At 37.8% G+C, this 121,896-nt stretch overlaps 1 protein-coding gene across 1 annotated transcript; it reads left to right on the top strand.

Moving 5' to 3' along the window:
* Positions 1-8,187: 8,187 nt before the first annotated feature.
* Positions 8,188-75,409, top strand: LOC121299252 (ras and EF-hand domain-containing protein-like). The gene is made up of 17 exons (XM_041226920.1): positions 8,188-8,881; positions 21,722-21,868; positions 23,503-23,593; positions 26,763-26,858; positions 34,689-34,766; positions 34,863-34,978; positions 47,416-47,484; positions 48,225-48,309; positions 48,421-48,503; positions 48,892-49,126; positions 51,261-51,404; positions 53,616-53,763; positions 54,457-54,538; positions 55,109-55,223; positions 55,930-56,049; positions 73,601-73,677; positions 74,652-75,409. Exons 1-17 carry the CDS (start codon positions 8,556-8,558, stop codon positions 74,758-74,760), a joined length of 2,121 nt encoding a protein of 706 aa, XP_041082854.1. The 5' UTR covers positions 8,188-8,555; the 3' UTR covers positions 74,761-75,409.
* Positions 75,410-121,896: the final 46,487 nt, after the last annotated feature.

Genomic DNA, 121,896 nt, shown 5'->3' with positions numbered 1-121,896 from the left:
CCTGCTCCCTGGGCCCCCTCCTATGGTTTCTCATAGTTTTTCTTCCCCTGCTCATCTTCGCCCTCCTCTTATCTTTCTATCTCTATTCCTCTGGAATCTATCACACTCTCTGCCTCCTCCTCAGCCAAGAACCTCGGAGTAACGTTGGACCCCTGCCTCTCCTACTCCCAGCACATCTCCACTCTAGAATGCACCTGCCGTTTCTTCCTGAGCAACATACAAAAAATCCGACCCTTTCGCACCAACTATTCCAGAAGTCAGAAAAAAACAACATATGAATCCAAATTAACATGTATTTATACTAAAGTAATACAGAAATGACTACAAAAGATTTAGAAGTGAGTAGTTTTTCGAGATTTACGATTATACTGTAAATTTACAGTATAATCGTAACAAACGGATTATACAGACAAAACAAGGTGAGCCTCTTTTACCTATTATTATTATTATTATTATTATTATTATTATTATTATTATTATTATTATTATTATTATTACCTCAGTCCCCAATCCCGTTCTCCACTCACCAAACACACAACCCGGAGTGAGTGAAAACATGCTGCTTTTATGCAGCTGTACCAAGACTCGATCGCTAATCAATCATTCAATTGGAGTTGTGGTACAACTGCACGTGAATTAATAAAGTGCAATTCCCCTCGCTCACATATTATTACTTTTTACTTGCACGTGAAGTGCTGTGCAATCCTCGTGCCTAAATACAAATATACATTTTAAAGACTTGTGTTACACAGACCCGTTTATATCCCGTGTACCAATGACTATACACCAACATTAACACAACATAAACACAGGGGCGGGCACTTTGCCACAGTAGTGCTTAAAGATTAAATCAATTTTGATGGATTTTATCAAGACTCACATCATAGACACAAACAATATAATTCTAGCAATACAGAATAACATAGTAAATGGAGCATTCCTACTTATACATAGTTGAATGCATTGCAGACATCAATAAGAGCTGAAAGCTAGCTCACTGGTTTTATTATTGTAGTAGACTACATGCATTCTTACCACTGCTATTTAACTCTTTATTAATCTAGCTGTACAGGGGGGTTATTTATTCAACCACTTATTAAAGTTAGTACATACTATAAAAATACAGTAATAGTCATGTTTAGAAATGTTATGGTGTCTTTATTTAGATCCACCACTGTTTAGATAATTAAAACAACACACCTGCTATGTGTTTGTTCTGCTATATATTAACAAAAACAAAATAAACCAAATGTCAAAAACCATGAAGACTGAAATGAGGGCATCCCCATTTGATTTGGCCCTTACCTGACGTGTACAGCAGACCATGAAAATGTGCTTCAGGCAGCTGTAATCCCACCCCCCCAAAAAAATATGGTAATTACATTTAGCAAAGGACTGGTATAACCATTATTTTTTTAATCATGTTGACTTTAAACTCAATACAGTAACAATACTTTCAGTATATATTAATTGTAGTAAGTATGTTTTTGGATGTCTGTACTAGTAATGCATTTGTGGAGAAACTGGTTTTGGATTATTTCCCTATTATTTATTCCAGCTTGTTTCTAAAGCGTCTAGTTATTTAAATGATAAACACAGGCAGTGTCGACTGCACACGTGGATAATACTTGGACCACGTACTTTGGTCTGTCTTTTAAGGTTTTGATTAAATGAAAAAGGTCAGCTGCTCTTGGAGTCATTCAGCAACAGACTGCAATATTCTCTGAAGTGGACCTGTTTATCCAAACTCTACTGTGTCCAGTTATCCTGAATCCCAATAAAAGCAAATGGATGAGATATCCAGTATTATTACTCTGTATTATTCCATGCCAATGTAAAAACAACACATAAATACATTTTAAAAAGATATATGTACCCAGTAAGGAAAATGGACACTTGCTCCTCATAACTTAGATTGCACCTGGTGGATTGATTGCATAGATAAGCAGCTTGGCCATTTAGACATCTTGTAAAGTTTACATTAAGTTCAGTTATTTGTAAGGATGATGCAGGAAACATTGACTTAAATCAGTCATGATTTTCTTATTGAGTTTACAGAAATACAGTGTACATCCAATTTGTGAGAAACTCTGCAATATAATTTTACAGATCCGTGATCGGGGTTCTACAACACCTTGTAAGAGAGTTCAACTCTTAGTTCCTGTCCTTGTGTAACAGATGTCAGCTTGGTTGAAGTTAGCGCCTATTTACCTGCAATAAGGTAAGCAAGAGATGTGATTTGAGATGTTCAAAAAATAATAATAATAATAATAATAATAATAATAATAATAATAATAATAATAATAATAATAATAATAATTGTTTGAGTGCTGCGTATCACCTGGTTATGATTAGCTTTCAACATCTTTACTAGCCTTATAAAGTTATGTAATACACCGTATACTAACGGTGCAACATTTTCATTGACTTTTTAATAGAGGGTTAGTCACATTGCCAAATGTGTCAGGTGACAGACAAAGAAATTATTGTCAAAAGTAGTATATTTAAATGGGTTTTGCGGTTGCAGCCTGAAATGTCCTGAGGGCAGATGGTATCATGACTGTCAGGTGCTTTCTGTAGCCGACATTGTAACTGCAGATATGCAGCCTGTTCTGTCCGGATATTCCTACATTTTGCAGATTTTACTTATTGCACACATACTTCTGAATACTTCACAGAACATACTTTTTTATTGAAGTGGTATGACACAGAGAGCTTTTGTTTTCAAACAATTATACTGTAATATACCAGTGGCTATTTTTATAAATGTTCTGTGTTTCACATCTTTATGCTTTTTAATACAGTACTGGCATGCTATGCAGGTTACTTATAGTACATATTTTCATTAGCTTTCCATTACATAGGTTTTGATTTCAGCTTTTCTTTTTATAAGACAATTGCACCCTTAAGTCAATGTTTTTGCAACCAGTTGTATAATATATGACCAATTATGAATTGATGTCAAAACACATGGTTTGATTCCTCCTGTTCAGTGATTGGAAAATGAGTGTTGGCTGACCTAATCATATTTACCTGTTTGCGAGCTTTTAAATCTTTGTTTCTATAATGTTTACCAAACACTTTTTTTGTTCCATTATCAAGTGACAGACACAGGGGTGCAGGCCACAGCGATCATCATCTTCAGTATCTTGATCTCAGCTCCACTCAGATAGGCAAACGACGGTAAGAGATACTTAGGATAAGATAAGAGGTTAAGAGATACTAGGTCAATTGTCTGAAATTGTGGGAACATAAAACACGAATTTAAAATAAAAAGTGAATAAGTGATTATACCTGTTTAATATTTATTCTAAATATTTTTGACAACACATTTAAATTTAAACACTACAATAAAATTAAATATAATCTTGTAGCTATCAATGTGAAATGTTGTTTCGTTTGCTACTGGACATCGTCATAAAAATAATTTTGTATAGTACTGTTTTTTCAAGCCCATATTTGTAGATGGTTTATTTTATATTTTTATCCTAAAAGAGAATTTATACTCTTCAAAAATGAGTCCTTAAAAAAAAAAGGTTTTATGACTATAGCCCTTAAAGTTGAAATGCTTGTCACTGAATTTTAAGTTCATTTTAGTATACCTAAATACTTACAGTTTTTACAGTTATGGATGTTTGTTTAAACTTTCTTATTTTGTACTGGTTAATGTCCACTTTGTATTTGTTGCTCTGTAGAATTTGTCTCCTGGCAAATGACTGCAAAAAACAAACAAAAACAAAAACAAAAAAATACATGGAATATGTGAAACTTAGCCACTTTCACACTGGCATGATCTACCCGGATCAGAACCCACCTGGGCAGGACCCGGGCCCTGTTCCTCTTAGCTGGTTTAACTAATTCAGGCTTATCAGAGGTTAGCCAGATTCGATTAACTCGATAATTGAAGTCAGGCTATCTCCGTTCCTCGACGACGAATACAGGCTAAAACTGTCTCGTTAACTAATTAAGGTAATTGCGCATGCTCGTGCTCCTCAAAGGGAGAATCGCAGAGCACTGAAACAATGATCTTCATGAAAGATGACGTTGAAAGAGAGAGCAACTTTTTTTCAGCCTGACTGAGCAAGAGATTATAATGGAAAGTTTTGAGGAATGCAAAAGCATTATCACAACTAAACGCAACACTGCTGCTACTGCTGCCAAGTCCAGAGAGAAAGCATGGAAAAAAATTGCAGATAAGCTAAATGCATAAGTTTTTTTTTTTTTAATTTGTGGAGCACCGCACATGCGACAATGATGATGCAGGATCTGTCACAGATCATCTGAGAATAATTGAGGTCTAGTCATAGATGATGTACAGAATTATCCAAAGTGTGACACCTAGGGTCTTGGTGGTGCTATACACTTTCCACTTTTTATTAATCATTTTGACCGTGCTCCAAGGGATATTCAAGGCCTTTGATATTTTTTTATACCCATCCCCTGATCTGTGCCTTTCAACAACTTTGTTCTGGAGTTCTTTTGAAAGCACCTTGGTGCTCATGGTTGACTCTTTGCTTTGAAATGCACTACCCAGCAGTGGGAACCTACAGGAACAGCTGAATTTATCCTAAAATCATGTGATTCACTACAATTTAACACAGGTGGAGGCCACGTAACTTGGTGTGTGATTTTGAATGTGATTGGTTAATCTGAGCTCATTTAGGACTGCTATTACATTTGTAGAAAATACATTTTCTACAAATTTCTAGAATATTTTTTCACTAGGAAGTTGTGGGGTAGGATGTGTAGATATATGAAAAACAAAACTATTTTAATGTATTTTAATTCCAAGCTATAAGGCATTAAAAGGTGAAAATTTTGAAAGGGGGTATAGACTTTCTGTAAGTAAAAAAATGCTTCCTCTGGCCAGTAACTACTCCATCATAGAGAAGGATTGTCTGGCCATTAAATGGGCCACTCTGACCTTACTTTACTACCTATTGGGACATTATCCTAGTCAACAATCTCCATTCTGATCTGTGATGGTGCTGTATAACAGGAACAGTGTGCCTCGTACTGGATGGTCTGGCACTTCATTCCAGGGTCAACCGGAAGCCAGCCATCCAGGAAGGGGGTGGAGTCACAATACCCAAATACGATATGCGATGTATCAGTCATGGACTGGAGGAGACGTGATTGAACTAGCTATTACAGGGGGCGTGACTCAGGTCATATCTGGGGATGTGACGCTGTAATACTTATGCAAGCAAGATATTTCAGTTTTTTATTTTTCTTAAAAATATTTCCCAACATAAAACCAATGTCAGCTTACAATAATTGATTCTGAGTTTCAGTGTTTAAAAATAAAAAATCAAACAGCATGAAATTTCAATGTACCATTTGTAATTCAGTAATATGAGAGAATGGGTCAGGGGTCTGAATACTTTTGCAAGGCACTGTGTGTATATCTATATCTATCTATCTATATATATATCTATATATATATATATATATATATATATATATATATATATATATATATATATATATATATATATATATATATATATATATATAAATTATTAAAATGTGTCACTTTCGCTTTTTATGTTACACACATTTTGTAAAAATGGATCACGACACTTGAGGAGTTACTGAACTTCTTGAAAACTAGATCCTCTGAACTTGTATAATAGAATTTTTTTAATCAATTTTATATGCATCACATAGTTTTTCATATTTGCTTTTAATGCACGATCGCTTAACATAGCTACATATATTTGAACCGTGACATGTTTGGTGTCTGTATAGTAGCAAATGCACTCATTGTAACTATATTAACAATTCAGTACTTTGTATTTTGATATTTAACAACATGTACAATGGTGCTACGAAAATAAATAAACAACAATAACAATTTTATTTGGAATACAACATTACATTATTTTATTAATGTAAGTAGCCTTCTAAGGAGACTTGTCAGAAGACTATAAAGTTAACATGCTTAATTTTTTTCTGGTTATTGAAATACTCGTAGACGAATTTAGGATTTACCAGCATGCTATTTAAACTCACCTGTCATATTAATCTCAGCAGCAATTTGCTCAATTGCCTTGCTCCATACATTTCTATCATGGTATGTTTTGATTTTCATATTATATAGGCACGGATAATTCTCATAGAGGTCAATTAGTTTTTCAATACGCTCCCGTTGCCAAGCCATTTTCACGGTGTACAAAGAAAGATTTAAAAAAAAAAAATGCCAAAAGTTATGTTCGTTTTGTCTGCATACGCAGTTACTGTTTGATTAAAACATATTTTCAAAATGGAGGAAGTCCATAGTGAAGATTCTAACAGGGCTATTGTATTATCATATTGCATTCACATACCCAACGGGTTAAATCAGAAGCCCTAATTATATACTGAGATCAGTTAAAAGAAATAAACTCCCCTGGTTGTAATGATGAAAGTAAAAGCTGCTCCTCTTGTATAATGAACAAAACACTATTTTCCCAATAATGTGTATCAGAATTATTAGATTTTTTGTCTGCTATGTATTTTTGATAGATGGGGCCCAAGCATTATAAATGATATATATGTATGTGTGCATTATACATTTTTTTCATATTTTTTTGTGAAATAAAATATGATTTAAACATTTCTGTGTTTGCAAAACTCAGACTGAATCTACAGAATGCAAACAAACTCTTTGGAAGGCTTTGGCTGTTTGGCAGTAGGGTGATATTAGGCCATGAACAGACCACATGTTACGTGCTGTGGATTGTGACCACCTATCAAATGCACACAGGAAAATGGCCAGGAGGGAATTTCTTGTAGAAAAATAATTTTTTTAGGAGGATCACTAACCAGCTCATCATCATTTTAACATACGTACAATTTAACTAAATACAGACAAGTGTTATGCTATTAAATTAAATTGAATGGCTTATAAAACGCTCACATTTAAATACTTATAAAATGTACTGTATAATGCACAAAAAATAAGCATGCCAGTGGAATTTATTCCCTACATGGCTTAAGAATTAGAGCTCTTGGTAACAGAATACATTGATTACCATGGCCTCTATCCACTGCATGCACATGTAAAAATGTAAGATGACCTACTCTGTACAAACAAAAGGACTCACTTTCAAATATTCCCAGATTCTGGCATACTTTAGCAACAAACAATTGAGTATTTCCAGATCAAGTTTCCTCATGACTGAATAAGCCCTAATCTAGAGATGTGTAGAAAGCTTAGTGTAATGTACAGGTGGAGAAACAGGATGCCTCCATATAACCCCAAATTATGTTACCTAAATAATAAAAAATGGTTTTAGGGACATGCAGTATGAAGTTAAATGTCATTTAGGAGCACAAGGAAAATAGGCATGACTGCAGAAAGTGGGACTATAGCTTGTGTTTATTAACTTACTAAAATAATTAAGCCAAGCCTTAATAGGAGCCATGATGTTTGATAAGGATTTATGTACTGTACATTTAACTGCAACATTAAAAGCTTAGAGTAGGTAGATACTTTTCAGGTACAAATAAACAATGCAGCAAAGCAGTTGGTATGTTACATACCCAGAGGGGCTGGGACTGCAGTCAGCACAGGTGGTTGACCAGTGCAGCTAACACTGACCCCACATATAACAGTGGCCAATAGTGTGCCATTTTTTATACTAAAAAGCTGAATAGCATATGTGTTAGACAACACATTTTTAACATTATCAATAGGGTGTAGGGCCAGATAGGCAGCCAGGGTACAGCTCATTCATGTGATAAGCTTTCAATGCGTGATGCATTCCCTAATTAGTACAGAAGTTGCAGATTCAAATGTTTTGAGGTGGTTCCTTGAGAAGCATCTGCAGCTTGCATAGTATTTCATACAGAAGCACTTGCCAACCAAACACCTGTTTCTGCTGTTGCCCAGTGTGACTGAAACTTACAAGGAGACAGGGCCACTTAGCTTTATTTTTACATTCATTGTAACAGCATGTCACATATTCAACCATTTTAATAATAACTGATTCAGCCATGCAAGCCTAGTTCCATAAAAGTGTTTGCTACATATCTCATACAGTAGTAGTCGATCTTAAATTGGAAATGAAAAGAGAACAAAACTCGGTGAGTATCGCGTCAGCAAAAAAAAAAAAAAAAAAAAAAAACACTCCTCCCCTTTGAAATCTAGAAAACAATTGAACTGCCCGTCTACTTCTTTGCCTCTGAAAAGGCGCCTGAAGAATAGGGGCAGTAAAGTATATCTAACCCGGGAGAATGGTCACATAGATCACTGTATAAAGGTCTATGACAATAAATAATTTAGGGAATTTTGGTGTTTCTTCAAATGTATTTTTAAACCGAAAGCAGTTGAGAGCATTTTTACCTGGATGCAAGGTGAATTTCAAACGGTGCAGTTCGAATTCCTACGTGGTGACTGCAGACTTTCATAGCGTCAGACGCGCTGTGGAGTATTAGAGGGGCTGTTTGATAATCTGCAGTCTTGTTTTTTTCTTACAAATCAACCCCTTGAAGGATAGAACACTTTTTAATGATAAATAAAGGGATCTTTTCATAAAGCACATTTTCGAGACTTTTTTTTGTATTGCCTAATGGAGGACGAAGAGGATTTGGACAGACTGCGCTTGCTTTTTCACGCTTGTGATGCGAATAATTCGGGGAGGATAGAAAAAGAGGAGTTTTTCTCAGTTTGCTTAGAGTTGAAGGTTCAGCCCGCTGAGATCGAGTCTATTTTTGCCAAGCTGGACGTGGACAGGGACGGATCAATCGACTTTGAGGAGTTTGCTAACGGATTTGAAGGAGTATCAGACCTGATCGACCTGGGAAGGATGGAAAGCGATAATGATGGTCACAACTTCAGACAGGCATGGGAGGCATTTCAGCAGAGACTTGGAGAAGAGGCTAAATTCATTCCGAGGTGAAATATACCCTATTGGCATATATTTTGTACAACATTATTATTATTATTATTATTATTATTATTATTATTATTATTATTTTATTATTATTATTATTTAAATGCTGTCACGAAGGTCCTTGGAACGAGGAACCTTGCAGAATTTCCATTCACAATTATGAAATAAACTGAACAAATTGATAGCAGGTGATTCTTTACATTACAACGGTGTAACAGACTGCGTAACCTTAAAACATCACGGCTCACTGAACAATCAGTCAGTGGGAAGTTTTTGTTCCCATCGTCCTTTCTAAGTTAACAATTGTTTGCAAACCTGATATTATGAATTGGTTCCTAAGAACAATGCCGACCTCAAGGGATTAACATGCCCTTTAAACAGTGAATGAGTTTTAGATTCCTCGTATTTGTAAATCGATGCAAATCATGGCAAGTAGATTACTGACTAACTTCCATTTTAACATGCAAAGAGAGTATTTTCCAAAGGGTAACTCATTTTAATATTTAATATGTTATATATATATATATTATATATATATATATATATATATATATATATATATTATATATATATATATATATATATATATACCTAATTTTTTGTGTTAAAAAATAATCATAACAAAAAACTGTATATTTTGTATAATTTCTTTGACAACTGGCTTACCGGGAGGTTCCCGGACTGTTGTAATTCCGGCTCAACCACTTAACCTCGCTGTGCGCCGTCTTTGGACGAGACTTAGAAATCAAGGACCTATTGGAAGTGACTGCAGTAGCCTTCTGCTAAATGACTAGTTAATAATAAAATGAATACAAAACATAGTATACTGTAGGAATCTTGAAACACTTTGTATTGCATCACACATGATAATAGTCTTAAATAAAATTAAGACTGATAAAAACATAGTAACTGGATTCTAAAACACACACACACACACACACACACACACACACACAGATATATATATATATACACACACACACACACACACACACACACACATTTAGCACCATTAGTGTTTAATAGTTATGTATGATAAACTGAAATGAAGACACAGCACCCTGACTAATTCATAATAACAGTACAAAACATAAACAGCCAGATTTTCAAAAAGGGCAGATGGAAAAACGGGTCACAAAACAATAGGTTACCAGTGTATCCCTGCTTCCCAGAAAGACAAAAACGACCACCAACCAATACTTTTGGGATATGCGTGTCACAGGTCAGGTATTCATGGAGCATTTTATATCAAAGCTGCTGATAGGCCCCTTCGTGGTGTGATGTCATCGGTCCCGCCTCATCGAGGTAATAAATAGTCACTACACAGAGAACTCGTTCTCTTTTGCATTGAACCTGTGAGAGTAGCCCAGCTAGCCGCAGTACAAATATCAGACAATAAGAGGCACCTCTGAAGAGGGCCCAATACGTAGCCACACCTCTAGTAGAGTGCGCAGCTACTCTCCCAGGTGGGGGTAGGTCGAGAGCGCTGCCACTCTCCCAGGTAGGGGGTAGGTGTCAGCAGTGTGCAGTTGAAACTGTGTTTCGAGAGGGGTCTCGACCCAGGGTACTGACTTTCACCCAGTCTGACTGACAAAGAGCTGGTCAGACTGACGCAGCGCTCGCGTATCAAAAAGTTTCACATAGTTTTTCAAAGCCTGAGGCAGGAAAGGCAATCTCATTTCCTCCCCTGAAGCAAAGGAGGGGGACGGAAAGCCTCTAGTTCCACGGCTTGATTCAAGTGAAACGCTGTAATCACCTTAGGTAGGAAAGCATGGTTCGTGCACAACGATACCCTGTTTCCATCATCCAAATAGATAGATATTTCAGCTCTATGGAATGTATTGGCTGAAACAGGGCCTTAGTGAGAGCCTCCAATACCACATCCAGACCTCCTCGGGGAGGACATCTTTTCTAGGAGGACATAGCCGGCGAACACTCTTTAGAAAATGGGTCACCAGAATATGAGCACCTGAGGAAACTGAGTCAATGGGGACACGGCATGCAGATATAGCTTCCAGGTGCACCTTCAGTGTAGAGAGGGGACCAGCCCTCTAACATATCTTGCAGAAACTGTAGGATAGTTGCTATAGGGCAATACATGGGGTCACAACCTCTGGTCATACACCAATTTTGAAAATATCTCCACTTATAGGCATATAGTACCCTCATGAAGGATGCCCTTGCATTCTACTCTGTACTGACTACCATGTCGGAGAGCCCTAAGACAGACAGATGGTACCATTCAGGGACCAGACCCATAGTTGGAGTCTAGCTGGTTCTGTGCCTCTTATCTGACTGAGGAGATGCATACGCAACAGGATCTCCCAGGGCTCGCCTCACAGTAGTTGGCATAGGTGGCCATCTGGGGGCCACCAGGAGAACGTTGCCTCTTCTCTGAACTTTCAGAGAAGTATCAGTGGGAATGCATATAAAAGTGTTCTGTTTGTCGACGCCTAGTGGACCTCTGCAGCGGCGGGGGGAGAACTATAGGGGGCAGTGAGTCATCTCCGGCATGGCGACTATTTTATAAATTATGTGTACAGATGATTATTACTTTTTTAAACAGCAAATATAGAGATAAATGCATTGACATCATCAAATTCAAAGTCAAATGTGACTAATTGGCTTGTTAATGAAGCTGAAAATTAGTTGTTGTTTCAGTGAAATCAGCCATAAGCAGGAGTTGACTTCTGCCCCTTAAAGTTTAAGCAACTTTTGATGCACCACAATGTTGGAATTCCTCACAGCCCTGCCTGCACTACAGTCCTGTTAACCATTGCATCTGGTGCTGTAAATTATGCTACATGTCTTGTAATGTGTAGGTGTTATGTCTTGCTTTGATTGAATTGAGAAAATCTGGACATTATCAAAAGGATGAACAAAATTAGGACTACTTGCTAATCACAACTAGAAGTTTTACATTTTTTTAAACATTTCACTGTTTTTATACAGCTTATGAATGATTCTGAAGGAATGGAGGATAATCCTGTAAATGTATTTCTCAGTAGTTAAATACTTGTTTCAGTCTACTTACAGTGTATACAGTAATAAAACAGATACAGCTACTCAAAGTTTACATGTAGAGATGCTACTTTAATATAATGTGACTTGTGTTTTCTATTTTTGAAAAGCTTTTTCAACTTTAAATACATTACATTAAACATTAGCTACAAGATGTAACCTTATTATTTTAAGCTGTCTATTTGGGTAAAACCAAATGTAGAATGTTTTGTGAGCTCACAAATCTAAAAGTCACCTGGAAAATAATGGTCTTCAGTTTTAATCTCATCAATTTTGGTAAATCTGAAGATGAAGAGTTTTCAGCTCATAACTTGGTTCTGCGCATAGATGGTTGTTGAAAATAAAAAAAATAAAAAAATCTGTAAAATATCTTCAGTTAAACAAGCAATCAAAAAAAAAAAAAATGGAAATAATGTCTTTGCCCATTTTATTGCTAAGTTGAGTTAAGACCAATCAGCTATGCATCATTTTAGTAATTACAATTAAGGCACTGTGAAAATTGTAGAACTTCTCTTTAAGATTTAAACAGCAAATATATCGAGATAAATGCACTGACATCATCAAAATCAACGTCAAAGTTATTCAAGCACTTTACAATAGCTTGTGAAACAGAGTTGTAATTAACAGCCTGTAGGTAAAGTGCATCTGCAAGGACAGCTTTCAGTTCTAGTACATCAGATGCATGTTCACCATGTAGGTTTTGCAAAACAAATACAATGTGTAACCCATACTGATCTTGAGCATCAGTCAACCATTTTGAGATATGCATAATCCTTATGCTGTGATAAATAAATTCAGGTACACAAATAGTTTAAATGATTAAAAATCACTATCATTTGAACTCTTTGTGTACATCAACGTTTTAATTTTTTTAAATTCTATCAACGTTTATTTTAGTACACTGCAGTTCACCCTGTTCTGAAAAATCATTGTGCTCTGATGTGTTGATGAATTTTTAATGGTATTTGTTAACTGATTATCAAAGTTTCCCTTCTTGAAATAATATAAGATCATGTGTAAACAAACAACCAGTAAAACAGGATGTGTAGTGTAGTGTGACCACTGCTTCAAGAATTCATGAACGTCAGGTTTTAATAATAATAATAATAATAATAATAATAATAATAATAATAATAATAATAATAATAGCTGTAGTAGCCTATTGTTGTTGTTTGTTTTGTCTTCAAAGTTGACGGTATCTTCAAACAAGCAAAAGTCTGTAAAAAGCTAAACTCTAAAAATGTATTCAATGTAGTGCAACATTAAAATCTGGAGGCAGCATTGTTTATTTTTACCAAGCTGTACTATCTATAGATACTGTAAATTAATATGACTTCAGAAGAAGTAGCCTTAACCTTCAATGGCATCTGGTATGGGAATTAAACATAGGTAGAAAAATAATGCTGCTATTATTATTATTATTATTATTATTATTATTATTATTATTATTATTATTATTATTATTATTATTATTATTATTATTATTATTATATCTGCTGCCTATAATCTGCCATACTAAAAATGTCCTTGTGGTAAAGTTTAAGTGTTAAAAGTTGTCAGGATGTTTAAAGTGAGAGATAAATTACAGGGACTTTTCAAATATCGCTATATTTTTAATAGCCCCAATAGTTTCCCTTTAAATGTGACTGAAAGTTTTATATAGTTAAACATTTTTTAGCTAGGAACTTTTTTTTATAGGTATCAGTAAGGACCGTGTGTCACGTGTTGTCCAGTACTATGCTGAACATGCTGCTCCTCAACCAGAAGACAGATGGAGCCTGAAAAAGGGAAGAGCATAAAGAAAAAAAGGAAATTATATTGCAGCACATCCAGTCATACACTGTACACACCGTAGGGCACCCGATCGAAAATATGAGGCGAGACAAACCAAAACTGTCGATTTCATTCTCCACAGGTGGAGAGCTAGGGCTTTTAATGACCTGATGAATACTGTTGATAATTTCATCACTTTGTGCTTCGACGTGATGCAGAATTTGAGTCTATCACTCGAGGCAGTTGTACCTGTACCTGTTTGGTCTTGTGGTTCACCATGGAAAAGAAAGCAACCAAACTAAGGATGACATTCATCTGTATGTCTGGCTTGAAAATCAAAATAAAAAGGTATATGGATGTGTCAGCTTTGGACCACTGCCTCCATCGTCAGCTAAATGGCAAAATCAAACAGACAGACAGCTTCTGGTTGTTCAGTGATTCATGCTTTGGACAAAACAAAAACATGAACATTTTGTCGCTGTTGTTCACAAAACCTGAACATTCAATACACATTTCTCATCAGGGGCCAAAGTTTTCTGCCTGCTGATCGAGTGTTTGTCAGAAATGAACAGGATCTCAAGAAGACTGAGACCATTCTTTGGCCAAAGGAGTACTGCTTTGTCCTTAGACGCCATGGGATCCTTTAAGAAGCTGCTTGATGAGATTCTGGGATCTTGAAGTGAATTGTGACAAGCTGGGATTTAAATCTGCATTTAATGGTGAATTTTGTTACCATGGCATTCTGAAGCGATGGAAGAAGTCGGTTGACTTCAAACCTGCCCCACTTCCCATGGAAACAACCATTAAGGAAGCGAGATGTTCCGAAACTTGTAAATAAACTTTGTGCATCAGAGGAGGTCAGAGGATTGTATAACCAAGCTTTGGCAGAGACCAATGACACTATTAGTGTGGAAAGTGATTAGAACTGAACATGGACTGTGATTTCATGGACTGGTTTGATGTCATGGATATGTAGCATTTTGTGTCAAATCAGTTCCCTTGGATACATCGTGTTTTGCAAAGAAATTTACATTTTTCAATTTTCTTGTTACAAAAACGGTAATATGATTTTATATTTAAGCTTGTATGTGATACAGTAGTTTATGGTATTATGGCTACTAGTACACACAGTCTGCAGTTAAGTGATTTATTTATTTTTGGTCTGAAATACAAATAATAATTATGAACTACTTTATTTTTATTTCTTAAGAATATTGTAAAAATTGCGACATTGGGCTAATTTCACGATTTCCGTGCAGCTCAACGTTAGCCACTTTAACAGTAACATCAAACTGCATTCTATTCATAAAAAAACACGATTAAAATTATTTTCTGAAAAGTTATTATAAACCTTGTTAGACATCTGGGTCAGGGAATTATACTTGCACTCTTTTAAACATATTGGGTTGGAATGTCAACACCCAAACTGAATGCAGGACATTTCCGAGCCATTGCATAAATGTTTCATTGGAAGTTTATGGTTTTGAGATTCAATAGAGTGGCCGACCCCCATGCCCGCACAGTCCCCTCCCCAGCCCCATAGACCCGAACGGTGGAAAGTTCCATATGAACAATATCCAGAAAAGAGAGGATCCACTGACGCCAGGGAAGGGAGTGGGGGAGTGGGGGGAGTGGGGGGGGGGGGGGGGGCTGCCAACAAAGGGCTATCATTTTTTTAGCTGCTGTGAGGCCGGCCAACCAGATCCGTTTTTGTTTCACAGAAAGTTCAAAAGAAGAGTTATCATCTAATAATAATATTTTAGGTGAACAAGGGACCTTTCTACCAAGAATGACAGATAGGCTTGAGGAAACCTGCTACCAAAACAGAACCACATCAGAACATTCCCAGACCATGTGCAAAAAAATCTCAGACGATGTTTCAAGCTCTGTTTTTTAATGTAATCTTGACACTTTGGGGGACATGCAGGTGTCAAAATATGTTGAAAAAAACAAATAGCCTATCCACAAATGTACTCATATCAGAAGCATCATTTATGTTGAGACTTTTTTTTTTGAGAATTTTTTACAACCTGCTTTTTCCACACTGTATGAAGACAACCACAGCTACCTTTGTGTATTAGCCACAAAGTGTAATATTTACTACTAGTTATTTTACAAAATGTGAAAGCAGTAGATATGTTTAAGGAAGTAAATATATCACAGTTGAAAAAATTAAGGTACACCAGCAATGGTTGTGTGCAACTATAAACAAAAAAAACTAACAATACGGCCAGGGTTACCGATGCAGCCAAATGAGCAAACTTTTTATATGTATTGCATTGTGATTGTTTCTTTTAATGTAGTTTAGCATTAAAATTCTCAAACGTGATCAAATGTGATTCATGCATTTCACTGTAGTGTAGCAATACTGCAATATTAAAACTTCTTTTTTTAGTATGTGCTCAATAAAATCTTAATTACAAAAAAAAAAGGAATATAAATATTGTTTTAAAAAGTTACCGTAGTTGTTTCACGAAGCGGAGACGCAAAGCTCGGCAATCCCCCCTCCTCTTCCTCTTTTAAAAATCTTTCTTCCTATCACACTTCTGATGTCTCACAGTTTATTGTATCCTTATTTTTATTTTATACTTATAATTATACCACATCTACTCCATGTTGCCATCTACATCAATTCAATTTGTGCAAAGATGTTCCGTGATTGTGGTTGTGGTTAAGGCATCCTGTTAACCCAACACTTCAGGTTTTAATAAGTGTGGTTTTATGCCATGGGGTCCTTGCGTGTTCATAGTATCTCAAAGCTGATAGAGGAACTTCATGAAAACTATGTTGTTATGCCCAATGAAGAAAAGCAACAAGATATTTGCACCACGTTTTATTCTACATCTGTAATACCTGGAGTTATTGGAGCCATAGACTGCACACATATCCGTATTTGATTTCATAGGCAATATAAGGATCCGAGCTTCAAGCCATAGCTACATGTCAATCAGATGGTGTGTGACCATCATCTTCGATTATGAAATGTGCTTGCACGATGGGCATGCAGCAGATTTTCAAGAACAGCTATCACTATCAATAGCTCCTTCTATTGATGCAACATATTTGGTATCATTGATGTAATAAGGCTGTATATCTGGGATAAAGGATGGTCAGGTACTCCGCTCAGTCGCTGTTGGCATTGCTTTGCAACAGCATTTCTGGTCTCCAGTTTAAGCCTTTTCCACACGTTTTTTAAATGTAATATTGATCCTGTACACCTGTCAGTAACATAGCATTAAATCTGGATGCTATTTCATCGTGGTGCGTTTTCTACCATCTTCTACCATTTTGGTATTTTTTTATGCACTCCGCGAAATAAAGTTTCTGCTCTGAGCATGACCGCCAGCCATGATTTCTTTGGTATGAATACAATGAATATTACACCTTTATATACCTGGATGACTCAGTTTGCATTTGTAATTAAATTGACAGCTTTGAAACTTGCTCTGATTAACATTAATAAAACTCTGCGAATAAGGACTTTTTTGTATATACTACAAAAAACTTTCAGGCTAATTTATTTATTATTTTTATCCCCCAAGATCATCCCAAAATACAAATGCATTTTAATAGAATGACAATGAATTTGTAGGCCTATGCAATTACTTTATTTGCATTATTACTTTTATGTTGTACATATATACAATGTTTTAATTGTTATGTTTATTATTGCTGAAAACAATTTGCTTAATCACATATATCCTTTGAACTATCACAAACTGGAAGTTGGTTTGTGAGAGCATCACGCACTTCAGGTTTGGAGATAGTCTTGATCCTCAGCTGTGTACTAAACCTAAGGATCATCTGATCCCCGACTCGTTTGTTTGTTGTAATTGGGACTAACTTAATCTGCAGCTAGGGCCTGGCAATGATCCTTGGGAAAGAACTGTACTAGCTAGTCTGCAATTTAGTACACTTGATGTGTACTAACTCTGACTGTTTTTTGCAATTGACCCATTATGCTTAAAATCCACTTGAATAAAAACAGGCTATAATGTGCATACATTAGATGCCTTCAGTTAACAATATATTTAGGAGGGCTGCTAATAGCATCAGCTATCCAATGTCAATTCCCCCTGGGGGAATCCCTAGTTGGCTTATTAAAGAGTGGCAGTATTTACAGTTGATTGAACAATGTTTACATTTTAATATAGGCCCCATTATGTTGTTTTTTACAGCTTACTCTTTACATAATAAAATCTGACATTTTTAAATACACGTGTATTATCTTTATTATATGAATACTGTTAATATTCATTTTGGTATTATTTTGATGGTATTACTGGTTGATGGTACTTTAACATTTTTAAAGTACTTTTATTTTTACAATTTTAAAAAAGTGATGATGAAATTGCTTTTGTTACTGAAAAAAAAAGTAGTTCTTGCTGTTTAAACGAGGAATGATAAACTACATCTCCCAGAATGCCATAGATATCCAAGAAGACTGATTAAATGCACCTGTTCATAACTTAATAAGCCAGGCAGGTAAAAAAGGACAAGTTTCTGAGACAATAGCTGTTTGTGGGAAGGTAAGGAATTGTGTATAGAGCGGAATGTGGTGGAAGTTAAACAAAGTATATTGAATCTGTGATTTATGTATTTAAAGGCAGTAAACCGGTGTCTGACTAAAGATACAGTAGGGATCCTGTTAAGTTTAGTTATTGCTCAAAAATATGAGCTAGAGTTTATTTTAATTTGTATTGTTTGTTAAAATAAGCCGTGTTTCCACTGAAAAGAGACAAAGAGTGACATCACAGAAATGTTTAAATTGTATTTAATAAGGGGGGTTGTAGTAACATCTTATTTACAATATGTGAACACAGCAAAACACGTTTATGTAGGAAAAACTGTGCTATGTATATTTGGATATACCAATGAAACTAAATGTCTATACAGGGGTGAAATTCTCAAAAAGAAAAGTGCAGTGACTCATATGAGCAGCCAGATGGAGTAGACCTGTGGTTTATTTATTTTTTCTACACAAACTTTAAAGACAATTTAAGTGCCAATTAGTAAATACTTCTAAAATGTGTAGTTACCGGTACACAATTAATACAAAATAAGCCCTAAAAAATAACTGATAAATGATAACCGATTCACCATAAACAAGGAAGCTGAAAATACAGAAATCTTTGTACCCTCTACATGTATCACATTTATGTACTGTAATATAACACTTTAGTTAAATCTTAAATGACAAGCATTAAGAAATATTGTAATGCGAGAGGGAGTGTTGTTTCAAGAAATGCTATAAATAAAATGGTATAAAAAACTGCTATGAACAAATTATTCAAAAAGGTCCAAGTTAAACAATGCACAATAGGGACTGAAATAGCCCTTTATTTTTTAATCAAACAGGCACTACTCTTGGCTTGACCATTTTAATTTCCATAGTATTCTCTGAAATCATACTTTCCAGGCACTGGGTGCTCACCTACAACAGGACCTGGTCATGCCACATTGATAGCCTTGGATTAGAACATGCATCCCTGCATTTTTTAAATTTATTTATTACTTATCTACAATAATACAGTGCTCCCCCTTTATAATGCTGTATTTCTGGAGCAACAGTTAAGAGACTGTACTATTTGTGTTCAGCCTTATAATGAGAATACTAGGCAAACGGGAGTCATGACCATACCGCCTTATAACCTGTTCCGCAGTATACCGGGCAGTATTTCACCCATGGTCATTGTGGCAAAGTGCCCGCCCCTGTGTGTATTTTGTGTTGTATGTTGTGTATTAATGTTGGTGTATAGTCATTGGTACACAAGATATAAACAGGTCTGTGTAACACAAGTCTTTAAAATGTATATTTGTATTTAGGCACGAGGATTGCACAGCACTTCACTTGCAAGTAAAAAGTAATAATATATGAGCACGGGGAATTGCACTTTATTAATTCACGTGCAGTTGTACCGCGACTCCAATTGAATGATTGATTAGCAATCGAGTCTCAGTACAGCTGTATAAAAGCTGCATGTCTTCACTCACTCGGGGTTGTGTGTTCGGTGAGTGGAGAACGGGATTGGAGACGGAGGTAATAATAAGAAGAGTAATAATAATAGTAGTTAAAAATATCTGCTCACCGTGTTTTGTCTGTATAGTCCATTTTGTTTGTCTTTTTGTTTTGGCGAAAGTGCCGTGTCCTGCGTTTCTGTTTGTCTTGCAACCTTTTATTTTTTGTTTGTCTGTCTGTCTGTGCTCTATTAAATGCTGAGCGAGACCATTCGCTCAGCTTCACCAAACTCCATCTGTGTTGTTTATTTGCTGGTTCCTGGGTTTCTGGTCTGATGACCCCACTCTAGCCGTCTTTGTGACATGTGGTGTCATCGTGGGATTACCAGCGCCTCCTAGACGCAGACCAGAGCAGGAACCGCAGTTTCTTGTTTAAAAAAACCAAAAAAAAAATAAATAAATAAATAAAAGTCAGAAGACACCGTCAGGTTGAGGGACTGGATCGGAAAGAAAACAACATTCTGTTGGTTTATGTCAGTGTGATCAAGTGGGCTTTGAGTGGCGTGCCACGGATCAGGAAGAAGTGCAACAAAATGGGTACAGGTACTAAAACTGAGATCTGAAACTGAGAGCTGAAATCTAGTGTGGGGTATATAAACTAAAATCATTGGAAAATTTTATTTAGCCTTACATACCTGTGAATACGTATAACAGGATTTTAAGTTTTTTTTTTCAATATTATTTCAGAGAACGCATGAGTGTAAATAAATTATGTATAGGCTTTAATTTACCAGTACACTTGGGCACTTAAAAAAGAACGACCTTGATATCTGTAATTTGTCAACAGAAGGGGAAACAAGTCCTTGAACAGTAGAGTTAATATAGCAATTCATTGGAATCCGTGCATTTGATAGATTCTGTAACATATGTAAGCTGTGTATATTATTATTATTATTATTATTATTATTATTATTTTGTTTTGTTCTTTTTATATTTGTGTAAAAAAAAAGTTGTTCATAAGGAGCCCATAAGTGTTACTTATGTTTGCATGAAAGACCAAAGAAAAGTCTTTCATGGATTTACATTGTTCTGTGAAAATTTGTTACATTTACTAAAATAAAAATAATAATAAAAACCCTTTTAAAAAGACCAAATACCTATTGGGCTTTGTAGCAGGGCGAGCAGCCCTGTCCAGTAATTAATTTTAGAACGGGGTCTCCCCCTCCGCCCCTGTGTTGTTTTGTATTTGTTTTTCGTATTGTGTATTATATTTGTTTATATATAGATGACGATGGTGGCGATGCCCAGCCTGACTTATGTTTGTATTTTTGTGTTCGAGATTTATTTTGTTTATTTATTTTTGCTCTGTGAGCAGTGTTTTTATTTTTGTTTAAATATTTCATTTATTTTTGTGTATTTAATAAAACGGCGCATGCCGCGTCTTTTTGAAACTGCAGATACCTTGGTTGTTGTTCGTCCTTCTGGTCTGACGTCACTGCTCAGCCATTTCCTGCCACAGGCTTATATTGTTTTTAGATTCTATTGATTTTTTAGTATTACTATGCAGGACAGACGATATAACATCGTTATCTTCATAAAAAATGTGCACAGATTAATCTAACGATTAATCCACTAATGACGATAAGTTAACCGATTAAAAAAAATAGTGACAGTCCTAATTAATGTGAATTTTCTATAAGTATAAAAGAGTTTCCTTTTTTTGGTGAACCACTTCTGTAAAATATGTGGTTCAAGAGACACAGCAATTTAATCATAACCAGTTAATCATTCAGCCCTTATTGCCTTTTGCTAATATTTGAGGGCTTTATCACACACATCTTTTGTTTGAATTAACTTCTGACCACCACCTTTGCAGTACCTCCAATAAGGTGCTGCCAACCTGCCTGAAGGCCCTCATTTCTTAAGGTTTCTCCCTTGGACTGTAAGACTAGGCCTTTAGCCAAATTAGATGTACAAAGCAAATATCTAACTTCTGTGCTTCATCCACTCTCTAGAATCATGTTTAACATTAAGCCCTTATTGATACTGTTGCTATTATTAGTAATGTTTTGTTATTGTTGTTGTTGTAGAAATGAACAAGTTGCTACCTTGCACCAGAACATCAACCTAACAGAACCCAGACTGGTGCATCACTACGAGCGGGTTGTCATGAACTTCATTCGAGAAATTAAGCTGCAAAACTCAGAAATGGAGAATCTGGCACTAGCTGTGAAAAGGTAAATAATAACATTCTCCCTGAATCTTAATGCAGACATACAGTTGAGATGTATGTAGGGAACCCGTGTTTTGCTTTAAGATTTAGTCTTGTGAATCATTATTTATGATGTTACTATCCTGTACATTTAAAAAAAAAAAAAAAAAAAAAAAAATACAATACCAAACTCTACAAAATCAGTACTAACACTGACAAAGGCATTTGCTGAAGTATTTGTATGCTAGGTTTGTGATAAATAAATATTGAAATATAACTAGGGCTTCTGATTTTCGGTTTTAACTGATAAAACACCAATGGAAAATGAAAAAAAAACAGAATTGGTGTATAGCTAAACAATGTCCCTCCTTCCTGACTTCTTGTATCAATCATTGATTCATTCTGAATACTTTGAACCCACCCTAACTACAATGCAGCACATTCCTACATTTCTATTGGAGACTCCAGTTGTGAGATTTAAAACGAGATTACAATTAGGAATGGAGGCTTGTTTGCGGGATTTAAAGCTGTATTACAGTTAAGATACACCCCCCCCCCCCCCCAAAAAAAAAAAAAAAAAAAAAAAAAAAAAAAAAAACAATATACATAAAACTCGAACATAGTTAAAAATAAGCACTGAAAAATGTAATTAATAAAAAACGAAAAACAGAAGCCTTAAATATCAATCAATCAATCTTTATTTTATATAGTGCCTTTCATAGTGAACCACCATCTCAAAGCGCTTTACAAGATGCAGTAACAACAAGAAAATTCATAATACGTTAAATACAGAGAAATGCATAATACAAGATACAGTGGAAAGTGCATAATACATGATAGTGGCATAATACATGAAATATTAGCAACAACACAGCAGCTAATAGCAGATATCAGGCTTAAAGACCATGGGAAGCAAGAGACAACAGGTGGTTCTTGAGATTTGATTTAAAGCGAGCGACGGTGGGAGCGCACCAAAGCTGGGAGAGAATTCCAAAGAGTCTGAGCCATGAAGCTAAACAAGCATTCTCCAAGTGTGGTGCACTTTTGCTTGGAGGACCTCAGCTTGTGGGCTGGGACATAGCGGATTAGCAGGTTGAGGAGGTACCTAGGACCTGTGATGAAGGGCATTGTAGGTGAGCAGGAGAGTTTGAAAATAGTCCTGAACTTTGCAGGTAGCCAGTGCAGCTGAGCAAGACGGGGTGATGTGAGCACTTTTTTTACATCTGGAAAGGACAAAGATAGGAGAGTACCAGTTAGAGGCGATGAAGAGACACATTCTGAGAGTTTCAGAGGATTCAGCAGATTCTTGGGACAGAAGGAAATAACAGTATCAGTAGCGGGGGAATGAGCAGGAAGATTAAAATTAGCAGTGATTAAGAAATGGTCAGAGAGAGAGATATCTGAGATGGAGAGATTGGAGAGGTCAAGACTCCTGATGATGAGCAGATCCAGGGTGTATCCCATCTAACTACAAACAGCATCAGAATCCACGTACCAAGCAGGTCAAGTCACTTGAATCAACAATCGCTATTTGCTAGGTGGTATAATGGGTTAGTGCACTATGCTGTGCCCTGAGGGATGCAAATGTCTTGGGGGCTTTTAATCTGCCATCATTAATCATCATGATTTAATCTAACTTTATTAATTATGAACACACAGAGCCCAGGATAAAGCAGCTATGCAGCTGCGTGAAATGGAGGAGGAAATGGACCAGCGGATACAGGCATCTGAGAACAAAATTAGACAAGAAGTAAGTGTTATTAAACTGAGATACAGTCATGCTCATTTTTTAAAAAGCTTCAGGATTTGTCATGTGAACTTTACCAGGGTTGATTTGGTTTGGAATTGGAATTAGCTTGGAGTTGGAGAGTTGGCTTTTTCTTATCTTGCAGGGATGCAATTGCTCACTGCTGCACAGAACGCGTACACACGAACTGCCTGGCTCCAAGGGCAGTGCTGCATTTAGGGTGGAGTGTCTTTGGTGTCCAATGCAGCTAACACCCTTTAGAACAGCTTAACAATTTGCTAAAGATTATGTGGGTTCTTAACTATTGTTTACATAAAGCAGCTTACTGTGAGTGAAAAAGCTAGAAAATATGAGCGTGTACATTAATGGATTGTACCCTCACATGCAGTATTTAAAAATTACTTAGTATTCTTAATATTTACAATGCATTTCACCACTACAAATGCCAATCTTAAGTTATGATAAATGCAAAAGAGAATGTATTAGTTATTGCAGTTAATAATTTGGCAAAAACCAGTGCAACAAATAATTAGTTGTGTAGGAAAACAAATGCTTAGTGATGAGGCTAAAGCGATCCGATTTCAACCAGTACACATTTGTCTAAAAGCATCTTGTTGAGCCAATCAGAGTACTCTGCTCACCCAAGCCATTTTATAATATATATGATCTTCTGATTGAATTGTGTTTTTTTTTTTTTTTAAATAAATGAGTAAGTGCATTCTGTTATACAGCGAGTGTTGAGAGGTCTGGGATTGAATAACTACCTTAAGGATATAAACATTTGCATGAGGCCCAGTAATGTATATTATGAATAGGTTTAACCTCCCACAAGCAACTTCCAACCCGTTTACAATTTCCAACGCATTTGTTTAAATTTGCAGCAGGTCACAGCAGTTTGTATTGGGACACTTGTCATCCCAGTTATGAACTGACATAAATGAATATTCATGTCACACAGCAACAGGCAGATATGTTAATATAACACGTGCCAAACCTCAGCCTTAAGCATGGCTGTGAGAAACCAAGAACACAGTTACCAGAAATAAGCAGCCAATGACTACATCAATATCACGCACACTGTATGTTTTTCTAAATACATTTTATAAGCAAACTTTGCCTTTGTTATACATATTGCAGATTGTGGAAGCAAGATGGAACCAATGACAGCACTAATTTGATGGTGGGGAAAAAAAGAGATCAAGCTTCCTATAGCTGTGCAAATGATAATGTAGGATTAAAAAATACTGAGTGAAGAATACTAAGTATTAAGGACTTACACACACATCTCTTATGTCCTTACCTGGAACAGCTGCTCATAAATGAAAGCAACTGTGTATGCCTAGGTCTTATCTCTGGAACACTAGGAATTTTCTAGGCAAATAATTTAAACAAATCTAAATTACATAATGAAGAAAAGGACTGCAGACTTTTAGCATTTGTGACAGACACCAGAGCCTGAAAAATAAAGTAATTGTTATTATTGCCCTCTACTTTATATAAACTGTAATACTGTAGTTTATTAAATATTGACCTGCGGATGACACAGCAGGTTCCATGTTGCTCACAGATTGCTACTTAGTCAATGGGAGATGTCTCTTAGATGACTGCGGAACATTAAGGTAGAATATCTGTTAAAACAAGAATATCCTTAAAAACAAGAATCAAGCAAAATAATGAAAACCTGAATATGTCTGTAAATTAAATATTTGAAATAGTTAAAACAGCAATAAAAGCACTTTTTACCAGTCTAATTGCAATAAAACTCTGCTCATTGGGCAACATGGTAGTTGACCTTAAAGTAGCCTTCCCGATGTGCCAGGGTTCTATTACCGTAAAAATCGTTGTACAGGGCGCACTGGCGTAAAAGTTGCCCACCCCCACACCCTCCTTTTTGAGAATTTTAGAAAAAGCTTTTTTTTGTGTTTTAAAGTACATTTTTCACAATTTATTTTTTTCCTACATGCTCAACACCAATGAAGAAAGATACACGGGTTTAGTTTTGAAATAATACTTGTTTGAAACATTTGATTCCATTAATAATTTTACAATGTTTTTGTTTTTAGTTAAACTGCTAGAAAGTGTCTAAATAACTGGTTTAGTAAATTTGAATGCACTGTTCAAATACGTCAAAATATAGATATAATAGATATAATACTACTACAGTGCTGTAAATTCCAGTAGTGTAAACCACTGACAAATGGTACTTGAATGGATTTAGAACGTAATAATTAACAGAGAGTATTAACCTATTTTATTTTAGCTTATCAAGTACTCAAACAAGTTAAAGAACATATCATCTTTGCTTTACTGAACTTTTTTTTTTCCAAAACCATACTTGGACAATAGTTCCGGCTGCATTGGCTTTTACAAATGTGTTGTGTTAATTCAAATTTACAAGAAAAGTTTTAAACAGTGGTGCTTGCCTCAACTAAAAAAGGAAAACGAAAAAATAAACTAAACAGTGCACCTTCTAATAACCAGTAAACAAAACATCTTAGTGTTACTTACGGTACAGTACACCTGCATTAAATTTCCAGCTGTACAAATACATTAATTAAGTTTCTTAATTTGAACCATACACATACTTTACAAAGCATTCAGAATGACTAAGGGTATTGAAAGTAAGAAATTAAAACTTTTCAGAAGAACAGTGGTTTTGTGTTTTTACCTAGCAACATGACCTGAATGCTGTAGATCCTAAAAAAATAATTGTGGTGTTGACAGTTACGTTTGCGTGAGCTATAACCGTTGCCGTAGTAATCCCATAGTGGCACTGGTACAGTAATTTAATGTTAGACACACCGGCGCATATGTTGTTGCACTGGTGTATTAATCGCTCCCTTTTAAGTGCCCTGCAAAATGGCTAGAAAATCGACTTATTTTAGCACCAGCGTTTTTTATGATACTTAATTAGAAACCTCAGAACTTCCATCCAACAATCTGGAAGCTGCATTCCAGGGCCCTACAACACAGTATATCGCAACCAAATATTTTTAATATTATGGAAACTATGGACAAAGAGTGACCTAATATGGCTGTCATATTGTGGTCATGGGTTTGTTTCTCGGTCATAAACACCAGATGCTTTAGATTCATTTTGTTTGTGGGAGAAAAAAACAATTTAAATATAAGGGGTGCTATAAAATGAATTGTATTATTTTGTTTCTTGCAGGAAACCAGAAAAGCTGAAGCTGCTCTAGGTGACATTAAGCGTCAGTATGATTCAGAAGTCTCTGAACTGCAGGTCAGAATGAAGAAAATGAAAATGGTAATTACAGTATCCACAGTCAATATGACAGAACATTAACCATTGAAGTTCTATGAAATTACAATCTCTATTGCCATTAATTCTACACCATTAATATAAATATATAGATATATATATATAATATAATACAAAACTAAACAAGATTGGATTTGTTCTAAACAAGATTTGGGTTAATACGGGTTATACAAAAAAGGATGTGACGTCTCACTGCAGTGGGTGTGCCAACAAACAGCAAGCGCAAGCGTGTGAGCGTCCTCCGATCTCACAAGCCTAAAACCAGAATCGCTTTTACACAGAGCAATCCAAAGCAGAGGTGGGCAGGCTACCAATCCAGGGAAAAGAGATCATCTCTGGGATTTATCCACTCTGAATGTGCTCGGTGTCTGGCCAGTAGGGTTTGCTGTTTTGCGATGAGGAGACGCAATCCCTGCCGGTTTCCATCCCTCACATTGAGAATGTCAGCGCCCCCAGCAAAATCTGGCTTCTTTGCACAGCACCGATGCGAACTGGCGTTGTCTAAGCTGTATGACTCAGCGCCAGCACTTTAACTGGATGAGCCTCTCTTTGACCCCATTAAATAAAATTTGTGACTATTCTTTAATACACAGTAGTCTCCGGCTACGAGAACACCCATCGGGAAGCAAACAAAGTGTTTTCTTAGCCGAAGTGCTCTCTAAGACTGAGCTGACCTATAAAATGAACTGAATTAGAGAAAAGTAATAGTCAAGTGTATGTTAATTAACTATAATAGTAAAGTAACAGACAAACTAATGTTAATAATCTGTCAAACTAAATTAACACAGCACCCCTACACATGTTAAAAAATACAGCAGCAGCTCTAGATTAATTGTGAATACATGTACAGGTGCAATATTCAAGACATGCACACAATTATTTAACAGACTGGTGAAGCAACTCACCAGAGCGGGAAACACCAAATTGCTCGGCGACTTGTGTCTGATTCAGGTTTTTTTCTAGAGCTTGAACAATTTAAAACTTTTTGGGGAACGTTTTGCCATGTGTTTACGTGCCATTTTGTAGCGATGAGGTAGACTCGTGGAAATCAGAATACAAAGCGAGGCAATGGTAAAATGACAGTGGTTCTGGAATGATTGACTAAACCAATTCTTGTGCCTCAAGACACTCTCGCGATGACAAGTCACTTTTGAAAATATTGAAAAAACTATTTGAATTTATGTTTGATGATGAGTTATCAGATTACAAAACAGCACTTTATCAGTTCTGAATGAATTGCTATTTGTGCCTGTGACAGGGACAGCCCTGTTGCTGGTTCCTGCACAAATGTGTGGTAGGCAACCAATTGAGCAGTTAGGCTTGCCCACCGCTGATCTGATCCAGAGGTCCGAATTGGCTTGGGGGCGTGCCCATAGATCAAACACGACCATGCTTGACAGACAGGTGCTGTGTTTACATTGAGGACAGCATCCACTCCATGGAAAGAACTACTACACAAAACCTTTCCACTCCTAGATGGTGCTCGTGAAGGCATTGCCCAACCGAGGCTGTTTGAAAAGGCAGGAGTCGGCTTGAGGATGATGGGATGCTGGAAGCCCATCTGAACAACTGAAGCATATATATGTATGCAGTGCCTATAGAAAGTCTACACCCCTTTCAAAATTTTTACCTTTTGTTGCCTTATAGCCTGGAATTAAAATGCATTAAAACATTTTTTTTTCATTTATCTACACATCCTACCCCACATCTTCCAAGTGAAAAAAATATTCTAGAAATTTGTAGAAAATAAATTAAAAATAAAAACTGAAATAGCTTGGTTGGAGAAGTGTCCACCCCCCCCTTGTAATAGCAATCCTGAGTTAGCTCAGGTGTAACCAGTCGCCTTCAAAGTCACACACCAAGTTAAGTTGCCTCCACCTCTTTTAAATTGAAGTGACTCACTTGATTTCAGGGTAAATTCAGCAGTTCCTGTAGGTTCCCTCTGCTAGGTAGTGCATTTCAAAGCAAAGACTCAACTATGAGCACCAAGGCACTTTCAAAAGAACTCCAGTACCAAGTTGTTGAAAGGCACAGATCAGGGGATGGGTTTAAAAAAATATCAAAGGCCTTGAATATCCCTTGGTGCATGGTCAAGACGATTTATTAAGAAGCGGAAGGTATATGGCACCACCAAGACCCTGCCTAGATCAGGCCGTCCCTCCAAACTGGATGACTGAGCAAGGAGGAGACTGAACAGAGAGGCTACCAAGAGGCCAATGGCAACTTTGACCAGCCTTGGCCATAAAAGCCTGTAGCTCTTGCAAAACACTCTACAAATCTGGCCTGTATGGTAGGGTGGCAAGAAGGAAGCCATTACTCAAGAAAGCCCACCTTGAATCCCATTTGAAGTATGCAAAAAACACTCAGGAGATTCTGTAGCCATGTGGCAAAAAGTTTTGTGGTCTGATGAAACTAAAATGGAACCTTTTGGCCTAAATGCAAAGCGTTATGTTTGGCGCAAATCCAACACAGCGCATCACCCAAAGAACACCATCCCTACTGTGAAGCATGGTGGTGGAGGCATCAGGTTATGGGGATGTTTCTCATCAGCAGGGACTGGGGCACTTGTCAGGACAGAAGGCAAAATGAATGGAGCAAAGTACAGAGAAATCCTTGAAGAAAACCTGCTGCCCTCTGCAAGAAAGCTGAAACTGGGACAGCAGTTCACCTTTCAGCATGACAACGACCCAAAGCACACAGCCAAAGCTACACTGGAGTGGCTAAGGAACAAAAAGGTAAATGTCCTTGAGTGGCCCAGTCAGAGCCTTGACCTAAGTCCAGTCGAAAATGTGTGGCATGACTTCTCCATCAACGCTCCCCAAGGAACTTGACAGAGCTTGGGAACAGTTTTGTAAAGGAGAATGGTCAAATATTCCATAATCTAGGTGTGCAAAGTTAGTAGAGACCTATCCCAACAGACTCACAGCTGTAATTGCTGCCAAAGGTGCCTCCACCAAGTATTAACTCGGGGGTGGAGACTTATCCAATTATGATATTTCAGTTTTGTATTTTTATATATAATTTTTTTCTCAATAAAAACTTTTCCCCCTTAACAGTGTGGAGTATGCTGTGTAGATAAGTGGGAAAAAAATCCTAATTTAAATGCAGGAAACTCTGAGGCACTGACACAACAAAATGTGAAAAAAGTTCAAGGGGGTATAGACTTTCTTTCGGCACTATATGTGTGTGTGTGTGTGTGTATATATATATATATATACAGCTCTGGAAAAAATTAAGAGACCACTGCAAAATTATCAGTTTCTCTGGTTTTACTATTTATAGATATGTGTTTGGGTAAAATGAACATTTTTGTTTTATTCTATAAACTACTGACAACATTTCTTCCAAATTCCAAATAAAAATATTGTCATTTAGAGCATTTATTTGCAGAAAATGACAACCGGTCAAAATAACAAAAAAGATGCAGTGTTGTCAGACCTCGAATAATGCAAAGCAAATAAGTTCATATTCATTTTTAAACAACACAATAGTAATGTTTTAACTTAGGAAGAGTTCAGAAATCACTATTTGGTGGAATAACCCTGATTTTCAATTACAGCTTTCATGTGTCTTGGCATGCTCTCCACCAGTTTTTCACATTAATGAAACACAGTAGTTCCCTTTCAGGTACGAAATGTAACCATTACCATATGGGTATTTACCTCCTAAAGACCCTGAAACCTGAAAAAAAATATATCAAAGCTGCTTGCAGAGCCTGTGAAGCAGTCATGGCCCACCCTCGATGGCATAAATGTACTGTGCTCACAGATTTCTGCCATTTTTCCTTTCAATACTGACTTTACAGACAAGCCTTGTTCAGATAAGTACTTCTACCTCTACCTGCTATATATTTTGCATTTATTGTGTTAATGTTATTAAAATAATTGCTGTAATAGTTTTCACTAATTACACACAATTTGTGCAATACAACCTGTTGTTTGTTACGCCCCACTGTGGCCTTGTACCCCACATGAAGCTGGCGGCTTAGTCGTTCCTCCCAAGGGATCGTCTGACTTGTGCCCTCCCTCCAGGCTGCATAGCTCTGGCTTGTTGTTATTTCTCGTTTTTTTGTTGCGGGACATTTTATTCTTGTTTTATTACGAGACATTATTTACTTTTTTAGAACGTTTCTCTTGTGTTTTCTGTTTCTTTTACAGAGACTACATGCAGGCCTGTCTGTAACGTGGTGCATTGCACACGAACAGTGAGAGCAGGACCAAGATATGTGCTTCGGGTGTTAATTGCTTGTAACCTCATCCACAGTACCTTGATGCCATTTTGGTGACTGCTTTTAGCATCACCATTTCGAAGGCTGTTAGTACATTTACGGTACCAAGCTCATCGACTCGCTCCGTTCCCGAACTGGTACTGATACTGAACTCAGGCCAAGGTTACCTCACCTCTACTGTGCCTGTACTGTTCCAGTACTGTACCGACATGGTGCTAAAGTCACTGAACCGATACAGAACCAATACAGAACCGACCCAGTACCATCCTGAAACAGACTCGGTTGTGACCCGGTACCATACACGTACCGTACCAGTACCGTACCTACCCAGTGCTAAAGTCACCGAATTGGTACCGAACCAACCTGGTTCCAGTGGTACTGCACCGACCCGGTGCTAAAGTCACAGAACCAGTACCGAACCAACCTGGTACCACCCTGGTTCCGACCAGATGCTCTACCGCAACGACTTGGTGCTAAATTCACCGAACCTGTACTGAACCGACCCAGTACCGTCCCGGTTCCGACCTGGTATCATACCATACCGACCTGGTGTTGAAGTCACTGAAGCGGTACCAAACCAGTCTTGTTTGGGTCTTGATCCGCCTGGTTGCTGTCTATAAGCAAATTGAGGCAGCACTGGTACATCTGTATACTGTTCACTGCATTGCTTGCTTCTTGCATCATGCCTCGGTTTTATCCCTGCAAGACATGCAAGGCCAGTCTGCCTGTTGAGTACAAGCACGACAGATGCTTTTCCTGCCTGGGGCCAGAGCACGCCAAGGAGGCACTGACGCACTGCAGTTTCTGCGAGTTTTGTGCACATTTCTCTAAGTGCACGCTGGAGAAGCATTTATCCCGCAGCTGTACAGAGTGCTTGGTGTCTCTCACTCCTGCACAGCGCTCTTCTCCATCAACCTCTGTTAGAAAGGTGGCTGCGTCCTCACGCCTTTTTCCACATCCCCATAAAACCAACACACAGGAAGTACCTGCGGTTTGCTTTCAGAGATCAGCGTACGAGTTTCGTGTCTTGCTATTTGGCCTCTCCCTAGCTTCCTGCGCCTTCTCGAAGTGCATGGAAGCTATCCTGGCTCCTTTGAGATTAAAAGGCATCAGAGTACTTAATTATTTGGACGACTGGCCCAACATAGGCAGCTGCCCACGTGGAAGGTCGCCAGCCACCTTCAACAGTTGGGCCTTATGGTGAATCATGCGAAGAGCCAGCTCACGCCTTCTCAGCCCGTCTGTTTAGAGCTCTTTTAGCTCAACAAAGCACTCATGGTAGTGATGATCCAGAGACTTCTGGGCTTGATGGCAGCAGTTTCTCAGACCCTTACGTTGGGTCTCCTGTGCATGCACCCTCTGCAGGCCTGGTTCAACAGCAGGTTTTTTCAGCCTGCGTTGAACCGTGACCACCTATTGACAGTGTCTTGTCACTGTCTAAAGGCATTATCTTGGTGGAAACAGCCTGCCCATCTATGCCTCGGTGCAGCACTGGGCAGTGCCACCAGAAGAAACGTCCAGCCTGGGCTGGGGTGCTGTGTGGAATGGCAGGGGGGCACTAGGTATGTAGAACCCCCCCTTGGCAGGGTCTCCACATTATTTTGGAACTGCAGGCAGTTTACCTGACCTTGCAGAATTTTTCGAGTGAGACATACAGTATGCTTTTCCATATAGACAATACAGCAGTGGTGGCTTACATCAACCAGCAGGGCAGCCTCCGGTCCCCCAGCCTCCATCATGTGGCCCGCAAAATTTTACTGTGGGCACATGAGAACTTCCTCTCACTGCGTGCAGTGCATCTGCCTGGGGTGACAAACTGGACGGCAGACCTCCTCTCAAGAGAGTTCCCAGCGCCTCACCTGGAGAACAAAGATCGATCTCTTTGCCTTCATGGAGTCAACCCACTTCCCTTTCTAGTTCTCCATAATAGGAGGCGGGAACCCGGTGGCAATAGATGCTTTGCACACCAGTAGCTGAGGCAACTGTTATATGCCTTCCCACCACTCGCTCTGTTCCTGCTGTTTCTGGAGAAAATCGGGCAGGACTGGGCCGTGGTGCTCCTAGTAGACTTTATGGGATCCTGACCCATTGAGCCTACAGCTCTGGGTCTGGCCCCTAAATAGTTGCATTTGAGCCATCTGGGTCTATTTAATAGGGTTATTAACAAAATGCCAGAGCAGGATCCATGCGCTCCCAATACGGGTACAAGTCGGGCGTGTTTCAGACGTGGTGCCTGCCTCATGGGTTTGACCTCATTACCTGTCCCATGGCAGTTATACTGCAGTTCTTGCAGGACCTTTTTGATATTTTGAGAGGCAGGCCCCCCTCCCGTTAAAGGTCTCTGGCAGTCATTTCGGCTTGCCATGTCAAAATTGACTCAGGCTCCCAAGGAGCTCACTTCCTGGCAGGGCCATTTTTGAAAGAGGCTTGGCGGCTTTCGCCACTTATAAACGATATTTTTTCTCGCTGGAGGTTAAATGTGCTGCTTAATGCACTCAAGAAGCATCCATTTTAGCCCTTGCATTCAGCTGAGCTGAACTATTTACCAGTCAAAGTGGCTTTCTTGTTTGCTATTACCTCTGCAAACCAGATTAGTGGGATGCAGGCATTCTCCATTGCAAAAGACTGCTTAATTTTTACAGAGGCCAGGACAAAGGTTATGCTCCATACCAATCCTGCCTTTTTTTCGAAGATGATCTTGGCATTTCATGCCAACCAGTCTGTGGAATTGAAGGCTTTCCATGCACCTCCTTTCCAGCCAGTCAGACAGGGAGTGACAGCTCCATATGCTCTGCCCAGTGCAGGCCCTTCGTTTACAAGACGAAAAGTTGGTGGCCATCCGAACAATGTTTTGTCTGCTATGAGGCTAAATCCCATGGTCAAGCCTTATCTATGCAGCGGCTGTCCAAATGGATAGCAGACAGTCAGGACTGCCTATGAGCTGGCCAAATTGCCCCCTCCACAAAAGCTTGCTGACCATTACTAGAGTGTTAAGGGCAGCTTCCCAGTCGACCCTTACAACACAGAGGTGAGTTTCTGCCTAATATTTTTAACCCAAGGTACTTGTTACTGGGGTTCCGTATGGTAACACACACGGCAACCTCTTGACTTTTTAGCATTCCAGTCGTTCTGTAATCTTGCCTTTGCAGTGGCTTTGGTACTCTCACCCATTTGGTAATGGTTACATTTCGTACTTGAAAGGGAACTTAAGTTATTATCATAATCCTGGTTCCCTGAAATAGAAATGTAACCATTAACCTTCAAGGTCGATGCGTCCATGGTTGCAGCAAGCTTGAAAGAAAAGTGGCATGGAGGTCTGTGAGCACAGTACTTTTATGCCCTTGGGGATGGGCCATGACTTTAGGAGGTAAATACCCTTATGGCAATGGTTACATTTCTATTGCAGGGAACCAGGGTTATGATAATAACCTGACATCATACATATTGAAACACTACATTAATTTGTAATGCTTTGTGTGTAGTGGCTCAACAGCATTTCATTCTGAGTTCATTCTTCATTGAGTGGCACATCTAGTAAAAAAAAAAAACAGCTATATAACATGACAAATTTTGTTTTTCACTTATAGATAGAAGAACAATACAAACATATCAATCTGAAGGATGAAGTTGTTGGATTAAAAAGGAAAATCAATGAGTTAACGCTGGTAAGACTTTTCTTTTGTGCTATTAGTTGTATGGACATAGGAATTAATGCCATGAAATTGTTCTTGAGATACTAAAAGCTATGTCTCTTTTTTCAGGAAAACCAGCAACTGAAAAGAGAACTCCTTGAGTCTCAAACAAACATTGCATTCCTTCAGAGTGAGCTGGATTCTTTGAAATGTGAATACACAGATCAGAGTATGAACCTGGAACAGTAAGAGACGCTTCAGTAATAAATACATCAATTGTGTTACTGTAACATATTGCTAACAGAGGAGTTAGATTTGGTACCAGTGCATTGTATTTGATTAAACTTTTTAGAGCTATATCTCAGGAAACCTGTTGTTTATTTTGGCATGAGCATTTGTTTTGAAATTGTTTTTGCTATTCTACAAGCAGTGGGTATAGGATATTGTGACCTACCTTTTTATGAAAATGACTGTGTGTCCTCTGGACAGGGATAAACAGTAACTAACACCTTGCTTCAGGAGCCTGTGAATTATTTTTGTATTTTACTGAGTATTAAAGAGTATTAAACACACAAAAAACTAAGTTTTACTTGACAGTAAGAGCTAACAATTCTGAAAAAGATGGGAAATTGTCAGGTGTTCTGACAAGGCTTTCCTGCATACACTGCTTAACTGGTACAGTAGGTGGGTTCACTTCAGAAAACATGTAGTCACCACTGGGCAGGTGAGATGAGGTCTAAAATCAGAACAATCGTGGTTGTTTTTATGTTGTCATATAATTATATGTGAATTGGAAAAGCCAATTAAAATAGTTGGAATATTAACACATCATGGGCCCGATCTTCGATCTTCGATCTTCGATCTTCGCGCAATCCCCTTGCTAAATTTGTGCCTCTCAAAAAAATAGTGCTTTGGCACAAAAAAGAGATATTCCAAAACGGCACAAAGTGGTTACGAGGCATTGGAATATAGCAGTTTTTTGAGCAATTTGCAAATCTTTGTTTGTGCCTCGCAAAACCGTCTGCGCATTCACTACCAATATAGCAACTGCACACAACAGCCAAGAGAGAATGCAGAATGATGGACAGTCACCATTAGTAATGGCATTACCCCAACAAGCTGCTGTCACTGGTGTTGCCACAGTATGTACCGATATGACAGCAGACGAGACCACACAATATATCCTGCACACATACATACAGGACCATTCAAATACACAATTGGCTCCATAGCTAGGCGCTGAGTTAATGAACTGATAACGCCACTGTTTTATTGAATGCGGACAGTATTATATCATGAGGAAATACTATATAGGTTTCTTTAAGGGCCAGCTGATCTGACATAGCTGTACATTTTTAAAGTAAAATAAGAAAAAATGCTTTGGATACTGTCTTTTTTTGGTGGTGACAAAGTGGTGCAGTGACAAAGTAAACTGTGGTAGCGCACTCTCTGATTTGTAAATGTAACGAGTTCATTCACCTGCAAAGTAAACATCAATCAAGCATTTTTTTATGCATAATACATAGAAATGTGTTATGTTATTCATTCTACTCACCCATTTGAACATCATGATTAAGCCCAGTTTGTAAGGTTTTGAGTGTCGCTGGAATGGATTTTTTTCGTTATGACATTTTTTTTTTGTAAGAATAATAATTAATTTTAAATACGCCCAAAATGTTAATTGCAGCCTACTATGATTTCTCAATAAATGAAGTCTCTGTACAATTAGCAACATTGACATTCAGTAGACTGGACAGCTGCATAAACGGCCAGAAATTACAGTTAACAGAACTGTTTGTCCCGCCTCAGCTAACTTATGATTGGACTGCTGCAGAGAAAATACAGGTCTTTGACTGGTTTATAGTATCACTGGTCTGGCTTTAGGAAAATGTAAGTATGTTTCTAATTACTGACGCATTACCATATGCTAATAGAACCATATTAAAGGAACAGAAGGAAGGCAGTGTACTAGACAGAGGTGAGTGCATGTTTCCACACTCGTCTGTTGGGCATGGGAATACGCTATAAACGTGACTATGATATGAACATGTTACGTTATTATGGAAACAAAAAAAGAGGCTTGTTGCTTGTATGTTTTTGCCATAAATTGACTATGTTGATGCAGTATATAGGTTTGCATCACATTCAACTTTAGGTAAACTGGTCTCGCTATATCATGCAGCATTGAGGTACATTACAAATACAAGATTTAATACTCATCGTTGTATATTATGCGATTTGGTAGGCTGGACTTCTTTGGCTTTACGCAGGTTGAAGCAATGGTATAGTCTGGTATATAAGGCTATTCAATGTAAATTACCCTCTTATTTAAATGAATACCTTATAGCTTCCCATAGTAACCATAGTCTCAGATCTCATTCTATTTTGCATTTTCAAATCCCAAATGTGCGTACTGAGGCTGGTAAAGGATCATTTGCTTATTATGCCCCATGGTCCTGGAATGAGTTCCAGTCTAAACTAAAGCTGCAGACCCAGATATCTGTATTGCAATTTAAGAGTAAACTGCATGATTTTGTGACTGAGAGTTGTAATTGTTTTAAATAGTTGACTACTTTTGCGTATTTTGTTTTAAATGTGATTTGCCTGTGTCTTAATTGTATTTTGTTGTGTATTTGTTCTTGTTATCCGATTGACTTGCTGCTACCTGCTTGGCTAGGTCTTGTAAAAGGGGTTTTAATCTCAATGTGACTACCTAGTTAAATAAAGGATTTTATATATATATATATATATATATATATATATATATATATATATATATATATATATATATATATATATATATATATGGTATTGACTGTTGAGCTACTAAAAAACTTTAAAAAAAAAAAAAAAAATGAAGATACTGCTTTCGGCAACCAGTTTGGGGTCATACAAGTACTAATATATTTGTACACTGTTTTTGCAAAGGCTTTGTTGGGCACACAAGCTGTCGTCTTATATATTATAGATTATAAAACGACGACTTGTGTGTCTAGAAAAAAAAAAAAAATTTTTAGACTGGGGTTAGTATTCCGGTAGTATCATAAAACTAAATGGGTATTCGTTATAATTTTTTCGGAATACTGGTATCCAGAATACGGATGGATTCATTCGGAATACCGTGTTTACATGGCATGGAATAGTTATTAAAATTTCCCACTATTCCAGATACAATATGGGTGCAGTCAATTGCACCTACCACACGCGGCACCACACGCGGCATAAGCAACCTCATCATAAAAACCCACATTATCTCCTCCTGTTTGCTCTGGTACTGGGGAATTTAATATGTTCCTCAGCACGTCGCAGCAACGCGGTTATGAACCAGTCAAGGTGGCGGGACACGGCTGACTGGGTGATCCCCACTGTATCACCTGCTACCTTCTGGAAGGTCCCAGTAGCCAGGATAACACATACAGACAGACACTACCAATTGCTCAGACAAGGCATGACTGCGCAGGTTTGTTCTGGCCAGGTCATCATGCAACATGTGACATAGATATAGTCTGACCTAGTAAGTCTTCTGAACGAGATAGTAGCCTCCCTATTTAATTTATACCATAAAACTTTAGCATGGTATAGTGAAATCGTAGAAAAGAGACTCTAGTACCTTTTCTCTGTTTATTACAAATTAATCCGTAAAAGGATCTTTAATTAGGTATTTGACAGTATCTAGAAAGCTTAGGTAAATCTAAAATCAATGAAAGGCTGTTGCAGAGAAGTTTTAGATTTTAGATAATCCACGACAACGACTCTTCAAAACTATGTTAGGTGACCACTGCTGTGTGACTACAAACAGACTTCACTTAAACAGTGTGGATGACGTGGTCAAATTTGTCAGGTAAGGGAATAGTGGCTGGCCTTACCTGATTCACGTATCACCGCCGGAATTGACTGGTTAAGGGTGGAAAAAGTCTTAACAGTCCAGAATGTTCAGTCTTACTTAATCATAAAAAAAGCATAAATTATTTTTAGAAAAAAGTGATAAATTTTCACTGGAAATATATATTATCTATATCTATCTATATAGTATCTATCTATATATATATATATATCTATATATGCAATAGATATATATATCTATATCCTAACAAAGGAGACCATATAGAAGTTCCTCCATCTAGATTGTACGATCCTCTCTGTAATCTTCAACACCAAAAACATTTCTTTTGGGAGATGATTTTTTGTTATAAGGGGTTTGTATAAGTAAAATCCTATGTATTTTATAACAAACATTCCCTGGTGGAGACCACATTTCTGGTATACAGTGCCGCCTTAGTGACCACCTCTTGAAGAGAGGGGATCTGTCCATCGATTTGGACTACTTAGCAGAGGACACTGAACTTTTTCCCCCTATAAGTGGACTTCGTTCAGGAATCCTGCCACGCCCAGTTTCTCAACCGCGATCCAGTGAAGCAAGTCGGACGGCTTGCTTCAAAATAGTTGGCGCTGGTGCCGGTTGATCCCAAAAGGAGCGTACCACCAACATAAAATCAGGGAATGGTGGGAATGGCTGCACTATGGGAGCTACTGTCTGCGTCCGAAAGATGGACCGGCGGGGCTCTGCTGATGTCGTCCAGGGGATCTGCGAAAAATTTGCAGTACACCCCATTAATCCCAGCATGGAGCTGGGCAATGGTTGTAAACTAGTCTCCGAGGCAATCTCAGAGCAGATGTTCCCTCTAATTTTTTTTGTACTGAGCGGACTACAAAGTTCTCTGAGCGCTACTTTTCTGTCAATGGGCAGCTTAGTTGAATTCTAAATAAGTGACGTCATAGTTAACCCTTTGCGGTCCTATGTCGGACTCTGTTGAAAACCATGATCTAACACAGCATGTGTTGCATTGTAAACCAAATAAAGCCAAGACAACCCATTCCCTCTGATCGGAAAAAGGCGGAGCAAACTGAATAGACCATATACAAGCTGAGCAAAGCCGAATTGAACAGACAGAGGCTGAGATGGACAGAGTAAACATGGTACAGCGCAGGCAGAGAGTTAAGGCAGCCTGAAGAACTTGCACAGATTATGGATGAAGCAGAAAGTACAGAGGAAAGCATTTTGAATGATGATTTTGATCAATCTAGTGATGAGGAAGTAAATATTTCATTTACAGACGACTCTGAGGAATCTGAGGAAAGTGACCACGAACTAGACGCGCAGCCGGCGGGCGAATGGAGATGCGCATCGGTAAGTGCAGATGCTTTCACAAAATTTAGATTTACTGTGATAAATAAGGGATTTCAAGGGAGTACTACTTTGAGGACTGCACTGGAGTTTTTTCAACGGTTTTTTTCACAGATGCTTTGTTTACTGAAATTGTAAATTAAACCAATAGACATGCGAGTGTAAAACTAACAGGACCGCTGCGTCATAATTCTATTTGGAACTCCTGGAAACCTGTTACGTTAGCAGAGATGAAAGCATTTTTAGGTGTTCTGCTTAATATGGGACTGAATGTAAAAACAAACATAAAAGAATATTTCTCAGGAATGGGCTGACAGAATGCAGTTTTTCCAAGATGTATTCAAGAGATCACGTTTCTTGCAGATCTTTTGGATGCTACACCTTTGCCCTCCCCCCACCCAGGTGCCTCAAGCTGCTTTTGTTAGCAGAGGACAAAAGGTCAGGAATGTGGTCAGCTACATAGACACAAAATGCCATGAGCTATTTATTCCCAGGAAGAGGCATTTGCATTGATGAGAGCACCGTTGGCTTCAAAGGAAGGATTATCTTCAGGAGCTACAATCCTCAGAAGCCTACCAAGTGGGGGATGCATGTGTTTGTTTTAGCTGACTGTGAAACTGGTTATGTCTCTGCTATTGATCCTTACTTTGGTAGCCCAGCAACAGACTCCCTGTTGAGACCTGACATGCCATTTTCATCAAGAATTGTTCTTCACCTGTGTGAAACATTACTGCAGACAACAAATAAACATGGCTTTCATTTGGTTACAGACAGATTTTACACAGGTTATGACCTGGCCATGGAACTGGTACAAATAAAAAATCTACCACTGGAACAGTAGTGGCTAACAGAAGAGGATTGCCAGTACCAGTGAAACAATGGCTCAGACTAAAATAAAATACAAGACAGTCTCACTCAGCAAGGACAACAAGGTCATGGTGCTAGGATGGAAGGACAAAAGACTAGTGCTCATGATGAGCACCTCCCATGGCAGTGACTGTGAGAAGGTACAGTGCACCATCAAGAGAGGAGCAATTGAAGAGCTGGACAAGCCTTCAGCTATCTGCGATTACACCAGCAAGATGGGTGCAGTGGACCGGGCGGATCACTACTGTGCCAGCTATGCTTTCACAAGAAAGTCTCTGAAGTGGTGGAGGAAGATATTCTTTTGGCTGCTCGAAGTAGTAATTGTGAACAGTGCTATCCTGCTCAATTTGATGAAGGTGGAATCAGGACAGCTACCTGTTCACCATAAAACCTTCAGTAAAGCCTTATTGATACAACTGGTGGGAGATGTGTGCAACCCTAGCTCAAGAAAACGTGGTTGTCCATCATCAACAGACAAAGAAAAAAGGCTGAATGGAAAGCCAAATTTCATTTCCAAAAGTAGATAAAAAAGCACCAAAGACTGCAGTGTGCAGTGACAAAGACAAAAGTGGGGAGGAGAGAGACTTTATGGGTCTACAAAACCTGCTCAAGGCAGCCAGGGTTACACCCAGGTGACTGTTTTGAAAGATAACATACCATGGACACATTAAAAAAATTCCTGTCAGTGTAAATTCTTTTTTTTGATTGCAAACCTCGCCTGGTGTAAATAGTTATGACATTGATGAAAAATAGTTTTTAGTTCATTTTTTTTGTTGTTTTTTTGTTTGTAGTAGTGTGTAATTGATTTGTAAAAAGTTTTGTACCTGTCTGATTATTCTAAAGATAATGTAATAAAGCAAAAACTAAAACTTTGTGAAATTCTGTTACTTTTTTTCAACGTTACGTTCCTGATATATAGTATATATATATATATATATATATATATATATATATATATATATATATATATATATATATATGCATGCTTCCCTTTATATAGTATATAAAAAAACAAAAAACGTTTTTTGTTCAAAATTTTGGTACTGCTGTCTTTGTATGGTCTGACCAGCCTGACAGGAACAGAATAAATGGATTGCAAAGGGTTACTATAAACTGCCCTACTAAACAATGATCACCAGCAAACGTGGTTGTCAATAAATGCAACACATAAACTCAAAAATATCAGCAAGAACAAGGCACTATAAATGTTTAAGATTTTAAATAAACTAAAGTTTTAACATCGTCCGACCACACTTTCCATCCTTTCAGTGCCTTCCTATTAATTACCAAACCAAAGAAATAACATATCCCACTTCCACACAGTATTATCTACGATCAAAGAGAAATGCAGGAAGCACACACCAATGCAGTTATCAAAAACTCCACTTACTACTATAAGATAACTTTTCTGCATTTGTATTATTTTTTATTTTAAATGGTGTTGTAAAGATTTTGCCATCTTTCCAAGTTTTAAGATAGTGAGGTCACTTGTGTTGTAGTAATTTATGTTTCTATGTACTACAAAAATATACAATTCATTCCCATTTGTTTTTGTTTTTTTTTATAAAAACTACCGCTTAACTTTGCAATGGTGTTGTGCCTCCATACTTTTTCTTCTTTTTATTTATGTTTGTTGCTGTAACTTAACATGCAATCCAAATTAATAATAATAATAATAATAATAATAATAATAATAATAATAATAATAATAATAATAATAACATTTTTGCAAGTACCGTCTTCTCATTAGTGTTAAGTTTGTTAGTGGGTGGGCACTGCATGTCTTAAAACACACTCGATTGGCTATTGCTAGGTAGCTCTTTGTTTCTCTTAACCAATAGGATTTCCTCAATGTCCAAACTGATATACGCAAAGCAGGTGACTGATACCTCAATGGCGGTGCAGCATTTATATTCAGAAAAAAATAGCAAAGAATACAATAGCCGTAAGAAACTCTTGAGAGATAAATAATGAAAAAGTTTGAATATAGCGTGCTTCTGGTCAGGAACAACAGGTGTGAATAACACTATGTAACACAATTTTTGTTCCTGGGTAGTAAGTGTTATTTCCTAATTGCTTATGCCTCAAAAGTATAGAAAATGGTTATTATTCCCCACAAACTTTGCTTTTGTGACCAGGACAGTGATATTTCAAAATATCACTATTTCCAATGGGAAAATGGGCAAATGTATGTCTTTTCGTTCACATAAAGTCAGAAAAAAACAACATATGAATCCAAATTAACATGTATTTATACTAAAGTAATACAAAGATGACTACAAAAGATAAAAGATAAATACATGTTAATTTGGATTCATATGTTGTTTGTTTCACAACAAACAAATAAAGGGTACCTGTGGCCTTTTTTTTTTTTTTTTTGCGAACGGATGGCTTTCTGTTTCAAAACCTCGGTCTCATTTGTTCTTAGGAGACTGCAATAGGACAGTGAGACGAGCTGATTCTGGACCAAACCATTCAATATACGAGGGGGGTGGTGTTGTGCATAATAATAATAATAATAATAATAATAATAATAATAATAATAATAATAATAATAATAATAATACATTTCAAGATGTGATCCTTATTTTTTAGTTAGTTTAAGTTAACAAGTTGTATGAAGGTTGTGTATAATTTTCTAAGTGAAGTTATTTCGCTTCATAGTCCCCTACTCAAACACTGTGATATTACTGTACATTTCTCAGTATAGCTAGTTAGAGATGGAACCCATTATACATTCACCATTGCGACACGCGAGTTATTGTTATGTAACTACTGTAAAGCGATAAACTGTGGTTCTGTTGAGTGTATTGCATGGGAAAATGGGATGGCAGTGGTAGGTTGTAGCAACCCCTCAGTTCGAAATATAGCACTACACCCCTGCAGTAAACAAGAAAAGTTAACCGCTTTGGAGTATTTTTTTTAATGGTATTTCTAAGGACTTTTTTTGTTTTGGTTTTCCTCTTTCTGTGTCAGTTCCATTTGCTACTTAGGACTACTTTGCTTTTTATATTGTGTTCAGTTGTTAAAGTTCCTGATTGCGCCACTAAATAAACCTGGTTTTAGCAGGTCATAACACAGTGCTCAGTCGTCTATTTGTGACCCCATTGCTTTGTCATCAGAATTGCTTTGGCAAATGTGTTATTGATACCATGCCCCGAAATTGATGTCAACCTGTGGCGATGGGGCAGACGCGCTATAATGGTGCAAGACACGTCTTCAGAATACCATTTCAGCGCAGTGGTTTTTTTACATCTTCGCTTCATTTATGCCCCCGATTCTGTGGCGCAAGCACTATTAGCGCTTGCACTCGCATTTGTGCTGTGATCAGAATACTGACATGGGGTTTAAACAAGCAGCCGTCTTGAGTTATTTTAGTGCAAAAAAACTAATTTGTCAAACTAATTTTCATGAAACTTGGACAAAAAAAGTATCCGTAACATAGACACGGAGCATATGAAAATGCTGTCCAGATCTGTTTTGAAACTTCTCAGAAAATATACCCCTTAAAATCAAGTTTATACAAGGCTCTGCCAGCCACTTTATCTATAACAGTGCTATTAAAAAACTAAAAAAAACAACAACACGAAAAACATTGAATACAGGGGCATATTTGCAAAGTATTTACTTTTGTCTTGTATTCATTCTCACATCACTTTTTGTAACATTACTATGATTTAAACAAAACACACAACACTGAAAATAAAGGGCACGTTGGCCAAACAAACGGACAGACAGACAAACAGTGGACGAACACTAAACAAGTACCATGCTGGTGTTTCCAGCACATTGTAGCAATTGCTTGTATACTTTGTTTTTACCTCCTCTCCACACCCGTTCTCCACTCACCGAACACACAAACCCTGAGTGAGTGAAAACATGTGGCTTTTATGCAGCTGTACCGAGACTCTATTGCTAATCAATCATTCAATTGGAGTCTCGGTACAACTGCACGTGAATTAATTATGTGCAATTTCCCGTGCTCACATATTACATTTACCTGCACGTGAAGTTCTGTGCAATCCTCATGCTAAATACGGGACACTCCGCCACAATGCTATACATACAGTAGTAAAACAAAATGGCATCAGTAATTTTGTTTTATATTGGGCGCGTGTGGTATTGAATATATTTATTATAAAGTCAATTTTAAGATGCACAAAATTTAACACCACTTTAACATTAAAGAGGTAGTAGCTTCAAATATCATTTTAATTGCATTTTTTTAAAAATATATTTTTTGTTGTTTGCAGCAATTTGTGTTTCTTGGTTCTATTGCTCCAATATTGGGGTATTATAATGTTTAGCAAAATCTGCCTTCACTGGATGTTGAGCTTGTCTTGAGAATCCTAAAGGCTGGGATTAACATCCTTCCTCATCTAATTCAAACCTTGTGACACCTTGTAACATGGCGATGTTATAATAGTGAATCAGACACAGAACAATGGGTGTTGCCACACCATCACGCAGATTTAATTACAACACAGGCCCGAAGCTAGGGTACCAACAATGGTAATTCTAGTGCCGGATTTAATAAAGAAAAAAAAAAAAGCTAACAATTAAAGTTTGCCCACAAATGGTGAGCGCTAGTCCCACTAAAAGGAATGTCCCGCTCCAGGAACCCACTACACTACTAACCCTCACTGCACTTGGTTTGGGATTAAATCCAATAAACTGACCTACTTCTAGCCTCCCGGAGTCCTGGCATCCTCACAGCGCCTCCAGCCTCTTCAAACGGCCTCGGCTGGGCTATGCCTTCACAAGCACCTTCTTGGAGCAGAAGGGTTTTGTGTAGTAGTTCTCTCCATGGAGCGGGCGCTGTCCTCCTTGATTACAACATACAAGCTTTTGCCCGCCTGTGTAGCAATGGCATTGCAGTAGCCTTGAACATTGGCACTGCTACCTCATTAAACAGGCGTAAGCTCCATGGGTCGTCATGCTGAAAGGTGAACTTCCGTCCCTGTTTCAGCTTTCTTGCAGAAAGCAGCAGGTTTTCCTCAAGGACTTCTCTGTACTTTGCTCCATTCATTTTGCCTTCTGTACTGACAAGTGCCCCAGTCCCTGCTGATGATAAACATCCCCATAACCTGATGCTGCCACCACCATGCTTCACAGTAGGGAGGGTGTTCTTTGGGTGATGCGCTGTATTGGGTTTGCGCCAAACATAACGCTTTGCCAAAGCTTTATGCCAAAAGGTTCCATTTTAGTTTTGTGAGACCACAAAACTTTTTGCCACATGGCTACATAATCTCCTGAGTGTTTTTTTGCATACTTGAAATGGGATTCAAGGTGGGTTTTCTTGAGTAATGGCTTCCGTCTTGCCACTCTACCATACAGGCCAGATTTGTGGAGTGTTTGGGATATTGTTGTCACATGCACACTTTGACCAGTCTTGACCATAAAAGCCTGTAGATCTTGCAAAGTTGCCATTGGCTTCTTGGTAGCCTCTCTGATCAGTCCACCTTGCTCAGTCATCCAGTTTGGAGGGACGGTCTGATCTAGGCAGGGTCTTGGTGGTGCCATCTACCTTCCACTTCTTAATAATCATCTTGACCGTGCGCCAAGGGATATTCAAGGCCTTTGATATTTTTTATACCCATCCCCTGATCTGTGCCTTTCAACAACTTGGTCCTGGAGTTCTTTTGAAAACATCTTGGTGCTCATTGTTGAGTCTTTGCTTTGAAATGCACTACCCAGCAGAGGGAACCTACAGGAACTGCTGAATTTATCCTGAAATCATGTGAATCACTACAATTTAACATAGGTGGATGCCACTTAACTTGGTGTGTGATTTTGAAGGCAACTGGTTACACCTGAGCTAATTTAGGATTGCTATTACAAGGGGGGTGGACACTTATCCAACCAAGGTATTTCAGTTTTTATTTTGAATTAATTTTCTACAAATTTCTAGAATATTTTTTCACTTGGAAGTTGTGGGGTAGGATATGTAGATTTTAATGCATTTTAATTCCAGGCTATAAGTTGAACATTTTGAAAGGGCATGTAGACTTTCTATAGGCACTGTAGTTTATGTATATGTAAGTGGGACTTGCACTGTTGAAAAGTCACATTGTTACATGATTTGATTAGAATAAGCAACGCTGTTACTACAGACACGCTCAAAGAAAAAGTCTGGTTAAGACAACTATCAAACCCCCCCCCCCCCAAAAAAAAAAAAACCCAGAACAACTCAGATGGCAAACACCACACAACAATAAGGGAAGTGTATAAAAGCAATTGCAGTGACATCTTAAGCTACTTATACTTTAACTTAGTCTTCAGGATTTTACTCTAACCACTGAACTACTTGTGTTTGCAAGTAATCTGAATTACAGTATTTATGTCTGGGTTCAGTCATTTTAATTTATTGCGTGGATTCAGTCGGCTACTACACAAATATCATTTTGATGAGACACAAGGAAAAGGGTTTAAAAATCAAGTCTTTACAATGGCACAGGATATCCTGAAAGTAAGACTGCTCAGCGCATTGGGGTTTAATCTCTATGGCAACTGGTAACAACAGCTAAAATAAAGGCTCACCATTCCCCTGGTACTCTATCTAAATTGATGTATTTATGTTCCAATGAACAAAACCTGACTTTTTGGTTGTTATTGTTTTTTGCTTTTCAGGGATAAAGCAATGATAAAAGAGTATACAGACGAAAGAGAAAACCTTACCCGACAAATAGAGATACTTCAGTAAGTTTCATTCAGTCTTTCTGTTGATAAATCCCTGTTTTCTGCTGGCTTATACTTAAAAAGCCCTTGTTTTTTTTGTATCATTCATTTTAGCATATTTAGATATGTCTGTTTTAATCACCAGGTTAAATAACTGCATACCAAGCACATTCCTCATACAGTGAAGCTACCGTTCAGTTTATAGAATTCTGTACCAATGTATACAGTACAGGGGTCCAAGCACAGTGTAGTTAAATGTACCTGTGTTTTGAAGTGTATCCTCATTCTTAATTGCTACATCCTGCTTTACTGCATATCCCAAACACACACTCTTACCAAGAAAGCACACAGAGGGCACAGAGTTAACCTCACAGCTTTCTGGCGTGTCAGCTGATCCTGATGTTTTATAATACCTTGTTGCTTTATTATTGGCCCTATTTACAAAGCATTAACTTGAGAGTTATGTAAACAGTATTTTCTCAGTTTTTTTTAATGAATTAAATATATTTTAATATTCATGAAACAGTTCTAGACTGTTGTTAAGGCAGTTTATTGAGTTTTTTTTAAATTAAAAACATTCCTGAAATAACTCTTGAGTTAAAGCTTTGTGAATATATTATTGTTATTTGTTTTATTTAGTTTTTTGGACCTATTTTGAGTTTAACAAATTCCAGACAAAGAAAACTAGCTGAGAATATCAACAGGCATTCAGTTGTTTGAATAAATCCTTAATGACTTTGCATTCCTTTATTCTTTAAAAGGTCAGCTAACAGGAAACTCCATGACAGCAACGATGGTCTAAGAAGTACACTGGAAAATAGTTTAAGCAAATACAATAAATCTCTGGTAAGAATCATTTGCATGAAAAAAAAAGCTTAAAAACATGACCTAGGTAACACAGCCTGAGGCAAATTAATTTATTTTTACCTTTTAAAACTAAAATTGTTTCTCTTCTAGCGTGTTCATAACACCTCCCCAGGAAATACCATTTCTCAATCAAGTCTGAAGTTTAGTGGTCGACAGTCTCCATTTTATGATAGGTAAGACGTGTTTTTTTTTTTTTTTTATATCTGAGGGATTAGTTTGCCTTCAACGTTTTAAAAAGAAAAACAATTTTATCCATGGGTAAACTCAGCTGTCTGCTGAAAAGGCAAATATATATTTATACTTGTGCTTTTCAATCTAGAATCTAGAAAAAAAAAGAAGTGTTTAAAACACACATTTAGATTCAATGAGTTTATAACGTCACTATAAAGAGTGCGCATTTACATTTAATTACACTAAAATATAATTTCATTCCAATAATGAATGACAAAGTAATCTGCACATATTTGTTTCAACTCTTATTCATACAATGTGATCTGAACTGTATCTGTCACCAGATATTTTCTTCTATTCTTATTCATATATTTTATTTGACTTCTCCAGGTTCTCTCATTCTTCTTACATGGATGAGGACTGTGACATGCTGGCGATGTGTGACCCGATGCATAGTGTAAGCTGTGAGGTGGAGAGCCTAGCAGAGAGCTGCTTGGACAGTGGCCTCTCAACCCTGCGAGACTCCAACGACTACGACTCCGAGGTGGAGTTCAGGCTTCAAAAGAACTTCCGAAGGTCACACAAGATGCCAGAGAACTTCGGGGGATATGCTTCTGATACAGACGTACGCTGTGCTCACTTTGCTCCATGGCAAGCCTATTTATTTACAAAGCAAACTGCTGCAATCACATCAGCCCACATTACAGTGCTGTATTTTATAGCTTTTTCCTAAATTGTAGTTAGATATATCAGAACAAAAAAATAAGAATAAAACTAGTTTTAATTTGTCTATATATATATATATATATATATATATATATATATATATATATATATATATATATATATATATATATAAAACTTAGCTGTTTTTCTTTAGTTTTATTTGTACAGTGTAAGAATATTTTGTATGTGTACAGGCTGGGACTGGAAACATCACATGTCCCTGACCTGCAGAGATCGCAGATATATATATATATATATATATATATAATATGTATATATATTATATATATATGTCGGCACAGTGGCTTGCAAAAGTATTCAGACCCCTGACCAATTCTCTCATATTACTGAATTACAAATGGTACATTGAAATTTCGTTCTGTTTGATATTTTATTTTTAAAACACTGAAACTCAGAATCAATTATTGTAAGGTGACATTGGTTTTATGTTGGGAAATATTTTTAAGAAAAATTAAAAACTGAAATATCTTGCTTGCATAAGTATTCAACCCCTGTGCTATGGAAGCTCCCAGTTTGCACCGATGAAAGAAATTGCCCATTTTCTGGATAAAAACCCCGCTGGTGAAGGATCATTGGTAAGGCTGTGAATCTGAAGGAAAATGAAGACCAAAGAGCATTCTACAGAAGTTAGAGATAAAGTAATACAAATGCATAGATTAGTGAAAGGGTACAAAATAATATCCAAGTGTTTGGATATCCCAGTGAGCACAGTTGGATCAATAATCAGGAAGTGGAAGCTGAATCACACCACCCAGACACTGCCAAGAAAAGGCCGTCCCTCAAAACTCAGCACTCAAACAAGAAGGAGACTTGTGAGAGAAGCCACAGAGAAGCCAACAATCACTTTGAAGGAGCTACATAGTTCAGTGGCTGGGAGTGGAGTAATAGTGCACCAGTCAACCATATCAAGAGCTCTGCATAACACTGACCTGTATGGGAGGGTGGCAAGAAAGAAGCTGTTATTCAAAAAGTACCATCTGAAAGCATGTCTGGAGTTTGCCAGAAAGCATGAGAGTGACCCAGCTGCAATGTGGGAAAAGGTTTTGTGGTTAGATGAGACCAATATAGAGCTTTTTGGCAAAAAGATACAAAATACAGGAAAGTACTACAAGAGAATCTGCTTCAGTCCGCTAAAAAGCTGAAGCTTGGGAGGAAATTCACCTTTCAGCAGGACAATGATCCCAAGCACAAGGCCAAAGCAACATTGGCGTGGCTCAAGAACAAAAAGGTGAATGTCCTACAGTGGCCCAGTCAAAGTCCTGATCTCAATCCCATTGAGAATCTGTGGCACTCTTTGAAAATTGCAGTCCACAAGCATCGTCCAGCCAACCTGGAGCAAATCTGCAAAGAAGAATGGGCCAAAATCACTCCGACACTGTGTGCAAAGCTGGTACATACTTACCCCAAATGACTTAAAGCTGTTATTGCAGCGAAAGGTGGCTCTACCAAATATTAATGTGTGGGGGTTGAATACTTATGCAAGTAAGATATTTCATTTTTTTATTTTTCTTAAAAATATTTCCCAACATAAAACCAATGTCACCTTACAATAATTGATTTTGAGTTTAAGTGTTTTAAAATAAAATATCGAACAGAACGAAATTTCAATGTACCATTTGTAATTCAGTAATATGAGAGAATTAGTCAGGGGTCTGAATACTTTTGCTAGGCACTATATATATATATATATATTATATATTATATATATATATATATATATATATATATATATATATATATGTAATACTTATTAATATATATCTCAATACTTTTAATTATTTTGAACGCACCTTCAAAATGTAATTATGTTTTTTTTTCTGTTCCATAGACAATTACTTACTAAAGATCATCTTCATTGTATTGTCTGCAGTTAAAAAAATAAAAATAAATTAAATCCACAAACTGGCTTATACGTTTCTATAGAAATCATATCGAACTCATGCATATATGTGTCCATTTACGGTGACAGATTTGTTTGTGTTGAAACTAAAATTCCTAATGTTTGTTTGTAGGTGCCGGAGATTCATGATGAAGTGGCTTACAGTTCTGACGGCAACAGTTCAGTGCTAGACTGGAAACCACCAACGCCGATCAGCAGGATAGGTTCTTCAGCTTCCGTCTCAACGCGAAAATGCATCTCCGCTATATCACCACAAGTTCTGTACCTTGCCTTCTGAGTTTCTGATGCTAACTGAGGGACTAACATTTGGGGAGTGTATATACAGACTACTTGCTAGTTGGGACATGGATCTGTGTCTTACTGATTGTTGTTAAAACATAAACTTGCATTATTATTATTATTATTATTAGGCTTCCAATCTTGTGCATCAACTAAGAAGTTGCTGCGATAAATGTTACTATCAAAATGGCTGCCAGCAAATTCACTGAAATGCACCCTAACATCAAACTGCTTGTTTGAAAACCATTTAACCAACTAACTCTGAACTTGGTAGGCATTATCCTAGGGGAAAAAAGGATTTCAAATAGGGACAAATTGTGTTCTTTTATAAAACAAGATGGCCACCAGACCTACATTTTCTTCTTAAATTTAAAACTGCTAGAGCTACAAAAAAAAATGCTTGTTTGATTAACTCCAAAGTTGACAAGCATCATCCCTGTGTCAATACAATTGACTTTTGATGGTTGTGTGTAAACCAGTATGGCCACCTGATCCATTTCTTTTAAAAACCTTTCAAAATCTCCGGTCAAATGTAAAACTAGCTTTTAACTCCTTACAAAGTGTGTATATAGGGTAATGGTTACTCTAGAACACAGACAGAAACCCATATATGCTCTATCCAAAAATCACCTTGCCTGTGACCTCTCTAAGGTCAAATGTAAAACTAGCTTATAGCTCCTTACAGTGCACATAGGGTTATGGTTACTATACAACATATTTAGGAACCCATGTATGCTCTATTCAAAAATTACCTTGATTTTGACCTTTGACCTCTCCTTAAGGTCAAATGTTAAATTAGCTTATAACTTCTTACAGTGTGTAGATAGGGTCATGGTTACTATGGTGTTTAAAGTTAAAAGCATCATGAGATAATGAACTAATGCAGTGTTTTGAATTGAAACTGCTCCATAAAACTGATCTGTTGCTGACACTTGTGCTGCAATATACAGCTTGCCAAAATTTCCAGCTGGTACTGAACTTGGAAGCTGTAAAACTGCCTGGCAGTTCTAATTATTATTATTATTATTATTATTATTATTATTATATTATTATTATTATTTATTATTATCCAGGGCGACTTACACATTTTTACAAAATATCACAGTACAAAGTATCACATTATAAAATATCAGATTACAGATTAAAGTAAAATAAAATCAGCATCAAATAAGATCAAATTCAAATAAGAGCAAAGTAAAGTATACAGTAAATAATTACATTTAAGAGTGAGTTTGACTAAGAGCAGTTAACTTATAGTAAAAATATTTGCTATATAGTTCTGATACTGTATTTTAACTTGCTATTTATTATAATATCCACCATTCTTGCACTACACAGAGGCTAACAGTTCAGCAGTGTTTGCATACTGAGTTTCTGTGACAGTCTGACCTGAAAATATTACGCTAGCTCAGAAGGAGTAGTCAAGTGCCTCCAGAATATTCATACTATATTAATCATTAACCGAAAGGTTTATGTTATCTACTTGGGCTTACAGGCCAGCTGTTTGCACACCTCTTTAACAAACAAGCTTGGGGAATGTGTTAACTAATGTTTCAGACATACTGTAACTACAGAAAATAAGTTTAATAACCGTTTCTGAAATACAGTATTGTCACGTATATAAAATTACCTCCCTTCAAAGGTTGGAAGTTTGAAACACCTTGAAGCTCTGGGACGATTCAGTTTCAATTTTGGGCCTAGAAAGAGTACTATATTAATCTTCCTCAGTTCTGAGGTGCAGGGAGTCTTGCTGGGGGGTTCTGTTCTGTGGAGATACTGGATTGACGCATTAAGGGAGAAGTTCTGCATTTGATTATCAATAAAAAAAAAAAAAAAAAAAAAAAAAAAAAAAAAACGGTTCGGCTATTTTCTTAGAAAAAAAAACAAAACAAAAAAAAAAAACTTTGCCTCTTCTCCACTAACTGTGTGACAGTCCAACACCACACATAGATAAAGTTCCTGATATGGACTAATGACAAGGAGGGATAAAGCTTTTTTTTTTTTTTTTTTGCATGACTTGTCAGCAATGAGACACATTCACAGCTTACATCCTTTTTTATGGAAGCTGCTTAAGAATGTAATGATAAATTGGTAAAAGTTTACCATCATTAAGGCTTTTGTTATTGTTTTTACTGTGTTTTTTGTTTGTTTTTCCCATTTCATTAGTATTTTCTTTTCTTTTCCTTAGGCAGACAATAGAGATAGCAATTCTGAATACCCTCATTCTGAGAAAGCCTACAAGGTGGTCTTAGCTGGAGATGCAGCCGTGGGCAAGTCCAGCTTCCTGCTGAGGCTTTGTAAAAATGAGTTCCGTTTAAACACTAGTGCCACACTAGGTAGGTTTGTTGGATAGACAAACCTGTTTGTTGACCAATAATGAAGTATATATTATAATCATGTAAACATCGGCGGATCTAAATACAGCCACCCTTAAACTATATTTAACCTGCAGGTTTTTCCCTCCTGGATAATTTATGTGCCAGCGTATAACATTACTTAACAAGTGAAAGATTCGGTTTGAATTTTAGGTTGGGGGTATAAAGATCTACCACTGTTTAGATCAGTGGTACTCAACTCTGGCCCTCGACATCTAATCCAGTCCAGGTTTTTAATCCGAGCAGGTTCTAATGTAATTGAAGCTGCTAAAAGGCAATTAACTAATTTAGGACCGGTTTAAATAAACACCAGGACTGGAATGGATCTCAAAGGCCATAGTTGAATAGAAATTTGACCTCAGGATATCAAATGTTGTTTTTTTCCCCCCATCAATTGTAGATTAAAAGTAATACATAGGATTACTTTATTGTTCTAGCAGTGACAATCATATGTGTGATATTAAACTATTGATAACCTGTGAACCAAAGAAACTGACTGAAAGCAGTTCATATTTTGTATATGTGTGTGACAAATGTTTGTCATATTGATAGCTCAGTAAGTTGTATACATGTTATTTTTTTTCAAAAACAGAAATTAATGCAAAAATAAATATTTTTAAGTGCAAAAAAAACAAGTGTTTTTTTTCCTGCTAGGTGTTGACTTTCAAATGAAGACACTGGTTGTTGATGGGGAACCTACAGTTTTACAGCTGTGGGATACTGCGGGACAGGAAAGGTACAATTACAAATTTCTTGTTTCACATTTCAGTAATCTTAAACTACTGAAAAATCTTTAAAAAATTGGGAAGAATCATACATTGTTTTATCCAAACTTGACTTGATAACCCAGTATTGTGGATAATGGTATTTAAACACTGAATTTATAAAAAATAAAAAAATTGCATTGCCTAGTTTATCTATATCCCTAAAAGTATGCCAAGTTTGTGATCTGCTTTCATTTACTATAAGTTTTGCTTCTTCAACAAAAAGAACAGGACAAGCAAGGACAGCTTTTGACTGCTTAGTTTTGCTAATCTATCAACAGATAGCAAACTTTTGTTTTGATTTGGGTGTTTGAGTAGATCTGTAGAGAAATTCCAACAACTGTTACATAAACTTTTGTTTATGTCACATGTATAGAGTCATAATAGTGGCTCAAACTTGGCAAGAGTAACTTCTGTGACTCAGTACTGTTACAGTTGTTTTAAATGTTCCTTTGCCTCACTGTTTCTCCTTCAAAACAGGGCCCAAACTGTATCTTTATTTTATAATGGAGTATTTGTTAAAAACAGCGTTTATGTTTCAGATTTCGAAGTATTGCAAAATCCTATTTCAGACGAGCGGATGGAGTTTTATTATTGTATGATGTAACCTGTGAAAAAAGTCTCCAGAACATACGAGAATGGGTGGACATGATTGAGGTGGGTTACGTGAAACATGGGTGTTTACTTCAAATAAATTCAAAAGGAAGTGTGACAGGGTACACCCCAACATTGTGTTTATTTGTATTTGTGTTGTATTATTATGATTTAAATGTATTGTTTGGTGTTTAAAAATACAGCGTTTTGTTATTATTGTTTAACAGCATGGATGGGGTTAAAATTCACCATCGAACTAAACAAATGCATGGTGTGGCCATCTCCAAATTAATTAAGTGATTACCAATTTGGAGATGGCCATATATATATATATATATATATATATATATATATATATATATATATAGAGCGGATCAACCGCTCATCAGGGTTGGTTGTTCAGAGAGGAGGAATGCAAGAAGTAAGATATAATAATATAACTGCTACTCGTGCTGGATTTCGACCAGCATGGTACTTGTATTGTTTGAACCATTGTGACTGTTTATTTTGGCGACCGTGCCATTTTCTTCTGAAAAGTGTGTTTTGTTTTATTTTGTTTAAACATTTTATTTAGATTATTAAAGAAAGAGCGCTTTTGCGACTCACCCTCAGTGCCTTGCCTGTGTGTTTACTTCCTGGTCTGTGACCACTCGACCATCCTGTCACAGGAAGTAAAAAATATACATTGGAATAATGTCATCAGTTTATTAACTGCTTTTGTTACGTTGTCCCATAGCACTAAAATGTTGTGTGTGTCTTAATCTATTAGGACGTATCCCAAGGTGAGATCCCCATCATGCTAGTGGGAAACAAGGCAGATCTGCGTAAGCAAGCCATAGAGGAAGGAATAAAGTGTATCCCAACCAGCTATGGAGAAAAGCTTGCAATGGTAAGTAGGGATCCAGGTTAGATCCAAAATCGGTCTGATGTCCGATTCAGCCTTATTGCGGTTCGTATCGTATCACTCTTGCAGATTTTCCAAAAAACATAGTGGATTTCTACATCAGCGGTCTGTACTGGTGTTTCTTTATTAAAGTCCCCAGGGCGGCCATAAACCCCAGATCAGGGGCAGGTTGTACTAAGGTATCCAATCCTGATCCTGTGACGTGTTGGGTTGTACAAGTAAAAGCATTAGCACTGATCCTGAGCTCAGTTTCGGGTCAAGATTTGGCCCTGTTTTTTCAGAGCAGGATCACAGTCAGATCAGAGCTTGATCTAATGTTTGTTTTTTATTATTCTATACATTGAGAAACTGCAACTACAAAGTGTTATTCGTAGACTGTAATACGAGAGCGGGTATTTTGTGATCGGCAAAAGCCTATTCAGGTTTGTTGCGTTATAGCATGCAACAATCCTTTCTTTTGCTTCAAATAAATAAATCCACTGGGTAAAATATAGAAACTGAAACACTGTAGAACAAAACAGCCCTTCTTTCTGTTATGGGTTATGGGTTTTTTTAGACAGGTGTAGTCAGAGCTGGTATTTATTTATTTATTTTTCCTTTTAACATATCTTTTGTACTTTGAAATCTGTAGTGGTTATCTTCACTGCGGCAGGAATGCCAAATCTGTGCATTGTTGAGTTCTCCAAATCCTTTGATAAAACTCCTTACATAAATCCAATATTGCTTGTAATTCAGTCGAAAAGACTAACGATCTGATTAGGTCCATGTGACAGGGTTCACCCCGCCCCTGTGTGCATTTTGGTTTTTTTTTGTATTCTTTTGTATTGTTATTATTTAAATGTATTGTTTAGTGTTTAAATACACAATGTTTTGTTATTGTTGTTTTACAGCATGGATGGGGTTAAAATTTCCCATTCATGCTAAACTCGTGCAGAATGTGACCCACAAGCCACGTTGTTCACAGCTTAAAAAACTAAAAACACCTCCTCCTTATTGTGTTGGTTGTAAAAAATGCTGTGTTACGTGCAGCATTTGCCTTTTCAGTGTTGTATATGGAGCTGTTTTATACTGACTTCCTGGAGCCTTGGTATGTTTGTATTTCATGAAGTAAATATAATAAACAGGTGTTTTTGTTGTATATTTTTGTTGTATGTTGTTTTGCTGTATAGACAAATTATGTTATGCGTGAGCTCTGTGTTTTGTATGTATATTTATGTTTGGTATAAATTCAGTTTCAATAATAAAATGACACATAATAAGCTGTTTTTTGTTTAACAAAATGAGACCCTGCTTTCAGGAATTTCATGGAATACCTGTTCATCCAGTTATACTTTTCAGTCTTTCTTTAAGAATTTTACAATGTCACTATTGCAGTTACACATTTTATGTTAAAGCCACTTTTTTTTTTTAGAAAGTCATAGGTTTAATAATCAACTTTAATATTTAAATAGAATTGCTTAATTCAAAGACAGTATTTTAAAATATAAGTGCAACAAATCATGTATAGTGTAGGTCTTTATTTTTGTAAATAGTTTTTAAACATTTTTTTCTTAAATTTATTTTTATAACCAGTTACATTTGTTAATGTAAAACAACAAACTGTCAAGTTTGGTGTTACTTGAAAGAATGATGTAACCTGTTCTTAAAAAAATAAATAAAAAAAAAACATGCATAGAGTAGAGAGTTAATTATCCAAACTAATTGGGACCGATACTAGTTTGCATAATCGATAATTGAACAGGTATTAATAACAGTTACTGTACCTTTAATAATGCAGTTAATATACACAAGTACTGTACAACTACCCACTGATGATACATAGCTAGTAACCTATGCTATCACATTAAACATACAAAATTACAAAGCTTGCAAATCAGTAAATTAATGCAATTCAGTAAAACTTTAACACCTACATTTAAGGTAATGAAATACTGTAATTAAAAGTAACATATACCAAACTTTGAAAATCATTAAAGAATACAATTCAGTACAACTTTGACACATTACAGAACTTTATGAATAATTAAAAAATTCAGTTTAATTTTTCTATACGTTCGTACTTGCTGTTAAGGCATTGTAATAACGTACAATTGAAATGAATAACATACAAGTTCTTAGCTGCTCAGTAACAGACAAGATCTCCAGCATTACTGACGAAATAGAAGAATAATTAAGAATGAGGTGACTGTTTTAATTTGCTTAACTGCAACAATTTAAAAAGCACACAATGCTCCATCTAAGGTTTTGGTGGTCTGAATAATTCTGTAACTTTCATTTGCCTCAATTTGCTGATCCTTTTTCTGGCAGCTAAATCTTGTAGCCATTTAGTAGCAGAAGCTGTGTGGGTAATACACCACACGTAATTAATCACGTGATTACAGATGTGTTCGGTTGTTTAGACAGTACAGTTGATCAAAGATCGGATAATTGACTCTCCACTATATAGATTTTTTCTTGGTTTTTGAGTGATGTTTATTTCAATAAAACAGTCAAAATCTAAATTTTTTGCCAAAATTCCAAAGAATCTACAGAAGGGTTCTCGAGTTATTCTGGGGTCCAAAGGGTTAAAAGGGTATTGAACTCTCGGAAATTCCGAAGAAGCCAAATAATAGACGTGCAGTGCTTTGGAAATCGCACATGGGGGTATGTCAGCTAATTTAGCTAGCCATAATAACTTAAAATAAATGGATGATTAAATGCCTGGAAGCACCTATACGTACATGTTTTAAAATCGCACATACAAGTCACCTGCCTAAACGACACTTAAATCCCTTGTGTCATGACCTGTTGCAGTTTAGGCCTTTTGTAATATAATAAAATAAAAAATAAAAAAGCATACATATACGAGCCAGAAATGTACATTTGTATATGTAACCAATTCTAAAGAAATTATTGACATAACATGTTTTAGCTTTGTTACATTTTTGGCTAGCACCAATAGAAACAATGCAAGAAAAAGAATGTAATGTAATTATTACATTCAGTTGACCTAAATTCAGGTAACATTTACAATACAGGAGCAAGGGCTGCGTGGAGGAACCTTGGGGAACTGATAATAGGAGAGAAGTGCTTTGTGACATAGGGATGAGTATGGGGATTCCCCTTGGCTCGCGGAGGTTAGACAGATCGGCCTCCAAAAATAAAAAGAGAAGATTTTATATATATATACACACACACACACACACACACACACACACTGAGTGTACAAAACATTAGGAACACCTTCCTAATATTGAGTTGCAACCCCTTTTGCCCTCAGAACAGCCTCACTTCGTCGGAGCATGGACTCTACAAGGTGTCGAAAGCGTTCCACAGGGAAGCTGCCCCATGTTGACGCCAATGCTTCCCACAGTTGTGTCAAGTTGGCTGGTAGTGGATCTCTACTCCGAATAACTCGTTCCATCTCATCCCACAGATGCTGAATTGGATCTGGTGACTGGGCAGGCCACAGCAGTAAGCTGAATTCACTGTCATGTCATGGAACCATTCCTGGACAATCCTAGCCTTGTGGCATGGGGCATTATCATGCTGAAAAAATCTATTAGCAGATGGATACACTGCTGCCATGATGGGATGCACCTGATTGGCAATGATGTTCAGATATCCTGTGGTATTCAGACGTTGCTCCACTTTTATCAAGGGGCCCAATGTGTGCCATGAAAACACATCCCACACCACCACCAGCCTGCAATGTTGACACTCGGCATGATGGATGCATGTACTCATGTGGTTTTCTCCATACCCTAGTCTTCCCATCAGCGTGAAACAGCAGGAACCGGGATTCATCAGACCAGGAAATGTTTTTCCAATCCTCCAGTGTCCAGTGTTTTCGTTCCTTAGCCCACTGCAACCGCAGTTTCTTGTGTTTTGTTGAAAGAAGTGGAACTCTTTTAGGTCGTCAGCTGCCATACCTTATTCGTGTCAAGGTACGACGAGTTGTGCGTTCTTTTATGGGTCTTTCAGCACCAATGTTGTACTGGACTGTCAGTTGATTAATTGTAGCCCATCTGCTGCTCTGCACAATTTGTGTCAGCCTCCTTTGGCCTCTTTCATCAATGAGCCATTTTCGACCACTGGCCTGCCGTTGGCTGGATGTCCTTTGGGTGGTGGACCATCCTTGATACACATGGGAAACTGTTGAGCGTGAAAAACCCAGCAGTGTTGCAGTTCTTGACATGCTCAAAATGGCGCGCCTGGCACCTACTACCATACCCCGTTCAAAGGCACTTAAATCTTTTGTCTTGCCCATTTACCCTCTGAATGGCACATATACACAATCCATGTCTCAATTGTGTCAAGGCTTAAAAATCCCTCTTTAACCTGTCTCCCCTTCATCTGCACTGATTGAAGTGGATTTAACAGTTTACATCAAAAAGGGATCATAGCTTTCACCTGGATTCATCTCGTCAGTCTATTTCATGGAAAGAGCAGGTGTTCCTAATGTTTTGTACACCTAGTGTATATATACAGTTTCGTGAAAAAGTATTTGCCCACTGTCTGATTTTCTGCATTTTTGCACATTTTTTACATTGAATTTGGTCAGATCTTTTGTGGGTTGTAGTAGTATATAGAGGGAGTCTGAGAGAAAAAAGTGACACCAAAGTTTGGTGCTTCTTTCATTTGTTTGGTGTGCAAGGTAATCAAACATGCACTCTTCAGGTGAGAAAAAAGTTATTGCCCCCCTAGTTAACTCAACCCAATTAAAGGGATAGTTAGGGTCAGCTGTTTGAATACTTTGGTTAATCGGGCCTGATTTGGGCCAGCCCTGCCCAATATAAATCTGACTAACTTTGGCCCTTACCATCAGAGTGAAATTGTCAGCACACAGGTTCTAGAGGCACATCATGCTATGATTAAAAGAAATTCCTGAAGACCCATGGAAAAAAGTTGTTGATGTCTATTAGTCTAGAAATGGTTATAAAGTCATTTCTAAGGCTCTGGGGCTCAACCAAACCACAGTCAGTGCATTATTGTCCAAATGGAGAAAGTTTGGGACAGTAGTGAATCTTCCCCGAAGTGTCTGTCCTGCCAAAATCTCTCCAAGAGCAAGGTGTAAAATCATCCAGGAAATCACAAAGAACCCTAGAACAACATCCAGGGATCTGCAGGCCTCTCTCATCTCAGCTAAGGTCAGTGTCATAAATCCACCATCAGAAAGACATTGGGCAAAAATGGGATTCATGGCAGCGTAGCAAGGCGGAAACCACTGTTCACTAAGAAGAACATGAATGCTCGTCTCATATTTGCCAAAAAACACCTAGATCATCCTCTGGAGTTCTGGAACAATGTTTTATGGACAGATGAGTCAAAAGTGGAACTTTTTGGCCAACATGGGCCCCGTTATGTCTGGCGAAAACCAAACACTGCATTCCACGGTAAGAACATCATACCAACAGTCAAGCATGGTGGTGGTAGTGTCATGATTTGGGGATGCTTTGCTGCATCAGGACCTGGACGACTTGCCATCATTGCTTGAACCATGAATTCTGCTCTGTATCAGAGAATTCTACAGGAGAATGTCAGACCATCTTTCTGTGAGCTGAAGTTGAAGCGCAGCTGGGTCATGCAGCAAGACAATGATCCGAAACAAACAAGCAAGTCTACATCAGAATGGTTGAAGATCAATAACTTTTAAGTTTTGGAATAGCCTAGTCATTGTCCAGACCTAAACCCCATTGAGATGTTGTGGCAGGACCTGATACAATCAGTTTATGCTTGAAAACCCACAAATGTCTCTGAAGCAGTTCTGCATGAAGGAGTGGGCCAAAATTCCCCCGCGGCGCTATAAGAGACTAATCAATAACTACAAGAAGTGTTTGGTCGCAGTTATTGCTGCTAAAGGTGGCGTAACCAGTTATTGAGTCTAAGGGGGCGATTACTTTTTCACACAGGGGCATTGGGTGTTGTAAATGAAATAACTATCAAAATTGTGTGTTATTTGTTCACTTATGATCCCTTTTATCTAATATTAGATTTTGGTTAAAGATCTGATAACATTCAGTGCCAGGAATATGCAAAAATGCAGAAAATCAGACAGGGGGCAAATACTTTTTCCTAGCACTGTGTGTGCATATATATATATATATATATATATATATATATATATATATATATATATATATATATATACACACACACACACACACACACACACACACATATACAAACTTTTTTTTTTGATTGGGAATTGAAGACTAATCTCACTGCTCAGTGGAGAGGAAAAAAACCCTGCCATTGGGAGGAAAGAAACCTTTGGTGGTCCCGTTGGAGAGATGGCCCCCACTCCAGGCATACTAGCAATACTCTGTTGGGCAAAGATATATCATGGAGAAAAACAACAAGAGTCTACTGCTGTGGAATGTCTGTTGACATTGACTGCTGCATCTGTACGGAAGAAATAAATATTATGTTTAATCGTGAAAATCTTCAAATAGGTATTTTAGACCATGGAATGCCTTGAATAAGCCCCTTGAAACAATACACAGGCATAACTTTATGTCACTTTTGATTAAATGCTGGGTATTGTTATTTTTGGCCGCTGAGGTTGCTGCCCAATACAGAAGAAATAGGGGGTATAGGATATGAAGTAATCGTAGAAAAGAGAAAGGCTGTTTCTGTGCTGCAGAGGGAAGACCAAATGTTTTTCCGAGCTTTTAAATTTTGGTAGAGAGAGAGAGAGAGAGGAGATGCAAGATGAAAATCCTGCCCTGAAGAATGATGTTTTAAACTGGTGCGGCTGTTCTGGAAGGTTTGAATGAGGGACCAAATGCGTTCCAGTTTATAAGGGGGGGAGGCGTGCTTCGAAGCAGAGAACATCCAAGCTTATTCTGAGAAATTAGAGAGAGTGGACAGTACCTATGGTTTTCTCCTCAGAGGAGAACTCCAACTGTAGAGAAGAGTGACCTGGGTTTTGGGAATACTCCTGCTGGGGGTAACCGTTCAGGCACAGTGAAAGAATGAAAAAGCATTATACATAATCAAGAAATGAGAGGAGTCGAGGGAGGAGAAAATCAAAGGAGGACTTTAGCACAATTTTACCAACTACACCTATTAAGGCTACTGTGGGGGCTTTTTCTTTGATTACCTTACAGGAACTGACAGAGCTAGTTTGACATATGGGAGCTACTGTACGCTTTCTTGATCCTATTCCTACAAAACTATTAAAAGATGTTCATGGTGTTATTAATACCCAATTTTCTAAAATTATAAATGGTTCACTTTCCTCCGATATAGTTCCCTCAGAACTTAAGGTAGCTGTGGTAAGAAACACAATTTGGACCAATTAGTCCTCAGTAGCTATAGGCCACTCTCCAACCTACCATTCTTAGATAATGTTCTAGAGAGTTGTTGCAATTCATTTACAAACATTTCTAACTCTTAATGGTATATTCAAGAAGTTTCAGTCTGGTTTTTGTGCTGCACACAGCACCAAGACGGTCCTTGTCAGACTTGTGAATGATCTGCTGATAAGCTCCGACTCTGGGTTTCCATCAGTATTAATTCTTGATCTAAGTGCTGCCTTTGATACTGTAGACCATTCCATCCCACTGAATCATCTTGAAAGCACAGCAGGACTTTTTGGCCTTGTCCTATCCTGGTTCAAATCTTATCTTTCTGATAGGTTTCAGTTCATCTCTATTGGGGTGGTGTTCCACAGAGCATCATTCTAGGTCCCTTGCTGTTTTCATTATATATGTTATCATTAGGTGACATTATCTGCAGACATGGAATGAACTTCCATTGCTGTGCTGATGATACCCAGGTATATTTGTTCCTAAAGTCAGGAATTTCTTCTGCCTGAGTGTTATTACTACTTATCTTACAGCCATTAAGTGTTGGATGTCACATAATTGCCTAAAGGTGAATTCAGATAAAACAGAGGTTATGCTAGTGGCATCACAGAACCAACTAAAAGGAAAGGTGGGATTACATGAGCTCAACCCTTACAGTCTCTCATCAAAATTGAATCTAGAAGTTAAGAGTTTGGGGGTCATCTTTGATCTTGATCTTTCATTTGAAACTCATATTGGGGAAGTTACTAAAGTATCTTTTTACCATCTCAGAAATGTAGCTAAACTTTGACCAATTATTTCTGTATCTGATGCCGAGAGACTAATGCATGCCTTTGTTTCATCTAGAATTGATTATTGTAATGCACTCTTTTCTGGTGTCCCAAAATGTGTGGTATCCCTCTTGCAGCTTGTTCAGAATACTACCTCTAGAATTCTGACTAAAACCAGGAAAAGTGTAAAAAAATCTTTTTTTTAATCATCCAGTATGTTGTCACCTGTATTTTGTTTACTAACCCTTATTTTAATTTTTTATTTGTTTATTTTTGCATTCCTAACACCCCTTATTTTATTTATGTTTTTCATTAGTGGCACAGATGCGGGGAGATGGGGGTCCTCTTTTGGGGGCAAGTGATGTCACTTCCCAATCTTAGGCCCAGCCCAATAGCTGGCCTCGACCTCCAAGAGGACTGTTCTTCGAGAGCCAGAGGGGACCCCAGTCAAATCTATCATTCCAGGTTCCCCCTAGGAAGTAGCATACATGCTCCCCTACCTTGGAGGCCAATCGGTTCAGTCTCACCTCCGAGAGGGCGTTATCTCTTCTTGGGCCAGGAGACAACCCTGCACTTTTCTCAATCTCTGTTTCTATCAATTGTTCCCCCTAGGGGCTAGTATAAATGCTTCCTGTGCCAGGGGGAAAGTTGCATCTCCTATGCCAGTGTACCTCTCTGGCCCCTTTTGAATGGTCATTTCATATTCTCCTTCAGAAATCCAGTCGCCTGCGGGGCTCGGAGGTCGGCCGCGACGATCGCTCAACGCATAGGCGTTCCTTGTCAGTCGGGGCGACTTCTAGTCTTCTCAAATGTATCCTCTATCTTTCTCTAATTTTTCCCTTTGGGGGAAAGTAAAGCTTGCTTCCCATCCTTGGAGGCCAATCGATTTCGGTCTCACCTCAGCGAACGTGGCTCTCTGCCAGCCAAGGGGAAAGCATGTTATCTCCCTAAAGGCCAAACACATAGTAAGTCCCAGGGCTTATTCTTCGCAGCCCTTGCTCTTGTTCCGTGAATATAAATCAATGGCTTTCATGTTCAACATTTATAATAAACAAAATAACTGTAAAAAAATGTAAGATGAATATTTAGTTTGTAAGTGTTTGCTAAGTTCTGAAAGTTCTAACAATTGTTTCTGGTAATACTGTATCTCTTGGGCAGTAAATTAGTCTGATCCATCTCTATATTTTATTTTAATTGGTGAGGAACTAGAAAGTCATTGCTTTCTGTTGTGAAAAGACAATTCTGGACATTATCCACCCCTCTCAACACATACCTTAAAACATTACTGAAATCCGAGACATCGTTGCATTTATTTTTATTCCTCCCATCTGTTCTGCTCAAACAGGTCTGCACTGTCAGTGACAGGGAAAAAAATAGCTCTGCCACCTGTTGTATCTTTTCAATGACAATATGCACAATATCACAAATACAGATGTACTTTCTTTTGCATGTTTCAATAAAATGTATTTACTCAGCTTAACTTAGTTCGTATATTTGACGTATACGGGCGGCCTGTCAGGCTTTATTGCATGCATATATATGCATATATATATATATATAATATATATATATATATATATATATATATATATATATATATATATATATATATATATTAATAGCGGGTGGGTGCACACAGAAAACAGACAGTGATTTCCAAAATAAAGCAAGTTTTTTTTATTAAAGTTCACAAGGCATTCAATAAGGCTCACTCTTATACTGAAATGCCAGCTGTGTTGGTGAGAAGTATCCAAAAAGAAAATAAACAGTTCAAACAAGATTTCAAACAAAACAAAATAACCAAAAGAATGCAGATGTAAACCAGCTGGACCGATAACCACGTCCAGTTGGTGAATAAGTAATTCCACCTGGGCGTTCGGGTTTTTCTAGCTTGCTCGGCTTCTTTAGGAAACCCTTCTCCTACCCAGTCCTTTATTAGTCCCAGCAGCGGACAGGCCATTCCTTGTAGCCCCAGTAGAGAAGAGGGAATCACAGACTCAAAGAACCACAGTGTTATCCAACACCAATTCCAGTTATTCCATTCTGGCTCTTCTGTAGATAAACCCAGGATGTTTTCAGGTCATAAAACAAAACAATCAACCCCACAGACTGGCGGTACATGCTCTCTTTTACCAGCCAGGCATTGGGCTGTTACAGGCTACAGGTGTGGGCCAATTAAGGCTAATGATACTCTAACAATGGTGAAACCATAATCACCTACCTAACCACACCTGCAGCCTGTTAGCCCGTTAACTCCTTGATGTTATGGCAGGCACGTATTCTGCCCACAGGTCTATCTGATCATTACTGGCAACACCTGTGGGCTCGTACCAAGCCTGCCATGAACGGCTGACTCAGCCACTAACTCAATGTGTGTCTTCCTGATGAGCAAATTTCTCAACCTCCTTGTGCTCAGTCCTTCGTATGATGTATAAAACCCAGGCCCTGTTGTGACTCTGCAGCAGCAGTTCTTAATGCATCGATTACCCACCTTAATCTCTACAAGTCGCTTTGGATAAAAGCGTCTGGTAAATTATTATTATTGTATTGAAACAAACCAAAGCTAAAGTTTTTTTCAATTATATATTATTATTTCTTCTTCTTCTTCTTCTTCTTCTTCTTCTTCTTTCTTCTTCTTCTTCTTCTTCTTCTTCTAAGCAAATAAATAATAAGATGCCCTTATCCATCATTATTTATGAGGTGTCTGATTTCCGATGTCACCTTGTTATACATCCATCTTCACCTTTGTGAGATTTTCCACACTGCCAACAAAGACAATGGCTGATTTGGAAAAATCTTACTTCTGGGGGACTTGCTGCAGCCTCCACCTGTGCATAAGAAACCACCTTTTGTGCCACTTACTCAGAGGAATTGCACAAATTGACTGGCTCTATGAGATCTGTGGACCTGTGGAAATCATTCACATATGATGGACTCACAATTAATATGCACCAGAAGCAGGACCAGGTTTATGCAATCTGCTTAACTGTGCCGGAATCAAGGGAGGAGATATTTACAGCTGCAAAAAATTAATTATCCATCGCATGAAACATTTAGATGACAAAGATGGAAGTTCAACCTGTCTCATGCCTACAGTTGACACCTGTAACCAGATAGAGACCGCTGTACTTGACAGTATGCCTGGGGAGAACATTCATCTTGTGGCAATGGATACTGTAGACTGCGTTCCTTCCTGTCAGGAAAACGTGCTGAAAAAAATTGAAAGCTTATAAGACTGACTGTAGTCAGCTGGACTGCAAACTAGCATACGAGTGAAAATAGGCTGCAAGCTTCGGAAAAAATCCACATTGCCACTGGTTTCATCAATGGTGCAGTAGGGAAACTTCAAGCTGTTTCCTATTATCTAGAAAACCCCATGATGGTGAAAACCATAACCATTCATTTTAACAATGGACACACAGTACCTTTGAACACTCCAGTGTAAAAGCAGTGGGTGTCAAGGTTGCCCCAATTGTTTCTAATAACTTGCTTGTGTTTTTCAGGCAAAATAAAAGCAGATCGAACTTGCATCAAAAACAGTTAGAAGAAACAACTGGCTTGTATTTTTGGTATCTCCACTTTAAATGGCTTGATAACTTTTTTTCACATTTCCAATGTGTTTTTCTATGAGATAAGACATACAGACTGCACTTTGAGCACTTACGAACATAAGACAAGTTTGGAAATGAGAAAAGGCCTTTGGGACCATCAAGGTTTGTACCTTTTTAGTGTAAAAAAAGTGCTTCCTACCTTTTGATCTAAACTTACTTTTACTCAGCTTCCACATATGCCCCCTTGTTCTACTCTCTGTGCTAAATTTGAAGTAGTGTCTCGGGTTTAAAGACTCCAATCAAGTCCCCTCTTTCCCTTCTTTTTTCTAGGCTGAAGTGATTATATTTTTTAACCTGTCCTCATAGCTCATGTCACTAAGTCCTAGGATCAGCCTATTTCCCCATCTCTGTAGCTTCTCGATGCAATGGTGACTTTATTGTAGTGATGTGACAAAAACCTCAAACAGTATTCTAGGTGGGGTCTAACTAGGGCATTGTATAATCTTACTAGACTTGTATTCCATTAATGTTATACTTATAACCTGGATTATTCACTTTTGGAGTGGCTTTGCAACTTAATTTATTGTATCTTCCCTTGTATTATTTCTTGAAAAGATTATCAAAAGTTTGTTTATAGAAAGCTTCAAATTTGTTTGAAATTGACTCTCTTTGCAACACATAGTCAATATGTACTTTTGAGCAAGCTGCATGGTGTAGCTTTCAGGCAACAAAATCACATTTTGGAAATGAAAATAGAGGGATCAAAAAAAAATTCTCAAAAACACACCCATGTGTGTTCTTGGTGATTTTTAAGCATACAAATATCTTTAAATGATCAAACTATCAAGTACAGAACAAGAGGAAAGTTTCTTACTGATTTACATACTATGTCCTAGCTTAAGTCTAGCTTTCTGAAGGGCAGTCTCACTTCCTCACACTGCATCATCTTGAATCCTGGTCCTCATTGTATTGTAAAATAGGTTGCTTACTGGCAACATCATGCATTGAAACTGAAATTGTATCATCGAGGGGGAGGGATTTTGAGTTAGATTTTGTTGCCTTTATATATATATATATATATATATATATATATATATATATATATATATATATATATATATATATATATATAAAACCCTAGTCTCCTATCCTTTACAGTTCTGACTGCCCAAACATGATGGACATAAGAAATGTGCAGAATAAAGTTTTCTGATGTACTAGTTGGGGGAAAAATTCAGCTGTCTGCGCAAAACGTTTTAAGCAGTAAATGTTTCGGATGAGTGTACAAGTGTACTAAGTTAGTCTTTATCTTCACAGTACTAAGTTAACCCACTTGAACAGGATCATTACAAGTCTGACTTGGTAAACTGCAATCAGGATCTTGTTTACTCTGATTTAGCAGATGATCTACCTGTGGTGATTATCTTCTGGTACGCTGCAATCGGGAAGAGCAAGTGTACTAACTTTAGTCCAATCAAGTGGACTAAACTGGTTTAATCCGCTAGTTAGACACATAAAGTTGATTAAATGTGTTACGCTGCAATTGACCCCTCACGTTTGGATACGTATTAACCTACCTACATAATGCATTCTTCTAGCCAGCGGTAACACAAATGCTGCTTGCCGTGGAAAACTCCTCAATAATGCGATTCATGTCATTATTTTTTTACTATAATATCTCAAAAAGCTCTGCAAATGTCTGTGATATTCTTTGAGTGCTGGATGTGGAAGCAGCTATCTTGTTTTTTTATGTCTGTGTTAGTCTGTGGTCTTCTCTCAGCTCCTATCGGTCTCATTCTGCCATTGAAAGGTTTTCTTGGCTTTTTCCAGAGAAAAAAATGACTAGAGACCTGTACTTGACATCTCCTTGATGTCGGACAGGGTCCAACATCAGACCGGAAAGGATTAATGTATTATGCATTTATTTTATTATTTTTTTTACTGTATATCATGTATTATGCATTTCTCTGTATTTAAAGAATTGTGGATTTTCTTGCTTTTACTGCATCTTGTAATGTGTTTTGTGATGGTGGTCCACTATGAAAGGGGCTATATAAAATAAAGATTGATTGATAACCTGGAGGAAGCGCAGCTGGCCAGTACCTTTTCGATGAAGATGTTGTGAACATCCAATGTTTCAGATTACTAATGAGCCTGGTAAGAAACTGCTGATGATTAATGCTAATAACTTTGTTGTTTGGATTAACCAAATATTTCCAATTGTCCTTGTAATTTCAATCTCAAGAGTCTTGGTACCCGGTTGTTATTTTAGTCCTGCAAAGAAGTGTGTGTTGCAATGGATTAGATGGTCTGCGATGGATCAGTTGGCCTATGATGGATCAGTTGGTCTGTGACGGATCAGTTGGTCTGCGACGGATCAGTTGGTCTGCGATGGATCAGTTGGTCTTGGTAATTTTCTTTTCTAGTTTGGAAGCGTACTCTGCAAGTTGCCGCTCATTTTGATGAGATTCACTATACACTGTAGTTTGTCTATGAATGAATGAAAATAGTTAACTCCTCCAACTTCTGAGACCGAGTCACCAACCGCCAGTTCTAACTTGTGGTTAAGCCCTTAGCGGTCCATTTATTTAGTGCTTGTTAGGCATGTCGGGTCCAATTTATTTCACACGTGCTATTTATTTTACATGCACTTTTTTTTTTTAGACTAAAACACGTTTAAAAGGCACTGCATAGCAAAAGGACACTCATTACAGCACCTCCAGCCAAACCCCACCCCTTGTTCGCTGTATTTTTCACATGCCTCTTCATAGTTGTGCATACTGAAAAATCCTCTCCTAATCACTCGTTTTTATCACCAAACTCCTCGATAATGCAATCCAAGTCATTATTCTATTACTATAACATCTCAAAAAGCTCTGTAAATGTCTAATATTCTTTGAGCGCTGGATGCGGAAGCAGCTGTCTTCTGTCCATGTTATCTCTGTGGTGCAGGGGCTATGTGTATTGCTCAGATACATCCCTTTTTTCCAACTTCTCTCGGCTCCTGTCAGTCTCACTCGACCATTGAAAGGTTTTCTCTGCTTTCTCCAGTGAAAAAACGACTAGAGACCGGTGCTTGACGTTTTTTTGATGATGTCGGACAGGGTCCAACATTGGACTGGAAAGGGACAATTGTAATGTCGGACCTGGACTGACATAGGACCACAAAGGGTTAAACAGTGCCAATCAATAATATCTGGGTATTGTTCCAAAAGTTTGTGAGCTAGGTCTGATTTGCTACCAAGCCTAACACTGGCACCGTTGCTGTGAAGGCCACAAAGTGTTGTTTTAGATAGGAGCAGGGATTCGAACCAGATTCTTTTTCTGATTTTTGGCTCCAGTTCCAAAAGTTCTGAACGGCTAATTTTGTTCTGTTCTTGTTCGAACAAAATGAAATACCAATTAATACCGGTTCAGTATTGGTGTTCATAGGTCTTCATTTTCTCGAATTAAACAAACAAGCGTGAAATACAGTAAACTCCAAGTAATACACTTCCTGTCTATAGAAACAACAATGCCTATGTTGCAGCCTTAAAAGAAAATGGCAGCAGTCTGCTTCTCTTTTTCTTTTCTATGTTGCAGCTTTCCTTTGCCTCAGTTCGAGTTTACAATTTGTTATTTATTTATTTATTTAAAGCAATTCAAAACAGCGACATTTCCCAACAATCTCGGTGAGTTAGCGTCCTTACGTTCAAGGTAATAACTTAATGCGATGTTTGTCTGAAATAAACTGCAGCTAATCAAGATCATGGCTCCATCAAATATGGCACCTGCTTTTTTCTCTATTCTGTTCCACCTTTCAACACTGTGGTGCTTTTAACTTAACAATAATAATAACAAAAAGGCTCTATACATCTGTCGTATATTTGAAAGGTAATACCAAAAAAATATATATTTTTGTGACAAACATCTCTTCAAAGCATAACCTACATATTTCTTATTGCAAAACTACTGTTTTAAACAGAAGATATGCAGAAAAAATCCTCTCCAAGTAATCAATTGCGTACAAATACAAATAAGCAGTAAGGGGAACATTGTTATTATTGGCATGCACATTTCACAGTAAGACGTACAACAAATGGAACATATACACACGTCTACATAGTTATTCTGGATATAACAATGAACAATTAAATCATGAATCACTAAATGATTGAGAATATAACTAAATACATTTGTTATACACTAAACAGTTCTAGGATTATAACTGTTTATTTTGAGCCAATGCAAGACTGATCACCTAATGTAGATCCAGCATGTAGCTGACTGCATGGTGGAAGCCTGAACTGAAGACAAATACAGTGCTATTTGATTCGTTGGCTGCTCTGAAAAAAAGCAAGCAAAATGTAATGTTGAATTTCATGGCTGTGATGTAATGCTTTGTCATTGACCACTGATGTGTAAGATCATGGGAAGAGCACTTTTCAAGTAGATGCTTAAAAACTGTCAGCTTTTTCTTCTGGAAGCTCAATGAAATCTAAAAACATGAAGTGTGGTTCAAGTTGTTTGTATCACTTTCATGTTTAAGGTACACACTTGGTGCTGTTTTACTACTCAAGCTGGTTGACTCATCAATAAGTTTTGAAAGCTTACCATTTATATTGTGAATGTGTTTACACATTTTCTTCCTCATCTCAAAAGCAATGTGGTCGATAATTTCCATAGTACTGTATTTGGAGTGCAGTCCAAATCCTCTATCGACCCCATTTTCGCTTTGTAGTTTTGACAGATCTGGAACGGTCTGTCCTTTTGAGCAAAGTAATATGCAGAACTGAAAATTTTACACGTAGACTTTAAATGAGATACATTTTGAGTCTGCTCTTTGGAGTTTTTAAAAATACGTTTGGTTGCAATGTGCGCTCTTGTCTTCTGAGTCTCCATGATAATCTAACAATGCACAACTTATGAATTGGGTAGGAAATATATTGTATCCATGATGAAATCCTTTTTTTATATATATCACATAGTCCTGCCACATGTATGCATAGTGACGCCAACACCATTTAGCTATACCTGCCCTTATAGAATTTTACATGATGTTTTTAAATAAAGCAGAGGGGCATTTTGGGAGACGCTGTTAATATAGAAAACCCCTTTTCACAAAAATCTAATTCTGCGCACATACCAAAGTCTAAAATAAAATAATTAAGGCATGGAAGCTCTATTTGTAACTGATATAAAATCAAAATGGAATATAAATATGTTCTATTAACATCGTACCTGAAGTTGCAATATATTTGTACATTGGTAAGTATCTTTCTGTTGGAAATACTGTCCCTTCAAAGGTTAAAAAGCCACAGTTAAACTGCTCTACATGGTGTAAAATAGACCACAACATGGGCTTAAATTAAACCACTAGTGGTACGTTGAAGTTAAAAAAGACTTTGGACACATTGTGATCTAAATTGGCGCGTTGCACTTGAGCTCATAGACCGTCCTGTTTTAAAGCTTGTTTTGAGGTTTACATCTCAATTAAACTGGTTTAAATGGTATGTTGCAATTGGCCCTATGTGATGTGATCCACAAAGTGGATCAGCCACATACTTGTCCACTGTTTGGACCGGACTTCCTTAAGATGTACTGGATTATACCACTTTTTGACTACCTATCTCTTCTAATGTGTGTATATTATCTATGTATATATATATATATATATATATATATATTATATATATATATATATATATAATATATATATATATATACACACACACACACACACACACACACACACACACACACACACACACATATATATATATATATATATATATATATATATATATATATATATATATATATATATATATATATATATACACACATACACACACACACATATATAAATACTCTAACATCTGTATTAAGCATGCAGTTCCTTTATTTAGAAAATGACCATACTGCTCTGTTGTTTCTTTTTTAGGCCTACAATGCCTTGTTTTGTGAAGCCAGTGCTAAAGACGGTTCAAATGTTATTGAAGCTGTGCTTCACCTGGCTCGGTAAGTGTTGAGAACTGCAACTGATCAAAAGGAAAATATATCCAAGTCAGCCCCCTAGAGGGGTGAAACGAACATACTATTTACCTATTGTTTGCATAACTTGTTGTTCAGGTTAGGCCACAGTCAACGTTGTAACCAGAGCTGTCATTCTACCAAGGTCAACTTAGGTTTCAAGGTGTTAGGTTTGCAATATTTATATGATTGCTTGGTATTTACTATTTGACTTCCAAATCTATGTTGCACGCAAACCAACAGAGAAAATTAAGGAGTCGTATTTACATGAGCATCAGCGTTGATGAAGCACAAAAGCAACCGAGGACACGACCTTGGTGTCCTCATAGCTAGGTACAGCCACGATCACAGTCACAGTGTCTAGTTGTTGCATCTCAAGAGGGGGAAATAAATTAAAATAAAAACTATAAACATTCAGTATGTAAACAAAAACAGTCAGTTGCATCATAATTTCATTATCAGTATTACATTTGTTCTAAACAGAATGCAATCTTTTCTATGTACACTTACAGTACCTACTGATATTAATTTTGTCTGTAACACTCAATAGTGCTGAATTTAGGAAAACTAAGAGAAACTCAAATTCAATGACAAATGTTTTGACTAGAGTACATTGCTATACATTTTGAATTATAATACACAAATTCAAAATAGATATATATATTTTAAGAAGCTTCTGTATACTGTACTCTTAGTCATAAGTGTCCACACAGGATTGTCAGAAGTGTTAAAGTGGAAATTTGAGAGAATATATTAAGATAAAAATATTGTATTGCATGGTCCAGTTAAATACAAGGAGGGTTTATTCACATTTTAATGGGATCCTTCCATTTATTGCTGTCTGCAGTAACTGGTTTGCACATTTCAACTGTGATGACAATGCTTTGACAAGCTTTTCATTTGCCTTTCAATGCGTATTTAAATGGTAAAAATGTAGTGTTTCATCTTTTTTTTTTCTACAGCGATGTGAAAAAGCGGAGCAACAAGGAAGAGGATTTAGAATCAGTAACCAACTTATCAGGCGTGAATAGCAAGAAACCAACAAACATGAAGACATGTTGCACAGTCTAAAAGATATCAAATCAGGACTGCTGTTGGAAGAAGCTTTTTAAAAACATATTGACTAAGGGATGAGTGCAGCATCATGAGGTTTCTTTGGGTCAGCATCTACATGAGGATGGAACCTTGAATGAGAGCCATAATCTGTCAGTTTCTGGAAACATTATTAAAACATTATTACTATGACCTACCTACAGTAGCTATGTACATTTAAAAATGCAAAATGGACCGGTCCTCCATATATCCCCTGATTTTGATACTCTCAATAACTTGCTCAAAAATATCCTAACCATCAATTGCATGAGCAATTCACTAATATGTAAAAAAGTATAACGAATGTAGTCTGTCTAGAGTGATATGAATTCACAGTGGGGTATAATAAATGGATCAGATATTTCTTTTAACCTGATTGGTAAATACGAGGGCTTTAATCTCTGGTAAAGGACCTTGAATGTTATCTTTCAAACTATGTTTAATCACTGTTCCAAATCAATCCATCAGAAAAATAGTTTAATACAGTATTCGTGCATTTTACCTTTTTCTGCTTCATGAAAGACAATGCCACCTCTTGTACATGCCCTCTGAATGTTCTCTGTCAATGTACATTAAGACAGCTTCCTCACTGCCCTATGCACGCCATCTGTCTATTTAAATTTAGTATAGCAAATAAAGTAAAAAATAAATGCATAAATTGAGAATAGTGTTTGCTCTCAGCGGCAATACAGTAACCAATCGGCGTGTTGTAGAAATCAAACAACTCAATGCAGTCTGATTACTTTCAGCAACAAAGCCAGGAAGAGGCTTAGAGTAAACTTTATGAACATGCAATGTGAACAAGTTACTGAACAAACACCATGTACAGCATTAACACATAGACTACTAGATAGTTTTAATTACTAAACTTTTTTTAATTTTTTTTATTTCGCTAGTATATTTTGGACCAAACGGTAGTACTGAAATGTACACAAATACAAGAACCTACACTCAAATCCTAATAAAAAAATAAATAGTTACTAGTACTTTTATTTATTAAAGTATTTTACAGACAATTCAGAAACCATGATCACTTTTGTCTACGAGGTACCTGAAATACCCATGATGCAACATGGTATACCACTGGGATAATGAAGCCTAAAGCAACCAGAGCACACATGGAATTCTGAGCAAAATGCATTTCTCATGGAATAGTGAGGAAAGGGTTTGTATTCAGCAGCAAAAAGAATAGGGTTGATTCAAACAGAAACAATTTAAATGTTTTTTTGTTTGTTTGTTTAACGTATAACTGTTCTAATAGCAATAGAAGAAGAGGGCTTCAATGTCTGGTAAGGCCCTTCTTGTTATGTGTAATTAAGCACATTTAATTCTCACTACCGCTGTTGTTTTAGTATACAGCATCTTTGACCTCCACCTTGGACATATAACTCAAAACCTCTCACTGGCCTTGTTTCATTGTAGAAGCACAACGGTGACATTTCAGATAAATATTGGAGTTCTTGTTCAGTAAAATAAATGGAAATTAGCAGACAGGGAATATTCTAATTATAAATAAGAGATAAGACAATTCTAAAAGGTGAACACTGTTTTTTTTTTTTTTCAAATAATTTACAATAGAGTATCAGAATCCATCTAGAAGTTGCTAGGATATGGTAACTTTTTGAACGAGGTGACATTGCAAAAAAGACAGAGAAAATTGTATTTATACAAGACAGCAATAGACAGTTTGCTGCAGTAACAAAAGGCAGTTCCTTTGCCTTTTGCACCCTCTTGTGGAGGATAGTTAGAATATATATATAAAGAATATATATATATAGATATATATTTCACAAGATTGTTGTTGGCTTTTTTAAACAACAGTTGTGTGTGTGAAATAGTTCAACGTTTCAAATTGGACACTGTTTCTCAAAGATCAGGAAACAAAGGCAAACTTTATTTGCCAAATAATGCAGCAAGTGCCTCAGTTGAAAGGTTAAAATTAAATAGATTTATGTTTAGACCAAAGTAGGTCAGAAATGGCTACGATATTGCATTTATTCACAGCCACTTTGATTGTACACTAATATTCTAAATGAAGGATATCTCCATTCATTTCAAACAGTATGAAGCTGGCTACTTATAAACTTTTACGTGTCATTATGCTGTATTTACATTATATATTATGTATAGTCTTTCTGTTTACAGCATTAAAGTACAGCATTATTATCTTAGGTGGTTTTGTTTGCAATTCAGATTAATATGAAATTTCAAAGGAAAGAAACCCCTCTTGTTTTACATAAAGTGCCACATGCTGTCTGCTACGATATTGAATTTATGAACTAGCTCCTTTTAGACCATTCTACTTTTCAAAGGTTTCTGCATAAATTTCTACATATCTTGTACATAAGATTATTTTTACATAACTTACAAATAGTATTATTGTGTTCAGTTATCCTTACTGATGTTTTTGTAACGCTTATAAATGATAAATAACGCTGATATAAACTCCATTAGTTTTCACTGAGGTTGCAGTCTGACGTTTGTGTAAAGTAAAATGTTTTCAAAAATGTTTTATGTTTGCACTTTGAGTACCTTTTAGCCAATGCTACGTCTGCATATTGATATTCAGAAAATTGTTTAATAACTACAATGTGTATGAAAATTTTATATCGATATTGATAATGAAGTCTTCCAAAACACAGAAAAATATAATCACAAAATTACAATATCAAATATATAAAGTATATATTAAAATTAACATAACAGACGTTACCCGATATTTACATATGGAAAGCAATAACTTACTGTAATTTAGTGGTTTTGCTTCATAGTACTCATACAGAAAAAACAAGGTCTTGTTCTCTTTTACGACTCCATCATCATCCACCTCAAAACCGAAATACTGCCATACTTAACTGCTCACAGACTTCGGAGTTCATTTTCTTTGTTCATTTTCTAGTCATTCTGGAAGTAATTTAATCTCAAGCTGCTAAATACTGACTCATGCCACCTTTAAAAGCGTTTACATTTTCATGCAGAATTCTGCATTATTTTGTGATGTGTTTTGATGTTTTGATAATGTTTTGATGGCTAAAAAGTACATCTCGTTTACAATACTGAAAGATCACATTTAAACCACGGCGATGAATAAATGGATAATAGTATAAGTAATCACATGGGCAAAATACAATGAAGTGCTTACGCATGCACATATCTCAAAATAATGTGCAGTTATTCAGCATGTTACTGGCAATACTTTACAGACGGCCAATAGTGCCAAACTTAATGCAGCATGCAAATAGCGTTTGGTACCTAAATTCCAATGAATGGAATAAAATGGTTAAATAATACTTTAGTGTTTCTTTGCCTACGAGACTGACAATGATTGGTATGTATATGGCTTATTGTATGGTTTATTGTATCCTTTAACTCCTACGATATTGCAATATTGAAATTATTATCGATATTGAACAATGTCATATCAAAATATCGATATTGGTGTCCATCACTAAAAATAACCCAGTGTTTCGCTGCAAGTCCTTAATGGAAATCAACTTTTTGCTAAGGCAGTTTTCATCACAATTGATGTTGTAAGTGTTTAACCTGTCGCAATACTGTTTAAATGAATAATAAGAAATGAAAATGATTCAATGTATGTTGTTTCTTCCTACTTATGCCAAAAGTAGTGATCATCTGTTTTTGCCCTTATTTGCTTCCTCCTGCTTACTGTTTCATAATGGGTTTTTTTGTACATAATTCAATAACATTTCAACCTGTTTGCTTCTATGTATGCACTGCATATGTCTCTTATTACAGAAAAATCTATTGAAGCATAGGAACAGCTTAGATATATAGAGCTGTGCTCACTACTGTAGCCACCACACAACTAACCCTCCACTTTGTGGATTAAACAGGTGGAATGATGTCACATGACCAGTAGAGTTGATGGGTTACTGCATCATGTGATTTCTTATGAATCAGGAAGTACTCAAAAGTAACTGGGTTGCAACCATTGGTGGCTGGTGGCCAAAAAAATGGGGAGGCACAAAAAAGGCAGAGGGCTTGGGGTCCCCTTAAGCAGCTGTAGAATCTTATTTTATTCTGACTGATAATAATGTTCATCTCTTCTTAACGTTTTACCCCAATTTGTGTGTTAAACGCATTTTCTTGACAAGTAAACAGAGAAAAGAAAACATTAGCTCATCATAGTTTATTGTAATAAACTTAACTGTTACACACTGCCAGCATATGTTTAAAAATACACTGTATACAACATTGATATACCATTTAAATTTGAAGACCATGTCACTAGCAATGTTGTTAAGGAAGGAGAAAGCACATCATATGAACTTAATCTGCTAAATTTAAATAATCCTAGTAAATATGGTTGCTTGATCGGTGTGAGAAGCAAAGTAATTCATCATAGTGATCAATTATATCTTTAAGTTCCCTGTAGTTTCCTCTGTTACGTGAATCTGGCATTTCTTCATGACCATAGAATGCTAGTTCCTGCCGAGTAGATATGCTTGGACTAGATTTTTTAAAATCAGTAAAGCAATACTTTGTTGATGTAAGCGAACTACCAGATTTACTGAAAAGTAAACAGGGCCAACAAGATGGTTTTTAGCCAATCCACTCTCATTTTTGATAGTGGCCTCCTTTCAGATTGTATACAGTGTTTTTCCGTGTAATCTACCATGGCAAACTTCTTCATCAGCTGACCAACAATGTTACTCTCCATTGTACCTTTAAAAATACCTGCCCAAGATAAGCCCCAAGAGCTAATAAAACAGCTGTGTTTAAATATGTTGTGTTTTCCTACTGTTATGATGGATTTTTTTTTTTCCTGGTCACTATTGGAATGTGAAACTGAATGATGGAATTTACATTATTCAACACTTCACTCATAGTCACGCATGCACAGTACTTCAGTGCTTCAGCAGGAGGCGGTAGGGGGGAACCAGGGATCAGACTGTGTCATCTGCAATTGCTAATACTGTTGTTAATAGCAGGTATGAGGCTGGCTTCTGAAGAAAAAAAAAAACTCCCTGAGCTCCGCCAATGAAATCCCATTCTCATATCGAATCATCTGTTACTGCTAGTAAAAATGGTTATTAGCAGATAGGATGTCTCTGATAAACAGTTATATACAAAGATCTGTAAGATTAAATTGATTAGATAAAAATATACATTTACACATTAAAAAATGTATCACACAAATATATTTTACATGAGAATATGGTATGCTAGTTATTTAAGTTTATGTGTAAAGGCTCCTTATGCGGTAGTGTATAATATAGGTATACAAATAATAATATTCAGTTTAGAATGACAGTGAAGGCTTTCTTTAAAGATCACTTCATTTTTGTGTACCCTCTTTTTGTCTGTAAAGAGAATCCAGTTTTTGAATATCCCAACAATGTAATTCCACTTGGTACTAAGATCTGTTACAGTCCTAGAGGTTTCCTCCCCTTTGTTTTGTTTTTACCTTGTGCTGTGTATGGCATACATCAAAGAGGATGCTGCCTATTTGCTTATGGGCATGTCTTAGAAATGACCTACTGTATTTACATTCTTTAATAGTTCAAACTATTTTTTTTGTCATTTTACTTTGTATTGGCCAATGGATGTGGACCAGCCCAACCTAAACGTGTTTATTCTTTTGTTTAACCTTAATATTTTGGCCCCTGTGCCATGTTTATTTTGTTCCTGTTTGTTTTCTGCTAATAAAAGTGTGCATACTTGCTTTAACTGCATCTCATTCCTGCTGGATAACGACTTGGGCTGTGACGCTATCCTGCCACAATTGGTATAAGAAAAGGGGTAGTGCCCCTGGAGACTGAGAGCAGGACTGCAGTTTAAAAAAAAGAAAAGGAATGGACCTAAATAAAGACAGACATGATGAGCAATGGCGGCGGGAAACTGAAGGTGGTGAGGAGCTTCTGGGGAGTTTGGGCATCACAAACCCAGTGTTGATCCAACACCAGCCGATCCCGCATTGGTGTCCGGAAACCTGGTCACTAGGCCTAGTTCCTGGGTCGTTCCTGGCCCAGACTTTGCTCCACAGTCACCAGGGCTCGCATCTCTGCTGGATGCTGCACCCACCCTGTCACCAACCTGTACCCCCGACGACCCATCCATGTTGCCAGAGCCTGGACCAACTCACAAGAATCCGGAGGGGAAAGAAGGACAATGTGTGCTGTGCACATTGGGGAGAGTTATGTTGCAGGGCTGTTTGTTTTATGTTAACAACATATACTGTACACTCTTTAAATGCCAATAATGCCGCATGTTATTGAATTACAAATAATGTGTGCACAGTTTTTCAAAATAACTTTTTTATTCAAAGCTTTAGTGGTTAAACTGAACACTGTTATATGAGGAGGAGGTTAAATGTCAGCACTGTTTGGCACATTATGTTTTCTCAGAAAATACATTTTTATTCCTCATATGACAGGTGGGTGATCTCCTCTCAACAGAGTTTGAAATAAACACCCATTTACAACCATTTTGATGCTATTTTGAAGTACAATGAAATTCATTTTATTTTAATCGTAAACAGTGGTAGATAAGTATTGGCATGCTTTAGTTATTAATTCAGAAATATATAGCAAAACTACTGCCCTTTTTCACAAACTGTTTTGAATAACTTATTGTCAAAGGCTGTTTTTAAAGCCCATTTTCAATAATTAAATCAATTGTGCCGTTCATGAAACCTTTTTGAACTCTTAGAAAGGGTTTACTAGTTTACTAGTTTATTCTCATTTGTCAAGTATTGTTCAAAACCTAACACCATCCCTACCGTGAAGCATGGTGGTGGCGTGCTATGGGGATGCTTCTCTGCGTCAGGGCCTGGAAATCTTGTGAAGATAGAGGGAAAATGGATGCAGCAAAGTACAGAGAAATCCTGGAGTAAAATATGCTGAAGTCTGCAAGAGACCTGGGACTTGGGAGAAGATTCATCTTCCAGCAGGACAATGACCCCAAACATACAGTCAAAGCCACACTGGAGTGGCTTAAAAACAAAAAGGTCAATGTCCTGGAGTAGCCCAGTCAAAGCCTGGACCTCAATCCAATTGAGAATATGTGGAAAGAGTTGAAAATTGCTGTTCACCAAAGGTCCCCATCCAACTTGACGGAGGTTGAGCTAATTTGCAAAGAAGGCTGGTAGAGACTTATTCAAATAGACTCATGGCTGTAATTGTTGCCAAAGGTGCCTCTACCAAATATTGACTCAAGGGGGTGAATACTTTTGAGAGCCACTGTATTTCCTCCCAGATTCTGGGAAATTGAGTTCTCTCTTTTTATTGCATTGTTTACATGGACGATCATCTCTGTTATCTCATGAATGCAAAAAAGAGACATTATCCCCATCTTCCTGACTTCTTTTCTTTGCATCAATACTTGTGCAATTGTCACTGTGTGTGTGTGTGTGTGTGTCAATATATATATATATATATATATATATATATATATATATATATATATATATATATATATATATATATATAACGTCTCTGTCCGTTTTCAGCCATGGTGATCTGCAATACATGTTGGTCAATTTAATTTTATACTGTAACGAGCTGGACTTGAAGCTCTAGCTGTGGCCCTCTGTCAGATTGCTTCGGGACACTTGCAAGGGACTCATTTGCATGTGCTGGAGCAAAGGACTATGGGCAGGTACTCCCGTTGTTGCGAGGTCCCGTTCCCCGGTTCTGTATCAAAGTTTCTGAGTGTCATTGTGTTAAATTGAAGAGTTTTATGTCTGTTGTTATTCCTGTTACCCTCTGTATCTGGTTGTGAAATGAGGGTCAGTCACCCCCGTGTCGCTGTCAAGTCCAAATGTGCCCCCTCCCTTCTGTGCTTCCTGTCAGTGAACTTGTTTCTCTAGTCTTACTTTGAGATGTGCTGTCCTTCTAATGTTGGGAATTAAATAAAGATCCCTTCTGATTGTAAATCCATTGCAGTCTCTTTCATTGAATCCATGCAGGCAGAAATGCTACAATACCTCTGAGTTTATTTTTAAAGAATGAGTTGTAAGGTACATTAGTTGAAACAATATTCACAAATAATGACATTTGAAAAAAAATCTGAAAGAATAGTAAAACACATTATTAACCAACCAGACAAGGTATTTTGCTTTATTACAGCCTTGTAGATTCACTCATGTACCAGTTCTGTGCGCATAGAAACCATGAAAAACTAAAAACAGCATGAGTACTTTACGCATAGCTAATTTACATATCAATCCCCACCTTTCCCATTCATTTGCATGACATCAGATGACAAGCCTGATTTACTTGAGTAAAATAAACTGAGCGAATGGAAACCCAAAAAATGCATTTACATGAGATAAATGTTTAGAATTAAAAAAAAAAAAAAAAACTTACTGGAAACCCCATGATTTTGGCATGCGTCACAAATCTCCACCCATTTCTCTTTGAGTCAATGCTCATTGGTTGATCAACGAGAGAAGATTAACAGTGCGATGTGAAAACAGCAGTGTGGCGTATTTATTTATTTTTTTTAAGTGCGGGGAAACTTTTTGAATATTCTAACGAACATTGCTGCACATGAATTTTAAGTCAAAAATCCATGTTGGTGTCTGCTGTAAATTACATAGTTGATTAATTATCACAGTGTGTTTTGCATTGCTCAAATTTCCTTGCTGGAATTTGCACTAAAGTTTCTAAAATGGCAAAGGACAGTAGGGATTAACATTAAAAAAAAACATGATCACCAAAGTGCTGCTTCAGATTTGGCGAGTCAGGGATACAGATGCAGGTGTGCTTCATGCTTTCCAAACACTGGCCCAACTTGCAGGGTTAATGTTAAGTATAGTGATCAAACTTCTGTTTTGTTGTGATCGAAGTATTTTCTGTTATGAGGATTGTAATTAGGGTTGACAACTGGCCCCATAATTCTGAGACACTAAGACAAGGGAAGGAAACATGCACAGTGTGAAAGATGTCTGCTACACAAAACAAAAGCAGGTACAAGTTCCTTCCTTATGGAAAATTAGATGAACCATGTTTGTCACACAAACCATAGGCGGCGGAAGGCCAGTGCTAACGGGGCTCAGTCCCCCCAAACGTACAGTAACTATTAAAAAAATAAATTAATAACAAACCTTTCTAAATCCTTACCACAACGATTACTTTAAACTCATAACGATCTTGCAAGTTACTCAAAATCGCCATAGTCTGGCTGAGTGCAGTGGCTTCCTTTACTGTGTCTTTCTGGTTTTTTGATTGATTTAAATCTAGGGGACCAATCCAATTGGTCTATACAGGTGAAGTTGGGTACTTATTCTAAAAGTTCTTTCGGCAAGCAAATTTGATAATTTTCATCACCGTTGTTCGATTTATAGCCTTTTATTGAATACAATGTACCTGCTGATGCTGTATTTTGCTATCCCTGTAGGATGTTTTATTACTCTTATGAATACATGAATAACAATTTCACAAAAAAGGGGTTGCGAGATTGGAAAAAGATCAATAAAAATTTAAACAGCCATTCCACCTGCAAGGTTCACTTGGAGTGTATGAGTAAGTGGAATGATTACCAGGCCGCAAGTAAATCGGGCTCAGTTGTGTGTCACTTGTCAAACTTTCTTAAGATAACAGTTGAGGAAAACAATATGCTCGAAAAATTATCGATTTGCTACTTTATCTGTTACGCCAATGACTGGCCATTAGAGAGCATGATGAAATGGAAACATCAGAAAACAGAAGGAATTTTCTTGAGTTATGCTCTCTTTTTGCAAAATATGACGAGCAATTTCAAAGGAAACTGCATGGTACGTTCAACATGACAAGCCATGAAATTCAAAACAAGATCCTGTGCATTGTAATTGATCTGGCGAGGAAACAAATAGATGAAGATGTGCGGAATGTGGGATTTTACTGCCTGATAGCTGATGAAGGGTGATGTTTCAAGCAAGAACAACTTTCGATCTGTCTTCGCTATGTGGGCATTGACTTGAATGTGTATGAGCGATTTCTCATGTTTAAGGACTGCTCACAATCCAGAAATGCAGAGGGGATCTACAGTTGTCTCAAAGATGGTATACAAACAGTTGGACTAAGCGCTATTCCTGTAGTGGGCCAAGCATACGATGGAGCAAGCGTTATGTTTGGAAACATAAATAGACACTTGGTGTAAAATCTGTTGAATTGGCCAGTCTGAGTGACACACGTTGGAAGTGCAGGTCTACTTTGAAGGCTATTATCCAATGCCTTATGGAGCTCTCAGCATGGAAGTAACCAGAATTTTGTTGAGGTAAATGGATTGCTGCTCCAAGTGCAAAAAACACATTTCATTATCTGTCTTGTTGTCTTTGACAATCTGCTGTCATTGATTCACGTCGCTCACAAGGCACTGCAGTCTGAAAAGGCCTTGTTTTCCACAGCAGCAAGAGTGGTAACGAGCAGTGCCACAACTTTGGAAAAAATGAAAAATGAACAAGCATGGAATGGCGTCTGGGAGGATGTCCTGCTATACAGTGAAAATGTAAGGCTAACTATTGAGGGGGACCTTAAAACTGGGCGACTATGTTGTGGATTCAAGCTATGGAGCGAGAGCACAGCTTCCTTCTGAACCACGAAATAACAGACAAAAGTGGTACGAGCAAATTTTTTTTACCAGTTGTGAGTATTCTAACAGGGAAATTAAATTTTCTGAGGAATCGCCAACACTAGTCAGAAGTGTAGATGATATTCTAGCCTGCGAACCTCAAGCAGTTGACAAGATGTTGGAAATATATAGGAAGATTGTATTGAGTGAATTCAAGTTTAGCCAAATCAGAAATGCAGATTGCTCACACTGACATTGAATCACATGGACTAGTTGTGGGACTAGAAAATTTAAGCTCTACGGTGTCAGCTCAAGGAGACCCCAATTTCTTTAAGCTTCTCCAGTTAGCTCTAACCCCACCTGTTGTAAAATCAGAAACCTCTTTCTCTGCGATGCGACGGATTAAAACTGACTTAAGAACAATGAGCCAAGAACCTTTTTCTGCATTGTCCATTTTGAACATTGAGTCGGACATTACAAGAAAAATTGATCCTGCAGAGATTGTGAGGCTGTACTCTGCCAAATCAAACAGGAAACTTCTGCTAACAGTAGCAAGGTAGGATCATGATTCATTTTTGTGAGGTGGTTGTTTAGTTTGATATTATTGGCAATTTAATTAGCGGCTAATGAGTGGTTAAATATCAAGTGAACAATGAGTCCAGTTATTTCTGTTATTTTTATAATTAGTTTGTTTAATTTGGTGCTTTAATAATTCAATATTGAACCGTGATATAATAGTTCTCAGGTTGGGAACTTGGTAGGGTAGCTAGAATTGTTTGTGTTCGTTGTGGTTGTACGTGCTGTTATTATTGTAGAAGTCTCATCGTGTGCTTGCCTGTGTATGCTCGAATCACCCTGATAGATTTGGTGCTTATTTGGTGTCCCTGACCTCTTATAGGCTAACTTTTTGATCAAGCAGGGATTTCCCTTTAAAAGGGAAGAGACTTTATACTTGTGTGTGGCTTACGTCTCGTGTGTTGTGCCAGACGAGTTGCTGTTTATTGTGTTGCTGTGAATAGAATCTGAGCGACAATCGATTTAATACAAAATGTTAATCAGCCCCCGCCCCCAAATAATATTTTTTCCCGTCACCTATGACACAGACTAGTGTGTTTCCACACTGAGGCAATATAGCTTATACAACGCATCTTTGGGCATGCACTGGTACGTTTCAGAGCACATGTGAGGGTACATGCAGTAATTTCTTTTGTTCTGAAGAGATACTTGAGAACAGTGATTTTGGACATAGCAGTGTGGCATTTTGCAGATGTTTTGGATTCTGACCAAATATATTCGGAACAGCAAAGTGGGATAGTTTGTTTTATTTTTCATGTAGTGTTGATATAGCCTTGAAGAGCAAGGTTTGCTTGGTTTCTTAGAGCTTTCTGATCGTTAAAAAAAGTTTGCCCCTCCACTTTTCAATAGCATTTGAACACTACCAATCTTGACATGTATAGGTCTCCCACCACCACCGTGTATAATAAGACTGTAAAGCACTGAAGTTTGTATAATGATTCTAATTGGTGGATGTCTCTGTCTCTCTTAGCCTGCCTGCTGGCCACACCTGTTTTTCTTTTGTTTTACACAGGCACTCTCACTTACTGCCATTTGCTCATCTGACATCTTTATCACAAGGACCACAAAACACAGATGTGCCTTTCAAATAAATAAATAAACAACATTTAAACATTATTTACACGTGTCTTTTTTCTAGTTAAAACGTAATAGTAATCAATAAAATACAAATACATAAAAAGTAATACCTAAAATAGTTAATGGTTGCTATAAACTTGCTTGCATAAAACAATACACATTAACATTATTATAGTTGTTATAGGCTTTTCTGACAGTCCTAACTATTTGTCTGCACACCCCTAGTGAATACTATTTCCTCACTAAAACCAAAAAAATTAACTAAATACGGGATTTAAGCGAATGCATACAGTACGAGCTTGCTTCTGTAGGCAGCCTAATAGTGTGTTTAAATTATTATTATTTTACTATAATGGGTGTTAATTGTGCATTCCCAGTTCAGGGCTTGGGGTGAATGTGGTTTATAGCACTGTCATAAGCTACTGTGCTCTCTGTATCGACTAGTGCCCTCCAATGTCGACCATTGTGTCATGTGTTGTCTATGATATTGGCAGGTATACTAACAAATCAACATGACAGCTGTCTGGAGACTGAGCTTTGCTCCCTTATAAATGCTTGCTGATGAATTTATAAAAAGATCCCTTAAGGTTTTGTGAATGGGACCCCATGTGATTAATTCCACAGATTTGCAAATTAATGACTTCCATGATTCCTAAAATATCCAGTAAATAAGGTATTACAAATTATGTTTCCAAAATAAACTTTAATGCATCCTTACAGTGTAAAGTATATACACAAAATGCATGTGTGGTATGTATTCAGCATGAAAAAGGTGCTTTACCTTTGTGATCTTTGTTGAAAATGTATTTAGAAATGAAAATGAGTACTGTAATGGCACTGAAGGTAATAAAGGGTAGGAAAATGGTATCTCTACACTATTACACCAGTGTAGAGTAGAATATGGTTATATTCTCAGTGTACACAAGGGGGCAGCATCCTCAAATTCAATAAGCAGAAATAATACTAATTTTAACACACTAGTGTTTATTTATAAATGTATACAATGTAGTGGCCTTTAGTTTTTATATCTGTAGCATAAATAGAAACATGTGTGTGTGTGTGTGTGTGTGTGTGTGTGTGTGTGTGTGTGTGTGTGTATATATATATATATATATATATATATATATATATATATATATATATATATATATATATATATTTTTTTTTTTTTTTTAAGAAATTACTGCAACATACTGAACCATTGCCCCAGTATACAGGCTAGTTATTTTAGAAATATACAAAGTAAAAAAAGAAAACCCTCCCCTGTTTGCTGTAGACCTGCTTGAAAGAGCCTTTAGGTTTTTTTTAATTTGATTTTAAATTAATGTGAAATCTCTATTTTTAAATTGTCTTACTGTCACTATTGAGAAGCTGTTGGCTGCTTTGTTGATTAAGTTAGTTAAATTTGAACAGTCTGGAGACAGATGTAACTTGAGAGCATTTATCCATGTAATGGCATGACTTTTTGCTTGAATGATTATTTAACCGTCATGCTCAAGTGATCTAGAGATAATTTGTGATATGTCTGAATATGTGTATAATGGTCTGCATAGGGAAGTCAGGCATTTCCTCGGGGTCATGGGTTCATGGCCCACAGTCTTCTGCATCCTTATGTTTTACCTTGGTGCACAATTCTTCCAAGGCTATTCATAAGATAGAGGGAGGGCTGCAGGCCACTTCAATGTTAAACTGAACCTGGTCTTTGCTAATAGTTCCCTGAAGAAAAATACACATCTAGCTGCATGTTTTAAAGAATAATTACATGTTTCACTTGGTATAGTTTTTGTTTGCCAAGAAGATGTTAAAACAGATTGTTATGGGAGAAACACACACTATAAAAATACAAAAAAACATATCCTGCATATTTGAATGCCAAACCCATTTGTAACCGTAAAATGTAAAAAGTTCTGAATTCCGCTTCATTTTAACTGTTATAGAGAACATTAGAAGTTTATTCTCGTTAAATATAAGAAAATGTTTGTACACATTATTGACAAAGTCAACATATTATTAATGGCAATAAATTTACTATGTGGATTCTGCAAATCAAATGCAAATGAAAGAAGGGTTTTGATATGACTACCCTATTAGCGTGGAAGATACACGAATGCTGCACAAGACTTACTTTTTATTTAAAAAGTCTCCTTAATGTGAAGGTAATTTAGGCCTGTTTGCTTCTTTGTAAAATGTAATACGCCAGCCTTCAGCAAGCTTTTGTTAATTCTCAACACTCAAACAAAGTCACAAGAAATTAGGTTCCTTAAGGCATACGTTCTGTTTTGAAATGTTATCTTTATGTGACTTTGATCTTCAATTTCTTACGAGATAGTCTTTACTAATCCCCAAATTATTCCAAATATACTGTAGATTAATATATAGATATATATACACACACCCACACACACACACACACATACACACACCCACACCCACACACCCACACCCACACATATATATATATATATATATATATATATATATATATATATATATATATATATATATATATATATATTATTTATTTGATCTTAAATCCAAGCTGAATAAAACATTTTGTTAAGTAAAAGGATAGGTCTAGAAATATGTTTATGAATATGAAATAAGAATATTGAACTAAGCTAATAATACATTGGAGTAAAAATGCTTTATGACTGTCCAGGACTGTTTAATTTATGAGTTAATACTTTGCAGAAAGGGTCCACATTGTGCAGTACGCAACTAGAAAACAAACAAAAAAAGTATAATTTTTCATAATGTTCTGGTCATTATTAGTTTGAGAATGCCAAAAGATAATTTAATAATGGATTAAGTTTTAATGGATTAATAGATTAAGTAGAACACTGATGCTTATATTTTGCATATAATATTTTCTGGGGTTGTGATAGGTTTAGTGTGCCTCGTACTGGATGGTTGGGAAGTTCATTCTAGGGTCAGTCGGAAGCCGGCCATCCAGGAAGGGGGCGGAGTCACATAACCAGAAGTCATCGCCCTAGTACGGTAAGTTATGTGTCAGTCGTGGATTGGAGGAGAAATGATTGAACTAGCTATCAGAGGGGGTGTGACTAAAGGTATTTTAGGGGACGTGATGCCGTAATCTGTGCCTTTTGATGTGGTTACTGAAAGGACCCGTTAAAGAAACAGAAGTAATTAATTATTGTGTTTCATGTTTTGTTTGTTTGTTGTGCAAACTGTATGTCATTTGTCTTTGTCAAGCACTAGTCGGGAGCTGTCGCTACAAGATAGCACTAAGCTCGAACTACTCTACACCACTGTTTCACAAACTGTTTGTCATTCATAACATCTGCACAGGAGCACTCAATATCGGAAGAAGTGACCGTGTCTGTTTTGTGTGTTAATTAGTAGTGTCTTATTGTTTCTGGACTGAAACCCTTGTTTTGCACGGAGCGATACACATTGCTGTGTAGTGCCTGTGTTTATTATTTAAGTGGTGACACGCAACCCAGCCAAATAAAGGGCTGTTTTACTGAACTTTCAATTTCTTGTGTGTGTTATTCCTGAACACTGCACAAACTACACCTGCACACTACAAACCACTTTGCCACAGCCATGCAGGTGAAATTTAGGGAGTTAACAATGTATCCTGACGCATTAAAAACACCTGAAATTGTAATCTTTTAAAGTTTCATTCAAAACCAAAACTTAGACAGAAAGGGGCACATTGTACCAGTAAAAACCTATGCATTTAGCAGCATGTTATGCTTTAGAGCCCAACTTGACCAGAATAAAAAACTGACACAAAATGATTATTTTTTTCAGTCTTTAAATACAGGCAAATTATTACACATTAGCATTTTAGTGTGTAAAGGCTCCATGATGCAAATCGAGCGGTGTATCTGATAAGAAGCTTGCATTCCCTTATACACAGAGCAACAGAAAATCAAGGGAATTCGCTGTAAGTGTGCAATCACAGCAAAATGCATACAGTGGTGCTGTGAGCTGCAGGAAATAAAAACTTGAAAGTAACAACTGCAAACATTGTATTTCCCTGGAATATCTACATTTTATGTGAAAAGATAAATAAAAAAATAAAAAATAAAATGAGAACGTTGCTGCTGGTCTGTATGTTAGCTGTCTGTGAATCAAATCAGCTATTAAAAGGTTAGCTTCATCGTAAACACAGCATAATCAGGTCTGCTTACTTAAAGAAATTGTACGCTCATCCCAGTAACATTTTCACCAGCCTCAGCAGAAATGGGATGTTCCCATAAGGAATACCATATACATTAGTAATACCACTGTTGTTTTCTTTCTGATGAGAACACACCATATCAAATCAAATAGGCCATCCTAACTAACATACAATAAAGTAACAGAGAGAATAATCGATTTACATTTTTAACTGTACTGGCTCAATTCAGAAACTGTAGCAGCTACACTAATAGACTGAGGACCACATCAAATTAAGTAGGCCACCCAAACTATATGAAATCAATCCTGTCTGAATTATTTATACCATTAGCCTCTGTTCAAAAGCTCAAAAGCAGAAACAAATCAGTACAGTATTACCTATATCTCTCCCCTCTTTAATCTCGACAAGGCTTTGTTTATGTGATAGCTTTTCTCCTGCAGCTGCAGCCTCATGTTTCTCGTAATAGTAACAGGAGCTGGCCCCAAAGGCCTCGAGATAGTTGTATTGTCTTTATGCATGAGTGACTCTTTAGTGATAAACTTGAACTTAAAGTAACTGAGGCGTAACTGAGGGTTCATTTGATATCTAGCACTCCCCAGCAGTTCTGCAGGGTTCCTAGGGCAGCAGCATGAGCACAATCGGAAATGTTCTGTGAGGGAAAACAATAACACATTTCATTATCGCAGTCATGTGTGAAGCACCCATTAGTGTGGTGGAGGTATTAATGACGTTATGCTTTACACTGACATATGGGGCATGACAGGAATTGCGAGGTCTGATGAGAACAGATGACAAGATAAGAAAATATTTGAATCACTTCTTTTGCCTGCAGGTCAAGTGTTGGGTGGCTTGGAAAATATAAAACTAAAACTAGGGCTGCATCCTTCACAAACTGCATTAAACAAAAGGAGAGTTTTTTTGAGATAGCAGTATTTAAATATTATATGTTTAGTGGATGTCTCCTAATCTATAGTGGCAATGCTTCTATCCAAAAATACTGTTTTGCAGATTCTCCCTCTGACATATTCAGATAAAAATGTATTTAGTTGTTGGTAGCTGGTAGGACTGTTTTTGTGGCATAGTAAACACACCACTTCTGTTACTGGAAAGCCATAAATATTTGTGATCCTTTTATTATGCAAGATAATATTGTTTATACAATATTTTTTACAATATGTTTATACATCCTGTTTACACAAACCATCTTCAGATGTAATAAAGTGTGTCACACATTCAACAATTAACAGAATAAAAAAAATACATACACACAACCGTTTAAAAACCAAAACATGAATTATCTTGTTGAAATGTGAACGTGTCATCATGGATTAAAATATTCTTTAAACACATAATATCACGTCACATTGAGGAAGACTACTACAAATGTCTGGGCCATTTACAAGACCAGGAAGCGGAAGATGAGCGGGGAAGGTCTCTTTGACTGCGGGGCCATGTTCAGGGCCCTCATCCGTTCGCGGGTTAATTTAGAGCACGCCCACGCGGAGTCTGCTGGCGACATGGCATCGTTTGTCGACCAGTGGACTCTAGGGGGCGTGCTCTGTACCACCTCCCCTTTTTCTTTGAACATTTAATTTGCAGTCCTTTTTTCAACCGATTTTCTTTAAATTAGTTATATCCCATTCCTTTTAGCATCCTCAAATTGAGGATGCTAATGAGAAATTTTTTTCTCCAGCCGTCAAATGACGGCTGGAGATGTCCTCTACATTGGACGGTCCCATTTAATGGGTTATAAATAGGACAAATGTCTGAATGGCATCCTTGTCATTATAAATGCAAGGTACAATGGGGTAATAGCAATTATTACGTTATGAAATCATATATTTTACATTATGTAATCATATTTAAAAAAATAAATACAAATAAACAGTGTAACCCTTTAAGACCTTCAGTTGACTTTATAAGCAGAGTTTGGGTTTTTGAAGTATTCAGGTGTAATCACATCCTTCTGTTACAGCAGGAAGGACCATCTGCTGCAGCATGCGGAAAGCAATCTCATGTCTCCCAGGAGAGATTAGCATTCAGGTCACAAAGAAGAATGGAAGGGACTTGTAAACAAAGGGAGACAAGGAAAGCAATAAAAAATGTGCCTTGCTGAAATCACAAAATACACCACTGTTCTTAAAAACTGAAACCAGTCAATCCAACGGGGTTGGACATTTTCATGCAAAAAGGAGTCAACGTTTGGATAAGGATGGGCAGCCAAAGAGACATCTTATGTGTTCATATACATCAGTACATATAACAGCTTACCTTTTGTCTAGTTTGTGGGTATAAACAGCATAATATATAATAGCTATGGCCAAAGGTTTTGTATCACCTAGAATTTTAGGATTGCGACATAAAAAAAAAAAAAAACCCGACATGCACATAAAAATTTTCAATTTTTGTCAATATATGTGGAAAACTACAAAGCAGTATGACATTCAATATGTTAATGAAACATTACTCAGCAGGTTTCATTCAACTTTGAAGCAAAATTAGCTAATTCTATAGGGTGATGCAAAACATTTGGACATTGTGTGAGGTGTTTGTAAACTTTATCTAAACCACATCTGCCAATTCAATAATTCAATAAGTCATATCTAAGAAATAATGTTTGCGTATTGGCGATATTATAGGCTGCTAAAACACATTCTACCAAATATTTGTTCATTTGTAAATTAGTATTATTGTAAAATAACTTAGGAAATGTCATTAAAGCCAACTGTTAAAGCACAATTAAAATGATAATGTTTGATTGAATGTCAGACTTAGATATTAAAATGAAATCATTTCTAAAGTTGAATTTTCCAGATGGCAGCATTTTTGTTTATTTAGTGGTTTTCAAACTTTTTTTTTTTTTTTTAAACTGTCCCTTTTAATTCTGGATGTCAAGTACCCCTTTACAATTTCCGCTCTACTAAATGGTACCACAATTGAAATAAAAGGCAAAATACTCTGATTAAAACATATTTTTTTGGATACACAGAATCAAAAGACAGTATTTGGAAATCTCTTCGGAAACACACACATTCATGTTCCATTCACAAAGTTATTAGAAATAATCCAAAACAGCCTGCACTGAAAATGTTTATCACGTTACTATTTGCTTTCCATCACAGCATAATCACGTGTGCCATTTAAAATGTAGACAAAATCAAAAAACATTAACCTCAAGAAAAAAACTAGAGTAAGTAACAATGATGAACTTTTTATTAAAGCCAACATAAAAAAAAATAAAAAAATATTCAAAGGGACTTTCTGTCGCTTTGCACTTTCTATAGACTCTTGTGTTTTCACCCTTTTTTTTCATTTGCAGGTAATAAATGTGTCAATTTGTGACTCAAGAAATACTACACAGGATAATCTGAGTGTACAGTACTTTACCAGATACTGAAAACAAATTCAGCCAGCCTCTATTGCTATCTATAGCGCTCTTATGAATACGTCGAACCTCTAAATACAGCTAGTACACAAGTGTAAACAGTGACCTATCCCCCTTTAATACTGTCCCTAGTGGAAGAAATACATTTTACTGAAGTACTTCTTACATCCACTAGAGGCAGAGTGTTGCAGGAGAACAGGTTAATGGCTACACTTTGGTGTACCAGCTGTACTTCGAGATTAGACATTCTTTAGTGAGGCAACTGGTGGGCTTTAAAGTTTACAAAAGTACACCGGGATATGAAGACTTAAACAGGAAATGATTTAGTGACCCTGTTCACAATACTTTAGTTAAGGTAATAGTGATATTTCATTTGCATACCAGTTTCCTCTTTTGTAGAAAATGTATAACCTTACTTGAAAAAAGTGTAATGTTGTATTTAATGTATTATTAAAATTTAATTTACCATATCACAATGATAAATATTAATCAAATAGTTTTGACTAATCAATATGAGAAGTACAATTATGTCTGTCTGCCTTGTGTAGCATCTGTCACCTCTGGAAATGCCTAAAGTATGTATAAATTCACCTGTGCCATCCAAAGTTTAAAGAGGAATAGAACCTCTAGGTGAATTTAATGAATGAGCTAATAATATGTTCCCCATGCAATGCCCCTTTCAAGTAAATGAAAGCAAGGAGATTGAATATATGTTTTACGGTTTTCCGAGCAGAATTATTTATTATCCACAACAATACTTTAAAAGATTGTACCACACTGATAGCTGCAGTGTTTGACAGGAGAAAAGATTAAAATACTTAATCTTAATCAATTCTCTAAGTTATTTAAATAAAGAAATATGGATTCCAAGCGCCACCTACAGGAGAACGAGAGTAAAACGTCAAGCCCCTTAACTAAACCTCTCAACCACTCCACCCACCGAAGCACTGAATAGTATTCAAGCCTTGTTTGTAACGAATAAAAAGAAACCAAGAAAACTCAGTCTTTAACAAAATATACCCTTAAAGAAAGCAGAATACAATAAAAGTACATAGTCAGTGAAATACACATAAAACAATGTACATGCAAAGCATAAATTATCAGAATAACCAAAACAAAAACACCAGGCTTGAACAATCCCAAATCTCTCTCTCTCTCTCTCTCTCTCTCTCTCTCTCTCTCTCTCTCTCTCTCTCTCAGTAATTATGAAGTGCACTGTGGCCAGTACTACAATGTAAAAGACACACAAGGTAGCTCACTACTACATAAGAAATCATTCAAGGACACAATAAAAATACAGTGTGGAAAAGGCAAACAATGTTAAAAGGAATAGTGAGGAAACTGGCTGGCTGGTGTTCTACGTCCTAAAAGCCTCAGCCTCAGCATCATCAAAGACCCAAATGAAAGCTACCTTAGCTATGGCCTGTGCTGTGCACATAATTATAGCCCAATCAATTAATGTTTCCCTGTTCTTAGGGTCCCATCTGTTACACTTGGTAACATAAAAGGTGTTAAAAAACTGATTCCCAGTGTATTACCCTGGTCTCTGTTTTGGTAATAAATCTCTTCTGTCAATTCCTATTTGCATTTTATAAGGGGAGGGGAGGAAAATGTTTGAAAGCAGTTATCAGATAACCACAAACAGAAGCCTCAGATAAAGCCAAATGAGTTGAGGAGTTGTGGCAAAGTGCCCTCCCCTGTGTGTATTTTGTGTTGTGTGTTAATGTTGGTTTATAATCATTGGTAAACGGGATATAAACAGGTCTGTGTAACACAAGTGTTTAAATTGTATATTTGTATTTAAGCATGAGGATTGCACAGCACTTCACGTGCAAGTAATATGTGAGCACAGGGAATTGCACTTTATTAATTTACGTGCAGCTGTACCGTGACTTCAATTGAATGATTGATTAGCAATTGAGTCTCGGTACAGCTGCATAAAAGCAACATGTTTTCACATACTCGGGGTTGTGTGTTCGGTGAGTGGAGAACGGGATTGGAGACGGAGGTAATAATAAATAATAATAATAATAATAATAATAATAATAATAATAATAGTAGTCGTAGTTAAATATCTGTTCACCGTGTTTTGTTTAGTCTGTTTTGTTTGTCCAGGAGCTGCCTCTGCCTCCTCCACCAGCAGAGGGTGAATGCCTGCTGGGTCCCTGTCCACCAGCAGAGGGTGAATGCCTGCTGGTATCACTTCCCCCACCAGCAGAGGGTGAATGCCTGCTGGTATCACTTCCCCCACCAGCAGAGGATGAATGCCTTCTGGCATCACTTCCCCCACCAGCACGAGGAGAGAATGGAGCTGGTATCACTTCCCCCACCATCACGAGGAGAGGAGCAGGAGCTGCCTCTCCCTTCACCAGAAGGACCAGGACTAGATGCTGGCGGTCCTCAGCAGCCCTTGCATAGGCTGCTGAGGGAAGCACGGGGAAGAACTGCCCGGCCACAGTGGCTGAGAAGAGGGCCAACACCCGCACCCCAGCTTGTCCTGACTCCCTGCCTCGCTTCGCCCAAGAATGCCTGCCTGGCATCGCCTGGGGTTGCCTGTCGCTCCACATCGCCTGGGGTCGCTGGAACTGCTTCGCCTGGGGTTGCCTGTTGCTCCGCATCGCCTAGGGTTGCTGGAACTGCTTCGCCAGAGGTTGCAGTCAGCTCTGCTTGGTCACAGGGGTCAGTGTGGCCAGAGCCCCACCAGAGGGAGCTACCGGCTATAAAGGTCAGGAGACAACTTTCCCCCGCAGCAGTTTCGCTGCCGGAGATCTTGGGGGAGGTCTGGAGACCACCAACCCCAGCAGCTTTTCTGCTGCTGGACTTGTCCCGGCTGAAGGAGTCAGTCTGGGAGCTGTCAGCACGTCTGTGGAGAGCCGCACCATTGGCAGCATTGAGTGGTACAGCGGGAGAAGAGATTACTGGCTACATTGCCGCCCATCAACCCCTTAAAGTCTCTTTTCTTGGCCCAGGACTTTGAGCGAGACTTTTGGGATTTTAAGGGGGTTGGTGGCCATTGAGGCCATGTGTGCTTTTCACAAGGGGTGGTATATGTGGCAAAGTGCCTGCCCCTTTGTATATTTTGTGTTGTGTGTTAATGTTGGTGTATAGTCACTGGTACACGGGATATAAACGGGTCTATGTAACACTAGTGTTTAAAATGTATATTTGTATTTAGGTATGAGGATTGCATAACACTTCACGTGCAAGTAAAAAGTAATAATATGTGAGCGAGGGGAATTGCACTTTATTAATTCACGTGCAGTTGTACCGCAACTCTAATTGAATGATTGATTAGCAGTCGAGTCTCAGTACAGCTGCATAAAAACAACAAGTTTTCACATACTCTGGGTTGTGTGTTCGATGAGTGGAGAACGGGATTGGAGACGGAGGTAATAATAATAATAATAATAATAATAATAATAATAATAATAAATAATAATAATAGTAGTAGTTAAATATCTGCTCACTGTGTTTTGTTTTGTTTTTCTGTTTATTTTGGTGAATGTGCCGTGTTGTTTGTTACAACCATTTATTTTCTGTCTGTCTGTTCATTCATTAAATGCTGAGCAAGACCATTCGCTCAGCTCCACCAAACTCCACTTCTCTCTTGTTGTTTATTTCATCTTTGTGACAGGAGTTCAATTTAACCTATTCTTCAGTGAAATTTAAATATCACGTCTATAGCCAATTTCTTCAAAGAAATCTTTTTTTAGTAGAACGCTACAGGCTGTTTAACCAGAACTGGCCGTTAGGAAACAAATCAAAGGATTTAGGGTTTAAAAGACCTTTGAACGTTTTGAACGTTTTGTTAACGCCAGCAAGTAAAGCAATGGGCTTAAAGCCAATTTTGAGTTTCCAACTCAAGAGCCACAGCTTAGTCCTGATTTAGGAGCTGTCTGAAGGGTAAAAAGTTAGCAGGGCATGGAAATAATGAAAAATGTTCAGGTCCATTCCTGTGCAAGTTGATGATGGCAGCAGGTGCATGGATTGCCTACCACACCGACAGAAAATAATGAATCTATCAAGCAGTGGGAAAGAACACGCTTCAAACTCCCAAGTGCACCCATTGCTAGATAATTGAGGCATTTAGACAGAAATGGGGGGATCCATTAAATTCAGTAACCCTCATTAGCAAATGGTTTTGAGTGAAGGGCAAAAAGATATGATTATGGGTTTAATAACAATAAAAAGTATACAGAACTAGTTATCACTGATACATTAATCCTATTATGAACTAAATATTTTTGTGTATTTAAGACATTTTTTAAATGTATTTATTCTTTATTGTATCACTTTAGGCTGCCATATAATGTATCCATTGTTACAGTGATGTGTTTTTATAGTGTTATGGTTCAAAAGCGGTATTAGATTAGAGGGCATACACTGTAAGGTAATGACCGCTCTGATCAGTTTATAACATTTCTTATTATTAACTGCAATGCATGCCAACAGATAGTCCCCTGGAATTAAAGTTTCCAATCCCAGTCATTGCTAAAGTTTCCATGATGCATGAAGAGTCATTAATATTTGGGTGTTTACTGCCACATGCTTTGCTGGTTGGTTCTGTTAAGTAAAACAGACTCCCTCAGACTAAATAAAATCCATTTACATACCAAGTGCAGTGCCTTTTAAAAGCTTGGGGACTAATAGCAAAATTGAAGCTGAATATCACATCTACCCTTATCCAGATTTGTTTTATTTGTCACCTGTGCTGCATGTTAGCATGCATGGTGGACCTTCGTGCCCTCTTACTGCTTGATTGCAAGTCATTCTTCATTGCAATCTAAATTTATAGAAGGACATTGCTCCCTCAGGTGCCGTATCCTATCAGGTCTGTAACCAAGCATGAGTGATGGCTCCAGTGTAACAGTTGCTTATTACAGCACTCACTGAGCTATGATTGCAGCGATACTTTATGTTGGCAGATTTGTTTCCCTCAGAACAACATCTCTGAGACAGAGATCATTGATCAAACCACCCTCAGGCTCTTCCATTATGTGCAAATTATTACTAAAAGCGAAGAGACCATGGGAGTATGCATTCCATCAGTTTTATAACTGGAGAGAAAACAATCCATGTGGGATACCTGGAGAAGACAGGGGCAGATACAGGAAAGGTTTAATGAGAGCTTTACACAACTGAACAGATTAATCAGGTGGTTTACATTCTGGGTTTACATGAGCAAAGGTTTATTTGGCCTTTTCATTATGGCCTGTTCTCATGAAAGCAACAAAAACTCTACTGACACATTTCCCATGAAGTAAGTAGTTTCTTACATATGTTTTTTTTGCCTTATTTACAACAACATTTTATAAGGATACTGGGTGTACAATTGAAAATTATACAGTACCCCTTGTAACTTTGCAACTAGATAAATCACAAAACTAACAGCTTGAGATACACCTTCAGCTCTCAGAAGCTAAGCTTTCTCTGCCATCATCATGCTAATTGGTAAAGTGGATGATCCTTTTCTGTTCTGTTTATTTTTTTTTATGAACCTGAGACACATTTCTTCACCATGTTCTTGTCACTTCTAGGAAGTCACCCATGCACACTGCACACATTGCATCTTACATTAATGAATTGACCTGTCTAGTAACGTTTCACAGGTTGTTAGTTTGATGAATTTCACAAGAGGTAAATTGTACCTGCTGATAAGCAGTGTCCCCTCTGATTGGTTCAGCAGGGAATGTGTTAGGGTCGGACTGTCTATTCTCGCAGATGGATTCAGGACAGCAGTTTATTATGTTTCGGGATAGCATTTCTGTATCTCAAGTTTACACTTTATTAGACTGTAAATCTTTCACCCTCACCCTCACAAAAAGGGCATTTTCAAGGCATATATATATATATATATATATATATATATATATATATATATATATATATATATATATATATATATATATAGTGGCTCTCAAAAGTATTCACCCCCCTTGGACTTTTTCCACATTATATTGTGTTACAACATGGAATCAAAATGGATTTAATTAGGAGTTTTTGCAACTGATCAACACAAAAACAGTCCATTATGTCAAAGTGAAAAATAAAATCTACAAATTGTTGTAAATTAATTACAAATACAAAACAGAAAATAATTGATTGCATAAGTATTCACCCCCTTTGCTATGACACACCTAAATAAGCTCTGGTGCAGATAATTGTCTTTATAAGCCTCATAATTAGTTGAATAGAGTCCATCTCTGTGCAATTAAGGTATTTGTAATTAATTTAGAACAATTTGTAAATTTTATTTTTCACTTTGACATTATGGACTTTTTTTTTGTGTTGATCAGTGGCAAAAACTACTAATTAAATCCATTTTGATTCCATGTTGCAACACAATAAAATGTGGAAAAGTCCAAGGGGGGGGGGGGGGGGGGGGGATACTTTTGAGAGCCACTGCATATATATATATATATATATATATATATATATATATATATATATATATATATATATATACACTATATTGAAATATTACAGTTACTATGAAACTGTGCACAATAAAAACCCACCCAACAAAACATTATCCAATCGCTGGTTAGCCCTGTTGTCTTTGCAGCCAATCATAGTAAGAATAAGAAATTGGAAGCGAGTTAGGCTGTAGCTTAAACACACGCCCACACAAATCTAACTATAACCAGCGCAGACCAAGTTTTTTTGGTTGTCTTTTGCATTAGGTTTTATAAGGAATAAATAATGTCATCATGGCAAATAACTAAGTAATTATTTGGCTTTTAACAAACCTTTCTCTTTACTACTTTAAACCATGTTCTAAGACTTCTTGTGAATTGTATTTTCTTTTTAGAGAAATTGATTGTCTGTTTTCAGTTTAAGTTTGCAAAAAAATAATGTATAATTAATGGTAAATGTACCTTTTTGACAATAGGAAAAAAACCTCAGATAGCAATTGATTGCACCTTTACTGAAATCTGCCAGCATACTACTTCAAATCTGACATCGTCCCACTTTCTGACATTGCATGGGTGAAGTTTTGATATGTGTACCTGTGGCAGAGCACATCTCTGCCCTTTAGAAATAGGCAGGGATGGAATTAAATTCCCGTACCTGCCTGGGTTCATTGTGTTCAGGTGGCTGGGGTTGATTAGATGATTAGCTTAATTAATGATCAATCAGCGCCCAGCCACCTGACATAAAAGGAGGCCTCTGCTTCTCATTAGAGAGGAGGGAGCTGAGGAAGCAGGTTGGTGGTTTTTGGTGTGTGATTTTTGAGATTTGTGAATCCAGTGAAGGCATTGCCCAGCCTGGAAATTGTTATTTTTGTTAGTTTTGCTTTTTTGTCTTTCCTTTTGTGTTTAAATTTCTTTGTTTTGGCCCTTGTGCCCTTTTATTTTTGTGTATTTATAAAAAATAATTATTTTTTTGAACTACAGACTGTCTCTGGACCTCTATCCACTCGCCAGCCTGCCACAGTACCACATTCTGATGATGTACCACTTTCTAACACTACACCGTCTCTAGTCCAGATCACGGCTTCTATTAAAGTGAAAAAGCACATCCACAAACTAGAAACTTATCTATAAACTTCAGGTACATTCAAACAGTATTCCAATTCCAAAAGAGAAGATAGACAGACAAGTTGAAAAAGACATGCAAACAGAATAATCTAGCTAGAAAAAATAAATCAAAGTTTCTTTTTTTTTTTGTATTTTTTTTTTATTTGCATTTTACCTGAGGGATATCAGACATCTATTAGATAAACTGTTCCCATTACTACCACTAGTTTAATGAAAATGGATTTGAGTTTGAAGGATGGAGTCAAAGTCAAGGACTCGTGACTCGGACTCAAACTCGGGCTCGACTACAAGTCTAATATATACAGCTCTGGAAAAAATTAAGAGACCACTGCAAAATTATCAGTTTCTCTGGTTTTACTATTTATAGGTATGTGTTTAGGTAAAATGAACATTTTTGTTTTATTCTATAAACTACTGACAAGATCTCTCACAAATTCCAAATTAAAATATTGTCATTTAGAGCATTTATTTGCAGAAAATGACAACCGGTCAAAATAACAAAAAAGATGCAGTGTTGTCAGACCTTGAATAATGCAAAGAAAATAAGTTCATATTCATTTTTAAACAACACAATAGTAATGTTTTAACTTAGGAAGAGTTCAGAAATCAATATTTGGTGGAATAACCCTGATTTTCAATCACAGCTTTCATGCGTCTTGGCATGCTCTTCACCAGTCTTTCACATTGATGTTGGGTGACTTTATGCCACTCCTGGCGCAAAAATTCAAGCAGCTCGGCTTTGTTTGATGGCTTGTGACCATCCATCTTCCTCTTGATCACATTCCAGAGGTTTTCAATGGGGTTCAGGTCTGAAGATTGGGCTACCCATGACAGTGTCTTGATCTGGTGGTCCTCCATCCACACCTTGATTGACCTGGCTGTGTGGCATGGACATTGTCCTGCTGGAAAAACCAATCCTCAGAGTTGGGGAACATTGTCAGAGCAGAAGGAAGCAAGTTTTCTTCCAGGACAACCTTGTACTTGGCTTGATTCATGCGTCCTTCACAAAGACAAATCTGCCCAATTCCAGCCTTGCTGAAGCACCCCCAGATCATCATTGATCCTCCACCACATTTCACAGTGGGTGCGAGACATTGTGGCTTGTAGGCCTCTCCAGGTCTCCGTCTAACCATTAGACGACCAGGTGTTGGACAAAGGTGAAAATTGGACTCATCAGAGAAGATGACCTTACTCCAGTCCTCTACGGTCCAATCCTTATGGTCTTTTGCAAACCTCAGCCTGGCTCTTCTTTGCTTCTCATTGATGAAGAGCTTTTTTCTAGCTTTGCACGACTTCAGCCCTGGCCCTAGGAGCCTGTTTTGAACCGTCCTCGCCGTGCACTTTACCCCAGCTGCCGTTTACTATTCTTTTTGTAGGTCACTTGATGTCATCCTACGGTTGCTGAGTGACATTCGAATGAGTTGGCGGTCATCCCGGTCAGTGGAGAGTCGTTTTCGCCCTCTGCCGGTCTGTAGCTTTGTTGTCCCCAATGTGTGCTGCTTGACCTTGTTCTTATGAACCGCCATCTTTGAAATTTGAAGGATGGAAGCAACCTGACGCTCACTGTATCCCTCTGCCAGTAAAGCCAGAATTGAACCCTTCTTTTCCTCACTCAAAACTTTCCTTTTCAACTCTTTGGGCATGGTCAATAGTTATTTTTTTATTCCAATTACTTTTGAGGTACTACTAGCATTGTTTTGCCATCCAGCTGGTCCTATTGCAAGAGGATAGTGATGACCACAGGAGTGGTTTTATACTTTTCCTCGTTAAATAAGATTTGGTTCAGGTGATCCCCTAATCAGTATCTCATTCAGTAGAATGAGGTGTGCCTGTGTTGGAATTCAATAGACACTGGAATGGAATGGCTGCCATACATGTAGAGTTATATTATTTTATACTAATACAATTGCTCACAGAAAACATTTATTTTTAACAAGTAATAATTTTTTTCTCAAAAAGATAGTTGTGAAAATTGGCACTGTGGCAGGCTGGCGAGTTGATAGAGGCCCAGAGCCTGCAGTTCAAAAAAATATACTTTTATTATAAATAGATACAAAAATAAAAAGGCACAAGGGCCAAAACAAAGGGATTGAAACACAAAAAGAAAGGCAAAAAGCAAAATGTACAAAATAAAGGTTTCCAGGCTGGGCAATGCCTTCACTGGATTTAGAAAAATTGAAAAATCACAACCAACAAAAACACCAACCGGCTTCCTCAGCTCCCTCCTCCCAAATGAGAAGCAGAGGCCTCCTTTTATGTCAGGCGGCTGGGCGCTGATTGATCGTTAATTAACCTAATCAACTAATCAACCCCAGCCACCTGAACATAATAAACCCAGGCAGGTAGGTGAAATTAACCCCATCACTGCCAATTTAAAAAGGGAAGAGCTTTGCTCTGCCACACACCTCCCCCCATGTACAACGTACACCGGCCGCAATCGGCCAACTCCCCCCTTCCCCCCACCCCCCCCCCCCCCAAGAGGTCCAATTATGTCCCTTGGGTGGGCTGTTATGGTGGATGGTGGTGGGCGGGGTTGATATCGGAGCCCCCAAGCCTTCTTTGGTTGAGGGGGCCCCGGATCTCCAAGGTAGTACGGTGACAGCGGCCCGGCTCCCTCTAGTGGCGGAGGCAGCGATGGCGGCCCGGCTCCCTCTAGTGGCGGAGGCGGCGACGGCGGCCCAGCTCCCTCTAGTGGCGGAGGCGGCCCGGCTCCCTCTAGTGGTGGAGGCGGCCCGACTCCCTCTAGTGGCAGAGGCAGCCCCTCCCTCTCTGGCTCTGGAAGCGACGGCAGCTCCTCACCCCTCTCTGGCTCTGGGAGCGATGGCAGCTCCTCACCCCTCTCTGGCTCTGGGAGCGACGGCAACTCCTCACCCCTCTCTGGCTCTGGGAGCGACGGCAGCTCCTCACCCCTCTCTGGCTCTGGGAGCGATGGCAGCTCCTCACCCCTCTCTGGCTCTGGGAGCGACGGCAGCTCCTCACCCCTCTCTGGCTCTGGGAGCGACGGCAGCTCCTCACCCCTCTCTGGCTCTGGGAACGGCAGCTCCTCCTCCCTCTCTGGCTCTGGGGATGGCAGCTCCTCCTCCCTCTCTGGCTCTCGGGAAGGCAGCTCCTCCTCCCTCTCTGGCTCTCGGGAAGGCGGCTCACCCCTCTCTGGCTCTGGGAGCGACGGCAGCTCCTCACCCCTCTCTGGCTCTGGGAGCGACGGCAGCTCCTCCTCCCTCTCTGGCTCTGGGGACGGCAGCTCCTCCTCCCTCTCTGGCTCTGGGAATGGCAGCTCCTCCTCCCTCTCTGGCTCTGGGGATGGCAGCTCCTCCTCCCTCTCTGGCTCTGGGAATGGCAGCTCCTCCTCCCTCTCTGGCTCTGGGGAAGACGGCAGCTCCTCCTCCCTCTCTGGCTCTGGGGATGGCAGCTCCTCCTCCCTCTCTGGCTCTGGGGAAGGCAGCTCCTCCTCCCTCTCTGGCTCTCGGGAAGGCGGCTCACCCCTCTCTGGCTCTGGGAGCGACGGCAGCTCCTCACCCCTCTCTGGCTCTGGGAGCGACGGCAGCTCCTCCTCCCTCTCTGGCTCTGGGAGCGACGGCAGCTCCTCCTCCCTCTCTGGCTCTGGGAGCGACGGCAGCTCCTCCTCCCTCTCTGGCTCTGGGAGCGACGGCAGCTCCTCCTCCCTCTCTGGCTCTGGGGACGGCAGCTCCTCCTCCCTCTCTGGCTCTCGGGAAGGCAGCTCCTCCTCCCTCTCTGGCTCTCGGGAAGGCGGCTCACCCCTCTCTGGCTCTCGGGAAGGCGGCTCACCCCTCTCTGGCTCTCAGGAAGGCGGTCACCCCTCTTTATTGGAGTGACCGGGGCATCTCCCATGTCTACTGTCAGGTAATTAACCACCATGAGGGCAACCTCTGGGAAGGACGCTGGGTGGTGTTGTTCCTCCCACTGTTCCCACCTCTCCCCATCTCGACGCCACAGCGTGTTGATAACTATGGGGAGATCGTGGATGAGGTCTGCCTCAGGGTGCATCAACCAGTCCCAGATCTCCTGGGACGGTGGTGAAGGTGGTGGTGCTGGAGGTAGTGGGGTGGCCCCTGATGCCCGGGGTGAATACTGCACCTCTTCCTGGGCCTGGTTGTAGGGGCATCCTGCCCAGTTGTGGCCGTCCTCCTCACACCGGCCACACCAGTTTTCCGGTGGCACATCTGGGCAGGACCGCCAACGATGGTCCTCCTTCCCGCACCAGGAACACCAAGGGAAGAGGCTGGCCATGTCCTCCAGCGGTGGCTGCAGCAGCTTACATTTCTTCATCTGCTGCTTGTCCTGCCTTTGCCGCTGTCTGCTCTTCTTCCCCATTTTTTTTTTTTTTTAAAAAAAAAATAATTATCCAAAAATTAAAAAAAAAAAAAAAAAAGATACTGCTCTGAGCCTCTAGGTGGCACTATCCCACTAGAAAATTGAAAAATCACTACCAACAAAACACCAACCTGCTTCCTCAGCTCCCTCTTCCCAAATGAGAAGCAGAGGTCTCCTTTTATGTCAGGTGGCTGGACGCTGATTGATCGTTAATTAACCTAATCAACTAATCAACCCCAGCCACCTGAACATAATAAACCCAGGCAGGTAGGGGAAATTAACCCCATCCCTGCCTATTTAAAAAGGGCAGAGCTTTGCTCTGCCACAGGCACCCCTAAAGATTTTTATAAATAAAATCAAACAAAATTAAATCTGCTAACATTCTACTTTTTAAAGTACATCTCAGTCTTAAGGAACTGTATTGTGGCCTTCCATAGCTTCCTGTTTCACTGGGGTATAAAAATGAGGTAACACTCCAATGAGGTCAAATCCATTTGTCATCCATCACCATGGGAAAAGGCAAAGAACTCACAAATAAAAAGAGACAAATGGGTGTTGACCTTCATAAATCAGGCAATGGCTAAAAACCTAAATATACCACTTACCACTATTAGGGCTATAATTAAGAAGTTCAAAACCAGTGGAACAGTCTGCCTGGTAGAGGACACAAGTGCATCTTGCCCCCAAGCACAGTGAGGAAGATGGTTTGGGAGGCAAAGAAGAATCCAAGGGCCACAGTTGGAGAATTACAGAACTTGGTTGCATCCTGGGGTCACCAAGTTTTGTAATTCTCAGAATAAACTTACAATTAGATGCCTCCTCCATGCCAATAGCCTATTTGGAAGGGTTACCAGAAAAAAAGCCTTTATTGAGAGCAACCAACAAATAAAAGTGCCTGGAGTTTGCTAAACGGCATTGGCACTTGGATTGGAACCAGGTGCTATGGTCAGATGAGACAAAAATAGAGCTCTTTGGCCACGCACACTAGCGATGGGTTTGGCGTCGAAAGGATACATATGCAGAAATGAACCTCATGCCTATTGTAAAATATGGTGGTGGATCTTTGATGATATGGGGCTGTTTTGCTTCCACTGGTCCTGGGGCCCTTGTTAAGGTCAACGGCATCATGAACTCTACCAAGTACCAGGACATTTTCGCCAAAAACCTGGTTGCCTCTGCCAGGAGGCTGAAACTCGGCCGCAAGTGAATCTTCCAGCAAGACAATGACCCCAAACACACATCAAAATCCATAAAGAAATGGTTAATTGATCACAAAATCAACATTTTGCAATGGCCATCCCAGTCTCCAGACTTGAATCCCATTGAAAACCGGTGGTTGAATTGAAAAGGCCAGTCCATAAGTGTTTTGCAGTGACTATAATATATATATATATATATATATATATATATATATATATATATATATATATATATATATATATATATATATATATATATATACAGTACTGGGCAAAAGTTTTAGGCCGGTGTGAAAAAATGCTGTAAAGTAAGAATGCTTTAAAAAATAGGCATGTTAATAGATTATATTTATCAATTAACTAAATGCAAAGCGAATGAACAGAATAAAAATCTAAATCAAATCCATATTTGGTGTGACCACCCTTTGCCTTCAAAACATGATCAATTCTTCTAGGTACACTTGCACAAAGTCAGGGATTTTGTAGGCATATAGTCAGGTGTATGATTAAACAATTATACCAAACAGGTGCTAATGATCATCAATTTAATATGTAGGTTGAAACACAATCATTAACTGAAATAGAAACAGCTGTGTAGGAGGAATAAAACTGGGTGAGGAACAGCCAAACTCAGCTAACAAGGTGAGGTTGCTGAAGACAGTTTACTGTCAAAAGTCATACACCATGGCAAGACTGAGTACAACAACAAGACACAAGGTAGTTATACTGCATCAGCAAGGTCTCTCCCAGGCAGAAATTTCAAGGCAGACAGGGGTTTCCAGATGTGCTGTCCAAGCTCTTTTGAAGAAGCACAAAGAAACGGGCAACGTTGAGGACCGTAGAGGCAGTGGTCGGTCAAGGAAACTTACTGCAGCAGATAAAAGACACATCATGCTTACTTCCCTTCGCAATTGGAATATGTCCAGCAGTGACATCAACAAAGAATTGGCAGAGCCCAGTGGGACCCTGGTACACCCATCTACTGCCCGGAGAAGTCTGATCAGAAGTGGCCTTCATGGAAGACTTGCGGCCAAAAAGCCATACCTCTGACGTGGAAACAAGGCCAGAGATTTGCTGGAGGAAAATGCTATACACCATTATTTCAACCATTTTTTCTGCACCTCTGTTTTTCCCACCGATGGAATATTTTCTGAAGCTGCAGAAAACATGGTGGGAATCTATCCTCTAGTTTGGTTCATTAGTATTCAGACTGTAGCGTCAGAGTGGGTCATAATATCATTGTGTGTGTGAAAGTAACAGAATTGAAATATATAGAGGGGAAATCTAAATTCTCTGTGTCTTCTTGGTTTCTGGTCACAAACACCCCCACTGACAAAGAATGCTTTTAAAAAGAGTTGTAAACTAAATACTGGACAAATGGCTTATCTTCAAGATCGCAGAATTACTTTTTCGGCGCTGCAAGCCAGACAGTTCTGGGTGATGGGAAACCTAAGACAGGAACGAGTCCATCATATAAATCCAGCCGACAGGACGCAGAATAACGGACCAGTGGAGAACAAGGGGCCGCGTTGGTACGAGAACAACCAATGAAACACACTCCACATGGACTCAGGCACCACCCAAAATAACCAAACTATCCGGATCCGGACATGAAATCCAAGGTTCTGATACACAAACCAATCTTTGAACTGTGACAATATGGAGATCCAGATCATGTCCGTTTATTCATTGAGTAATGTTTTAATCGTCTTAAGAACTCTAGAATAAGCAGACCTTAAAGTAAAATTGATGTTTTGTTTTAAGTGGAATGTAAGACAAATGTTATTGCTTTCAATTCATGCTTTGAGTTAATGAACACTATAGTATTTGTTTATATGTGATTTATACAAATTGATGTGTGTTTTACAAGGCAATTGTCATTCTACCTTAGAAGCTAGAATCCAAATGTAACTGTCTTGATAATAAATAATTCTCGATATGTAAAAGAGCGTCTTTATCTTGCAAGAGTGAGAATTGCCTTCTGACCAAAACTATACATATGAGACTGATTTAATGATGCTTTGATTATTAAATATTTGTGTTACTAACAATATCCCTGTTAATAACCTTTGTCTTAAATAGCTGTCAGGAATGCAGTTATAACCTTTAAGAATCTCCCATAGATTGCATTGGATCGCTGATCAACCGGCGGGAGTGAGGTGTTGTTGTTTAAACTTTCTTTTCTGTACTGTTTAGTTTAGCTAATTCTTCCTTTCTGTATTATTTTAGTTTAGTAAAATGTTTTCCTTTATTTAGTTTTATTTCTATTTTATTTATTTCTAGTTTCTTTCTTTTCACTAGAAACATTGTCTAGTCTGATTATTTCGATAAAGGTTGGGTTCTACATGATTTGTAATCAAAACAAGGTATTTTATTATTACAATTTAAACTAGTCCAAATACAAATATACCTTGCACAATACAAGGCACTTTCTTTTTGGCGGAATATATAATGATCTAAGAACCTGTGTCTATTTTCTTCCGCCAGTTACCTTTCATTCTGCTTCAGTGGTCAATATGTCTATCTGACAGTATAAAAAGTGACTGCACTTCAGAACAAGTCACCCTGACTTTCTACATGGATCCTACGTTAGTAGTAGCTGCTATTATCACTGATGAAACACAAAAAAATTCAATGAGAATGAGGAGAGTTTATAGACTTTTTTTCATTTGGAAGATGTGGCGCTGGAACAATTTTCATAGTGGGGTTACTGAAAGCCTTATTACAAGCTGTCGTCTTTAAAGTGTTGATCTAGGATTGCACATATACTGTACTCCTTTTAAGAAATAATATCACGAGAGAGCATCTTGCTTATTTATTTGTTAGCATTAATATACAAAAGTTACTTGACCCATAAGAAGAGATTGTGGTAAAGCAATACAAATGATAGATATGAAGGCTAATCACCTCTTAAGTTAAAGTAGCAAAACACTCATATGTGTACAAAACAATGTCGCCGTTCCAGTTTGGGTACACTTCCAATAAATTAAGCTGCATATATATTTAAAAAAAATCCTCTTTGACAATGTCATTTAAACTAAACAAAACAGGTGCTTATGAATGTCATCTGCGAACTTTGTTGTAAAGTTCATTGTGAAATAAGTTTTTCAATATTCTTCTTGTTTTATATACTGTAAGAACAATTCTATATTTAATAATATAGAGTTTATCTAGGTTGATTAGTTCTCTTATAAAAATATTTAATTGATGTGTTACCAGGTTGAGGATTGAACCTGGGGCGTGACAGCCAGTTTCATCAAAATGGTCTGCCACAGAGTGGGATACCATAGTCGGGTTGCAGTGCAAAAACCGCTCATCGCACATGGCAATGCATGTTTGCAAGTCCAGTGGTGCAAAGAGCACAGGCAATGGACTACCGAGCAGTAGAGAAATGTGATATGGTCAGATGAATCTTCCTTCACCATGTTCTCGATAAATGGACGAGTGCACGTGTGACGCCAACCTAAAGAACTCTACAGCCCTGAGTGCTTGGTTCCAACAGTGAAGGGTTCTGGTGGTTCCATAATGTTGTGGGGCGCATTTTCCTGGCATGGCTTGGGTGCACTCATTCCCTTAGAAGACAAGGTCCATCACTACTTAATGGTACTGAGTGATCATCTTCACCCCATGTTGCAGCATTTCTGTCCTGCTGGGGGTGGGGGTGGGGGGTGTCTTCCAGGTTGACAATGCCCCCATCCACAGAGCCCAGTGGTTTGATGATCATGACAGTGATGTTATCCATATGTCATGGCCTTCTCAGCCACCAGATCTGAACCCAATCGAGCATTTATGGGATATTCTGAAACGACGCCTGAGACAGCATTTCCCACCAGACGTGAGTTTATTGACTTTCTCGTCGAAGAATGGTGACACATCCCTCCTGCAGAATTTCAGAGGCTGATAGACTATCTACTGTCTACTGTCTAGACAGGCAAAGTGCCACTTTATCTGGAATTACAATGATTGTGATTACAATCAATCTAAGTGATCTGCACACCAATGAGAGCTTGAGATCGGTAGTGTCTCCCTCACTCAGCACCACCTCCATTAGTATGTCCTCTTACAAGAACTGGGAAAGCTGTGCAAAAACATGCAACATAAGGACAAACAATTATTTTTGTCAATAGTTATACATAAGACCATGTGAATTTTCTTTAAAATTCACGGCATTATAAAGTATTGGATTTCGTGGAATGTGCATGGAAATATTAAATAAATTACATGTACAAATTATTATTATTTTTTTTTAAAACAGCAAATACACAGTTAAATGCACTTCCATCAGAATTAACATCAAAGTTACTCAAGCACTTTACAATAGCTTGGGAAACAGTGTTGTAATTACCAGCCTGTAGGTAAAGTGTATCTGTAAGGACAGCTTTCAGTTTTAATACATCAGGTGCATGTTCACCATTTAGGTCTTGCAAAACAAATACAATGTGTAACCCATACTGATGTTGTGCATCTGTCGACTTGTTTTACCAATTCCATAATCTCCTGTTTGTGATACTTGGTAACTTTAGGTAAGTATTCACGTCTCAGCTGGACTTAAGAAGAATTTCCGTAACTTTTGGTTGTCCAATTTTTCAGAATGGATATTTACACAAACAAATGCCTCTGTCAGGTTGAAAGTTAATAAGTAGACTTTTAGAACATGGAAGTCCCCGTTTTTTGTTTCTTTGCACGTAAAGCAGTCGCAGTACTGCTCTGTATTTACAACTTTCCGTTTTTTTGGTGAATCTAAATGCCTGTCAACAGACGAGTTTCAGTAGAGATCTACAGTAACTTTGCAGTTCTTACAGTAGAGCTTACCTCCGTCACTGTGTAAAACTGCAGGATACTGTTTTACGTGATCTGCTGCAGACACATTTTCTGCCTAATTGGAGACATCCATTTTCTTGTTTACTGTGTGCAGTATTTTAATTTCCCAGCTAGACCGCATATAGTCACATGACAATCACGGCACAGCACTGTGTGCATGGTGAATAGTACACGTAGGCACACAGCAGAGCTGTGCAGTTTCGTTAATGTGATTTTTTTTGTATGAAATACAAATAATGATGAAAGATTTTTTATTTCTTAAGAATATTGTAAAAATCATGGTATTGGGCTAATTTCACGATTTCCGCACAGCCTGTGAAATCACAATTTTCACAGGGCCTCAGTAGGGCTGTAGTGAAGGTTTTAAAACTGCTTTTGTTTTACTGCAAGCAAATGTGACCTGATGGTAAGAAAAACATTTTCCTGAGGACCGGTCCTGAAAAATCATTCACTTAAAAAAGTATGTTAACACCCTGTTACCTACATGCATCCTAGTGCATGTTTGTAAACTATTTAAACAATCAAGAAATTAATGCGTACTATATCAAACGTAAACTAATATATACAAAATAAATAACAAACTATAGTTTCATCCTGGAGAGCCTATTAATTCGTGGAACCTCCTCTTTGAGCCTACAAAAAAAGCATAATTCAATTGTGACAATGAGGTATGTCATTATTTCATACAAAAATAATGCCTTGTTTTTTTTTTTCTGCATAAACACATTTATGGCAACCATCGTACCTAACTGCTGTTCAAATAATGCCCAATCTTAACAGTAAACCATTCAAATATGCAGAATCCTACATTTTGAATATAATGTGAAAAAGCACTATAAAATTAGACGGTTGTTCCTAGTTCAAACTATGGGTGCAAGGTATTTTGTGTTAGATATCAACAATAATTTAGTTGTATAGTGCCGATTCAATCTAGTTTGGAGTACTGCAGATTGATACGTTTCAAGTGTCTGTAAAGTGCATGACACCTTAATTCACAACAGTGTTGAGTTGCAGCAGCTTCACACATTTACCTGAGATAACTAGCTCCTCAGCTTCAATGCTCTCTTTCCCATCCTCTTCACTTTGTTCAGGGACCACAGGGTATATAATATATATATATATATATATATCTATAATATTATATATTATATATAGGTCAAATAAGGTTCAAAAAGATCCAGTTTTTCCTTTATTCAAATTTTACCCAAAAAATGACAAGATTTTTTTTTAACTGGTAGCCATTTAATGACTACATATGTGTAAAAAAAAACAGATAATAAGTTACAAGTAGGGTCATGATAAAACATCAATTATGTGTTATAAACTCTTTTAAGACAAGGGAAAGATGTAGTGAAGATGGCCACCAAAACATTGTTATGGGATATACGCCTGCCTATTGGTAGGTATCACTGAGCTCTTTCTATCAAAGCTGCTGATAGGCCCCCTCCCCTTGGTGACCCCCTCGGTCCCGCCTACTGAGGGTACATAAGCGACAAGCAGGAGAGACGCACCCTCTTTTCGCTTCTCAAGATTGGTACAGTAAGACCTCACTGTGTTGCATTGAGCCTTTTTTCTTCTAAAAAGCTCTATGTAAGTTATTGCTAGTTACCCTACACTTCGTGCTGAAAGTTGGCTTTGCCACTTTTCCTGGAATCAGTAACTTTAATTCGTAGCCTTTTTTATTCTGTTTCTAACTATCAGCACCTGCTCGCTCCATGTGTCAGGCTGCTTCTCTCTGTTTGTACGTCTTAGTACGGTAAGTATTATTGTTAAGAATTGTGTGTATTTTTCACCCTTCCTTACTTGGAAGAGTGGTGTTACTCCACGGGGCTGGGCTTGCCTTGTCCCCGCTGTCGAGTTAGCTCACCAGCTGCCTGTGGGCCGCAGGTCAGGCCTTGTATTGATTGTAGCTGCGCATCCCCGTGCTTGCGCAGAGGACTAGCTGCAGAGCGGCTGCTTACAGCCGGACCAGCCATATACTCCTCACTGAGGCTCCCTCTTTGTTTTTTTGAGACCTACGCGGGCCGCGTTGGCCTTCACCACGTGTGTAGGTCTTATAATCAAGTGTGCTCTCCCCCATCTGTACTGTAATTTTTAACTGTTTTGGTATTAAAAACTGTTTGTGTATTACTGTGTTGTAAAAGTCAATCATCCACCGTGGCTTTGGCCCTGTGACCACCTGAGATTTATGATGCGGCTAGCTGGGATACCTGGCTTACTTTTTCCAGGTTATATCGCTTAAATGTGATAGATCCCTCTTTGCCCTCTATGGGCGCTAGGGTCCTTGAGGTTGCACGCTCGCACCGCTGACCTTGGTCAGGCAGGACTAGGAGTCCCTCATATGCTGCCATTCTTTTCTCCCTCACGACGGCTTGGCACTCGTTTTCCTATAACTGCTTTGGTGGCCATCTTCGAATTGAAAGGGAGCATTAGTTTACCTATCGTAAACCTGGTTCCCTGAAAGAGAAGATGGCCACCAACCGCGAGGTCGCATCGGTCGGACATCACAGTTACGTCGCAAAAAGAGGTTGAGGCTCTCCTGCGTGATGGTTATGTACCCTCGGTAGGCGGGACTGAGGGGGTCACCGAGGAGAGGGGGCCTATCGGCAGCTTTGATAAAAAGAGCTCAGTGACACCTACCAATAGGCAGAAGTGTACCCCATAACGATGTTTTGGTGGCCATCTTATCTTTCAGGGAACCAGGTTTACGGTAGGTAAACTAACGTTTTATTTAGACTCCGACATTGCAAGCAGCCCTACACTGTATCCTAGGATACAGCAGATGTTTAAACGTCAGAGGATCAAATAACATTCAACTGTGGTTCTCTGTCACTTCACAAACATACTATCATCTCCGATTATGTTGGCCAATCAAAGTCTGATTATTGTGGCAATTGCTTGGCATAGTAACTACTAGCTTGATCAAAAACTAAATTGAAATACTTACACGAAAATATAATTTTTTTAGTGGATGAGGAATGGGGAGAAAACGTAAATCGGTTTATGAATATTCAAAAGAAAATGATTGTTTCAATGTATGCAAAAAGCAAAAATGTGGGTCAGATGAGTCAGAGGATGCATAGCGCTGCAAATACTGCTGCACTGAGGTACATGTTCTTGCTAACAGTAAAGGAGCATACTGGAAAATAAGCAACACATTAAACTAAAACAAGAAAGTGAAATGAGAGACAAGCAATCCATTTATGCTGTGTTTACACATGCTTTAATAAAAAAAAAGAGCACAGAATGACTGTGTTAACGGGTATGTCAGAGCGCTGTGCTTTGATGGATAGCCACTGTTTATGGTTGTTACAGGTTTGTATCGTGATTTCGTGCGGCAGTACTGTCTGTCCATCAACTAAAACACAGCCTAACGCCGACAATCTTAATCATACACATTTGACAGAAAAAGTGGTGATGCTTTAGTTGGTAAACTTACATGGAATGCATTGATGGAAATGTCGAGTGTGATTTTTGACGTGTCTTCTGATGGCTTGCACCACCCAGTTCTGTCAATTTTTATTATTTCAAGTTGAACAAATCCGGCTTGTTTTGTGCTGATGTGCCATTGTGCCATTTTTTTTTTAATTGATTTGATCCCTATTTTAATATATGTAAAATAAACTCCAAAAAATTCCCAGAATTTTTTTTTAAAGATAAAAACCAAAAACACGGAACTCTAAGAATAATAAATGGGTTTCTGTGAAGTCATAAATTACGAGACCAATGGTCACAGAAACATGAGATGGAATTGTTTTCCTGTAACTCACTGAAGAGGCCCATCTAGTTTTTTTTTTAATAGATGGATACCCTTGTGATGCTAATATTAAAGAAGACGAGATTCAGCAGTACAGTTGCTTTTTTTTAAATGTAGTGGCTTTTTTTAAAATGTAGTGTTTCAGTGCTGTACAGATGTTCTATGTAGTTATCAGTTAGTGCTTCAGCTTTATTTGGATGACTACCTTTACCTTGTTTTAATTTCCCGTTCCTCTCCATTTTCTCTGAGATATGAATGTACCAGCTTTACATTTTTTTTTTTTTTAAGTACTCCCATTTTGTTGAACATTAATGAACATTTTCTGTACTGTGGGTGTTGTCGAGTGATTGAAAATTAGACATTTTGTGTTTGAATTGAAAGTGATGGTCTCGAGGAGTCTAATGGGTCAAAGTTCAAATATATTTTCCTCTAGACGAATTATCACTTTCTGACGTCACTACTGTGGTATTATTTTTCATATATATATGAAAATAAGACCTACATGGTTTTATGGTGCCAGGAGTTACTAGCGTCATCCAGGAGTCCAACTGACAGCTAACTTCATGTCTGACACCCTGGATTTTAAGACAGCATGTCCACCCTGAAGAGAATTGGGGCACTGCTTCATAAATGAGACTCCTTGCAGAACCAGCAGCACTTGCAGCTACTGGTGGTTTTTCTGGAGGGTCAGCCCGGGTCTCTAGTGTACTTTGTTTTGCTGCAGACAGAGAAATGAAAAACAAACTATGACCTCTTTGAAATTGTCTGTATGCAAATTAACTGTTTGCATTAATGGAATGCATAGTCATTTTACATCACATTGGACCAATCACTTAAACATATGCAACATATACATATAATGCCTTTTCTACACAAACACCTAGCACACGTAATCCCTGCATTGATTTCCCAGAAAGGCGTCTGAAATAGCTGCATATATTTGTATCCATTTTTAAAAATACCCTAAAATCATACAGCCATCCAGTAGTGACTCTCCATGTGATTTTAAACATGTTTCTAAGAGTTAGGGTTAGGGTTAGGGTTAGGGTTAGGGTTAGGGTTAACAGTGGGTTAACAGGGACAGTGGAATAAATTACAACAAGTCCTGCACCGACTTAATTCTGCAGCCTTTCCAGTCTCAAGAATAGTCAACTATGAAGAAACATAGGGTGTCATTTTTAATCAGCATGAAAACACTGGTAGAAGTAATTACCAAACATAAAAATTAGGTACATAATATAAAACATATAGACTAAAACAATTACACTTTGTGTAATAGTTGAATATTTTAAAACACAAACAACTTTACTTATAGATACAAGATGTACATATTCTCCTTTTTTTTCTGAAAAAACACCCACTCCAAATGCCATCATATAACATTACGGATTTCAGTGTTTGGGATCAAACTTTGTAAACGTGGCTAAATGTTACCTAACAAAAATCTTTCTAAATAAAAAAAAAAAAAACCTTTATCGACTCCAAGTACCAAACTAAAAGAACACCCACCACATACCGTGTATAAAACTATCTGTCATTTCAAACACTGTATTTATAGAACATTTTTATGAAAACATTATCTCACTATCATCTTGCTTCCATCTACTTCTATGGGTAACAGTAATACCAGGCTATAATTATTTTTATGTAATTGTTTTGTAAAAATTCAATAGATATAAATGCAACAGGCCTTTATAACACAGACATCTTATTCAGCATTCATTTTATAACTAAATAAATACTAGGCCTGTTACATGGTTCTCTTTCCTAATGTATTTACTTTTTTGCTGCGAGGGGAGCGGCGGCTTTCTCCAGGAGACGAGACGCTTTTGCTTCGCTTCAACCTGGGGTGACCGACACACTCTCCTTCTTGCACTTGGTTTGTTTGTCTGTCGCTTTGAACTGAATTCCCAACTGCCTTTAAGGTAGGGTATTTATAGTTTAAAAACTGCTCATTAAAATGATCCATGAGTGGTAATGTTACCTTTTTAAAAAAAAAAAAAAAAAATATAGCATTGATTACATGATGCTTTATACATGGTTAATTTACGGAAAGTTACATTTTTGCTTCACTATATATGCGTTATAGAGAGAGAGTTATTTTATTTTGTATTTTAATCAGATGTGTGTTGCTGTGTCCCACGGTGCCCCCCTTTTCTAAATGACCGACTTCCTTTTAACCCTCGGAACAAAATGTCAGGCCAAGTAGTCCAGGGTACTCTGTTACCGTTACTTAGCGCCCTCATACAGTGGCTTGCGAAAGTATTGACCCCCCTTGGCATTTTTCCTGTTTTGTTGCCTTACAACCTGGAATTAAAATGGATTTTTATTTGGATTTCATGTAATGGACATACACAAAATAGTCCAAATTGGTGAAGTGAAATGAAAAAAATAACTTGTTTTAAAAGATTCTAAAAAATAAATAACAGAAAAGTGGTGTGTGCATATGTATTCACCCCCTTTGCTATTAAGCCTCTAAATAAGATCTGGTGCAACCAATTACCTTCAGAAGTCACATAATTAGTTAAATAAAGTCCACCTGTGTGCAATCTAAGTGTCACATGATCTGTCACGTGATCTCAGTATATATGCACCTGTTCTGAAAGGCCCCAGAGTCTGCAACACCACTAAGCAAGGGGCACCACCAAACAAGCGGCACCATGAAGACCAAGGAGCTCTCCAAACAGGTCAGGAACAAAGTTGCGGAGAAGTACAGATCAGGGTTGGGTTATAAAAAAATATCCGAAACTTTGAACATCCCACGGAGCACCATTAAAGCCATTATTAAAAAATGGAAAAACTATGGCACCACAACAAACCTGGCAAGAGAGGGACGCCCACCAAAACTCACAGACCAGGCAAGGAGGGCATTAATCAGAGAGGCAACAAAGAGACCAAAGATAACCCTAAAGGAGCTGCAAAGCTCCACAGCAGAGATTGGAGTATCTGTCCATAGGACCACTTTAAGCCGCACACTCCACAGAGCTGGGCTTTACGGAAGAGTGGCCAGAAAAAAGCCATTGCTTAAAGAAAAAACTAAGCAAACACGTTTGGTGTTCGCCAAAAGGCATGTGGGAGACTCCCCAAACATATGGGAGAAGGTACTCTGGTCAGATGAGACTAAAATTGAGCTTTTTGGCCATCAAGGAAAACGCTATGTCTGGCGCAAACCCAACACCTCTCATCACCCCGAGAACACCATCCCCACAGTGAAGAGTGGTGGTGGCAGCATCATGCTGTGGGGATGCTTTTCATCAGCAGGGACTGGGAAACTGGTCAGAATTGAAGGAATGATGGATGGCGCTAAATACAAGGAAATTCTTGAGGGAAACCTGTTTCAGTCTTCCAGAGATTTGAGACTGGGATGGAGGTTCACCATCCAGCAGGACAATGACCCTAAGCATACTGCTAAAGCAACACTCGAGTGGTTTAAGGGGAAACATTTAAATGTATTGGAATGGCCTAGTCAAAGCCCAGACCTCAATCCAATTGAGAATCTGTGGTATGACTTAAAGATTGCTGTACACCAGCGGAACCCATCCAACTTGAAGGAGCTGGAGCAGTTTTGCCTTGAAGAATGGGCAAAAATCCCAGTGGTTAGATGTGCCAAGCTGAATACTTATGCACGCTCAAGTTTTCTGTTTTTTTTGTCTTATTTCTTGTTTGTTTCACAATAAAAAATATTCTGAGTATTCTATATTATATATTCTATATCTTCAAAGTGGTAGGCATGTTGTGTAAATCAAATGATACAAACCCTCAAAAAATCCATTTTAATTCCAGGTTGTAGGGCAACAAAATAGGAAAAATGCCAAGGGGGGGTCAATACTTTCGCAAGCCACTGTAGGTTGGGAGGGAGATTTACCACCAAGAATCATTGTCTTTCTGTCATAGTCATATTCTCAGAACTGTAATTTTGAATTGAATGGCCTCTCATAGAGAGGGGCATTTATTTTCTTATTTAGAGCTAATAGAAAAAGGGGAAACTGATGTATTTGACTTATAATTATTAGAACATTTATTCTGACTCATGTTTTTTTAATATGTATGTTTTTACAACATTTATAAATATCAAGAAACAAGTGGATATAAGCATAATCTATTTCATGAACTAAATGTATCAGGTAAGATTATTTCCCTTATTGCTGATAATTATGAAATTAATAACTTATTTTATTTATAAATATTAATTTTGAGAAAATAATCGAGAGTAGTGTCCATTATTGCTTATATAATAAATATTTATTATGTCATTGCAATCACTCAGGTGAAATAATGTCTTGTAATCTGCCCAAACATTAATATTTTCAATAAAACTCTAGTATTGTAAGGTCCCTTGGGCCATAGAATGACACATTATTATACATGTATCTCTAAGCAGTATACATAATAAAAAATACTTCACTTAAAAAAAAAAATGTGTTGAAAAAAAAGTGAAAAGTTTGTATGGTTTCTGAAGTACTTTATAATGTTCCCCAGTGTTCTGAAAAAAAGGACACCATTTTCAAAATCTTTCCTTTTGTCAGAAAAGCACAAATTGAATACTCAAACAAGTGCAGGTACATCATCATTGAACTCTTTTTTTTTTTAATTCATCGCTGTTGTCTCCAAAAGACAAAGTGACTGCTGCTGAACTTTGTAAAGTCTACCATGCCGTGAAGCATCACCAGTCTTATAGAAGTATCGACTGCAGCGTAAAAGTTGATAAAGAAATCTACAATTACTCCTCCATGGCGAAAGCCGTGACGTGTGGGAAAACAAAGGCGAAAGCACTAAGCGAGACCGTTCTCGCACCATATTCCCTACAGAAGCACTTGGATTACATTAAAGCAAATTATCTTTTTTTTTTTGCTTTGACAACTGATGCCTCAAACAAGGGTGCACCAAAGTGTTTCCCCTTAGTTTTGAGGTATTTTAATTTTGAGAAGGGGATCCAGCATTTACCGTTGGATTTTTATAGTGATTGCCAGGAAACCTTTGAAGCAATTGCAAAATAAATATTATCCAAACTCTGTGCCTTTGATCTCAGCCTGGAGAAACTTTCCACGTATTTAGCTGACAATGCAAGTGTTACTTACAGAAAGCACAACAGCTTTTACCAAAAACTGAAAAGTGCACAAAAGGACATTCTTGCAGCCAACTGTTTGGCACATATTTTGCACCGTTCAACAAGGTACGCTGTCAGAAATCTTGATGCTGATGCAGAAAACTTCATTCTCAAGGTATATGCTCACTTTAGCATTTCTGCGAGCAGAACAGTTGAGGAAGTTTTGTCACTTTGTTGAAGTGGAGGAGTGCAATCTGTTGAGGCACGTTGTGACCAGGTGGCTTTCTCTGCTGCCAGCTATTGACAGATTGTTGAAATGCTGGAAACCTCTGACAAGCTACTTTCAGAGTTTAGGTGAGGAAGAGTGCCCCAAAATACTATGGAAATAATGGGGATGAGGGAATTGCTAATGAAGTGGCTGAGCTTTACTATCTCATTCTCAGCCACATTCTGAAACTATTCATGGACTGGATCAAAGCTTTAGAGGCCAAGTTGTTCAGCATCCTCTCAGTGTATGAGCTGATGAGTGACTTGAATAGGAAACTGGAAAAAAGAATTCGTGTTTTTTGGGTTCACAGTGAATGGCAGACTGAAGCAATTAACACCAGATGTGGCAGGAAAATGTAAGAGTGACTCTTTAATTTTTATTGAAAGAGCCAAGAAGTACTTGAGTGACAGACATGACTTGTCTGAAAATAGCTTTCACAACAGTGTC

Source organism: Polyodon spathula, chromosome 2 (assembly GCF_017654505.1).
Source record: "Polyodon spathula isolate WHYD16114869_AA chromosome 2, ASM1765450v1, whole genome shotgun sequence".
Classification (NCBI taxonomy): domain Eukaryota; kingdom Metazoa; phylum Chordata; class Actinopteri; order Acipenseriformes; family Polyodontidae; genus Polyodon; species Polyodon spathula.
The sequence above is the reverse complement of the archived record's forward strand: the minus strand, read 5'-3'. Positions and strand labels throughout refer to the sequence as shown.

Excerpts from the sequence above, each read along its gene's own strand:
- LOC121299252 (XM_041226920.1), top strand. The coding sequence starts at position 8,556 with ATGGAGGACGAAGAGGATTTGGACAGACTGCGCTTGCTTTTTCACGCT. Across the intron at positions 23,594-26,762 it reads AGAACAAAATTAGACAAGAA|GAAACCAGAAAAGCTGAAGC; the intron begins GTAAGTGTTATT and ends TGTTTCTTGCAG. Across the intron at positions 73,678-74,651 it reads GCTGTGCTTCACCTGGCTCG|CGATGTGAAAAAGCGGAGCA; the intron begins GTAAGTGTTGAG and ends TTTTTTCTACAG.